Source organism: Rhinoraja longicauda, chromosome 5 (assembly GCF_053455715.1).
Source record: "Rhinoraja longicauda isolate Sanriku21f chromosome 5, sRhiLon1.1, whole genome shotgun sequence".
NCBI lineage: Eukaryota > Metazoa > Chordata > Chondrichthyes > Rajiformes > Arhynchobatidae > Rhinoraja > Rhinoraja longicauda.
In genome coordinates this window covers 32,339,699-32,483,877 of record NC_135957.1, presented here as the reverse complement: position 1 = coordinate 32,483,877, position 144,179 = coordinate 32,339,699, and the positions used below count along the sequence as shown (strand labels likewise).

General features: G+C 43.0%; 3 protein-coding genes across 5 annotated transcripts; 1 reads left to right on the top strand and 2 right to left on the bottom strand.

The window, feature by feature from the left end:
• The first annotated feature begins 11,668 nt into the window (after positions 1 to 11,668).
• Positions 11,669 to 17,813, top strand: LOC144593962 (uncharacterized). Of its 2 annotated transcripts, XM_078400101.1 has the most exons (3): positions 11,669 to 12,241; positions 15,106 to 15,158; positions 17,602 to 17,813. In XM_078400101.1, exons 1-3 carry the CDS (start codon positions 11,798 to 11,800, stop codon positions 17,702 to 17,704), a joined length of 600 nt encoding a protein of 199 aa, XP_078256227.1. In that variant the 5' UTR covers positions 11,669 to 11,797; the 3' UTR covers positions 17,705 to 17,813. The 2 variants fall into 2 exon arrangements, with proteins under 2 accessions (XP_078256227.1, XP_078256228.1); XM_078400102.1 differs by lacking the exon at positions 15,106 to 15,158 and having other exon boundaries at positions 17,602 to 17,731.
• A 12,013-nt stretch (positions 17,814 to 29,826) lies between these two features.
• Positions 29,827 to 38,256, bottom strand: klf11a (Kruppel like factor 11a). Its single transcript, XM_078400100.1, has 4 exons — positions 37,922 to 38,256; positions 36,268 to 36,525; positions 34,754 to 35,738; positions 29,827 to 30,463 (listed from the first exon to the last, which is right to left on the bottom strand). Exons 1-4 carry the CDS (start codon positions 37,970 to 37,972, stop codon positions 30,171 to 30,173), a joined length of 1,587 nt encoding a protein of 528 aa, XP_078256226.1. The 5' UTR covers positions 37,973 to 38,256; the 3' UTR covers positions 29,827 to 30,170.
• Positions 38,257 to 52,613: 14,357 nt separating this feature from the next.
• On the bottom strand, positions 52,614 to 124,702 carry LOC144593960 (grainyhead-like protein 1 homolog). 2 transcript variants are annotated; one of them, XM_078400098.1, is made up of 15 exons: positions 124,622 to 124,702; positions 123,662 to 123,729; positions 119,462 to 119,843; positions 112,250 to 112,326; positions 110,145 to 110,298; positions 108,323 to 108,434; positions 103,202 to 103,296; positions 71,489 to 71,647; positions 68,326 to 68,395; positions 67,028 to 67,176; positions 66,336 to 66,367; positions 63,072 to 63,157; positions 54,511 to 54,596; positions 53,546 to 53,610; positions 52,614 to 52,728 (listed from the first exon to the last, which is right to left on the bottom strand). In XM_078400098.1, exons 1-15 carry the CDS (start codon positions 124,685 to 124,687, stop codon positions 52,614 to 52,616), a joined length of 1,716 nt encoding a protein of 571 aa, XP_078256224.1. In that variant the 5' UTR covers positions 124,688 to 124,702. The 2 variants fall into 2 exon arrangements, with proteins under 2 accessions (XP_078256224.1, XP_078256225.1); XM_078400099.1 differs by having other exon boundaries at positions 68,329 to 68,395.
• Between the last annotated feature and the right edge of the window lie 19,477 nt (positions 124,703 to 144,179).

The window sequence follows — 144,179 nt, the reverse complement described above, 5'->3', positions numbered from 1 at the left end:
CAACTAGCATTAATAATCACCAGCTAGTATTTTTTATAGTCCCTTGAATGCAGTAAAAAGTCCATGAAAAAAAAACTGCATTTGCAAACAAAAGCTGATAAAATTAATCAACACATTTTTATAGGGATGAGTCTTAAGCAGGTGAGGCAAAAAAGAATAAAGGTAGACACAAAATGCTGGAATAACTCAGTGGGACAGGCAGCATCTCTGGAAAGAAGGGACAGGCAGCATCTCTGGAAAGAAGGAATGGATGACGTTTCAGGTCGAGATGGGTCACGACTTGAAACGTCACCCATTCCTTCTCTCCAGAAATGCTGCCTGTCCCACTGAGTTACTCCAGCATTTTGTGTCTACCTTCGATTTAAACCAGCATCTGCAGTTCTTTCCAACATATAAGAATAAAGATCTTTCATGTTTGCAGCCTGTGTCAGCAGATACATTTTAAACATACTGGAGACCTTATTTCAAGGCAGATATCTGCTTAATGGCCTCTTTTTGTCTTTTGGACTATTTTGCAGTTTTAAGGAATAAAATGCGTTCATTTGGCACTGACTTTTCTACATTACATGCATCAAAACTGATTTTCCTTGTAAAACTGAAATGTAATGATAAACACTCCTAGGTTAAATTGCATCACCCTGGAAATGTAACTGAGCTCTGCATGTTATGAACTACATTTGGACAGATCAACTGTTTGTGCGCACATGATCATGTAATTTTCTCATACAACATGTGTTAGAGTTAGATTTAGCTCTTCGGGCTAACTGAATCAATGGATATGGAGAGAAAGCAGGAACAATTTTGGATGATTAGCCATGATCATATTGAATGGTGGTGCTGGCTTGAAAAGCTGAATGGCCTACTCCTGCACCTATTTTCTATGTTTCTAACACTTTTTTTATTGCTTAAAGCAATTAGGTTCTGTTGTTCTGAAGTGTGTTTACCTTTGAGCATTCTTAGCACAAGCAGGTTTTCATACTTCTGATTGCTCTGCATCAGTATGGTCTAAAATGAAGCTGCAGAACCTGTCCCAGCTCAGGACTTGCAAACCTGGCTCATCTTAATCTCTTTTATTTACACACTACTCTCCTCCAGGTCCTGCATCAACTCCCATCCCCTGATCTTTAGTTCCTGTACGATCACGTCTTGCTTCAGATCTCACACCCACCAATCACTCAACATCCTTCTTTAGGTTTAGGTTTGTTATTGTCACGTGTACCGAGGTACAGTGAAAAACTTTGTTTGGTTTGTTAATAATCAGATCAGATAATACTATATATAAATACAATAAAATCAAACTCAAGTACAATAGGTAGTGCAAAGTGGAAGATACAGAGTGCAGAATATAGCTCTCAGCACTGCAGCGTGTTAATTCCATAGAGGATGTCCAATTTCTGCAGTGGGGTAGAGGTTATGGAAGGAACACCAATGGTAGTTTACACTGGAGAAAGACACAAAATGCTGGAGGAACTCAGCGGGGTTAGGCAGCACCTCTGGAGAAAAGGAAGAGTTAATGTTTCGGGTCGAAACCTTTCTTCAGACTGAGCTCAGAAAAAGGGTTTCAACCCAAAACATCACCTATTTCTTTTCTCCAGAGATGTTGTCTGACCCGCTGAATTGCTCCAGGTTTCTATCTATCATGGGGTAGAGGTGAATCAAATAGTACCCTAGCTTATGATTTTTGATCTTTGACTATGTTGGTTGCTTCTCTGAAACAGTGTGAAGTGGAGATGGAGTCAATGGTGCAATGTCTGGTCTGTGTGGGATACATTCACAACTCTTTGCAATTTCATGTGGTCTTGGGTCGAGCTGTTCCTAAACCAAGCTGTGGTGTAATCCGACAGTACGCTTTCCATAGTGCATCTGTAGAAATTTGTAAGAGTCATTGGAGACATGCTGAATTTCTTTAGTATCCTAAGGAAGTAGAGTTGTTGGTGTGCATTCTTGGCTGCTGCTTCAATATGGTTGGTCCATGACAGATGATTGGTAATATTAATGCCAAGGAACCTGAAGCTCTCAACCATTTCCACTTGGGCTGATTGGGGCATGAACTCCGCCATGCTTCCCGAAATCTATAACTAGCACCTTTGGCATGCTGACATTGAGAGAGAGGTTGGTGTCCTGCTACTAAGTTCTCTCCACGCCTTTGACTATCCAACTCCATGACCCAGAACCACGCAGCCGGTCCAAATCTTCTTACCCAAGTTCTACAACAACCAATGAGCCTTCCTCCCCAATGTCACCACCATAGCAAACTGCTACCAGTTGCATTCCCCTAAATACACTAAATACACCAGTACCTGACCCCCACCCTGTCTCCCTTATTGAACCAGGACCCTTTCCACCATCCCTGACTCTTCTCTGCAGGCAACCCAATTGTTGTCTGTAACGTATACTTTTTCCTTTTTGTTTGTTGCATTGGTTCACTCCAGACTGCAGTAGTACATGCTGAGGGATAAACCTAAGGTCACTGCAGACAACATGAAGGTCTGTGGAGAAGGACCATAGACTAGGGTCCTTCAGTTGCCAGACATAGATGGGCTGAGACCAGTGTGGACACCCCTCAAAGAGATGATCATCCGAGGGAGCCACATGAGTGGCAATGGTGTTAAGTGTAAAGAGAGATGCTAACACTAATCATGAAGCTGGTTCCATCCTGCTGCTTTCCCCCAGGTCCTCTTCACAAAGAAGATAGACACAAAAAGCTGGAGTAACTCAGCGGGTCAGGCAGCATTTCTGGAGAAAAGGAATAGGTGACGTGTCAGTTCGAGACCCTTCTTCAGACAATATCTTCACAATATTGAGCATACAGACACAGTAAGAATGTACAAAGAGTTTTGCATTTTTTTTGTTTTGTACAAATTTTTAATTACAAATAAAATTTGATTTTGAAATTTTAAAAGTGCACTGGTGAAGGAAAGTTCATTAAAAATTCTATTAATTTGCAAGTGACAAGCCTGTGACTAAATCAACATATTCTGCAGGAGCTGATACACACACCTATGCAAGTGCCAATGAATTACAAGGACACTATGTTCTTTATCTATACAAGGGGATGATGCAACTCATATTTATATTTTGAAATATGACAGATAGACAAAGTTTCATGCTCGTAATAATTCTCCCTTATGCCATATTCCCCAGTGTGTCAGTGTCATGTGCTGTTCTTAGGCCACTGAACGTAACATACAACTGAAATTTTCAATAATGACATCAAGGCAAATATTGCACAACATTTGATATTGTTGTGCATGTGTGCAGTCTCCAAGTGTATAGATATTAAATGGAAGGATGATTTGAAACCAATTTTTGAAACTGTGTGATCCAAACACAAAAAACTGATTTAGTTACCAAGTATTAATACAATTTCATTGCATAGTAGAAAGATTATATAGCACATATTCTTTCATAAGGTAAGAATTAGGAGCAGGATAAGACCCTAATGCCAATTGGATTTGTTCCCCAATTCAATAATATCACAGCCATTTGATCCACATATCCCTTGACCTGCTTAGTATCGCAAAAAATCAATGGATTTCAGACTTGAATGCACCGAGTCTGAGCATACACAATACTCTGAGTAAAACAAAATGCTTGCTCACCTCAGTCCTAAGTGACTATCCCCTGGACTTGACACCACTTCTCTTAATTAACAGCACACTCTAAGGAAATGTCTTCTCAACATCTGCCCTTCACTCCCTCTCAGAATTTGACTATTCTTCTAAATCTCAGTGAGTGTAGCTTCATCTTGCTCAAGCTAGGCACAAAATGCTGGAGTAACTCAGTGGGCCAGGCAGCATCTTCGAACAGAAGGAATGGGTGATGTTTCAGGTCGAGACCCTTCTTCCACTGCTCCATCTTGCTTAATCTCTTCTCTCAGGACTAATCACTCATCCTAGGAATCAACTTATTAAATAAATATTGCACTGTCTCCTAATCATGTAAATTGTTAATTGGAAATAAAAAAAGGACTTTGCTCAGTATCCCAGGAGGTCCCCTAAAAGTCGTGTAGATTTTCAGTAAGACTTCCTTAAACTTCTTTCCCAGCCTCTTTGCTTTCAGAATTATTTGTTCTCATTGCAAGTTAACTTTCTGCAATGTCGTGCATCAACATTTACCAATTACTTGTCTGATAACAAATTTTGGTTTTCTGATCCTCCTGCCAAAGTCAATAACCACTCTTGCCACAATGTGCTTCATTGCTATTCCTGCCCAATCATTTAACGTATCCACATTTTTCTGACCACTCTGCATCTTTACCATGGATGGTAAATTTACCCATTTAGGCTAGCCTTGACAGCGACAACTACAAAATGTGGTTAACCAGTTTGGGATTGATTAACAGCTGACAACAAAAGAAATCGACTAGCCTGATTGTTCGGGTTTCTGTGCTCAGCCAATCTGGCAATGCTGCTTATTGTTAAACTTTATATTTAGCTGATCAGCTATTGACTATTGTTCTTTCACACAACAGGTAATTTTTCCTTAAAGCACTTTTGGGTAAGGTACCTTTTACAAAGGGTAATTTGACAGATTGTAATAATTAAATACTCTTAATTATGTAGACTCTAATGTGTTAAAATGGAATTAAAATGTTTTTTCATTTATTTTATTTTATTCAGATATACATTCCCACTTGAGCATTCAAATCAATTACAGCACAGGACTACAGAATGAAATGTCTTGGGGGAGGTGTCAAATAAACCAAAGTATTTAACAAACAGATTTTACAGTTCAGTAGGCACAGGATAATTATTAACAAATCTTCCTTTGCATTATTCTTCTATCCACCAGCAAAACCCACAGGGTGTACTCCAAGATCAATTAATAAACAACCTATGTCTATTCAGAAAATGTTAAAAATGCATGCTGGCCGAGGTGTTAGCTGAGAGAGAAACATTTCCCCTTTGAAGGAGAAATGTCCTCAACAGATGGAACAAGCTAAATATAAAGATGGGAGAAATGTTGAGTAGCCTCTGGGAACAAAATGGTCACAGATTTAGCTTTTTAGCAATCTATCTTCAGAAAGGGACTAAGCAGAAAATATACCAGAAACAAATATTTTTAAAATATTGGACCATGGTCATCTAAACCTCCAGATGGGACCACTCATGTCCTACAGAGTTATCATATGACAAGATACAATACGATAGAACTTTATTTATCCCAGGAGGGAAATTGATCTGCCAACAGTCATTAAACACAAGATACATGAAACATGAAATTTAAGTGATGAGTGGAAAGGATTGGGGATGTGCAAAGATTTGGGGGGGGGGGGGTGGGAGGGGAGGGAGAGGGGAGTCAGTCTACCCCACGACAGAAAGGGGAGGAGTTGTACAGTTGGATAGCCACAGGGAAGAAGGATCTCCTGTGGCGTTCTGTATTGCATCTTGGTGGAACCTGTCTGTTGCGGAAAGTACTCCTCAGGTTGACTAGTGTGTCATAGATCCATAGAGTTGTACACCCCAGCAAACAGCCTGGGGTCATTTTGCTCATCTACTGTGCTCTAAAAGTTGCTATGCTTTCTTTTAACTCCATCATCTGGCCACAATACCTTCAGTGTAAGGATTTGGCTGCAAGTTTCTCATCAGAATAATGGAGAAAATGGAAACACAAACTACAGGTGCTGGAATCTTGAGCAAAAATCAACTGCTGGAAGAATTCAGCAGGTCAGGCAGCATCTATGGAGGGAATGGATGGACAACATTTTGGTTCTTGTCTGAAATGGTGTTTTCTTCCCTGTTATCCATCATAGATGCTGCCTGACCCTTTGAATTGCTCCAGCAATTTTGTTTTCAAGTAGAGTAAGTGGTTTTGAAGTCCATCAGAAAGCAATATTTTGAGTGCTACTGATTATTTGATCCTTTCAGATAAAACACTACCGTGATTTGGTTTTTTAAAAGTACCCAAGTGGGAACATTCACCCCCCCCCCTTACTCCGCCCCCATCATTCCTCTGCACTCCCTCTAGAACTGCCAAAACAGTTGTGGTTTTACATCGTACACAAAATGGAACATAAATTGGCAGAATTCCATTCTTTGAACACTATGACCAATTGTTGACCGTGGACAGCTGGATTTACAGCCCTTCAATATGGCAGCCAAAAGCAGAAGATACATGCTTAAGAAATTAATTTTACAAACAAACCAAATAGCTACATTTTGGTCGATGGGTTTAGAATGAGCTTCTATCAGGGACACAAAAATCCTAGAAAGTTGTAAAAGAAAACCTATGGGAGGATGGACAGATCTGCAAGCATGGAGTTTACAGAAAAAAATCCGATTATTTGCATTTAAGTGAGAATTTATTTTAGTTGACTTTAATTTGTTGCAGACAAAATGCCATCTGTGGAATCTTTTCAACTTTGTAACCTTTTATTATTAGCACTGATTTCATGTTCTAGTTGCGGTTCTATAAATGGATAGCTTCTCTCCAGGAGATGTGCTTGCTGTCCATTATGATGGATAAAGTAACACTCCTGCAAATGGAAGAAAAGACTGAGTTGAAACTTTTAGATTGCTGTTCAACCATACTGATTGAGTTAACGGACTAACATGATGTTCTTAGTTTCTTAACTTGCAGCCTGCATCCCAGTTGTTCTGCATCACAGTTTGTGGTTATTTCCTGACACAAGGCGAAGCAGGCACACCAGAGGTAAAGGTTCATGAATACACAGTTAGGATGGGACTCCCCGCCGAACTTATGAAATCTTGTGTCATTAGCTTAAACTTGAACAAAGAAATCCCGTTCAGCCACCTCTCCTGCTTCCATTTGCACATGCAATTGAATGTGACTACACTACTGCCCCCGATCATGCATTCCAGACCCCAATCACTCATTCATCATCCTATACCAACAGACCTAAATAAAAATAGCCATTGGACCTCATTGACAATGGATATGTTTTTCTCAATAAGATGAGGTAATGCATAATGCTGGGAAGGTCAGCGTAGGGTAGATTGTGTCAGTCTATGTCCATTTCAGGTAGAAAGGGTATGGTGGCATCAATTCACTGACGCATGATGCTAAACAACTTTAAAAGATGGTAAAGGGGTGGAATTTATCCACTGATTCTGTTGCCCTAGTGTTTCAAAACAAACTGAATGAATGGCTTTGTCATTGATCTCTGGGATGCCTCCAGTCCCAAGAAGGAATGCACAAATCTTCACAAAGAGAAAATTCAATCATTTACTATCAGGATCCCAAGCAACAGTTACAAAAACCATGAAAACACACTGCTACTTAAAACAGGCTAATAAAAATCCAGTAAAAGGAATGATTCTAAGATTTTCCCAACAAACGTTACTGGTTTAACAAAAAATAATTTGCAAATAAACCAAGTTTCTAAATAAAATTTAAAATGAACACCTTTGAAAATATAAATCAATGCACATCAATAGTTATTCGTCAAAAAGTGTGAACTTGGATGAAACATTTGGTAACTCAATGGTGCCATTTTAATACGTATGTTTCTGACATGATTTATTGGCAGCTACAGTCAGCTGTGGCTGGAACTTGACATGAAAGTGGAAAACCTATTATGGAAGCTTTTACAGGTAGACAAACATGCAAGAGATTATATAATGCCTTTGAGATGCCGCACATTAAAGATGCAATGCAACCATCCAAAATATCATAGAGTAAACTTGTTGACTTTGACTGGATTTGTCCCAGATAGACAAATCCAGGAAAATAAAAACTCACTGAAAAGTTTCCAGTCACTTTGCAATTACATTTACCGACAACATTACAAAACTTGGAAAGATGCCAGTATCCATATTCCTTTTACAAACCTTCTGAAAGTAGATTTTACAAACCCAACAATGAAATACATGAGGCTGTGTGATTGCAATGAAAAATCACTAAATCTACTTTCTTCCCACTGTAATTTTTTTTCTTTCAGTGCAACAAATTATTTCCAATGATTCATGCCTGGCATGTTCCTTAACTCTATTCACGGAATGAAGTCGAGTACTTAAAGACTCTCAAAACATTGCACTCAGAACTTCTAGACGGAGAAGAAAAAACCTCCTGAACAACAGGCTTAGAATTGGCATGAAATGCTTAAAAGTTAAAAACTTATTAGTTATTTGTTAATTGTACAAAATATCAAAGCATATTGTAAATATTGAAATCACATTATACACCCATACATGTTTTGCCAACAAAATCCATGTCTCCAGGTTAAAACATAAACTTTACTTGAAAGTTTGTCTGGTAAATTACCTTTGACTTTTTATGACATATTTCAATTATAATGTTGATGTCACTTACTCTGAACAGATCAAATTGATGTGAGTATATGATGAATAATTCACCATATACTCACCTGATTCTTTAATGTTATGAATGAAAAAATACCATATGGCTTGCTAATCACGTCTGGAATTCTGGCAGAGTGTGAAATATTTCAAATAATCAATTTGGAAATTTCCTCCAATATCAATAGAGAGTAAGTTATGTGATGTGTCATTGCTTTCATGAATTAATAGCCAGATTTAATTTAAATCAGGCCTCAGACATGCATACTAGCTGTGTTTAAATTCAATGCTCATGATTCAGATCTATTTATATCAATTTCAAAACCGATGGAAAATCTCTATCATATTATGGTCACACTTCCCTTGAGCTTGTCTAATAATGAGATTACTAACTAATATTGAATCATTACACGACTATAACAAAAAATAACTTGATTCCTGATTGTTTCAATAATTTTAATTAGATTTCATGTTGCAATTTGTTTGATAAAGCGAAATATACTAATCAAAAAGGTTTCCCATGTAATGACAGATTCTTATTTATTTTCAAGACACTCCATTAGATGAAATTACATTACTGCAATTAAGTGATCTACACAGGGTTCTAGGTGTTCCAGTGCATGAATCACAAAACGTTAGCAGGTAAAGTTACCATTAGTTAGAAAGGTAAAGACCATGATGGCCTTTATTGCGCAGAATGGTATTGGTAATGGTTTATTATTGTCACGTAAACCGTGATACAATAATAGACTTTGACTGCGGGAGTTTGTTACAGCTGTAGGGGGCCATGAGGCCATACTTGGAAATACTGTTCATGAGGCCTTACCTGGAAATATTGCACATGTGTTTGACTACTTTACCTAAAAAGGGATGTAGTAGCATTGGAGGCAATCCAAAGGTAATTCAGCAGACTAATTCTTGGGATGAGAGGGTTGATCTATCATGAGAGACTTGGCAGTTTCAGTCTTCTGTAAGTCCCCTAAGGGAACTTGACAGGATAGATGCTTAAATATTTTCATTGGAGGGAGAATCACAAACAAGGGGACATCATTCCAAAATAAGGGACCAGTCATTTAAAACTGAAGAGCACAGATATTTTTTCTCTTGGAGGTCAGTAAGTTTTTGAAATAATCTGCCCTCATGGGGGTTGGAGAACAAGATCATTGTCTCCACCCTCTACACCATTGCAAACATTGGACTTTGTCTCACAGAGAACTATATTCTGTACTCTGTATCCCCTTTGTTCTATCTGTTAGTCGTGAGTTGGACTTGATTGTATTTCTGTATAGTATTATCTGATCTGATTGGGTAGCATGTAAAACAAAGCTTCTTGCACTGTACCTTGGTATACGAGACAACAACAAACCTGAACCTAATTAGATATATTTAAGGTGAAAATAACTATTTGAAAGAACAAGAAGTTACAGATTTTGGGAACTGTATAGAAAGGGAGTTGAGACCAGCATAGAATGGCCATGAATATATTAAATGATGAAGCAGGCTCCCGGGGCCTGGTGGTCTACTCCAGCTCCTATATTCTGATGTTCTTGTGTTTGTTATAAAAAAACAGCTTTACCAATAAATAAAAGAGCCAACAAATGAGGAAATGATAAAGATATTGCACTCTAGTGAAGTGATTTTGTACCTCGTCAGGTATTTTCCTAATCATTATTAAATATAAATATTAATTATTATTAAATCTTCAGTCTGAAGAAGGGTCTCGATCCGAAACATCACCCATTCCCTCTCTCCTAGATGCTGCCTGACCTGCTGAGTTACTCCAGCATTTTGTGATACCTTCGATTTGTACCAGCATCTGCAGTTATTTTCCTATATTAAATATGCAATGTTAACTTTGACATATGCTCCAATGTAACTACTCAACATATTTTAACCCATGAGCAATGCTAAAACAGGTATTTTATCAACTATGATTCCCAATCTTGCTCCGTTTGACTAAAGAAACTACTTCAGATTAAACATTCGCATCAGGGTTGGATGATAAACCCTGAAGTGTTTTGCCAGCCTTGTGTGTTACAGGAATACTCGCACTCAACTTAGTCTTACTATGTTAATATACATTAATGACTTGGATGAAGGGATTAAAAGTACCGTTAGCAAATTTGCAGATGATACAAAGCTGGGTAGTAGTGTGAGCTGTGAGGAAGATGCTATGAGGTTGCAGGGTGACTTGGACAGGTTGTGTGAGTGGGCAGATGCATGGCAGATGCAGTTTAATGTGGATAAGTGTGAGGTTATCCACTTTGGTGGTAAGAATAAGAAGGCAGATTATTATCTGAATGATGTCAAGTTAGCAAAAGGGGATGTACAATGAGATTTGGGTTTCCTAGTGCATCAGTCACTGAAAGGAAGCATGCAGGTACAGCAGGCAGTGAAGAAAGCCAATGGAATGTTGGCCTTCATAACAAGAGGAGTTGAGTATAGGAGCAAAGAGGTCCTTCTGCAGTTGTATAGGGCCCTAGTGAGACCGCACCTGGAGTACTGTGTGCAGTTTTGGTCTCCAAATTTGAGGAAGGATATTCTTGCTATTGAGGGCGTGCAGCGTAGGTTTATTAGGTTAACTCCCGGAATGGCGGGACTGTCATATGTTGAAAGACTGGAGGGGCTAGGCTTGTATACACTGGAATTTAGAAGGATGAGAGGGGATCTTATCGAAACATATAAGATTATTAAAGGGTTGGACACGTTGGGGGCAGGAAACATGTTCCCAATGTTGGGGGAGTCCAGAACCAGGGGCCAAAGTTTAAGAATAAGGGGTAGGCCATTTAGAACGGAGATGAGGAAAAACTTTTTCAGTCAGAGTTGTAAATCTGTGGAATTCTCTGCCTCAGAAGGCAGTGGAGGCCAATTCTCTGAATGCATTCAAAAGAGAGCTAGATAGAGCTCTTGAGGGTTGCGGAGTCAGGGGGTATGGGGAGAAGGCAGGAACGGGGCACTGATTGAGAATGATCAGCCATGATCACATTGAATGGCGGTGCTGGCTCGAAGGGCCGAATGGCCTCCTCCTACACCTATTGTCTATTGTCTTGCCAGGATAGAAGTGGAGTAAAATTTTAAAAAACATTAACTCACATGGATCACGGCCGCTTTTAATGGGAATTCATTGTGGATCCGGATTCCCGGTGGAATGCAAGACGATGAGATAGATGTAAGAGAGTGTAGGATCAGGTCACTGTGGAACAGCAAGCTGCACTTTCCTCACCGCTGGGCCAGGGGTGAACATTGACATGTTGGCGATGTTTGGTGGGGAAGGGGATTGGGCTGCGTTATTGGGGGTTTTTTTCTCTCCCAATGCTGCCTGTCCCGCCCTTGGGCTGGATTGGTGAGCAAAGACTGACGTGTTGCGGTTTTGTTAAATATTTGTCCCCCCCCCCCCCGCAGAAATCCTCCCACCCACCCACCCACCAAAAGTCAAATGTGGAGGTGGGAGGGTGGATATACAGGGGGGGATTGCCCGGGGGCAGTAAGTGAAGGGAGGCAAGGCAAGCCTGGCAAGGCAAGGCAAGGGGCACACGATGGGCGGCGGCGGCAGTAAGTGGAGGAAGGCGGCGGTGGGACCCCCGTTGCCGGCCGCCAGCCAGAGGGAGTCGGTCTGCAGCGAGGAGGGAGCGGGCGGCGAAGGTCTGCAGCGGTGGGAGGGGGACTGGCCGCCCGTGGTGCAGCGGCAAGCGGGCAGGGCAGCGGCTGCGAGCGGGGACTGGACGCTGCAAGCCGGGGGCGGCTCCTCTCGGCGACCGCAGCCTTCCCCGTGGAGGTTGCCCAAGGCGCCCTGCGGCGACTGCACGCCTTCCATCCAGTGCCTGTCCGGGGGACAGGACGGCGGCAGCAACAGCAACAGGAGCCCGGACAACCCCCGCCCTCCGCGGGCAGCCGGTGCCGGTGCATGTGCATGGCCCTCCACCCTCAGCGGCTGCTCCCTCGGCCTCGGCAACAGCCGCAGGAGCCCCGGCTCTGCACATGTGAGTCTGTCTGCAACACTCGCAATGTAAACAACAACACTCCTAAACATACAAGTAACATTTACATACAGTATAAGAAAATAACTGCAGATGCTGGTACAAATCGATTTATTCACAAAGTGCTGGAGTAACTCAGCAGGTCAGGCAGCATCTCGGGAGAGAAGGAATGGGTGACGTTTCGGGTCGAGACCCTTCTTCAGTCTGAAGACCCTTCTTCAGAGACCCTTCTTCAGTCTGAAGAAGGGTCTCGACCCGAAACGTCACCCATTCCTTCTCTCCTGAGATGCTGCCCGACCTGCTGAGTTACTCCAGCATTTTGTGAATAAAGTAACATTTACAACCGTGCACCAATCTGCTTTCGTTTGTTTCTAAGCAATGGTCTTAACAGGCCCTTTTTTAAAAAAACTTTCAGAGACATTCGTTTAATTTTAGGTAATAATTCATTGCTTTTTGTAAAATGAAACCCATTTGTAATGGATATTCTGTCTGCAGCTTAAATTGGACTGGGGCGCAGAGCCATTCTCCAAAGAAATGCCTTTACCACAAATACAGCACAGCGCAGGGTTTAATTTAATACAGTTCCACTCTATCAGTAACTCATTGCCTCAAATTGTATCCAAGTATCTTAAGGATTGTTTCTAAAAACTCTGTTTTCAGGGAACTGTTCAGCTATGCCGTCTGAATTCTCGCAATCTCTGCTGCAGTCGTGCATATTTTGTTTTAAACTTTCTTCCGTGAAACTTTGTGTCCATAGTGGTACATTAGGGTTAGGGATGGTACGTGGATTAAACAATAATTATTCAGAACAACATTCTCAATCATTTTCCACCCCGCGCTAATTGTTTTCGTACCAAGCTGAAGAGCTTGCAAGCAAACGGCAAATTTAAAGTTCAAACTTGAATAGCTAACCGGTCAGGTTGGGGCAGGAGGGGGTGAGGGGTGGGTAGTGAACTGCCAGCTCCCGTTTATTACTAGAAGCAAGGTGATGGGCATCGTCAAGGGGTTTCTATGTTGCTCCAGTGGGCGATTGCCGGCGACCGCTTCTCGCTGCCACCCCATCCCTCTCCATCCCGGGCCTGTCCCAGTTTAATATTAAACTGCGAGCTCTCAAGGTGCCGATGGTCCTTAACGGCCTTGAATGTGCACTGTACTGCCTGTGGACTCGGTGGGCTCCAGACTGGGTTGAAACATGCAACAAAGCGGTCATTGTGAAGCACAGCCTCAGTCAGCACAGCGCAGACAGGTCTGTGCATTGCCGTTGGCCTTGAACTGATTGGCTATCTCAGAGGACAATTTAGAGTTAACAACATTGCTGGGGGTCAGAGATTACATATACAGTTTGTTCTTGGTTCTTGGTCCTCCAAAATATTCCAAATGGAATTTAAACTGGAGGTGGCAGAGTATGGACTTAAGCAAGAAGGGCTTCTTGGAGAAGAAGAGCTACCTTGGGACAGGACAAGAATGATACACTTCCTTCTCTGAACCCACTAGTGGATCAGACGAATTGTTATTTAAAATTCCAGATTTATTTAATCATTTGAAGTTAAATTCCCTAGGTGGGATTAAAACTTGAGATCATTAGTCCTAGCTGAGAAATATTAGCCTAATGACTTAACCAGCTGTATTAACCGTTCTTCCAATAAAAAATACAGGATAGCATGGTATTCCTAACGAAACAACTATTGCATCCATTGTAAAATAGAAATTATTGGTAAGATGTGGGAACACATGAAATCTCAAAGAAGACACAAGGTGTGTTTTTAAAAAAGTTACAGAAAACATTATACAATTTTGAAACATTTCACTCGCTGAGCCTTTTAAATATACTTGTGTATTTCCTGTAAAAATGCTGGATACCTGTCATAAATGGGAATGATTTGCATCCTTTGAGACAGATATGACACAATGTTATTACATCATTACCATTTCATTGAAATATTTGCAGGTGCTTGCATTGATAAATTAAATGCATTGTGATGTGAGGAAAATGTACACCAGGTTACCCCAGCCACCAACTCAACCAGAAACGGCAGTAAACGGGCAACAAATTGCCACTTTCTTGCTCTCCAAAATCCACTGTCTGGTACTACGTCTGCAATATTCTCCAACCTTGTAATACCTGGAGAAATCTCTATTCCTCTAAATCCTGCATAACCCTGTGATATGATATGGCTGTATTTTACCTTTCTGGATCATAAATTCTGGATTTTCCTTCCTCTATATCTACTTCTCTCCTTCCATTAAAAAATTGTTCCCAAACCCTACAACCAAACATTTTATCATCTGACATAGCATCAACTCATTGCTGGTTATTACCTTTTGTTTAAAAACCATCCTGGGAGTTTTCATACATGTTCCTTTAATAAATGCGAAATAAGTTGCGGTATTGTAGTGCAAAGTCAAAGCAAAGGGTGTGCAAAGCAGTCTTACAAATAGCAAAATAAGGAAGCACAAATGGGGATGGAAAATATTTTTGAGTGATAAATGTTAGAAGAAGAATCTACTTAGACACCAAAATAATCTTGCTGCCTTTCTTCATATGGACACATGGTATATTTGCAGGTACATTCCATGTTATATATTTTTTAAAGGTGCCTTAAATCATGATTCCACCCTCCAGGCTCTTTTGAGAATCTGATTAAAGTCTACAAAATGCACCATGTTCTTGGTCCTCCCGATATCTCCTCGAGAGATTCACAGTCCATGTGTACTTTGTGCCTTTGTATGTGTACACCTTTGTATGTGTACACCTTTGTATAGCTCTTCAAAATGTGTTACTACAATAAAACTACAATTAAATGCACTTTGTGTAATATTTAAAAACATTATCCAACTTATTAGTAACCTCTCTGTTTATCATGCAGGGAGTATTCATGATAAAGACTCGACACGTAGAAAATAACAACTTGGCAAATGGGTGAGTTGTGTATTAACAAGCCAACCTGTATTATTGCTACTGCATCCAAAAAACGAAATAAAGTTTCCATTGATTTGGCTGTGGATATTGTCCTCCAAGTTTTCTTACTTGGTTAAGCAACAAGTATACTATTAACTGAGTTTAAAAAAAATCTCTACAGCCTTCTAAGGAGAAATATTTTAAAGTTCAAAGGTGGTTAGTGTGGGTTTTCTGTAAGAGATTATATAGAATTATATTTACCTATTGGAAAAAAAAAATTGTCAGAAAGTTAGGGAACATGAATTTTAGAGTGCCAAAAAAAACTGGATGCTGGAGATACCAGATTCAACAGTATCTGGGGAGAGAAAATGTTAACATTTCAGGTCAATGCCCTTTCATCAGGTCTACTTTCTGATTATAACCAACATTCTCTTGTGTTATAAATGTTGAGGAGTTTACTATTTAAAGTTTAGCATATAGTTTTATTTGGGGTATTTTATTTATTAAGGTAGAACACAATGTCCTCCATTTAAGAAATGGAATTCCCATGCACAAAAATGGTATGAAACAATAATTCCCTTTTATAATTGCTATTATAATAAATCTCTTAGTCAATGATATTGTATTAACAGAATTTCACAAAGCTAGTTTAATATAGTAATTCCCATTACAAAGAGCTTTGAATTCATAATCAAAATAAGCATAGGTGTAAATATTCTGCAGGCATGCAAAAAAAAAGTTGCAACATTGGGACAGCCCCAATCTCTAGCCATATATTTATTAAAGACAAATGTACTTGACCTCCACTCCATTAATCCTTCTGTCTCAGATTTATTTATCCATTATGATATTGGCAAGAGTGAACATGGGGTAATCCATGAGACCACATATTCCTATTTCACTGAAAATTTCCTTTGCCGTGTATTTTCACTCGTGTGCTAAATGGAATAGATTCATAACGGTTCTAGGAGCTCAAAACAGAGTTGTTTTTAGGCAACACTGCCATCTACTTGATAAAGTGGAAAATTACCTGGTAATTTCCTGCCATCTAAAAACAAACGGGGCATCTTCAATCCTTTTGGGGACAGTTCCCCAACTCATCACCATTATGTCTGCACCATAACATCTGAAAAATGATGAAATACATCATCGGTGATCCTTTTAAGCAGGACTTGTTAATAACATGTTTACTGGTCATTTTGGCTTCATAAATGAATTCTGAAGCTGAGTTGTGAGTGAGTGCTTTAAATGTTGTAACTACAAGGGAACCTAGTAAAATTGATGCCAAGTTTTATCGTGACAAAAAACCTCTATTGGATAAAGTGTACCTCATAAAGAAGTTTACTTTGTTTAAACTGTTTTCAAATAGTTTTGACAGGTACTTGGATTTGAACGGCATAGAGGGATATGGGTCCAATGTGGGTAAATAACATGAGCAGAGGTAGGCATTGTGCTTAACATGATCGAGGTGGGCCCAAAGGGTCTGTTTCTGTGCTGTATGTTTTGATGACTCTGAAGATGGTTGCAGTTGATGGAACATATTCCCTTCCATTTGATACCACTTTAAGATTCCTCACCTTGTGTTCGGTGCTAAGGCACTTTCATCAGGAACCTTATCTGGGTCATCAGGTCCAACATAGACTTTTTTGTTGATGTTCTGTTTCTTCTCACCTCACGGTGCCAACATCTAACAAGACCTGAGGTATATATTCTGAGGCCAGGATTATTAATCATTTGGAAAGGCAGAGATAGCCAGCGGTTTTGTCAAAGGCAGATCCTGTCTAACCAAAGTGGATTGATGAAGGCAGTGTAGTAGATGTGTTTACATGGACTTCAGTAATGCCTTTGACATTACTGGATTATTAATGCCTTTGACATCTCATGCATTTTTCTTCTTGTCTTTTCATTTCATTAAATTAATCATCAACAGCAATAGCAAAGTCTTGACTACCTTGGAACATGGACTAATACGAAAAAAATAAATCCTGGTGTTGATGTAGCAAGTTAAATCTGTTCTTTTACCAAGGCCTTCCTTTCCAGTATGAGAAATGCTTATTCTTGATTTCAGACATTCAGATATGCTAAGATCTTGGCATGTGGTGATATCAGGGGAGGATGTTTATATTTGAGTATGAAAACTAGGGTGTTCACATGGTAACAATGATCTCATGTATGATGATCGTAGGATTTTACCGTGCTTAAGTTGCCAGTGGCTTAACTCAAGTTACACAGAAAAATCTGAACAAAATCGTTTTGACACTAACTTAGCTTTGATAAGATGACAAACTTTCTTGTGATCAAGTTGTAACTTAATAAAAGAATTCATGTGACACTCCACGCCTGCTTTAGACTTTATCCTCTTTCTATACTTCCTGAAACAATATCATGATTTGAAATTTTTTAAATTGGCATAAATGGATGGAAACGTTCTCATCTAGAATTATGACTGTTTGTTCTCTTCCAGATTCCAGATGAGTGGCAAGAATATGCCATCCAACTTGACTCCAATTCTGTACGATTATTCCGAAGAGGAACTAATGGCGAGCATTGAAAAAGAATATAGCTGACCAGAAATGAAAGGTTGTCCATTAGACAGAATCCATGCACTTTGCCAAAGTGAACTGGAATGCCTTTGAACATATTTAGCAATTTGCAGCAGTGTTACAAAATATCTTAATAAAGCAATTGCTTTGTATATAATTTTTTAATAAATAATTGGTGTACAGAAACTATGCATTGATTGTTCACAATTATTGGTTTCAATTTATTTTATGAAAGCTGGATTATTAAAAGGTTAGTGGGTACAGGCAGGACTGGATACCTTGAAAAGCATGTATGATCATGGTTGCTGAAAATTTGTACTCACAATCTACCAGCAGTCGATAGTCAACAGTTTGATATTTTAATCTGAAAAACGCAAGTTCTCTGCTACCAGTGGAGTCTACCCAGGAAATAATGTTTAAACTCTGATTATAACCAGGAGTAATACAACAATTTAATCATTATCTACCATTTTAATATTTCAGAACAATTCTCATTGGGGCCACCACGCTTCAGATGACCACGACAGTCCTTTCAGGTTAGGCAGACGTTCACTTGCACCACCTCCAACTCCATCTACTGTATCCATTGTGCAAGATGTGGACTCGTACATCAGCGAGATCAAACGTAGACTGGGTGATAGTTTCGCTGAACACCTTCGCTCAGTCCGCGTGAACCTACCTGATCTCCCATTTGCTAAACACTTTAATTCTCCTTCCCATTCCTCCACAGACCTTTCTGTCAGAGGTCTCCTCTATTGTCAGAATGAGGCTAAACACAAAATTGGAGGAACAGCATCTCATATTTTGCTTGGGCAGCTTACAGCCGAGTGGTATGAATATAGATTTATCTAACTTCAGGTATCCCTGGCATTCTCTCTCTATCCCACTACCACCCAAGTCTCACTAGCTTGTCGTTTTCACCCAGCAAACAGCTAACAATGGCCTGTTTCCTTTATCATCGTTACTTTTTTGCATATCTTTCATTGTTCTTTATCTCTCTACATCATCGTCTATATCTCTCATTTCCCTTATCCCTAGCCAGTCTGAAGAAGGGGCTCGACCCAAAACGTCACCCATTCCTTCTCTCCAGAGATGCTGTCTGTCCCGCTGAGCTACTCCAGCTTTTTGTGTCTACAGATAATCAATAACCAGGTTTTAGCTTGCATTCTCTCTGCACCCATGCAAGTTTCCCCCTGGAGCTCTGCTTCCCTCCCACATCTCGAAGGCATGTTCATAGGTTAATTAGCAACACAAATAGCTAATTTATAATATGGGTTAAAAGGAGACTTGAGAGTATAAATTACAGGGAAATGGCTATGGAGAGCATTGATATGATTGCTCGGAGAGCTGGCATTGCTCAATGGGTGAAATAACATTTCTACATCGCAAGGAAAATAAGACCTTAATACTTATTCTAGGTGATTTTTTAAAAATTGAGAGAATTAACCACCTGAGGGCATATGTTAATCCAAAGTTTGTCCAAAGCAAAGGTACTAGAGGAACAAGATGGACCACTCCATTGAAATCGCCTATACTGAAGTGTAGTACGCAAAGGAGGGTAACATCCACCATTTTAGTAGGCAAAACCCACCGTTCGCTATGCCTCTCGCAGTGTAATCAGTGTTTTGGGGGAACAGTATGTGTGATGATACCATTAAAATGCATAATATAACTCATCTATCAACTCACAGATTTTTGTTATTTTTCTTTTTAAATGTTTCTGCCTTCTAAAATGGCGTCATGACATACTATGGTTTTTAGGGTCGAGTGGACTTTCTTGCTCTGCTCTATTATCTTTGGTCCAAAGATAGATTTGTTTCAATATACATCATGTTTAAAGCTTGCCTGAAATTGAAGTTTACAATTGGGACAAGTCTGCTACCGTTTGTAGAATTGTCTTTTAGGATTATCTGCAGAATCACTAAAACAAAAATCAGATTCAATCCAGATCAGTCTTGTTGCGGTGTTTGATACCCAATTCTTATGAACACATTTAAGGATGGCAGAAGGGAGAGGGAGGGAAAATTGCAGGTTGAGATAACGGTTCTAGTTGTTGGAATGTTAACCAATTTACACAGCAAGCTTTTGTAAACACCTTTGTGAAATTGACCAGATCAGCTACATTTTGATGTAGATATAGAGGAAATGATTGACTCCATGAACAAGTACTCTGCAATACTGCCACGTATCCTTTAGGCCCAGTTGAGGTGGTAGATTGGGCCGCAGTTGACATCTCCTCTGAAAGATGACACACCCATTATCATAGCACCCCCTCAGCACTGCATTGAAGTGTCAATGTAGGCCTCTACATTTAAAGTCTCTGGAACGGATTTTAAACCACCCAATAACTGATCTACAACTAAAAGGTGAACACAAATTTCTTTCACTGTGGCTGCTTTTGAGAGGAATCAAGAGGTCACAAAGTGACTACTCCCAAGGGAAATAACTTGCTCGGCTTTTCCAGCGCAACTACGCTGATGGATCTGACGGTAGGGCTGCTGCTTCATGCCAGCAGAGACTTGGGTTCAATCCTGACTACAGGTGCTGCCTGTGCGGAGTTTGTATGTTCTCTGTCACCCCGTGGATTTTCTCTGGGTGCTCTAGTTTCCCCCCAAATCCCAAAGACGTGCAGGTTTGTACGTTAATTCCCTTCTGTAAATTGCCCCCAAGTGTGTAGGGCGTAGAACTAAGGTGATCAATGGTTGGCATGGGCTCGGTGGGCTGAAGGGCCTGTCTCCACGCTGTATTGCTAAGTTAAGCTAAATATCCCAGACCTGATGTAGAAGAAAAAATTAAAATATTCATTTACTTAATTTTGATTGGAATTAAATAAGGTAACGAAAGGGTGTGCGAACATGGCAATTGGCACCTCTCGTTGACCAGGTGCAGAAGAAGATCATGGGAATTTGGCCAAAACAAGTTTCAGACACATCCTTTCTAGAATTGTTTTCTCTTGTCTGGGAATGCGTAGCATTGGTGAATAAAGCACAACAAATTAGGACATAAACAAGGAAGCCTGTTTCTCAGTGGGAAGTGAATGAATGCTGGATCACAACAGCTAACCCTGTAATGTTGGTGACTATTGTGTTCAAAAGCACAACAGCATTAGCTGGGTAGACCAGCTACCACTAGTAGCACAGAAACGTTGCAGAAAATGGGGGCTTATGATTGGCTCGGAGAGGGGGCAGTGGTGCAGTCTGCTTGAAAGACGAGATAGAATAATGTCAAGATGCCCTTGTATTATGTTTGACTTGTATTAACCATCTGTTATTGAATAAGATTAACATAAACAAAAAGTATATTATGACTAATGAAATAATTAATACCCATGTAGTAGATAGTAATAACAAGAAAACATATAGCCAAGGACAAGTATATTTTCGTATAGTTGTATCTAACAAAAAAAAGTTGTTTACTGCACTGTCTAACTGTCGGCTAATTCTGCTGCAAAGACAGAGACTGGTGAGCAGTTAACTGCCACCATCTCTCCATGACACCGTGCAATAAAGACTCTTGAAGTGAACCTCGAAGTCTCCGATTTTCCTTTAATTTTCCTCTGTCAATTTCCTCAACACCCAGTGAGTACAACAGTATTCTGTCCTGTGGAGTATGAAACAGATAACTTTTTTCACGAGTGGGTAGTTTCAGGGTCATTGTTACTGAAACAAGCTGTTTTTCCCCCTTTTAAAAGGAAATTTTATATCAGTTGCTGAATTTAAATTGCACAGCCTGACAGATGGAACCTGAACTCAGTTTGTTAGCATGATCTTCTAGATTATTAAACAAATAATTCAACCATTGTGCCACTATCATCCCTCCGTACCTACCTGGCAATGAGGCTTGATGGATCCTGGAAAAGTCCAGCAATTGTCCCGAGGCAGTACAGTTCAGTTCAAAGCCCCCATCTCTAGAGTGCAGTGCAGTGCAGTTCAGCCCCTGTCTCCAGTGGGCCCAGCAGTGCTGTGCAATGCAGAGTCCCTGTCTCCAGTGGGCCCAGCAGTGCTGTGCAGTGCAGAGACCCATCTCCAGTGGGCCCAGCAGTGCTGTGCAATGCAGAGTCCCTGTCTCCAGTGGGCCCAGCAGTGCTGTGCAATGCAGAGTCCCTGTCTCCAGTGGGCCCAGCAGTGCTGTGCAATGCAGAGTCCCTGTCTCCAGTGGGCCCAGCAGTGCTGTGCAGTGCAGAGACCCATCTCCAGTGGGCCCAGCAGTGCTGTGCAATGCAGAGTCCCTGTCTCCAGTGGGCCCAGCAGTGCTGTGCAGTGCAGAGACCCATCTCCAGTGGGACCAGCAGTGCTGTGCAGTGCAAAGACCCATCTCCAGAGGGCCCAGCAGGGCCGGGGCAGAGCCTTTGCCTCTGTGAAACCTGTCAAGGAATTTAATGATATAAATCTCACTGGCATCCAAAGATTAACTCTTTTTAAATAATAATGTAAAAAATAGATTTTTGGAAAACACAATCACTTACAAAATATGAAAAGGTTATTTCATCAAGTTTTGTCAGATTCCACCATTTCACCCTTTTGTTATTTGCACCTCCAGCCTTGGTTACTGTCTCCACCCCTCACTCCCCCACCTGACTAATCTGCTAATCAACCCCTCCTCACCTGGATCCACATCTTGCTCCACCCCTTCATCTCACCTCTTTCTACCTCTACCCCATCAGCCTGAGGAAGGGTCCCGACCTGAATTGTCGTTAATGTATTTGCTATCAAATCCACTGAGTTTCTCCAGCAGATGTTTGGTAAATATTCCAGCATATGTGGTCTCTTATGTCTTCATGGAAAAAGTTCTTAAACTGACTAAAGTAACTGTTAGAAAAATGTAATCTTTTCCGTTTCATGGGCTGAGAGTGGGTAAATGGGTGGTTGATGGTCGGTGGGCCGAAGGGCATTTGTGAGGGAAAAGGTTTTGTATGCCATTTTAATTATCATTGCCCATCTGGCTACTTCAAAAGGGCGGCACGGCGGTAGAGTTGCTGCCTTACAGTGCCAGAGACCCGGGTTTGATCCTAACTAATGGTGTTGTCTGTACGAAGTTTGTACGTTCTCCCCGTGACTTGCGTGGGTTTTCGCCAGGTGCTCCAGTTTCCTCCCACTCCAAAAACCTACTGGTTTGTAGGCTAATTGGCTTGGCAAAATTGTAAATTGTCCCGAGTGTGTGTAGGATAGTGTTAGTGTGCAGGAATCGCTGGTCAGCGCGATCTCGGTGGGCCGAAGATCCTGTTTCCGCGCTGTCTCTAAACTAAAACTAAATTAAACTAAAAGACCCGAGGGTGTGCACATGCTTTGTTCTTCACTCCATTCGATATCTTCCCATTTATTATGAATCGCCTCAATCTGTTGCACCTCTCCGACTGCATTATCTCATGATTCCTGGGTCACCGTTCTGCCCATCTATCTACCATCCTGCAGTCTAAAGCTTTCCTCCGCATTGTAAACCACATGGCCCACTTCTACATCCCCCCTCAACTCCATCCAAGGACCCAAACAGTCTTTCCAGGTGAGACAGAGGTTCACTTGCACCTCCTCCAACCTCATCTAAGAGTTTATCTACTACATCTTCCGCAAACTTCCTTATCATGCCCCTACACTGAAGTATAAATTAATATCGTCACAAAGAGCATGGGGTGTAGAGCGAGCCTGGTGACAGTAGATAACATCCTTTTAGTCCCAAAGACAACCATTCCCCTTTGCTTTCTACCACTGAGCCAACTTCAGACCTACCTCAATTAACCTCAAAACCTTTTACTTTTTTGGACAGTCTGCCTTGTGGATTTGTGTCAAAACCCTTACAGGAATGTGTGCAGACTACATCAAAGACACACTCCTCATGCAGTCTCCTTGCTATTTCCTCAAAACATCCAGTCTGCCCAGAACTTTCCTTTCATAAAGTTATGTTGTCTGTCCCCAATTAACCTCTGCCTTTCGAAATGAAGATTTACACTCACGGAATTGATTCCAAAATTTGATGTCTCCACTACCAAACTAACTGGCCTAGAATTACTCAGTTTATGCCTTCACCTTTTAAACAACGGTACAATGCCAGCAAATGTAGGGCTTGTCCATTCCAGTTTAATGGCCTGTTAAGCATTTAAGTACTGCCAATAAAACTCTCTGGTACTGAAAATTAACTTTTGCAAATGTTAATATTTAATTAATGTTTTCATTCCACACTTTTCATCTCTCGCTCCGTCCCAGCTTTCTTTTTTTCATTTTATTCCCCATTTTGTACATTACTTGGGAATTGTTCTTACTTAAACCTCCACTTTCAGACCGGTTAAATGCAAGAGTAATGGATTGCATTGAGAGAGGTTGGAATATTTTTTCATGATCCAGCAGAGAATAAAGTCCAACGTTGGTTTGGGCGAGTGTGATTGCCTTGGGTGTTGGCTACAAGAAGAAAATCCACATGCTAGTTCAAAAAAGACTAGCTGAGATAAAGTTCTGCTCAGGTTCAGAGAAAGTCAAGGGGGTTTTAATTGCCTTATGTACCAACAACATAACAATGAAATCCTTACTTGCAGCAGCATGGGATTACCATGCTCTGCTCTGCTCGAGAGCACTGTTGGTGTTTGATCACTGAGCATACCTAAGCCTGAGGTCAGTGGATTATGGTTTGATAGTTTAGTTTAGTGTCATGTGTACCGAGGTACAGTGAAAAGCTTTTGTTTTGTGCCAACCAGTCAGCATTATGCGTACTTAGAGAACGCTAGACTTTGTGGGGAAAATGGAGTTAATGCAGGTAATCATCCATGATTAGTCTATTCCTGCCATTTTTTTTGTTATTATGACTTGACCTTTAATTGATTACATTGCAGATCAGAAAGAAGGTACTATTGGATGGACAAGAGACATCCAGGGCTGTAATGGGAAGGGTTGACTTTGGTATTTCTACTATCTGCTCTGAGACTTACAGTTCCTTACAGTGCAAACAAATGTGCAAGATAATGGAGACACTGAAATATTATTGATTAAAATTGCTTTGAATCATGGCAGAAACCCGAGCCCTGACCTTTAGTGGGGCAGAACAGGAGGGCAATTTCCCAGCACAGGTCAGAAAAAGCTGGCTCCAAACAGCTAATAACTTAAAAGTTGGAAGATTGTACGGCGTCAGGAATGGATTCCTGTGGCAGGAGTGTGTTGCAAACTCCAGGACAGGGAGCCCACAGAAGCAGCAGATGGAAACCCAGGCTAGGTTACAAATTAAACCTCCAGACCACCTCCCACCCAAAAATCTGAATCTGAGGGAATATGCTGCATTCACCCTGGAACTCTCATGACACTTCCTTGGTATCAGGATTTATTGAGCAGTGTTTAGATCTCACAGACATATGGCTATAGATGGGACAAAAAAAAAAAGGCATTCTCAAAGAACAAGGCCTATATACTGCAAGCACACAAAGGAAAAACCACATCAACTGGGAGCAAAAGTCCACATCACTGAGACTGTAAAAGCAATTTTCATCCAATTGGATTTTGTAGCCCAGGACGTCACTGCAGGCTATAAAATGTACCCAAGGTACAAACTCCCTGTAGTTTTTTCTGCAATCTGCCATCATTATAAAATCCTGCGTACATCTGAGGCTAAAATTATGACTAATCTGTGGTTGATTGCAGCTTTGTTCCATCATGAAGATAGTTTCTGAACCGTAAACCACTAAACCGTAAGCACTGTGTCAGCATGCTGAAGCCAGGAAGTACGTAATGCACATTATTCCTGGCACGATCATGGGGTGTGGTCTCTCTGCAAAGAAAAGTTAGTCACACTGTGTAAACCTCTGCTGTAAGCCCAGCAACCACCTCAAAAGCATGTTTTTGGGCTGAACGTTGCTCGAAGTCTTGGCACATCATTAAAGCCAGTAAAAAAGACCCACAGGATCATAGTCACGAATGCCTTGGCAAGTCGTACTTGGCTCACTTGAACATTAATGGAGCTTGCAGACTTTAAGCCAGAACTGCCATCAAAATGTCTCTTAAATATTCCATTGCCCTATTATAAACCACCTGAAATTGCAAGCAGAAAATATACCACAATTTTTAAAAAAAGATATTCAATTGTTTTCAATATTTTTCTACCCGTTTCATTTAAAATCCCTGATCATAAGCATTGGTTATACAAGGAAGAATCTTTGCTTCTCACAATATCGGGAGGCCTTTCAGCCCATCGGGTCTGCACATACTCCCACCTAAGCAATCTGATCACTGCCATTTCTTTCTCTGTAGCCCTGCCCATCAACATGACTTTAAATTTTTTTTTGCCACTTACCGACAACCATGGGGCAATTTACAGCAGTCAGTTAACCTACCAGCACATCTTTAGGATGTGGGAGGAAAGCAGAGCAAGCGATAGAAACCCATGCGGTCACAGAACAAAATACAAACTCCACAGTGTCTACGGTCGCGGATCAAACCTGCGTCCTTGGAGCTGAGGCAGCAGCACTACCTGATGCACCATCATGCCCACCTTCTTACTCAGTAACCTAAGATAGGCACGAAAAGCTGGAGTAACTCAGCGTGACAGGCTGCATCTCTGGAGAGAAGAAATGGGTGACGTTTCAGGTTGAGACCCTTCTTCCTTCCTACTCCTCTTATCTCGTCAAGAGGGCTAACTGTCATATGTATCTCAGATGTTTCATTGTCAGATGCACCGGCAACAGGACAATGACATTCTTACTTGCTGCAACTTAACAGGCCCATTAACACAAATAACCACGTAATCATATTAAAATACAATAACAGTAATATTACATAACCATAATACTATGCGAAACCTGTCTGTAGTACAAGCAAAAACCACAGGCCATAAAATATCATAGTTGTTGAGGTTAGTGTTGTGCAGAGTTGCTGTTTGGTTGCTTGGAAGAAGTTGTTCTATAATCTGGTGGTCAGTTTTCAGGCTGGGAATTGATGGGAATAACATAAGAACATGGCCAGAGTGGTGTGATGATATTAGCAGCCTTTTTGAGGCAGTGCCTCCAACAGATTCCTTCCGGGGGTGGGGAAATCAGTACACGTGATGAACGGGGCAATATCTACCACTCTGTCGCCTCCTTTGTCAGGTGTTTGAGTTAGTGAACCATGCCATGATGCAAACAGTTGGTCTGCGCTCTACCATATAACAGTTCGATAATGTATTCGGGCGATATAGAAATTCTCCCTAATCTTCTGAGGAAGCAGATGCATTGTGCTTGCATGTTCGATTTGTGCTTGCATCAACGTGCTGGGTCCAGGACAGATCTACAGCGATGTGCACACACACGAACTCGAGACTGTTGACCCTCTCCACTGTTGATGCAAACAGGTTCATGGATTCCCGGCTCTCCCTTCCTGCAATGAACAATCAGGTATTATTCACAAAGTGCTGGAGTAACTCAACAGGTCGGGCAGCAACTCCGTAACTCCCTGGTCCACTCGTCCCTTCCCACCCAAACCACCCCATCCCCGGGCACTTTCCCCTGCAACCGCACGAGATGCAACACCTGTCCCTTTACCTCCCCCCTCAACTCCATCCAAGGACCCATACAATCTTTCCAGGTGAGACAAAGGTTCACCTGCACCTCCTCCAACCTCATCTATTGCATCCGCTGCTCTAGATTTCAACTTATTTACATCGGCGAAACCAAGCGCAGGCTCGACGATCGCTTCGCTGAACACCTGCGCTCGGTCCGCATTAACCAAACTGATTTCCGGTGGCCGAGCACTTCAACTCCCCCTCCCAGTCTGACCTTTCTGTCATGGGCCTCCTCCAGTGCCATAGTGAGGCCCACCGGAAATTGGAGGAACAGCACCTCATATTTCGCCTGGGCAGTTTGCAGCCCAGTGGTATGAACATTGACTTCTCCAACTTTAGATAGTTCCTCTGTCCCTCTCTTCCCCTCCTCCTTCCCAGATCTCCCTCTATTTTCCTGTCTCCACCTACATCCTTCCTTTGTCCCGCCCCCCCTGACATGTCTGAAGAAGGGTCTCGACCTGAAACGTCACCCATTCCTTCTCTCCCGAGATGCTGCCCGACCTGCTGAGTTACTCCAGCATTTTGTGAATAAATACCTTCAATTTGTACCAGCATCTGCAGTTATTTTCTTACATGAACAATCAGGTCCTTGGTCTTGCCAGCGCCGAGAGCAAGGTTGATGTTCTGGCACCATTCAATAAATTATCAATCTCCCTCCTGTACTCCAACTCATCTATCCATGTGATCATTTTCTCTCTTAGAATATATTTGACAATTGTGCGTGCAGGTAGGATGGCACTTTAACTTTGTGTTATGCAGTAGAACAAAGTTTTTGATCAGCCCGGTTAGAAAATGTGAGCATCCATTGATATATATAGACACCAAACAATTCAACCATTTGAACGGTGGAAATTGCAACCAATCATCTTTAAAAAAAATAGTTTTTCCATGAATTTCTGTGACATGGAAGAGTATTTAGCCAAATCTTTGTGCAAATCCTTAACTCATGGTGTTAAGGGATAGGAAGTGAGCACCCAACTGTTCTCATTTTGTGCATCAAACTCACTTAAAATTCCCTTCCTCACAGTTGTGATTTATCCAATGTACATTTAAAATATCGTAACGCAAAATTATTACTAGTTAAATGGAAAGGAATCTCCAGCAATACGCAGGAGAAAGATTCTGTAGTTTTGGTGTTCGTTCCTTTGGGCCCTGTGTGTCGGTGGCTGAGAGGCAATGCAGAAATAGCAAGAACAACTGCACCTATTTAGATTGAGATGATAACATAGCAAAGACCGTAATTGCGCTTCATAGAAGGATTGTCAAAGAGAAAGCCTATGCCAAATCACAGGAGGAATTACCAGAAGCTTGGTCAGAGGTAGATTTCAAGGAGGAAGGACAGGTAAGTTCAGGAGCCAAGGGCTTTGCAGCTGAAGACACAGTTGTTAGAGACAAGAGTGATTAAAGTTGGGGATGTTCTTGAGGCCAGAAGTGGAGAAGCACAGATTCAAAAATAGATTACAAAACTAGAGAGGGGTGAGATCATGGAGGAATTTCACAAAAAAAACCACATGCAAGTCAGCTTTACAAATGGCATCAAACAGCAACATTATAAAGTTAATTTTTTGGCATAATAAAGTTTGTGCTGGCCAACTTTGTGACTTGTAAAAGGCAAAAATATGTTTTTACACAGTTATGAACTATCCAGGAACCCAGCTGTAATTTCTGCTTTTCAAGCACACAGATGCAAAGAGCAATTATGAATTTAGTTCTTCAAATTTTTGGTCTTAGCTTGCCAACACCTACCCTCGTCATCACACAATTAAAACAGTTCTTCTGATTTCTGTGAAGGATACACAGTTATCTTATGACGGAGTTAACCCCGATTACCTCATGGGATCTGATGATTTTATAGGTCATAGATTATAGGAGCAGAATTTGGCCATTCGGCCCATCAAGTCTACTCTGCCATTCAATCATGGCTGATCTATCTCTCCCTCTCAACCCCATTATCCTGCCTTCTCCCCATGCTCATTGCTTTTTCACTGAACCCGTCCATCTCCTGATTAATAAAAATGCTGTAAAATAGTTTCCATCAATATTTTACTTCAGATTTCCGCAGATGCAGCCTGACCTGTTGAATGTTTCCAACATTTTCTGTCTTTATTTCAGAATACCAGCATCCAGTCATTTTGATTTTCATCACCCAATCTCTATTGTGAACCATTGACCTTATAAAAAGATACAGCCTATCCAATGACCATCTTGAGTTGGATGTTTCACACAACCTCACGCAATGTATAATATACACCATACAGAGGCAATGTAGAAATAACAAGATCTGCACCTATTTACACATGGTGTAGTAAACACATTTGTTAAGCTTCACAGAAAGATTATTAAAGGGAACATTTATGCCACGAGGAAAAAAATATACATTTTGTCACCTAATATAATGGGCATAGTTCCAAGATGTGAATGATATTAAATAAAGTGTTTGCAAAATAGTATACGATAAATATGTAAAAATTAGTCATTCCAATTCTTAGCCTGTTGGTTGTGAATTGCAGTGGGTTAGAATGTAGAAGAGGGCAGCACAAAATTTCACAGCTATAAAAGGGTTTACTGTTGTTCTTGTATGGGGAAAATTATCAGACAACAAAATATTCTCATTCGTCATACATGAAAATTATTTTATTAAATAGAGGAAGTATAGAATGTGCATAGCAAATACTATTTACAATACACCTAAAATGTTTAGAATATAATGAGAATTTTCCATGATAGAATTTCCCTGTGCTCCGTGCAATACAAATGAGGGAAAATCCAACCTTATGCGTGCCAGATTTTGATGTCCAACCTGTTTACAAAGATGTCCTTACCACTCGCATACATCGGAAAGATAAAGTTATGCTTTGAGAGTGCGGTAAAGCATATGGTGTTCAGAGATACGCGAGAACTCATCAGATGTCAGTCAGCGGCTGCTTCAGTTCCTGTTGATAACTCACTTAGTGCAAATTTTGTCAGCAAGTCATCTCATTCAGGTGGACGATGTTGGAGGAAGCAGCACGTTTTTCACAGAGATGGCCGAAGGTGCAGAGATAGCGATCTTGTTCAGCTTGTTGACCTCGGCCTGCCAGTTGGGGACTTTCTTTGTGGTCATGTGTCGACGGGCGTGCTTGGTGAGGTGGTCGCTGCGCATGAAACGCCGATCACAGACGGGGCACATGAACTTCTTCTCTCCAGTGTGAGTCCTGCGGTGGCGCGACAGTTCGTCTGAGCGAGCAAACTTTTTGTCGCATCCTTCCCAGTTACAGTTAAATGGTTTCTCGCCTGGAAAGATAAAACCTGGCATTAGAATTGTGCTTCGTCAATAGTTCTACAAGACGCTGGCAAGGCCACACTTTATATTTTATTTACAGGTATAATGATGACCATAACACTATTCTAAGGAGATGTTAACCTAAACAATATACACAGGTAGCAAATATAAACGTTGTTACTTTAATCTAAGAAGCACTCATGCTCCTGGGTGATCAAAACTGAACTGCTATAGGAAAGATAATGTAGGAAAATAACTGCATAACATAACATAACAACACTTTATTGTCACTCGGCTTTTTACACCGAACGAAATTTCAGCAGTCACACAAAACACAGCAAAAAAGAAAAGAACACAGGACACCCGACCCCAACACAAACATCCATCACAGTGACTCCAAACACCCCCTCACTGTGATGGAGGCAACAAAACTTCCCTCTCTCCCCCCCGCACCCACGGACAGGCAGCTCGACCCCTACCGAGGCAAACGACACGCACAGCCCCCGCAAGGCCCCGCGGCCGAGCCGCCCTGGGCACCGAAACGTCCCGCGGCCGCACCGGGCGATGTTAAGTCCAGCGGCCGAGCCGCACCGGGCACCGAAACGTCCCGCGGCCGAGCCGCACCGGGCACTGAAACGTCCCGCGGCCGCACCGGGCGATGTTAAGTCCAGCGGCCGAGCCGCACCGGGCACTGAAACGTCCCGCGGCCGAGCCGCACCGGGCACTGAAACGTCCCGCGGCCGAGCCGCACCGGGCACTGAAACGTCCCGCGGCCGAGCCGCGCTGGCGATGTTAAGTCCCGCAGCCGAGCCGTGCCGGCGATGGAAGGCCCCGCGGGCGAGCTGCGCCCCGGGGAAGAGACCTAATAAAAGAAAGGTTTCCCCCGCCCCACCCCACCCCACCCCCCCACCACACATACACAGCCAAAAACAGAAACAAAAACCATCCCAACACCGACACAAACAAAAAAAAAGAAAAAAAGACAAACAGACTGCCAGAGAGCCGCAGCCGTTAGGCGCAGCCAACTCCTCCTATAGCAGATGTGCTATAGGAAAGATGTTATGAAGCTGGAAAAGGTACAGAGAAGATACATGAAGATGTTGCCAAGACTCAAGAACCTGAGATCTCAGGGAGAGGTTGGGCAGGCTAGGACTTTCTTCCTTGAGCGCAGGACACAGAGGGTAGATGTGTTTAAACTCATGAGGGAAATAGATAGGGTTAATGCAGTTATTTTCTCCCAGAGGCGGGGAATCAAGAACTAGAAAGCCGTGGTTTAAGGCGAGAGGGGAAAGATTTAATAGGAAGCTCAGGGACAAATTTTACATAGAGGGTGATGGGTATGTGGGTGATGGGTATGTGGGTGATGGGTATGTGGGTGATGGGTATGTGGGTGATGGGTATGTGGCCAGAGGAAGTAGTTGAGGCAGGTACAATAACATGCAAAAGAGATTTGAACAGATAGATGGATAGGAAATGTTTAGAGGGATAGGGGCCAAATGAAGCTCAGATGGGCATCTTGGTTGCCATGGACGAGTTGGGCCGAAGAGCCTGCTTCCTATTTGACAGTATGACCAACAGTTGTTACATATAATCTGTAAGAGCAAAGCATGGTTTGGATTAAGGGGCTCAATTTTGTTTGCTGAAATATACTGAAAATTGATTAGTCCCCAATGGCACTGATTACAACTTGTAAAATGAACGACCACAATGATCCCGTGCAGCAACACCTGGCCAGAATTCAACCGGGGCTGATAGTAGATAAATAACACGTGCCATTTCAATGCAGGCTCCAAGAATTTCAATCTCCAAGAAGAATCAATTCCCCTTGACATTTGATGGCATCAGCATTGCGAAATACCTTGCCATCAATATCCTGAATATCATCACTGGCCAATGTTTAACAGGAGCAGCCACATTAAATAGTACTGCTTCAGGAACAGATCCCGAGGACCTGCGATAAATGATTCATCCCGATTTAAAAAGTCTTTTCACCCTCAACAAGGTGCATATCAGGTCAGTAATGGCATGCTCTCCTCGTGTCTGGATAAATGTGGCTTCAATGAGACCTGGCGCCAATGAAGTCAACCCCACTCCCCCTCCCCTTTCTCTTCCACAGTCTTCTTTCTTCTCCCCCCCCCCCCCCCCCCCTCCACCCCTCCCACCTGGACTCGCAACCATTTCTTCCCTCCTAACATTCCTTCCTCCGGCTTCACAATTCACAACTCTTTCTCAGGCCTGTTTTCGAACCATCTGCTTATCAAACTCCTCCCCCCCCCCCCCCATTCCCTCGCCCGTGTTCACCTATTACCTGCCATGCTTAGTCCTGCCCCTCCTCTTTTCCCGCGTTCTTTACCCCGCCTCCATACAATCAGTCTGAAGGTGCCGAACTAAAACATCACGTATCCATGTTCTCCAGAGATGCTGCCAGCCTTACTCCAGCACTTTGTCTTTTGTAAACCGGCATCTGCAGTTCCTCGTTTCTATCATTCAAAGTTACACAATGAATGCAGCCTCAGAATTAAAGGGCACTCTTTTAGAAAGGAGGTGTGGAAGAACTTCTTTAATCAGAGGGCAGGTCATCTGTGGAACTCATTGTCACAGAGGGCTGTGGAGGCCAAGTCAGTGGATATTTTCCTCTACCCCTGCTACTGAGTCATAGAGCTACACAGAATGGAAACAAGCTATTCAGCCCAACTTTCCATGCAGACCAAGTTTGCATTCTGGGCTAGTCCCATTTGCTTGTATTTGTCCAGATGAAAGTTGTAATTGTATTCACTCCTAAAGCCCCTCTGGAGGCTTCTGAGTGAAAGAGTGGCAATGTGTAATAGCTACATGCAGCAAAGCACCAACTCTTCATCAAACCTGTGTGTTCTCTAGTCTCTAGGACAAACACAGCAGAATGCATGGAAATAGCGCAACCTCCAGGACAAGCACATGACACTGACCTGGACATATATTACCCTTTGGCCATGTAGCTGGGTTAACACCCTGGGATTGTGGCAGTGCTTTTACAAGATAGAAGGTGGTTCACCACACCCTTTACAACAGAAATCGGGAACAGTCAATATAAAAGGTTCAACGGGTATTTTATTATCACATGTACCAATTAAGGAACAGTGAAACTCGATTTACCATAGTCATACTAAAAAAAAGCAACAAGACACACAACTACATAAAGGTTAACATAAACATCCACAACAGTGGATTCTCCGCATTCCTCACTGTGATGGAAGGCAATAAAGTCCAATCTTCTTTCCTCTTTACTCTCCGGTGGTCGGGGCAGTCAAACCATCCGCAGTCGGGGCGATCGAAGCTCCTGCAGCCGGCGGTCGAAGCCCCACGTCGGGGCGGTCAAAATTCCCGCGATCAGAGCGGTTGAAGCCCCTGCGGCTTGGAGCTCCCGAAGTCGGTCCCTAACCAAGACACTACGAGCTCCACGATGTTAAAGTCCGCAGGCTCCCGCAGTTGGATCCCCGTCAGGGACCGCCAGCTCCACGATGTTAAGTCCTGTAGGCTCCCACGGTTGGAGCTCCCAAAGTCGATCCCCACCAAGAGGCCACCAGCTCCTCGATGTTAGGCTGCAGTGCGGACGGAGATACGATACGGAAAAAATATCGCATCTCCGTCGAGGCAGGAGATTTAAAAAAGTTTCCCCCAACCCTCCCACAAAACAAAGCTGAAGATACACCAAAACATACATTTAACACATAGTAAAAAAACAACGAAGGAAGAAAAGGACAAGACAGACTGTTGGCGAGGCAGCCATTGCGGCGCCACCTGGTGGTCATATTTTGACCATGTCAACAAAGCCTAATTCCTACTTATGGGTAAAAACCATTACATTGCCGATTAACGAATTTCTTCATGACCCACTTTGCCTTCCAAAAAAGAATAGAGAAACACGATATATTACGAGGGAAATGTACGAGTAACTTCCAACATTTCTGGGGAAACTATGAAATGCTGTTTTGCTGTGTACCATTTATACAGCCCCATATTTACCTGCATCAAAAATGGGAATGAAGGAAAAAGAGATGCCGAGATGGTGAATATAACATTCTTCCAGTTAGGATGTTTTTACTTTGTTTGGTATATGTCAGAAAATTTAAATTGTTTGTAATTATTAGAACCATTGGGAAAAGTATTTGACTTGTGTTTTCCAATTTTATCATCACATATGTAAAAGAATAACCCACAATCTTTTTTTAGATTAAAATTTGCATGGATAGCTCACAACTCAGATCACATCTTCCAGGGTATGGCATCAAATGACACAAAATATGTTAAACTTAAAAGTCTACCTGTGTGTGTTCGGAGATGTGCTTTTAAGTGCGAACTCTTGAAGTAGGTCTTCCGGCATCCAGTAAAATTGCAAATGTAGTTACGCCGCCGAGAGAAATCCATCTGCGGTGCACAGTTTTGTCCGGAGGAGACAAAGACTGGGGCTGGAGCCAGGGGCAGCAGCTTGGCGTTCCCGACCGTCATTATGGCCTGCTGACCAGGAGATGGTGACGTTAGAGCAGGCTGCGGCAGCACAAACATCACAGTCCCTTGTGACACTGACGTTCCCACCAGAAGCCGTTGAGAAACCGGAGCAGTGTGGGAAAACATTCGGTTTGCACAGTTGTTTGGTGTTTGAATCAAGGCTGAAATGATGCTACCTCCTCCTGCTCCTCCCCCTGTTCCGTCTCTTACTCCCCCTTTCACGGGCAACATCTGACAGATAACAGGAGTGTTCACCACAGCTGGAGGGGGCAGAGACCTGGCTGGGTTTTGTTGTCCAGTTTCAATTTTGTTTGTTGTACAAGATGGTGCGAGGGGGAACATTGCTGGCCGTGGCTCCTTGCTAGCTAACTTGAAGTGCTGCTGCAAACAGTTTCTGCTCTCAACACCCGTGGCCGAACGTATCTCCTTAGTGTGCCGGCACTGGATTGCTGCTCTTCCTTTGGCCTTCGTCCCAAGGCTTTGGAGGCTCGAGCGGGGTCTCTCGGTCAGCGGCGGTGAAGGAATGTGACCGCACGGTGAATTGTCAGCTGTGTGCCGGATGACGCTGGTGGCCACGGACCGGCAATGAGGAGCAGCCGCAGCCGCCGTCCATTCAACCACCGGAGGTCTCTGACAGGAAAACTCGTGAGTGTTCACCAAAGACGGCTTCACGGCCGCGACATTGGCTGCATGGACTCCACCGCTTGCAGTGACAGTCACGAGCTTAGTGTAGGTAATTTGTGGCACTGGTGGAGCATTGGCTGATTCAACAACACCAGGACTATGCGGTGGTGTCATACACTGTAAAGACACAGGAAACGTGACACTTAGTTTAAGGCCGCGTTAAGTTCAACAACCCTTCTATAAGAAGAGGTACAGCAATCTGTTCTTATTTTTTCATTACATCTGATCCTAAATAGAATCCATCAACAGCTGCAGCTATAGTTGCATATCAGTTTATAAATTTTAAATCACTGCCAAGTCCATCATGTTTGGTTTTGACTTCCCGATTACAAATACCTAAATTACATCCTACCACAACTAGAGAGCAGCCCTGAACTACTATCTACCTCATTGGACACCCTCAAACTAGCATTGATCTGACTTCACTGACTTTATCTTGCACTGTACATTATTCTCTTATGTATTGGTACACTGTGAATGGCTCGATTGTCATCATGCACTGTCTTTTCATTGACTGGTTAACATGCAACAAAGGTTTTTCGTAAAGTATTGTCAATACAAAAGTATTGTCACGTGTACCGAGGTACACGTGACAATAAACTAAACTAAAAAATATATACATAATTGAGAACAATCCTATACTTACGAGGAATGAAAAAGAATGAAAGTCCCTCTGCAGCAATGGAGGAACAGATTCACAGTGCACAGAATCTGTGTCTGAAGCAGGTGTAAGTGGTCGCATTTTTAAGAGATCCCCTTTTTGTGACCGTTGTCCCCAGGAACTCATACAAACAAGAGCCTCCACAGCTTCAATATCATTCTGTTCCAGTGGACTACCAGAGGACTTTTCACTGTCATGACGTTTCCTTTCTAATATCGACTCATAAATGCCAATGATTTCAACCTGTTGGCAAAAAGCATCTCATTTTAAAAATTAAAATCCATTGCACTCCAATTAAGAAAATCATTGTTTCTTTATACATCGTTTTATGTCATTCAATTCTAATTACATGCAAGTTAAAAAAGTGTTCAAGGGGTACAAATTCGATTTTTCCTCAATTTATCAGAATAGTGACAAAGTACTTCACCAATTTAGATATAAACACCATTTATGCAATGTCAGTATATTCTCAAATTGTAATGCATGAGAATTTCATACATACCTTCACACAAAATCATCTAAAATGAAACAAAAGCAAAACAATCGTAGAATCGCTCAGCAAATTCCAGTTCTGGTTCCAGGCTCTTTGACCTGCAATATTAACCGTGTTTCTCTCCCCAACAATAACTATTTGGCTGCAAATCACTTCCACCATTTTCTTTTTTTTTGTTCAGAATTACAGCATCTGCAGCTTTTTACTCAACTGAGAACCTGAAATTGCAGATAGACACAAAAAGCTGGAGTAACTCAGTGGGTCAGGCAGCATCTCATCTGCCTTACAGATGCTGCCTAACCCGCTGAGTTACTCCAGCATTTTGTGTCTAACTTCGGTTTAAACCAGCATCTGCAGTTTCTTCCTACACCTGCTTACAATGACTTTATTTTACATTCGAGGATATTTCCAATTAACAACTAATTGCCATATATCAGATGCATTTGGTGCTGCCAATGTGGGAAGTTGGTAAAAAGTATTAAAGAGATATTGGGCTGAAGATAGACGCGATGACCCCAAACGCCTCTAGCTCCTATTACTGAAGCATGCCTACGTCACGAAGTAACAGCATGTGAAGTCTGCATGTCCACAGACTGCTACCAGGAAATCCCCTCCTACAACATCTCTTTGTCCAAGAGAACAAACTCGAAAGATTGATACAGCTTGATATAAAATTCATCATTGTACGCATTGCTCTAAGACGATACCATTACAACTTCGCCATTTGATGGTATGAAAGTATTTTATCTGTCAAAACCTCCACCTTGCTGCAAACATCCGAGTTCGTTTCAATGAATCATTAATCGCCAAAATATCCAAATCGGCTTAAAATATCTTATTTTCGAGAATGAAATAGTATTATCACCTTATTTAGAAAGTACTGATTGCAATTTACGGCTCTGGCGTTACATCTAGTAGTAATTCAGTACTATGTTGCAAAATGTATCCCTAATATCCCCAAAAGAGCGTTCCTTTACCATTGTTACATTCAAAGCTTTTCCTGCATTTACATCTAACATCTTTCTTAAAATGCAGTCTGAAGAGCAATACAAATATTAGGTAAAATGCACAATATTTTTATTATCATCCACCAGCAATTTAAATGTTATTATCCTTTTAGAATTACTCCTACATTAATATACTTACGTTACGTGATTCTTCCATTTCTTCAACTTGACAGGGAGAATTACACCGCATTTTAATTATTTAAAATGAATGAAACGTTTAAAAATGAAAATAAAATAACACATTGGTGGGAGGGAGGTTATAGGCAAGAAGGGAGAGCCCTCGCAGATGGTAGCAAAAAGAATAACAAGTTCTCCCGGGGTTGGACATAACGATCCAGTTGCAACACGCACAGAACAACACACACATTACATTGCAGCTGCCGGGCGGGCGGGCGGCGCCGCTCCGCCAGTGGGAGACAAAGGTGTAGCGAGCGCCGGCCAATCGCGGCGCACTGAGCGCGTGATCAGAGGCTGATCGCTGGCGTGGGCCCCTCCGTCACCGGCGTGGTTGGCGTGAAGGCGGCGGCCGATGCCCCGCCTTCACCCCCTCGCCCTGCGCTCAGCCAGGTCCGCCCGCTCCACCCCGGCCGCTGCCCCCCCCTCGCATGCGCTCAGCCAGGTCCGCCCGCTCCACCCCCGCCGCAGACGCAGGTCGCCACTCAGTCAGTGAGAACCGCCTGAACTCCGCGCTGGAAACTAGGGGAAAGGTCGCGGTACGTCGGCTCCCTGAAACTGTCATGCCGCTGCAGTGTAAACAAGAGAGCCATGGGGAGGGCGTGGGATGGGAGGTACCCACCATCTGGAAGCTGTTTTCTCTTTTAAAGGATGAAGTCAGCAACTTTGTTCATGCAAGACTGTCTGTGATTAATCCTTTTTTCCCCCTCGCAGCCACTTAAAGGCGCCAATCTGCAACAATTATAAGGAAAAATAATTTTATTTCTTCTCTTCAATCGTCTTTTTTTCAAATTTTCGCCGAATTAATTTTATCCTTTTGGCAAACTATTATGTACCTTCTGCGCCGGCTTCCAAAAATGCTGTAAATTTCAAGTGATGCTCAGATTTAATTGTGGATTTATTTCTCTTTACCCGTTCCCGTACAGTTAAACATTGGCATGCCTTATGCTCTGGATGAAAGTAAAAATCCATGTCCATCCTTTCATCCCAAGCAGCCAGTATACCCCTCTCTTTCTTCACTCCTCCCCCATATCCCTCCCTCTGACTTTACACCTCCCCCACTCTTCTCTCCTCATCTAACACTTTTATCTCCTTTTCACCGCCAGCCTTTGTCATTTTCTCTACCCATCTGACAATCACATTCTCACCTGTATCAATTTGTCAGGCTTTGCTCCTCCCCACTTCTATTTTCCAGCTTTCTTCCCCCTACTGCATCAGTCTGAAGAAGCGTCCTAACCCAAAATGTTGTGGGTCCATTTCTTCCACGTATGCGGTCTGATCTGCTGAGTTACTCCAGTACTTCTCAAGTCAAGTACAGTGAGTCTGAGAAAGGTCCCATCTATACTTTTCTTCCAGAAATGCCTCCTGACTTGCTGAGTTACTCCAGCCCTTTGAGTCTATCTTATGTATGGTGAGGTCTGGGTACAATGAGTCTTACCTGCCACAGCAGCACAGGCACATAGACTCAGACAAACATAAAAACATAAATGATGCGCGAATTACATATACATTTTGCAAAATAGACTGCAAAAAAGACATGTGCAAAACACAATTAGAACAGGAATTAGAATTTTGCGCAAGTGCAAAACACATTTAGAAAGTGGGAAGAAAACTGGAAAGTGAGGTGAGGGTGGGGCAAAACCTGGCAAGTTGACACAGGTGAGAATGGTGATAGATGGGTGAAGTGACGAACATGAGTGTTCTGTTGTCTAAGTAAGGAATTAGGTTCAAGAACCTGATAATTGTAGGAAAGTAGCTGTTACTGAATCTGGAGGTGTGTGAGTTTAGGGTTCTGTATTTCCTGCCTGATGGTAGCAGCAAGAAGAGGGCATAGCCTGGATTGTGGGGATCTTTGATAATGGATGCCGCCTTGTTGAGGCAGCACCTCATGTAGCTGCTATTGAGGGTGGAGAGGGCTGTGTCTATGATGGACCGGGCTGAGTCCAACAGTCTCTGCAGCCTTTTGAGTTCTTGTGCATTGGAAATGACATACCAGGTCCTGACGCAACAAGTCAGGATACTTTCAACAATATATATTTAGATGTTTCTAGGAGTAATTAGTGATATGTTGAATCGCTTTACACTTCTACGAAAGGGAAGGAGTTTGTGTGCTTTCGTATGATTACCTTGTTTTGGTCCCAGGACAGATCTGAGATGTTAATGGCCAGAAAATGCAGATTTTTAAAGGAGTCCTAGGGCTGCAATAAGGAAGACTGGAGATGTGACTCCAGGATGCTTTGCTTCTTGGGGGTCAGAGGTAAGGATGTCACTGAGCAGCTGAGGAACATTCTGGATGGGGAGGGAAATTAACCAGAGGTTGCAGTGCATGCTTGTGGTAGCGAGGTTGCAAGCGCAGAGAAGATTTATGAAGCTGTTAGGACTCCAGGGCCAGGCTTGTAGGGAAACATTGGGCAGGTTCGGACTTTAAAAGACCCTTGACAAGTAAGTAGAATAGGAAAAGTTTAGAGGGATGTTTTCCAAATGCAGGCAAATTTGACCAGCTCAGTTGGGGCATCTTGGTCAGAATGGATGAGTTGGCTCGAAGGGCTTGTTTCTCTGTTGTATGATTCTATGTCAGGACCAAACACATGGGTGGAGAGATGGCTAAGGTCTTGCAAACATATTTTAGAAGGATGGTGATCTCTGGATGACTCGCTGTACCATATGCCAGGAGAATGCATGGCTGAAGGGATGGGAAAAGTGGGAGGACTCTAGACTACGGGACCATCTCTGGGGGAGGTGGGAACTTTAACTTAAGAGATTTAAGAGGCAATTCTGAGGCAGCCTTTTCACTCAGAGGGTAGTCTATCTAAAATGAGATGAAACTATAGAAGCAGATATGATTACAACTTTTAAAAGACATTTGGATAGATATATGGATAGGAAATTTTTAGAGGGATATTGGCCCAGAATGCCAAATTCATCGGCTTGGATAAGATGGGGCCGAAGAGCCTGTTTCAGTGCTATACAGTTCTATGACTATGCTCCTATAGTGAAATTTATCCACAGCATATGAGAAGGCTGTTCAAGAGTCTGGTTACGTGGAAGGCGAGTGGAATATAAATAGAAAAAATATGATCATGTTATTGCTGGAAGAAGACATAAAACACTGGTTCAATGAGAACAGGAGTATTGGATTTTGGATATTGATGGCTTGAGACTTTTGAGTCTGATTCTCTCTCCACAGATGCTGCTTGACCTGTTAAGTCTTTCCAGAATTCTGTTGCAAATGGAACATAGATAGTCAATCTTCTTGTTCATCTGCTTTGGTCCAAAAATATAGGGCAGGTTATTATTCAGATAGAAAGCTAGAAATGTGGTGTATCTGGACTTTCAAAAAGGCTTTGGCAAGGTTCCACACAAGAGACTAGTATGCAAAATTAGAGCACGTGTTATTGGGGGTAGTGTATTGACATGGATAGAGAACTGGTTGGTAGACAGAAAGCAAAGAGTAGGAATTAACGGGTCATTTTCAGAATGGCAGGCAGTGATTAGTGGGGTGCCGCAAGACTCAGTGCTGGGACCCATGTTATTTACAATATATATAAATGATTTAGATGAAGGAATTATCTTCATTCATCTACTGAAAATCTAACATGGATATCTTAGTATCGGAAGATGTATTTAATAATTAAAAACTGAATAGCCTAACTATTCCCAATAATTATCTCAAAAGCATGAAGTAAAAGACTAACATTTTCGTCAATGCCCTACATCTTGCAATCTAATCAGAAGATTAGAAAATCAAACACGTTCTGAGCTCTGTCTCTTGGTTCATTAAGCCACTGAGGTCACTGATTCGGAATTCCATATAATACAGTACTTTATATTGCTACGTGTTTAAAAGTTTCCTATCAAAATGCCCTTATGTGATATATTCATCATGACCGTGATCACATGCAGCTTTGTATTTCCAAGCCACAGTATAATGACCAGTTTCTGATTTACAATGATCCTATTGATAGGGATTAAAATGACTCAACCTTCAGTCAACCTGTGATTAGATTTCTTAACTTGTGTTAAACAAACAAATTCCCCAGAATCTTTCTTTTTGAATCCTCCAATTAAGACTTAATGAAGTTGGTAACAGGGAGAATTAAACCCAGCTGGGACATGCAGGGATTTAGTAAAGACTACAAATCTGTAAAAATGTGAGGGCACCCATTTTAGTGGGAATTTTTTTTTGGAAAGATTGCAAGTTGTGTGTCCATAGGTACAAATCACTTCAAGTTAGCAAGTAGGCACAAGAAGCAATTAGGAAGGCAAGCACTTTGCTGGTCTTTGCTGCAAGATTATTTGAGTACAAGAGTGGATGCGGCCTGGTCCAATTATAAAGTGCCTTAGTGAGACTAGATTTGGAATATGGTGTACCTCACACCTGAGGTAGGATGTTCTTGTGAAAGGGGGAATGTAGTGAAGGTTTACTAAATTGATTCCTGACATATGAGGAGAGATTAAGCTGACCGGACCTATACTCCCTTGAGTTTGGAAAAATAAGCATCAATCTCATTGAAATATATAACATTTCTCAGAGGCTTGATAGAGTTGATGAGGAGATGGCATCAGTCTTTCCAGCTTCTTTGTCTTTGACTGGAAATGTGAAGACCAGAGGTCGGGATCTCAGAGTATAAATTCAGCCGTTCAAGGTAGAGATTTAGCCCATCAAGTCTACTCTGCCTTTCAATCATGGCTGATCTAATTCTCCCTCCTCACCCCATTCTCCTGCCTTCTCCCCATAACTCCTGACACCCGTTCTCTACCCATTGTACTTGAGTTTGTACTTGAGTTTGGCTTAAATTCAGCCGTTCAATGTAGAGATTTAGGTTTAGGTTTATTATTATCATGTGTACCAGGATACAGCAGAAAGCTTTGTTTTGTATGAAATCCAATCAAGTCAGATAATAATATACATTGATACAATCAAGCCAAACTCAAGTACAATGGGTAGAGAACCCATGACACCCCATGGGTGTCATGGGTTATGGTGAGAAGGCAGGAGAATGGGGTTCGGAAGGAGAGTTACATCAGCCATGATTGAATGGTGGAGTAGACTTGATGGGCTGAATGGCCTAATTCTGCTCCTATGACGGATGACCTTATGAGAAAAGGAAAATATACAGAATGCTTAATATAGTTCCAGAGACAAAGTCCAATATCTGCAATGAGATAGAGGTGAATCAGACAGTATCCTAGTTTATTGAAGGACCGTTCAGAAGCCTGTTAACAGAGGGGAAGATGCTGTTTCCAAGTCTGCTGGAACACACTATCAAACATCTGTACAATCTGCCCAATGGGAGCTGGTGGAAGTGGGAATGGCTGGGATGGGACAAGTCTTTGATTACGTTGACTGCTTTTGCAAGGCAGCGTGAAGTGTAGATGGTGGGGAGTCTGGTCTGTGTGATGGCCTGGGCAACACCCAAAACTCCGCAGTTTGGTGAGAGACAATAGTGGCCTGGATGTGGCCAGAAATAGGCTGGACGCCAGGCAGGTTTTGAAAGTTCTTTAATGCAGGTTGTGAGCATCCACGCACAACGAGTTCCACCGAAGGGATGAACACTCCCCAAAAAGCCCTGGGTAGCCTGTGGGCAGTCCCTCGTCCCTGTCCGTCATGTGCCGAGGGGACTGACCCAAGGAGTGGCCTAATATCCAGGGACCGCCACAGGAGCCCCCCCCCCTCCTATGAACCGGAGGTACGAAACGGACAGGAGGGCGCACGAGGCGACCAGCCCGGGTGAGCAGCACGCCCGGCGCAGCAACCGCCGGCCGACCGACAGGTGGAGGGGACCTCGCAGGTGGGGACGCGCGACCAGCACTGGCCGATCAATGTCAACATGCGCTGGCTTCAGCCGCGCAACTGAAACGGTCTCACTCCGACCCTCCATGTCCAGGACGAATGTGGACGAGCCGTGTTGCAGGACCCGGAAGGGGCCCTCGTACGGCCGCTGGAGAGGTGTCTGATGAGCGTCCCTGCGCAGGAAAACGAACTGGCAGTCCTCCAGAGCAGGAGGGACGTGCGGTTGGAAGGACCCATGACGAGACGTGGGCATCAGCGCCAGCCTGCCCACCGCCTGCCGAAGACGTTGCAGGGCGTCTGAAGGCTGCTCCACTTGGCCCTGTGCCGGTGGGATGCTGTGTCAGCGGGGCCCCAAACACCAACTCGGCGGAGGAGGAGGCCAAGTCCTCTTTGGATGCGGTGCGGATTCCAATCAAAACCCACGGCAGGGCATCCACCCAGTCTGTGTCAGTGAGCCGAGCCTTCAGGGCAGTCTTCAGCTGGCGGTGAAACCGTTCCACCAGGCCATCCGCCTGTGGATGATACGCTGTAGTGTGGTGTAGGCGGACTCCCAGGAGGCATGCCGTCCGAACACAGTACCGACGTAAATTGAGGCCCCCGGTCGGACGTTATGTCCAGCGACACCCCGAACTGGGTGATCCAGTGCGCCGCCATGGCCCGAGCGCAGGTGGCTGTCGAGGTGTCTGCCAGCGGAATAGCTACAGGCCACCTCGTGAAGTGGTCGACCACGGTGAGGAAGTGGGTCATGCCCCGGGCGGCAGCGGCCTCACGATGTCCACGTGAATGTGGTCGAACCGCTGCCGAGGGACGCTAAGGCCAAACCTCCTGATGAGCAGGGCCTTGAGGCCCGCATATTTGTTAGCTGCCGGGGTGGCGCAAAGGTAAGGTTTAACTCGCCTCACAGTCGCCTGGTCCTGAGCGTCGACGACGTAGAAATATTTGGTTTCATCCACCGTCACGCCCCGCACAGCAAACTATGCCTCTGCCTGCTGGAACCAGACATCAGGCTCTTCGATCCACAAAGTCGGGAGCTTTAACGCGACGGATTCGAGGTCGGAGGGACTGGGTTGTGCATTGTTCTGGTCCATCACGACGTGTGATGAACGTCGGGGTCACCAATGTAGGAGCCTGGACGTGGCCAGAAATAGGCTGGACGCCAGGCAGGTTTTGAAAGTTCTTTAATGCAGGTTGTGAGCATCCACTCACAACGAGTTCCACCGATGGGATGAACACTTCCCAAAAAGCCCTGGGCAGAAACCCCGTAGCCTGTGGGCAGTCCCTCGTCCCTGTCCGTCAAGTGCCGAGGGGACTGACCCTAGGAGTGGCCTAATATCCAGGGACCGCCACAATAAGAAATATCTTTCCCCAGAGGCTAGGGAATCCTTGGAGTTCAATACCCGAGAAGATTTTTGGATGCTCACACACATTCAAGGCAGTTTATTCAAGGCAGAGACGGAAAGTGTAGAGAAATCTACAACTAACAATGCGCCCTCACTTGGATGAAGTAACCGATTTCCTTAACTTTTTGTTTGAATCCTTCCATTGTGGTTTAATGAGGTTAATAACAGGAAGAATGAAACCCCTTCAGGATTTGTTTTGTATCCATTTAGTGTGAACCTGGCACTGCACAATCTTGAGTACTATGTTTACATGTCTGTTGATGTAGCTCCTGTGTGCTGTGGAGGAGACCTATTTGCAGCTTGTTTACAGGGGCTGAGACACTGTCATCTGCCATGAAGCACACAATGACCTCGCACTGCAGGCGGGCTATTATCCAGGAGTCTCTGGCACTGATAAGGTCTCCCTGGGATACCATTGTACAGTTAACCATCCTGGGCTCCAATATTTCCTCTAGATTACCAGACGAGACTAGAGGCAAGGGATTCAAGAGTGTTTTATTGCTATGAGGCCTGAAACAGAACAATGAAATTCTTACTTGCAGTAGCAAACAGACATATAAACCTAGTACTCAGTAGATGCCATAATAAATGACAAGAAGTTCAATACATTTTTTAAAAACAACATAATCCAAAAGCAAAGCCCAAAGTTTGTAGCAGTCAATAACCTGATGGATGTTGGGAAGCAGCTATTCCTGAAGCTGGACGTTAGTTTTCAGGCTCTTTGAACCTTCTTCCCGAAGGCAGAAGTGAAATGAGAGTTTTTAAATAAGATTAAAATAATTTAAACAAAATTCTGGAGTAACTCAGGCAGCATCTCTGGAGAGAAGGAATGGGGACGTTTCAGGTCATGATCCTTCAGACTGAGAGACAGGGGAGGGGGAGATACAGAGTTAAGTAAGTGTGGGAACGAGATGCTTTCAGGAGAGAGTTAGATAGAGGTCTTAATGATAGCGGAGTCAAGGGATATGGGGAGAAGGCAGGAACGGGGTACTGATTGTGGATGATCAGCCATGATTACGGTGAATGGCGTGCTGGCTCGAAGGGCCGAATGGCCTACTCCTACACCTATTGTCTATTGAGATATCAAAAGGCGTGGAGATCAAGGAAAATGTAGAATAGATCATTGTTAACGAGGAGAAGGTAACAACAAAGCAAACAGACATAAAATGTAATCAGGGACAGTCAGACTGGTCGGAGAACCGGGAAGGGGGAGGGATGGAGAGAGAAGGAAAGCAAGGGTTACTTGAAGTCAGAGAAGCCAATATTCAGACCACTGGGATATTGGTTATTAAAGCAGATTCTTTACCTGAACAGCAGTTGTTTCAATAGGACCAGCATGACCTTGGGCATAATTGTTTAAAGGATATCCATGACTTCCATTGACCTATCCAATTGAAAGAGATCTATCCTGAGAGGGAGACTTGGACATTCTACTAATCATTCCATCTTTTTCTTCCATCAACCTTTATTTCCAAAGAGCTGAATCAGCTTCATCCACCCTTTTTAATCAGCAACACTGAATATTTTATCTTTATGCCTCATGGCGCAGGATTAGCGCCAATTTTACATAATAAGCAATAATTGCCATTTTAACAATCTCTCTAGCCAGGTTAGTAAACGGGAGCAGTCTTGGGACTTAAGATAGACACAAAAAGCTGGAGTAACTCAGCGGGACCGGCATAATCTCTGGAGAGGAGCAATGGGTGACATTTTGGGTCGAGACCCTGCTTCAGACTGAGTCTTAGGATTTATATGCTTAATGCTTAACGCTACTCCCACCCAGACTTGACAGGAGAAGACTGTGGGTAAAACTGAGTAACACGTGGAAAAATAAACGTTTCCTGTCATCTTTTGTGGAGAAAATACAATAAAATATAATTTGTGGATAAAGATGGAGATAAATGAAGCAACACTTGCTGGGCTGGAGGGCCTGTAACGATTTCAATACACCGTTATTGTATCAATTGACTGACTGACTAGGCCACTTGAGCAGATTTACAGATCTGAGCTGCAGACACAAGGATCAGCCTTCTCCTGCTGCACTCCACAATTGTTTCACTCCAGCAAATACATTGGTAGTCTTCTGTTTCCATGCGAAACAGTCCAAGTATAAATTTGTTCTCGTACTCCCAACAAATTGGCTAACATTCCATCCAAATGAAAGGCAATACTCCAAATCAGCGCGAATGCGCGGAGTAACTCAGCGGGACAGGCACCGTCTCTGGAGAGAAGGAATGGGTGACGTTTTGGGTCGAGACCCTTCTTCAGACAAAAATGCATAAGTGTATATTGTATTCAGTTTGTTGAAAACTTTGCATGACATGGGAAGTTACCTTACGTCTGGGCCAATAAAAATGTCAAATAACACCAACACTAACTTGCCACTGGTTTAAGGGTGGATGAAAAAAATCCTTCTAAATGGATCCATCCGAAAAAGAAGCGGTGCTGGCTCGAAGGGCCGAATAGCCTCCTCCTGCACCTATTTTCTATGTTTCTATGAAAGATGCCAAAAATATACCTTTTGCTATTGTGGGATCATGGTGGATTTACTCAAGGTTAACCATGGGCAGTAAACCAAGCTGCTCCTTTAATAAATGATCTAAAATGCTCTTATGTTTCTCCCTTGACTGCCATCCCTAAGGAGGATTTTTGTTTGCTGTAGTTAATCATTTTCTAACCCGTTTACCTGCAGTAGCCCACTGCCAGTTAACGTAATTGTCACATTGAGCAGAAGTAAAATAGGTTAATTGCAGGAGATTACAAGTCCCCTGAAAAAGTTGTTTTTGATAGGTAATAATGGTTCACATGGCCTTGAGTGAGATCATGAAAACCCAAACTTTATGGAATGCACATGTCTGCAAGCGTAAGATTAGTGTGAAACAGCTTTATTCACAGCCCTGAGGTGCTTATCCTGTAAATATAGCAGGAATCTAGAATCCCATCTGACACCAGAGCACATTGGAAGAAATAGTTTTACTATGATGTTTCAAACTCAGTTTAAGGATTATTACTTGACTCTCACTGTATAAATTTGGTATTAATTGGAAAACTGTGAATTAAATTTGTAAAGGTACAGGTTGATTCTTCCAGTTTCAATCCAAATAAAGTTACTCTTTGGCTTTCATTTTCCTGCTCAAATCAGAGAATCAATATCATCAAATACATTGATATCTTTGTCCAATCTATCCCATAAAACCAAATTGTAAAAATATCTGATCCCGAGTCAGAATCTCTCAGCATGAACAAAACAGGAAGGATGATCTGAATCTAATATTAAGGAAGTGGTGACAGGGAACTTATTGAGATTTGGGGAGTCAACATGTTTTTATGAAAGGGACGCCTGAAAAATCTGAAGAATTTTCTTGAGATTGTGATTGTGGATTGATTTAAGGGTTTAAAATGGAAGGGACAAATGAGTCATTTTAGATTGGAAGTAGAGGGCTGTGGGGAGGTGATGTTGGGATACCAGCATTTACTGAGGGGAGGGGAAGGGGGGGGGGGGTTGGGGGAGAGGGGAGGGGGAGGAGAGGGTGCTGCACCAATGCAGGAGAGGTTAAAGTCTCCTTTAAACTTTGCCCATCTCACCTTAAAATTATGCGCCCTACTATTTGTTTTTTTCCATCCTGGGAAAAAGGTTCTGTCTACCTTATCTCTGCCTCTCATAATTTTATATACTTCTATTAAGTCTCCCCACAAACTGTGGCATTCCAGAGAAAACCATCCAAGTCTGTCCAACCTCTTTCTGTAGCTAATATCCCCTAATCCAGGCATCATTCTGGTAAACTTCCTTTGCACCTTTCCAAACCCTCCACATCCTTCCTCCAATGTAGGCAACCAAAACTGTACACAGTTTTTCTACAGCTTATTTAGATATTTATATGTTTTAAAAATAATTAGCATTGAGTGACTCACTGTGGAAATGTCCATATAAAATTTATTCCCTTTGGTATACAATAAGGTTTGAATACATCTTTTCAAATGCACATCAAAACAAAATCAGTGAAACATTTTCAATTATATAATAAAAGTAGCTACAAAAAGCCCTTTTCCATTTCATTTTGAAACAAAGTGGATTATTATTATCTGGAAGATGTTAATGATATTTTACTGTAGTATAACCTCTTACCAAAAATATACATACAAAGATGTGATTTGCTCCCTATGTAACTGTACAAACCTGCAACAATTCTTTTCCTTGGTTATTAAAGGCCAGGGCCTCAATTATTAGGCATCAAAAATGAAAAATATGTTTAAGAAAGCAGAATTGATTGAAGCTTTTGTATTTTGCTTGATTTATATTTTGAAAATTATGTCCTTTTTAATTCTCCACTACATTGTGACGACTAAAATATTTGCAAACAGGAATTTCCCTCTTAAAATATTTCTCAGTGTGGTTACAAAAGTGAGGTTTTCTCAAGAATAACTTGCTGATTTCCAAATGAAGAGCGTTGAAACAAAACTGTGTTAAGTTTTTGCACTTATAGCTAACTGTCCATATTTGTTCTATCAAAGGGGCTGTCAAACAATAACACGTTGATTTTTTAGCACATATTATATTGCAATCCAATGTTCTCATCTTCCCGAGGAGTTAGTATTGGATATAGCCCCTTCAATAAAGGTATCCTGAATCTGCCATTTTAACCAGTCTCTACATTTCTTGCAGGAGCTTAAGCAGTGAATTACATTGCGAATTTAACCATGGGGACCATTGCGGTTTCCCAAACCAATGTCCATTTGTGTTTTTCCTAGCAGGGAGGCATCTAGCTGATATTTGTCCTATTACTTAACAACAGGAGCAGAGTATAACAGTTATGGTCGGCACTGAGAATGACTTGCAGATGCAGCTAAGGCAAAGGACCAAGGAGCATGAAAAGCTCCACCCTGCTGGCTCCCATGTATTAACCATAGTTAGTGTTTGGTGCAAGGGCCATAGACATGGTCAAGACCCAGCCACACTAAGCCCTGGATTTTCACTCGCACTTTTATGGAGCCTTTAACATGAAGGCTCGGTTCAACCTTTGCAACGCCAGTGAGCATAGAAATGGTAGTGTGGACTGTGACTGCCAGGACTGCCTTTTGTGCATAGTCTCATTGGGCACAGCATCTGCAATGTCTTAGTCATGGGACACACTGGACTGATCTCAGCTCTGGCTCCAGCAGCGAACAATTCCCTTACCCACTTGTGCAAGTGTAACCTTGCGGCAGAGTATGTGGCCCCTTCAAATGCACCTGTCCAAAATATGCCCCGGGTTCGAATAGATGGTGCCATTGAACTTGAAAGCAGGCAACCTCGCAAGGTTCCAGCAAGGCCAGGGGATGAAATGCGGAGATGCATCACAATTCCCACCATGGATGGACAGCCCTATGGTCAGTGGCTACCGTTCCAACCTGCAACAACCATTGGGAGGTGCCTACCTCAGGTCAACAAGCAAATAGTGGGGCATCCCAGTAGGCAGGGTCAGATGTGCAGATACTCTAGTAATGTGGACATCATTAACTATGTGCTTTAAAAATATATTAACAAGTTTGGAAAATATTGAATGTATTGAGTTGAAATTTAAAATCAAATCACCTGGCATACATTAACCTACCAAGTAACTGTTACTTATTTAAGAAGAGCAATAATGAGCCCTGCATACAGTTTAAATGCTGTAAAATAGTTTATGGACTGCACTGGAATCATTTTTTTCATATGTTTATAGATAGATAGTCACTGTCAGAATGAGTGCCTTATTTCAGTTACTTGTTTCAAAAGAAATGCAAACCTGGCCTAAAATTATCAGATTACAGGAAAAGAATACTGCAATTTTAATAAACTTATATATATTTCCAGGAAGCCCAAAACAGTTTTAAATTTGCCTTAAAGGTTTTTCTAAAAAAAAGCAGTGTTCCATCGTAAACATTTAGAAATGCAGCTGAGTGTTTTGTTTAAATAAACTTCAAACCATACAATTCATCTATAAAACTTAAAAGACCCAGACCCTCTTAGTAAACTGTTGTTTTAAAAATTGCTAGGATAAAAGATAGCCCAAATCTATATGGTTCTGTGATGCTATATTGCACTTAACACACGCACGCACACATCTCTCTTTCTCACACACACACACATACATACATATTTATCTCTCTCTCTCGGTCTCTCTTACACACACATCTCTCTCTCACACACACAAGATGGCTTTAATTCTATGGCTTCTTTGGCCATTCACTGAATTTCCTGTAGTTCAGGCAGTCTAACTCCTATATAAAGGAGTCTTACTGCAATTACTGTGAAAATATCATAAACAACATTCTTCAAGTGTCCTGTCTCAAATGTTAATTCCTGCAGGTATTTTTAAGTTATCAAAAGATAGTGTAAATTTCTAAAATCTGAAATTTAAGACATGATGTGAATTGAGACAAAACATCACTTAACTTCCATAATAAAAATTTAGGCTGCACAATTAATGAGCTGTCCATTACAAGTCTGCAGCACACCACAAAGATCAACTGTCTTTGGAACCCCAGGTAGCACTTCAGCTTTCAAAGACACTACTTTTATAATCTATATATAATATTTACAAGTCTAACAAGAGCTTTTTCTTTATTACCATTTTCTTTGGTTACAGTATGTTAATGTCTTTTATGTATAGTGTTCTCAATCAACACCGATGTAACAGTGCTGGGGGAGGCCAAAGGAATTAAACAAAAATACCCACAAATCTATTGAAGGAAGCATGTGGATCATATCATATCATCATATCATATATATACAGCCGGAAACAGGCCTTTTCGGCCCACCAAGTCCGTGCCGCCCAGTGATCCCCGTACATTAACACTATCTTACACCCACTAGGGACAATTTTTACATTTACCCAGCCAATTAACCTACATACCTGTACGTCTTTGGAGCGTGGGAGGAAACCGAAGATCTCGGAGAAAACCCACGCAGGTCACGGGGAGAACGTACAAACTCCTTACAGTGCAGCACCCGTAGTCAGGATCGAACCTGAGTCTCCGGCGCTGCATTCGCTGTAAAGCAGCAACTCTACCGCTGCGCTACCGTGCATGGCATAGGAGTAATTGGCTGATAATTTTTGATGTTCTCTGGATAAGTGATTATTTCATTACATCATAGAAGTGGGCAGTTTCGCCCATCGAGTGGGTGTTGGTGTTCAGATCATTTCCATCAGCGCAGCTTCTCACTAATTTGCAAATGGCCTATTAATCCTCACAGGTCCATAACTTCCCCCTGTTCTCTTGCCACCACCTACATGATTGATAGCCACCAATTAGTCTACCAGCACACCTTTGGGATGCAAGAAGAAACTCCTCACAGACAGCATCCACGGTTACATCTGTATGTAAAATATATTTATGTGATAATTTCATGCTTTTATTTCTTTCATTCCTTTGCTCTCACATTGTATGTGTTGCAATAGCCCGGTCAATAAATTGAATGAGCCACCACCGTTCAACGCTCTTCATATCTCAGCGAGAGTGAGCTTGTAGGATCCTGCAATTTCATCGATGCTCAGTTGGAACGTGTCTTCATTGGAGTAGTGCTTCACAATGTTATCATCCATATTCACTAAGATGCTGGCAACAGAACAACAGCATGTCAACTTTTGATAAACAGGATGGAGCAAAGGAAGCTTTAATAATGTCTGCAAATGTGAGAGTCAATAAGCAATGCTGGAAGGGAGGGGGCGATTGAGGAAAAAAGATGGGATGTATGGAACGGGTGAGATTGGCAAAAATTGACAGGAGAGACGGTGCGAGCCAGGGGTGGGTCGCTGGTCTGTCGGCTGTATCCGAAATCCGTTATAAGTGGGTCCATTAAAACGAGGGTTTACTGTATATTTAATTAAACATAGAAAATAGGTGCAAGAGGAGGCCATTTGGCCCTTTGAGCCAGCACCGCCATTCATTGTGATCATGGCTGATCATCTACAATCAGTAGCCTGTGCCTACCTTCTCCCCATATCCCTTGGTTCCACTAGCCCCTAGAGTTCTATCTAACTCTCTTTTAAATTCATCCAGTGAATTGGCCTCCACTGCCTTCTGTGGCAGAGAATTCCATAAATTCACAACTCTCTGGGTGAAAAAGTTTTTTCTCATCTCAGTTTTAAATGGCCTCCCCTTTATTCTTAGACTGTGACCCCTGGTTCTGGACTCCCCCAACATTGGGATTTTTTTTGCTGCATCTAGCTTGTCCAGTCCTTTTATAATTTTATATGTTTCTTTAAGATCCCCTCTCAGCCATCTAAATTCCAGTGAATACAAGCCCAGTCTTTCCAATCTTTCCTCATATGACAGTCCTGCCATCCCGGGGATTAGCCTCGTAATTGTGTAACACTGTTGATTGATTTACCACAAAACAACAGAAACTAACTATAAAGCATTGCACACTCACCCTTTTTTGCATTTTTTGTAGACTTTTGCAATTTTTTCAAGGGGCACTTCGTATTTTTCTGAAATCTGGAATGAGAAGTCAGTAGTCAGTTAATTCTTTAAAATTCAATTAAGACTTTATGGAGTCACAGTGCATATTTTATGTGGAGTGAAAAAAATCATCAGCAAACAGTGTCTCCTGACCATTTAATGGGGTGAAAGTGAGTGATGAATCAACTGACATAGAACCTCTGCCTCACTGCTCCAGCAACCCAAGTTCAATCTAGGCTTCAGGTGCTATCTGTACGGAGTCTGCACATTCTCCTGGTGACTGCGTGGGTTTCCTCTGGGGGCACAGGTTTTCTCCCACATCCCAAAGACGTGTAAAGTAGCGGGTTAACTGGCCACTGTAAGTTGCCTCTTGCATGCAGGTGAGTGGTAGGATCTGGGGACAGTTGATGGGAATGCGGGGAGTTAGATTGGCCGAAAAGTGAGTGGAGAAAGGGATTGCCTGGTCAACAGGAATAGACTCAATGTGCTGAAATGGTTCCCTTCAATGTTGTAAGGAAACATGGAAGATGATTGGGCCTAGGATACTGCCCTTAGGAACTCTTGCAGTGGTGTCTTGGGGTCGAGGTGTTTAAATCCACAATCACAATCATCTAGTTTGTGCTAAGTATAACTCTGACCAATGTAGTGTGAGACTTCAGTTTTACCTGTCAGCTACGACTTGGTCAGATGCTCCTGGAGATCAAAGTTAGTAACTTTTAGTTTCGTTTATTAGTTTAGTTTATTGTCAGGTGTACCGAGGTACAGGGAAAAGCTTTTGTGGCGGGCTAACCAGTCAGCAGCAGAAAACCCCATCGTTGAAAGTCGACGTGTCCAAATGGGGACCAATGCTGTGGTGAGCTCTGGCGCACGGTGGTCCTGCTGAAACCCAAACTATTGGTAAATGTGGATGGAATTATAAGAAATAAGAAAACTTACTGCTTCCATGAGGCTTTTCAGAGTAGGAGCTTTCAACATTAGTGCGTCAAACACCTCTTCACATTCCTTCCTGACATAAAGCAAAACTGAAAGCAGACACAAGTTTGAATGTAAATCAAAACACAGATCTTACACAAATTTCCAATGCCTTCTCTAACACTTTAAATTAGAGCTCAATACAATAGATTGTAAATATATAATGCTTTTTAAAGATGTAGGAAGGAACTACAGATGCTGCTTTAAACCGAAGAAAGACACAAAATGTTGGAGTAACTCAACGGGACAGGCAGCATCTCTGGAGTGGAGGAATGGGTGATGTTTTGGGTCGAGACCCTTCTTAAATGTGGTTGTAGAGTCGGAAAGCAGGAGGACAGAGGGGGAACAGCAAGAATGTTGCAAATGTGGTTATAGAAGGGTCTCGAACCAAAATGTCACCCACTCCTTCTCGCCAAAGATGCTGCCTGTCCCACTGTGTTATCCAACATTTTGTGTCTATGCTTTTTAAAGTTTGCGTCAAACGAGTCATCATACACTGACATATTCATACACACAAACAGCAAACAATTCAGTTTCACGGAAGTTAAACATGGGATGTTCATAAAGTTGGAGCTGGTGTTCTGCATAAATTGAAAACTAATGTTACACTAACAGGTAAATTGCTGAAAATCAACATTCAAATTGAGCAAAGGTCGCATCTTTTGAAACTTTCCACTGTCCAGGTTCCTTTATCAATGCTCGATCTATTGTGCACCACATACGTTGTCAATACAGTGTTTGTGAACACAGTTCAGATACATATTTGCAAAAATGCCAAAACTCTCTGTGTACCATCATGCTGCCAGTTATTAGTATTGACCATGTAACAACAATTGTTTGAAGGGAATTTGATTCCACTTCCACGTCAATGTTTATTCAGCTGATAGCTCGATCTTCATGTGATGGAGCGTGGTTCTGCAATAATGTGCATTTTTGTATCTATCATAGAATCCTGAGCAAACTACTCTGACCTCGAGAGTAAAATCAAAGGTACGCTGAAAAAACAAAAACACACACAATACACACCACCAGCACGTGCACAATCTGGTTTAAGTTACTTGATCGAATCTTTCATTTTTCAAGTTTAAAGTATTCTTATTAGCTTTTCTTTCAGTCAAAATTGCATTCTCTAAACCACTCACTATAAGCAAGTACAGTTTCACACTGGGACTGCGGGATTGGCATAGATGTAATCCTGACAAACTATGTGTGGCCTGGTACAAACACAGTGAATGTTGACAGCACTCAGCAGGTCGGGCAGCTTAAATAGGGAGAGGCAGTGTTAATTATGCCACTGGTCATGAGCACAGTTCATCTTGCTGTGAAACCTCAGTCAGAATCTTTATACAAGTATGATACTCCTGAGAATAAACACAAAATGCTGGAGTACCTCAGCAGGTCAGGCAGACTGAAGAAGGGTCTCGATCCAAAACATCACCCATTCCTTCTCTCCAGAGATGCTGCCTGTCCCGCTGAGTTACTCCAGCATTTTGTGTCTATCTTCGATTTAAACCAGCATCTGCAGTTCCTTCATACACACATGGACACATGGCTTCACAGGCATTGTAATTGCTCAGATGTGTGTTTAATTGCCTCCTTAATGCAGCTATAAGAGAGCTCTCAGCACCCAGTCTTTCCTCCAGTCTTTCCATCACCTTTGGAAACTTTTTTGCTGTTTAATAACATGAAGACCAAAGTTGTGCCAATGAAAGTCAAAGAAGCCATTATGAGACTGAGAAACAAGAATAAAACTGTTAGAGTCATCAGCCAAACCTTAAGTTTACCAAAATCAACTGTGTGGAACATCTTTAAGAAGAAAGAGAGCACTGGTGAGCTTACTAATCGTAAAGGGACTGGCAGGCCAAGGAAGACCTCCACAGCTGATGACAGAAGAATTCTCTCAATAATAAAGAAAAATCCCCAAACACCTGTCCGACAGATCAGAAACAATCTTCAGGGGTCAGGTGTGGATTTGTCAATGACCACTGTCTGCAGAAGACTTCATGAACAGAAATATAGAGGCTACACTGCAAGATGCAAACCACTGGTTAGCCGCAAAAATAGGATGACCAGGTTACAGTTTACCAAGAAGTACTTAAAAGAGCAACAACCGTTCTGGAAAACGGTCTTGTGGACAGATGAGACGGAGATTAACTTATATCAGAGTAATGGCAAGAGCAAAGTATGGAGGAGAGAAGGAACTGCCCAAGGTCGAACTGCCCAAGGTCCACTCATCTGTGAAACATAGTGGTGGGGGTGTTATGGCCCAGGCATGTATGGCTGCTGAAGGTAGTAGCATAATGAATTCTGAAGTGTGTAGACACATCCTATCTGCTCAAGTTCAAACAAATGCCTCAAAACCCATTAGCCGGCGGTTCATTCTATAGCAAGACAATGATCCCAAACATACTGCTAAAGCAATAGTTTTTCAAAGCTAAAAAATATGCTCAAATCTTGAATGGCCAAGTCAATCACCTGATTGGAACCCAATTGAGCATGACTTTTATATGCTGAAGAGAAAACTGAAGGGGACTAGCCCCCAAAACAAGCATAAACTAAAGATGGCTGCAATACAGGCTTGGCAGAGCATCATCAGAGAAGACACCCAGCCACTGGTGATGTCCATGAATTGCAGACTTCAAGCAGTCATACTATGCAACAAAATACTAAACATGGCTACATTCATTTACGTGACATTGCTGTGTCCCAAACACTATGGTGCCCTGGAATGGGGGAACAATGTATAAAAACACAGCTGTAATTTCTACATGGTGAAACAAAAATGTATAAAAATGGCCTTTAATAAAATCTGACAATGTGCACTTTAACCACATGTGATTTTTTTTCTATTACAAATCTCAAATTGTGGAGTACAGAGGCAAATAAATAAATGATGGTCTTTGTCCCAAACATTATGGAGGGCACTGTATTTAGTACCAGAATGTTTCAGTTGATCGGGCCAATCAAATGTAAATGGATGGCACAATGGCACAGTTAGCAGAGGTGCTGCCTCATGGTGCCAGACACCCTGGCTTAGTCTGACCACAGGTGCTTTCCGTGTGGAGTTTGCATGTTTTCTCTGTGATCGTGTGGGTTTCCTCTAGGTGCTCTGGTTTCTTCCCACATCCCAAAAAGACATGTAGGTTGGTAGGTTAATTGACCTCTGTAAATTGCCCCTGGTGTGTAAATGCGTGACAGTGACAGATTCTGGAGGGAGCTAATGAGAATGTGGGGAGAATTAAACAACGATTAATATGGGATCAGAGTAAATTATCATTCGCTGATCGCTGTGGACTCGGTGATCTAAAAGATATGTTTCTGTGCTGTATTTTTCTCCATCTCTAAAATTAGAAATGCTCTTCTTCCCAAGCATTTGCTTTTTGCTCAAATTAGGCAAATGCAATCAAGTGACACCTTGAGGAGTATAGAGCATTTGGAGAGAACTTAGACAGGGCAAATGAGGGGCAAAAAAAAACTTTGGCCTGTAAGATTAACGAGAATCTCAAGACAGTCTATAAGTTTATTAGGCACAAGACAGTAGCTAGGGATCCTCATGCAGGAAGGAACCACAGATGCTGGTTTATCCTAAAGATTGAAACAAACTGCTGGAGTAACTCAGTGGGTCAGGCAGCATCTCTGGAGAAAAGGAATAGGTGACGTTTCGGGCCAGAACCCTTCTTTAGACATGGATCCTCCATTGTGTTCATGGGATAACCCATGTAAGGAGATGTGGGTGAGGTCCCATTGAATAGTTCTTGTCTGTATTCTCCATGGATAGTGTGCAGAGGATTTCAGAGAGGGGTAAGCTGATTGTCTGGAGTTTTACAAGGTGTTGGTATTAGATGCCTTTGTATATATGATGGTGGATAAGTCTGAAGAAGCATCTCGACCCGAAACATCACCCATTCCTTCTCTCCGGAGATGCTGCCTGACCCGCTGAGTCACTCCAGCATTTTGTGTCTACCTTAGATTTAAACTAGCATCTACAGTTCTTTCCTACACATAGAAACATAGAAAATAGGTGCAGGAGTAGGCCATTCGGCCCTTCGAGCCTGCACCGCCATTAAATATGATCATGGCTGATCATCCAACTCAGTAACCTGTACCTGCCTTCTCTCCATACCCCCTGATCCCTTTAGCCACAAGGGCCACATCTAACTCCCTCTTAAATATAGCCAATGAACTGGCCTCAACTACCTTCTGTGGCAGAGAATTCCACAGACTCACCACTCTCTGTGTGAAGGAATGTTTTCTCATCTCGGTCCTAAAAGACTTCCCCCTTATCCTTAAGCTGTGACCCCTGGTTCTGGACTTCCCCAACATCGGGAACAATCTTCCCGCATCTAGCCTCTCCAACCCCTTAAGAATTTTATATGTTTCAATAAGATCCCCCCTCAGTCTTCTAAATTCCAGCGAGTATAAGCCTAGTCTATCCAGTCTTTCTTCATATGAAAGTCCTGCCATCCCAGGGATCAATCTCTGTACTCCCTCTAAGGCTAGAATGTCTTTCCTCAGATTAGGAGACCAAAACTGTACACAATACTCCAGGTGCGGTCTCACCAAGGCCCTGTACAACTGCAGCAGAACCTCCCTGCTCCTATACTCAAATCCTCTTGCTATGAATGCCAACATACCATTCGCATTCTTCACTGCCTGCTGCACCTGCACGCCTGCTTTCAATGACTGGTGCACCATGACACCCAGGTCACGTTGCATCTCCCCTTTTCCCAATTGGCCACCATTCAGGTAATACTCTGCTTTCCTGTTCTTGCCGCCAAAGTGGATAACCTCACATTTATCCACATTATATTGCATCTGCCATGCATTTGCCCACTCTCCCAATCTATCCAAGTCACTCTGCAGCCTCCTAGCATCCTCCTCACATCTAACACTGCCACCCAGCTTCGTGTCATCCGCAAACTTAGATATTGCATTCAATTCCCTCGTCCAAATCATTAATATATATTGTAAATAACTGGGGTCCCAGCACTGAGCCTTGCGGTACCCCACTAGTCACTGCCTGCCATTCCGAAAAGGACCCGTTTATTCCTACTCTTTGCTTCCTGTCCGCCAACCAATTCTCTATCCACCTCAACACTGAACCCCCAATACCGTGTGCTTTAAGTTTGTACCCCAATCTCCTATGTGGGACCTTGTCGAAGGCCTTCTGAAAGTCCAGATATAACACATCGACTGGTTCTCCCTTATCCACTTTACTAGTTACATCCTCGAAAAATTCTATAAGATTCGTCAGGCATGATTTGCCTTTCATAAATCCATGCTGACTTTGTCCGATGATTTCACCACTTTCCAAATGTGATGCTATCACATCTTTAATAACTGACTCTAGCATTTTCCCCACTACTGATGTTAGGCTAACTGGTCTATAATTCCCCGTTTTCTCTCTCCCTCCCTTTTTAAAAAGTGGGGTTACATTAGCTACCTTCCAATCCTCAGGAACTAGTCCATAATCTAAAGAGTTTTGAAAAATTATCACTAATGCATCCACGATTTCTGAGGCTACCTCCTTAAGCACTCTGGGATGCAGCCTATCTGGCCCTGGAGATTTATCGGCCTTTAATCCATTTAATTTACCTAACACCACTTCCCGACTAACCTGGATTACCCTCAGTTCCTCCATCTCGTTAGACCCCCGGTCCCCTGCTATTTCCGGCAGATTATTTATGTCTTCCCTAGTGAAGACAGAACCAAAGTAGTTGTTCAATTGGTCTGCCATCTCCTTGTTCCCTATGATCAATTCACCTGTTTCCGACTGCAAGGGACCTACATTTGTCTTAACTAGTCTTTTTCTCTTCACATATCTATAAAAGCTTTTGCAGTCAGTTTTTATGTTCCCTGCCAGTTTTCTCTCATAATCTATTTTCCCTTTCCTAATTAAGCCCTTTGTCCTCCTCTGCTGGACTGAATTTCTCCCAGTCCTCTGGTATGATACTTTGTCTGGCTAATTTATATGCTTCATCTTTTGTTTTAATACTATCCTTGATTTCCCTTGTTAGCCACGGATGCACTACCTTTCCTGGTTTGTTCTTTTGCCAAACTGGGATGAACAATTGTTGTAGTTCATCCATGCAATCTTTAAATGCCTTCCATTGCATGTCCACCGTCAACCCTTTAAGTATAAATTGCCAGTCTATCTTGGACAATTCACGTCTCATACCCTCAAAGTTACCTTTCTTTAAGTTCAGAACACTTGTTTCTGAATTGACTTTGTCACTCTCCATCCTAATGAAGAACTCCACCATATTATGGTCACTTTTGCCCAAGGGGCCTCGCACAACAAGACTGCAAACTAACCCTTCCTCATTACTCAATACCCAGTCTAGAATGGCCTGCTCTCTCGTTGGTTCCTCGACATGTTGGTTTAGAAAACCATCTCGCAAACATTCCAAGAAATCCTCTTCCTCAGCACCCCTGCCAATTTGGTTCACCCAATCTATATGTAGATTGAAGTCACCCATTATAACTGCTGCACCTTTAGTGCACGCATTTCTAATTTCCTGTTTGATGCCATCCCCAACCTCACTACTGCTGTTAGGTGGCCTGTACACAACTCCCACTAGCGTTTTCTGCCCCTTAGTGTTTCTCAGCTCTACCCATATCGATTCCACATCCTCCAAGCTAATGTCCTTCCTTTCCACTGCTTTAATCTCCTCTCTAACCAGCAACGCTACCCCACCTCCTTTTCCTTTTTGTCTATCCCGCCTGAATATAGAATATCCCTGGATGTTGAGCTCCCAGCCTTGGTCACCCTGGAGCCATGTCTCCGTAATCCCAACTATATCATAATCATTAATAACTATCTCCACATTTAATTCATCCAGCTTATTACGTGTGCTCCTTGCATTGAGACACAAAGCCTTCAGGCTTGTTTTTACAACACTCTTACCCCTTATACAATTATGTTGAAAAGTGGCCCTTTTTGATTTTTGCCACATGGTGGATAAATGTCCAGGCTGGAGATAATCTATCCAAGGACATCATGGGAAGCAAAGGAGGAGATAGCTGGGGTCCTTTCTGAGACTTGGCATCATTATTATGTGAGGTAGCAGAAGGCTGGAAGACAGCTAATGTGGTTTCTTTAATAAAGAAGGGCAGCTGAAAATAGCCAGTGAGCCTTTTGTCAGTGGGAGGGAAATTATTGAAGAAATTCTAAGGGAAAGGATTTAAGTACATTTGGAAAGGCAAGGGCTAATCTGGGATAGTAAGAAGGCTCTCTGTGGGCAAAATCCTGTCTCACTAATTTGATTGAGTTTTTTGAGGAGGGAGCCAAGAATATTGAAAAAGGCAGGGAGGAATTCCTTTAGTCGGTGGATGGTGAATCTGTGGAATTCATTGCCACAGATGGCTGTGGATGGCAAGACTTTGGGTATTTTTAAAGTGGAGATTGATAGGGTCTTGATTAGCAAGAGTGTCAGTTATGGGGAGAATGCAGGAGAATGGGGTTGAGAGGGAAAGAAAAATCAACCTTGATTGAATGGCGGGGTAGACTCCATGGGCCAAATGGCCTACCAGAGAAATATCTTGGACCACTGTACAATGTTAACAGCACAATATAAACACGAGTAGCAATAGTTATTGTAGAAACAAGGAACTGCAGGTGCTGGTTAATACCAAAGATAGACACAAAGTGCTGGAGTAACTCAATGGGTCAGGCAGCATCTCTAAAGAAAAAGGAAGGGTGACGTTTTGGGTTGGGACCCTTCTTCACACTGAAAATAGAGGAGAGGGAACTGGAGGTAAGAACCCGAATCCAGACTGGAAACACCATCCATCCTTTTTACCAGAGATGTTGCCTGACCCGTTGAGTTACTCCAGCACTTTGTGTCTCAACGGTTATTGTTCTTTCCTGCTCACCAAGGCAAGCATCTTGCAGCACAATAATCAAAAAGCCAGTATAACTTTTTTTTCCATGTTCTTTCTCTGAGGCAAATAATGTATCTGCTGCATGAGAAAGAAATGTGGAGCTTACTTCAATCAACTGATAGAACTTATTCATGGGGAATTATTTAAGAGATAAAACTCTCTTTGACTTCACAAATCAATTAAACCACATTTCACTCATATGATATAGAAAAGAAAGGCAACTGATCTAAAACAGATCACATAACTTACTGGAAGTTATTATCATTTTCATTTTGTTTTAAGTTCACTTGACTCCACCAAGTTTCATCAAATTGTGGAGATGAAAGAGACTGCAGATGCTGAAATCTTGAGCAAAAATCAACATGCCGGATGAACTCAGTGGATCAAGCAGCATCTGTGGAGGGAAGTATCGGGTCTAGACCCTTTTCTAGACTCTGATGTCACCTGAGGAATTCTGGTGACATCTGACCTGAAATGTTGTCTTTCTTTTCTTTCCACAGATGCTGACTGACCTGCTGAGTTTCCCCAGCACTTGGTTTTTGAACAAATTTTAGCTTCTTTCGGTTACCCCGATGATATTTCCAATGGGATTAAGATTGCACAGTCTTACAGTATTTCACCAATTCACTAGAAACATTTACCTTTCTTTGGCTCTTCTATCCTGAGAATCTTATTGGGAGATCCAAAATCTTCAACTGACGAGTAGGGCAGTCTTTTAATTCCTGATCTGAAAGATTAATTTTATGTACTCTTCAGAAGTTAAATTCAGTGGTACATTAGTAATCAATTAGGAATTAAAAGCACAATTTTCTCAAGGGTTACTTTTCCTGGCAATGCATACTCACAGATTGTCAAACCCACATTGGTCATTGTTTATAAGGTACAAAAAAAGTGATTAAAACTTAAATTTACAGATTTGCTGAATTTCAAATCACAAGCAAACATCAGCAACACACACACTAGTTATGGTGCACTTTTGAAAGCATTGGACTCAGACTGTTCAGTGCATAGATTTCTGTGGCACATTTGTTACACGAGTTGTTTCAAAAGCTGCTTGGAATCCTGGTTGGGAAAGGTCCACACCAGGACCTTTTGACCAAGGTGTTTGATATCTTGACCCACCCTATACCCTTGGATCATCTTGAACGATGAGCTTAAAAATCCATTCAGTTAAAGGAAGATAAGCCATTTGACGAAGTTAGGATTTGGCTTTGGTTGTGGTAGCTTGGGTAAACCAATTTGTGCCCAGGACATGATTAAGAATGTAGAAGCTTTCAGTGGTCAAAAGATTTTGCTACTGCTCCAAGACTCCCAGCTACACCTCTCTCTCTCTGGGCCTCTGTTACCAGTAACTTCAACAGGGTTAGAAGTGTTGGTGAAGATGTGGGAAACTGAGTAAGAAGGAACTGCAGATGCTATTCCTTTTCTCCTGCCTGACCCGCTGAGTTACTCCAGCTTTTTGTGTCTTTGTGGGAAACTGAATTGGTAGGCCTTTGAAAATGAATGTGCATACTGTGAAACATGGTTAATGTTTGCTTACTAATTGCAATTCAGGCAATGTGTCAGCGTTGTGTTGCCTGCTCATTGTAAGCATATCTGTTTTTAGTGTTAACCACACAGCTGTCCAGTTAGGTGCATTAGCTGAGGTCAAATGTAGGTGCTCATTTGCAATCCACACCGACTAAAGCTAAGAAGAGATATAGGAGACAAAAGACGCTGGAATCTGGAACTAAAAACAAGCTGCTGGAGGAACTCAGTGATACAGGCAGCATCCGTGGAGGTAAATGGACGATCGATGTTTTGGGTCGAGACCCTTCATCTGGTATGCGAGTAGAGGGTTAAAGTTAACTTGCACCTCTTTCAGGGGATATATACTGTGGCTGGAACAGCTGCTGCCGGTCTGATTGAGTGATTGGTGAGCTCCGTCACAGTGGACTCTGCGATTTATGGACTGTTCCCAGGGACGCATTCAGAGACTGACATCGAGTGCTACTGGTAGGTCATCAACTCAGTGAAAGACTCTTGTCCGCCCGAGCTTTGTTGACCTCCCAGCGGAGCGAGATGTCCGTCAGGGAATGTTGCCGACTGGAGACTGCAGACTGCAGGAGTACGTGCTGAGGGACGCACTGAAGCTTGGTGCAGCCAATGCCAAGGCTCTGTGGGGGAGGCCTACAATCTAGGGTCCTTCGCTGCTGGACATGGGGGGCAGGGTGTGGTGGAGACACCCCTCAAAATAAGGGAAGGGATTCCACACCTGTGGCCACATGAGTGGCGAGGGTGGGGGTTAAAATTGTGTGATTTATGTAAACGGTATTCAATGTACGGATAGCCTCCGAGAAGATCGGATGGAATTTTGTAAGGATCATGTATTGTATACATTTATTTCTCGAATAAAGTATATTTTTAAATTAAAAAAAGATTGGTGAAGGATGCTCTTTAGTCTGCCTGAAGCCTGTTGGCCTCCCAGCGCAGTGAGATGTCCATAAGGGAATGCTGCCGGCTGGCCCATTCCAGACTGTGGGAGTACATGCTGAGGGATGCACTGAAGCTTGTTGCAGCCAACGCCAAGATCCTGAGGGGGAGGAGCACAGTCTAGGCTCCTTCTGCTGTTGGACATTGAGGGGCTGAGTGGGGGTACCAGTCAATCAATGGAAGGAATACCACCCCTGGGGGCCACGTGAGTGACAATGGTGCTATGGGCAGAGAAAAAGAGGTGCTAACACTATTGGGTAGAACACTAGCAATATTGAATGCATAGACAACCTAAGAATGTATCATGAATCTTGCACTGTTTTTGTTTAATATGTATTTTTCTATTAAGAACAATAATTTCTTTTTTGAAATACAATCAAATTTGGACAAAAACCTGGGGACATTTTATGGGGAAGTGCAAGATCATGGATGCTCTTTGGAAGAAGAAATCAAAAGGTAGATTATTATCTAAATAGAAAAACACTGTAAATGAGTGGAGTACACTGGGATCTAGGCATTCTTGTGTATGATCACAAAATGTTAGCAGGAAGGTCCAATATGTAACAAAGAAGGCACTTGGCCTGTTATTGCAAATATCTGGAGTTTAAAAATAGGGAAGTTATGTCATAATTGTATAGGGTGTTAGTGAAATGATGCTTGGAATAATGTACACAGTTTTGGTCCTCTTACCTAAATAAGGATATCGTAGCATTGGGGGCAGACCAAAGGAGATTCATGAGGGTAAATCCTTGGATGAGAGGGTTGTCCTGCCAGGGGAGGCTAGACAATTTAGGTCTTCTTTCTTTGGAGTTTAGACAAGTGAGGGTGGCCTTATTGAGACATGTATGACCTTGAGGGGTTATGACAGAATTGATATTGAAGTGTTTTTACCAGTGGGAGAGTCTCAAATGAAAACACATTGTTAAACCGTAAGGAGCAGTTCATTTAAAATGGAGGTGTATAGAGATATGTTTTTACATAATGTGGAGAATCTATGCAATTCTCTACCGCCAACAGTTGTGGAAGCTAGATCATTAGAAGTATCCAAGGTGAAGGTAGATACATGTTTGAAAAACTGGGGAATTCTGGACCAGGAGGAACTACCACAAAAGAGGAGCTGAGGTCAACATAGATCAGCCACAATCATATCCAATAGTGGGACAGGGTTGAGAGGCAAGGTAACCTACTCATGCTCCTGTTATCCAGTGTGTCATGATCAGGACTTCAGTGGGGGTGGTAAGAACATCGCACTTAAAGCACCCTTTCTTTATTTTGATGTGATATCCACACTATCAAATGTGCCATTGACATATTTATTGCATTGTATTACATCTAGGGCACAAACAAATAAAAAATAACAAAGAACAAAATTATACGAACTGTGAACTATTAAAAAAATAATTCATTCATTTCCAAGGTTTGAATAAACTTACCCTTCGCCTTCTAGTTCATCAAGTGCGAAACCCTGTGAAAAGTCATAGAATTCAATAATAGTTAATCTAGTAAAATTCCTGCAGTTAGTACTGTCAAAAAAAAGCTTCCTCACTTCTGGTATCAATATCAGTGTCCTATCATCCATATTCAAAATTAACTAACCAAATGTTTTGGTAATTTTGATTCATTTGAGGAACAAGATCTTGACTGCCCACTGCCACCCAAGTACTCTTCTAAGAAAATGAGAATTAATTTATGGTAACCCAAATACCATCTCTAAAAATCACCTATAAATCCAGCATTATTAGAAAGGGGTGGATAGTTAACAAATGTACCCAGCCACTCAGTTTGAGCTATGCTTCCTGATAAAATACGAACTGCTAGTGGAACTCAGTGGGTCAGGCAGCATCTGGGGAGGGGATGAACAGACATCATTTCCAGGTTGGAACCCTTCTTCAGACTGATTCATAATAAAATAAAATAATAAAAATGATTCTCTATGGTTAATTATACAATAATTTCTTATATCACAAATGAAGGGATAATGTAAGAATTCCTCTTTTTTCTTTAAAATAACAAATCCTGCAGCGTTACCAGATAATGCAATATCTTATGGGAATGCTAAAATAGAATGCTACATCACATAGTATGCTACATCACAAACCACTTGCAATAAGTCTTTCTATGTTACAGGTAAACATATTGTACATACATGCGCAGTACGTTGCTGGATGTCGGGAATGAAGAGCACTGGCTGAGTGACAAGATCGCCAATGGATTTAAAGACAGTGGCTTCCAACTGCTTGTGGTTGGGGATCAAGGGTATCTTTGAGTCGTGGACTGTAATTAGAAATTACAACATGAGACGACGAGAACAGATCATACAATGATGGCTAGTGTTAGCCGGGAATCATGTAAAATCGCTGAGCATTTTTAGGAAAGTTAAAAATAACCCACGATGCCCATTATGTCTGTGCTGAAATGATGCCAAGACCATCACTTATCCACCTGCACATAATACATATCCCCCCCATTCCCTGCATATCCATATCTATTATTCATAAGTTAGTCAATTCCAAGATTGTGCCTGCAATAGAATAATAAATGTTACATCAATAACTTTATTCTTTGGTTCGGGCATACATCCCACATGTATATCTTTCATTACCAACTCACTGTACCCACACTAAAGCCATATTGGTATAGAACTGGTTTATTGTTATTGTAAGGTGCTCCGAGAAACTTTTTGTTTACCGTATTTATACAATACAGTAATCCCAACAAGAAAAACTACAGAAAATAGCAAACTAAGTTTCCAACTTGAAACCCAGCAAAATCCATCTTGTCCAGGTCTAATTCGAAAATGGGTATTCAGAAAATTTTAAAGTTCTTGAACTCATAAGAACCGTAAATACTTTTTTATAAACAAAAATATCAACACTAAATTAGTATCGAAAACAGAAAATGGTGGAGTTACTCAATGAGCTGGTAGCATTTGTAGAGCGAAACATGCTTCAGGTTAATGTTTCAGGAACATGTTTAAGGTTAATGACCTTCCATCTGAATAGTTCTGATGAAAGATCATTAACTTGAAATATTAAGTCGAAACAAGGAACTGCAGATGCTGGTTTACCAAGGAAAGCCACAAAATGCTGGAATAACTCAGCGGGTCAGGCAATATCCCTGGAGAACATGAATAGGGAGCGTTTTGGGTTGGGACCTTTCTTCAGACATATTATGAACTCATATTATGAAATATATGTATATAATAATATTATTATATATGATATAATATTCATTATATGAAACTGCTTATCCCTCTCCACAGATTTTAGGTTTTCATCAACAGTTATTTGGCTTTACAAATATTAAATTGGCCACCAGTTCAAACTGCAGAGAACATTTAAAGTAATCAATATAATATCTCCTGGAACGCTCCTGCCTTTGTAACAGTTACATTTGTCTACTCACATGTATTGAGATGGGAACCACTGTCGCTGGATTTGGACTTTTTACGGGATTGCTTACGTTCCTCATCACGTATCTTCCGTTCTGCTCCCTGTATATCAGGAATCAGTCATGGGGAAAGGAATGACATTTTACTAATCTTACAGCCATTTCCTATCATTTTCTGCTGAGTTAAAACTGGAAAGGACATTGAGCAGCCACCGCATCAACATGGCCACTAAAGTAGAATTGTACCTTTATAATCACTTGCTGTATCTACACATTGACTTCATGCACCTTGTGTCTGAGGACACACAGATCCCTTAATTTACCAGCGAGTTTGCATTTCTGAGGAGTTATTGTTGCTTATCTATCCTGCTCCTTTGATGTTTACCAAAATTATTCTGTGCAAAATATTCTGTGTAAAATACTTTAGTTCACAAAGCACCATTGATGGCTTCACGATATCTAAAAATAGTTTATAGGGATTGTATTGCAGCTTTTGTACAAATATTATAATGTCCTGCCACTGGCAGATATCACATGGTGCCGATGTGCAATGTTAGGCCGTTAAAAGATACAAAATAAAATGTCTCCTTTCCTTGGTCCATTAGTCCCAGAGAGAAGAGGAGCTTGGAAGTAACCCCGAGGCTGAACAGCACAATCATCTCAAGCATAGATCATTAACCATTGGAGGAAGCAATGGGCCATGAACAAAATAATTAATTAGTTGTACACAAGAAATAAAGACAGAAGTGGACCATACACTCCTTCCAGCTTGCTCAGTCTTTCAATAACATTGTGGCTGAACCTATCGCTCACATTTATTTTTCTACCTGGTACCTTTGCTGTTCTATTGATCTCACCTTAAATATATTCAATAACCGAGCATCCATGGCCCTCTGGTAGTGAATTCCAGAAGTTCATAACAACACATAAAAAATACTTTCTCATTTCAGCCCTGAATAAGCCCTTATCCCTACACTGTATTCCCGACTTTAGGCTTTCCAACAAAATAAATGGACTCTTGGCCTACACCCTGTGACATCCCTCTCAATGGGATCACCTCTAAGTCTTATAAAGTGCAGTGAGAATAGGTCAAGCGCTCCCTATTCACTTTTCAGCCCCCTCAACCAAGTACTCAATCTTCTGGTCAGTGCAACATAAATTTACAAGGCCAGTACATTCTTCTTCCAACATGTTGACCAAAGTGGCACATAGAGGTTTTGCCAAAGCCCTGCACAAAACAACAAGATTTTTGTGCATTAATACCAATAAGCGTGCAAATTGCCTTTCAATTGCTTGTTTTACCTGCATACTTATTCTCTACATTTTCCTAATCCACACACCATTCATCCTGTAGATCAAAGCTCATTTTTCTAAAGTGTTTTCATTTATAAATGACACCACAGAACATTTTCTCACACTGAATTTGCTGTGCCACCTACTGGACCACTTGCTTGATGGCTAAGTCCTGGTGCCAAGTTCCAGCCCTCTCCACAGCTCACTTGCCCACTTAGCTTTGCATCCTCAGCAAACTTCAACACATCATCAAAGTCACTCATATGTGAAGTGCTGAGGACTCAAAGCTAATCTCTCTGGCACTCTACCACTGACAGTCTGCCAACACAAACAAGAGATTCATTCTTGCTCTTGGTTAAAGGAACTCCTCTGTGCACTAATATGTCAATCCCAATCATGTGGGCCCTTATTTTACCCAACACCCTTTGATGCAGTTCCCTGTCAAACACCTTTTGAAAATTTGGATATACTACATTCACTGGCTGCCCTTTATCTGCTCTGCTAGCAATATTATAAGCAAGAAACACGTAAAAAAATATTAGACATCATATATATACAGCCGGAAACAGGCCTTTTCGGCCCTCCAAGTCCGTGCTGCCCAGCGATCCCTGCACATTAACACTATCCTACACCCACTAGGGACAATTTTTACATTTACCCAGCCAATTAACCTACATACCTGTACGTCTTTGGAGTGTGGGAGGAAACCGAAGATCTCGGAGAAAACCCACGCAGGTCACGGGGAGAACGTACAAACTCCTTACAGTGCAGCACCCGTAGTCAGGATCGAACCTGAGTCTCCGGCGCTGCATTCGCTGTAAAGCAGCAACTCTACCGCTGCGCCACCGTGCCGCCCAATGGTTTAGCTTTCAGAATATCATGCTCACTCTATCCAATCATGTTTTGATTTTCCTAGTCCTATCACTGATCTCTGTTGGAGCCATTTTGAGTTTATTAATAATATTGCATATTATTATATTACTTTGTGTTCTGCTGTATTTTTGGACACTAAGAGGTTAATATTTTGCTTACGTATACCACTGGGAGGTGCCATGGGCAGGACCAGATCTTTAGTATAACTTGCCTAACACTTACGTAATGCTTGAGTTAGTGTGTGTGTGTGTGTGTGTGTGTGTGTGTGTGTGTGTGTGTGTGTGTGTGTGTGTGTGTGCGCGTGTGTGTGTGTGTACGTGCCAAGCTGCTGACATTAAGGTCAACAAGAAGAATCTTAATTACAGAAGCCCGCTAAAATAATAAGATTTTAGTAAGTCATAAGCCACATAGGGACGACGATAGGATATTAGATTTTTACCAAGTTAACAACAAGTCATAAATAAGTTAATGACAAGAGATATGTCAATATGTTTTTATTGCAACTTCAAATAAACAACTAACTACTACGTTGTGGAGGTCTCTCTGTTGTTATTTGTGCATGGAAGGTATCTGCTCCCGTTGCTACATCAAACGGTAAGGTTTTGGGGGTTTTATAAGGAAGACGAGAAGCTAGCCGTTACAGTCTCCTTTTCATGATGGATTCCAACATTTCTCCATAAACTGATGACAGGCTAACTGGTCTATTGATTCTTGTCTCTCCTTTCTTAAATGGTGTTGGCGTATTTGCAACATTTCCAATCTGTTGAGACTATTTCTGAATCTAAAGAACTTTGAACCATCCTCACTAATATATGCACCTTATTCAGAATCTCTGATGTGGTTCTAGTCCACGTACTTTTGTCCAATACTCCCTCCTTTATAAGATATAGTGCATGCTACAATGTTCTATTATTACTAGAGAGCTCACAGCAACTTAGCACTGCAGGCGAACTGAACATGGTCAATATGCAGTCAAGTGGTAATAGCAGACTAAAAGGAAACAGTTAGACTTCTTATTCCAACAACGTACCTTGTCACAGAACACTTTAATCTGGCAGTGCGCCCTGTGGACAGGCTTGTTGCTTCGAGTGGTGTAGCTGTATGTATCGATCTGGATGTTCAGTGGTAGCCCTTTGACCCCTTTCTGAGACGAGAAATCTGTGCTGAGACAGTTGACTGCGATGAAAATCTGAAACGAAAAGCAGGGATCTTAAGTTAAGCAAGTTAGCTATAAAGTGACAAAGCAAATACTTATACATTTAATGAATACAGTATGGCGAGTCCGGAAACTTGTTGGTTGTAGAAGAAGTTTATTGCAGCCGCAATATTCGAATACAGAGTTAAACAACAAGGTAAAGGACAACCATCAAAAACTTACTGTCTTCTTCGAAGACTTCGCCGAACTAACTATTTCGGGCGCCAAACGCGCACATGACATCGCTGGCCAATCAGCGATGTCGCTCCCTGGACCAATCCCCATGGTCGCGTTCACACGTGACCTCGCTGGCCAATCCGAGGGTTCGACGACCTGGACCATTCTCTATGGTCGCTACATGACCCCCCCCAGAACCCGAGGTGCGGAACCTAGCAGGGAGCCGGATTTCGCGACCATAACGAGTACGGAGAGGGACAGCCTGAACCACAGGAGCCGGGGGTTCCGGACTTGGCGGAACAGCCGGAACGGGAGGTCCTGGAGGAACTACCGGAACGGGGGGTCCTGGAGGAACTGCCGGAACGGGGGGTCCTGGAGGAACTGTCGGAACGGGGGGTCCTGGACTGAGCGGAACTAACGGAGGTCGGCCTCTCCTAGGGGTTTGACCGACCAGGACTGGTTGATCCGGATCCAAATGTGCAGGTTTGAGCCGGGACACCGAGACGAGCTCACTCTTGCCGCACATGTCTAAGGTGAAGGTAGCCGTTCCCTTACGCAAAACCCGGAACGGCCCTTGATAGACCCTCTGCAACGGGGCGCGATGGGAATCTTTTCGCAGAAAAACGAACTCACAGTCCTTCAGGGAAGGCGGTTCATGTACCATGGGACACCCATGACGTGAAGTCGGAACTGGAGCCAGGGAGCCCACCCGTTCCCGGAGAGATGCTAACACTGATGGGACTGTAGGCAGCTGGTCTGAAGGGTCCGGAAACAGATCTCCGGGTACTCGAAGTGTCGAGCCATATACTAGCTCTGCGGACGACGCACCGAGATCTAGCTTAGGAACAGTCCGGATGCCCAAAAGAACCCAAGGGAGCTGGTCTACCCAGTCCGGGCCTTCAAGCCTTGCACTGAGGGACGCCTTAAGTTGGCGGTGGAACCTTTCTACGAGTCCATTTGCCTGGGGGTGATATGCAGTCGTGGGTTGTAACTTGGACCCGTACAGTTCTGCGAGCGCAGCCCAGAGGGACGAAGTGAATTGTGGGCCTCTGTCAGTGGTAATAACTGCCGGGACCCCGAAACGAGCTACCCAATGAAGGGCCAAAGACCTAGCACAAGACGCTGACGAAATATCAGACAATGGGAAAGCCTCTGGCCACCGGGTGAACCGATCCACCACCGTGAGGAGGTGGGTGTAGCCCCGGGAGGAAGGCTAAGGACCGACCAAATCCACGTGGATGTGGAAAAAACGAACAGCCGGGACCTCGAAATCCTGTACGGGGGGCTGGACATGGCGCTGGACTTTAGCGGTCTGACAGGGAACGCAGGCAGGCGCCCAACCCGCTACCTGTTTCCGTAGGCCATGCCAGACAAACCGAGCTGCTACCAAAGCAGAGGTGGAGCGGATGGACGGGTGCGCCAGCCCATGAATGGCATCGAAAACCCGGCGCTGAAGGGAGGGCGGTACTACCGGCCTGGGACGGGGAAGAGAAACATCGCACCAGACTTTTGTGCCTTCTGACCCACAAGCTACCTGGGCCAACTTCAATCCCGAAGTGGTGGACTGGTATGCCGAAGCGGTATCCGCTAGAAGCTGTGCCTCCGCAAGCTCTTGGGGATCCACTTCGCAGTCCACCGCCGAAATAGGGGGAAAAGCAGGTCTAGACAGGGCGTCAGCAACGGCATTAAGCTTACCCGCGACATGACGGACATCGGTGGTGAATTCGGAGATAGCAGTCAGGTGCCGCTGCTGGCGGGCCGACCATGGGTCAGACAATTTGACAAAAGCAAATGTTAATGGTTTATGGTCCATAAAGGCCACAAATGGGCGGCCCTCAAGGAAGTACCTGAAATGACGAACAGCTAAATAGAGGGCCAAAAGCTCTCGGTCAAATGCGCTATACTTCAGCTCAGCCGAATTTAGTTGCCGGCTGAAAAACGCCAAAGGCTGCCAACGGCCACCGACCTGCTGCTCCAGAACCCCGCCCACCGCCACGTCAGAGGCGTCAACCGTCAGGGCCGTGGGGGCGGAGGGGCTCGGGTGGACCAACATGGTGGCATCTGCCAAAGCTGCCTTAGCTGCTGTAAAAGCCGACTCTGCGGTCGGGGACCATATCAACTCTACCGGATTCCCTGCAAGGCATTGGAAAAGCGGGCGCATGACTCGCGCAGCTGCCGGGACGAACCTATGGTAGAAATTAACCATGCCTACGAACTCCTGTAGCCCTTTTACTGTGGTGGGCCTAGGAAATGCCCGGATAGCCTCCACCTTTTCGGGCAAAGGGGAGGCGCCGGCAGGGGTAATTCTGTGCCCTAGAAAATCAAGAGCAGGAAGGCCGAATTGACATTTGGAGGGTTGGATTATGAGCCCGTGGTCTTGGAGCCGCTGGAAAACGGTCCGCAAGTGGGCCTGGTGTTCCTGTACTGAGGTGCTGGCAACCAGGATGTCGTCTAAATAAATAAACAAAAAGGGTAAATCCCGGCCCACGCGGTCCATCAGTCGTTGGAAAGCCTGTGCCGCGTTCTTTAAACCGAAAGGCATACGCAACCATTCAAACAACCCGAACGGAGTAATCGTTGCAGTTTTCTGTATGTCCTCCAGTCGCACCGGGATCTGGTGGTATCCTCGCACCAAATCGATTTTGGAGAACACCACCGCTCCTTCCAGCCCAGATGAAAAGTCCTGTAGGTGCGGTATGGGGTAGCGATCAGCCGTGGTGACAGCATTGAGACGCCGATAATCGCCACATGGTCTCCACCCCCCAGATGCCTTGGAGACCATATGTAACGGCGAGGCCCACGGGCTGTCAGACTGACGAACAATTCACATTTCCTCCATCTTCCTGAACTCTGCCCGTGCCACCACCAGTTTGTCTGGCGGTAGCCTCCTGGCCCGAGCGAAAACAGGAGGGCCTTCGGTGCGGATGTGATGGACCACGCCGTGCTTGGCCGAAGACGTGTCGAAACGTTGAATGAGCAGCTCTGGAAACTCCGCCAGAATCTCAGCATACGAGTCGGGGGCCGCGACGACGGCCTGGACAGTAGGGCTGGGCGAGGAGGCGATTGTCGGAGCGACGTGCTCATCTTCGGCGGAGGGTCGGAGGTCGTTACCGCGGACATCAGGGACCAGTGAAAAAGCCCAGAGAAAATCTGCTCCCAAGATCGCTTGTTTGACGTCGACTATGATGAATGGCCATTCGTACGTGCGGAGGCCTAACACAAGGGACATCTTCCGTATACCGAAAGTGCGAATTGGGCTGCCATTAACCGCGATGAGGGTGGGACCTGTCTTACCCGATCTGGTTTCAAGGTCGGTCGGCGGCACTATACTGACGATGGCTCCCGTGTCCACCAAAAATTCTGTGTCCGTGAATCGATCATGGACATAGAGGCGCCGGTTCTGGCCAATCGTAACTGCCCCTATGTACGATCGGCCGAGGCATTTCCCGCGAAGGTACAAGGTGAGCGGCAGTTGCGGGATTCGCTACCCCATCGTAGGTGATAATAGCACCAGCCGCGCTTGTGCGGATCTTTTTGGCGGGCTTTCGGAGAATTGGCGGGAGACGTGGCGCCATCTTGCCGTCGCTGTGGCGTGGTCACTGATGTTGAGACCTTGTTGATCGAACCGCTTGCCTGGTCCTTTGCCTTGTTTTTAGCCGCTATGAGCGCGTCCGCTTTCGCTGCATATGCTTCGGGGTCCTTAAAAGAACAATCCGTGAGCAGCAGTCGGACATCCTCAGGAAGCTTCTCGCGGAATGCCTGTTCGAACATAGGGCAATCCGTATGCTCACCGGCTAGCATCATCATTTCGGACATGAGGACGGAAGGCAGTCGGTCTCTAAGATCCGGTAGGTGCAGAAGTCTTGCCGCACCACCATGCTTATTAAACCCGAAGATTCGCAGTAATACTTTCTTCAGGGCCTCGTACTTGCTTTCCGCAGGTGGATTAACGATGAACCGCATCACGCGCATGGTCGTCTCCGATGATAGAGCGCTGACGAGGTAGTAATACCTCGTGGAGTCGTCCGATATCTTCTTTATATGAAATTGAGCTTCGGTGTGTATAAACCAAGATTGCGTGCGTGCGTCCAAAACCACGGAAGGTGAACGCTTACCGCGCTTGACTCCGGTGTGCCCGGCGCGGCCATCGCCGACGAGGCGTCGGGTCCCTGCATAGTCGGTGATCGTCCAGATCACGTCGGGGTCACCAATATGGCGAGTCCGGAAACTTGTTGGTTGTAGAAGAAGTTTATTGCAGCCGCAATATTCGAATACAGAGTTAAACAACAAGGTAAAGGACAACCATCAAAAACTTACTGTCTTCTTCGAAGACTTCGCCGAACTAACTATTTCGGGCGCCAAACGCGCACATGACATCGCTGGCCAATCAGCGATGTCGTTCCCTGGACCAATCCCCATGGTCGCGTTCACACGTGACCTCGCTGGCCAATCCGAGGGTTCGACGACCTGGACCATTCTCTATGGTCGCTACAACAGTACATTTTGGCATGTATTTAGCTTTAATTCCGTAATGTAAGAGACAGACAGTCATTTTGTAAAGTCCTATTTCTAATACAGTCCTTCACAAGACGCAACGAGTGAAGATTGTGGTTGTGATTTTACAGCCATGCACATCACCTGTTTACCATAAGCATTGTGTCTTCCTCTTGTGATCAAGGATGACCTGCATGCACTCCAGTTCTGTGTTTCCGAGATGGATGATGAGGATAAAGTGGGGCCCATAGACTCTTCTACAGGCGGGGCAGAGGGGTGCCTGAAGCATGCCGAGTGGACAGGTAATTTGGGAGACGTTGTGCTCCTTCCACAATCTCTGCTGAGCTTCCGTGTGCTCTCGACACATGTACTAGAGGCTCTCAGCACCATCCCAAATTTTCCTTTTCTACTTCGACCAGACATGGGCCAGGTATTCCCAGGATCAGTGGGGACTGCACTTTTTACGGGAGGCTTTGGGAATCCCTCCGTCCGCCTGGTAATCCCTACGCATAGTGCTCAGAATGGAGACTGTGTCAGGATGCTGACACTGCACAGGTGATTCACACATCTGTCCAGTGGAAGCCATTGGGTGGGGAGGTTGGAGAAGACCTTGGTCAACTCATCGTTTAAATTTGAATCCCTTGGTCAACTCGTAGTTGAATTAAAGGATTTTGTGGAGACAATATTCATGTTACCTCTCCAGTGTCTTGAGATGCCAGCTCCAGATAGTCCATAACTCAGAAACACATAAGGCAGGATCACTGCTGCCCAGTAGACCATGAGCTGTGTCAGGCTCATGGTTTTAATCTTCAAACATCCTTTTCCTCAGTAAAACTAAGGTTCAAATTGATGCCTTACAAAATGTGAATGAACCTAGATCAATATGTCAATGGGTGACTTTACACTGGGAAGAGTCAACAACTGTATCGATCTATCCCCACAAGTAAGACTGAAACATATCATGGAAAAAGGCAAAGTGTCATTTACTAAAAATCTCTATTTAGTAGGGCAGAGGTATGGAGGGTGCAATAGATGTGGAATTTTTGTTCAACACTTGCTACAGAGTCATCTCCTACACATATAAAAATTGCTGACATGTCATGACAGAAATCCTGTCATTGAGGAAAAATCTTTTGAAAAATAATTAGAATAATTATGGAAAGTATTATTACTACCACAATTATTTTGCCAGCAGGTGCAACTTGTAGCTACTAAATGCCTGGCTCACTTCACTTCACTGAAAGTCTCACATTTCAAATCATAAAAACATTTAGATTTATGGAATTTTTCCTCAGCCTCAGAAATATCTCAAACCACATCACAGTCAATGAGTTACTTTTAAAATGTTGTCAAAGTGACTATTTAAGCAGATAAGACAGCACGTTAGTCATGCTAATGATAAAGATAAATTATTGTTAAGCATTGGTTGTTCAAATTATGCCAGTAACTTGTGGTCACCTCACTTTTCTTCCAATCTTAAGAATTTCTTTCTTCCCCAATTATAATTTCAATTGAGAGATTATCTTCAACAATGTAGAAACAAAGAAACATAGAAAATAGGTGCAGGAGTAGGCCATTCGGCCCTTCGAGCCTGCACCGCCATTCAATATGATCATGGCTGATCATCCAACGCAGTATCCCGTACCTGCCTTCTCTCCATACCCCCTGATCCCTTTAGCCACAAGGGCCACATCTAACTCCCTCTTAAATATAGCCAATGAACTGGCCTCAACTACCTTCTGTGGCAGAGAATTCCACAGATTCACCACTCTGTGTGAAAAAAAACTTTCTCATCTCGTCCTAAAAGACTTCCCACTTATCCTTAAACTGTGACTCCTTGTTCTGGACTTCCCCAACATCGGGAACAATCTTCCTGCATCTAGCCTGTCCAACCCCTTAAGAATTTTGTAAGTTTCTATAAGATCCCCCCTCAATCTTCTAAATTCCAGCGAGTACAAGCCGAGTCTATCCAGTCTTTCTTCATATGAAAGTCCTGCCATCCCAGGAATCAATCTGGTAAACCTTCTCTGTACTCCCTCTATGGCAAGAATGTCTTTCCTCAGATTAGGAGACCAAAACTGTACGCAATACTCCAGGTGTGGTCTCACCAATGCCCTGTACAACTGCAACAGAACCTCCCTGCTCCTATACTCAAATCCCCTCGCTATGAATGCCAACATACCATTCACTTTCTTCACTGCCTGCTGCACCTGCATGCCCACTTTCAATGACTGGTGTACCACAACACCCAGGTCTCGTTGCATCTCCCCTTCTCCTAATCGGCCACCATTCAGATAACAGTCTGCTTTCCTGTTCTTGCCACCAAAGTGGATAACCTCACATTTATCCACATTATACTGCATCTGCCATGCATTTGCCTACTCACCTAACCTATCCAAGTCACGTTGCAGCCTCCTAGCATCCTCCTCACAGCTAACACTGCCCCTCAGCTTCGTGTCATCCGCAAACTTGGAGATGTTGCATTCAATTCCCATGTCCAAATCATTAATATATTGTAAATAGCTGGGGTCCCAGCACTGAGCCTTGTGGTACCCCACTAGTCACTGCCTGCCATTCTGAAAAGGACCCGTTTATTCCTACTCTTTGCTTCCTGTCTGCCAGCCAGTTCTCTATCCACATCAATACTGAACCCACAATACCGTGTGCTTTAAGTTTGCATACTAATCTCTTATGTGGGACATTGTCGAAAGCCTTCTGGAAGTCCAGATACAACACACCCACTGGTTCTCCCTTATCCACTCTACTAGTTACATCCTCGAAAAATTCTATAAGATTCGTCAGACATGATTTACCTTTCATAAATCCATGCTGACTTTGTCCAATGATTTCACCACTTTCCAAATGTGCTGCTATCCCATCTTTAATAACTGACTCTAGCATTTTCCCCACTACCGATGTTAGACTAACTGGTCTATAATTCCCCGTTTTCTCTCTCCCTCCCTTTTTGAAAAGTGGGATGTAGCATTCTCTCTTGGTAGTGCAGATTATTTGCTAAAAATGTGATGGTAATCTTGAACCTTCTGACCTTCTGACTTAGAAAATGACAAAATAGGAAACACGTTGCAATTTATTCCTGCTCCAATCTCAAGCTAGTTCTCGATACATTCCTTTCTGTCCTACCTGTATGGGAGTCATAATTAATTCTCCAAGGTGTTTAAAAACCAATTGCTTCATTCTCCATTCCTAACAACCAGCTTATTCAAGATTTAACATCTTGATTCTCCTTCCATCTGTTGTATCCACCTACCAACCCTATCTTCTGGCCTACCCTGTACTGTATACCTGACAATGTGCAAGGCTGCAGGGTAAATCGAACGTGGCCCATCAGTGCTTGAGCAACTCCCTCCTAATTATCTGGAGTAGTAACACTGGAGTTTAGAAGGCTGAGAGGGGATCTTATCGAAACGTATAAGATTATTAAGGGGTTGGACACATTAGAGGCAGGAAACATGTTCCCAATGTTGGGGGAGTCCAGAACCAGGGGCCACAGTTTAAGAATAAGGGGTAGGCCATTTAGAACAGAGATGAGGAAAAACTTTTTCAGTCAGAGAGTTGTGAATCTGTGGAATTCTCTGCCTCAGAGGGCAGTGGGGGCCAATTCTCTGAATACATTCAAGAGAGAGCTAGATAGAGCTCTTAAGGATAGCGGAGTCAGGGGGTATGGGGAGAAAGCAGGAACGGGGTACTGATTGAGAATGATCAGCCATGATCACATTGAATGGCAGTGCTGGCTCAAAGGGCCGAATGGCCTACTCCTGCACCTATTGTCTGTTGTCTATTGTAACTCGTGAACTGAATGCCAGGGGATGAAGGCAACTTCCACAAGAACTAAGAACAAGAACCAACTTCCACATGAACCAGGAGAAGCCCACTTGTCCTCTCAAGACCGCCGCCATTCAATATAATCATGGTTGATCTGCCCTGGGCTCAATCCTCTTCTGTGCCAGCTCCACATGGCCCTCAATTCCCTGGTCTTTCAATGTTATTTTACCCCCTTTTTAAATACCCCCATTGATCCAGCCACCACAACCCTCTGGGGTTCAGATTTCCAGAGATTTATCTCCCTCTTCCTGAAGAAATTCTATGCAGCTCAGTGTTAAATGACCATCCCTTAACAATCACTGGAGCACTGACTGAGTGTTCTGTCATGGAGCAAAACTGACAACAACAAGAACAAAAGATAAGGCCCTTCTACCAAACGCAAAGATTTCCGACTATCCGTCAGTTATTCCCATCTCAGGAAATCAATCCTACATTTTCATAAAGATCAACTCCAGCTTCCGTAAAACATCTTCCCCTAATCAATAGTAACAGATTTAGGAATACCTTTGCACTATAGGTGGTGTGGGAAAACATTTGCGCATGACCAGACCATTTATACAGTTGCCCATTTTCTGGGCAGATGTGGTTCAGAAATGCTGCTAAAGTAACAGAAAATAGAACGGAAAACAAGCTAACAATCTTTCTGCTTCCAATGAGACAATTTCTGCTGTTAAACGTAGGCTGGCGTACCAACTGAAAGCACCAATTGGTTTTTTTTTTAAAAGCCAATGAAAATAAAACTGTATGTAGTGAAAATCTGAAATAAAAATAGAAAATCTCAGCAGGTCGGGCAGCATCTGTGAAAAGAGAAGCAGTATATGTTTCATAAGGGACAGCGACCCTTCGTCAGAATAGTTCAAACAAAGGATTGCAGAGCGCTGGCTTTTTCTCTTTCTACAGATGCTGCCCGACCTGCCGCATTTTTCCAGCATTTTCTGGAAAAGTAAAAAGGCTTTAGTTTCAATATATTTAGAATAAATGTTATCATATGGCTACCATTTTCCCCTCTCTTGTGCAATGAGATAAGACCTGTGATGTTGCTGTCAAAGACTGCAAACCTCCAGTCTATTCTCATCCTGTGCTGCACAGTGCCCTCTAGTGTAAAACTGCAGCAACAACAGCAGTGTAGTGGCCTGGCGGAGGCCAGAGAAAAGGCAAGACGCCAGGCAGTGTTTAGTAAGATTCTTTTATTAGGCTGTGAGCTCCTGCCCACAGCGTAGTTCTCCTAGGGAAAAGATATGCCTTCCCTTGGTCTGGCTTTTAACCCCTTTCGCTTGTCCGTCACGTAACGAGGGGGCTGACCCAAGGAGTGGCCTGATCCGCCACAGGACCCCCCCCAAGAACCGGAGGTACAAAACGGACAGGAGGGCGCACGAGGCGACCAGCCCGGGTGCGCACCATGACCGGCGCAGGGACCGGCGACTGACCGACAGGTGGAGGGGTCGTAGCAGACACTGGAGGGGGTAGCTTGGACGGGGGGCGACCGCGCGGGCGGGGCTGTGCAACCGGCACCGGCCGATCAATGTCCATGTGTGCCGGCTTCAGCCGTGCGACCGAAACAGTCTCTCTGCGACCCCCCATGTCCAGAACGAATGTGGCCGAGCCGTGTTGCAGGACCCGGAAGGGGCCCTCGTACGGCCGCTGGAGAAGTGATCGGTGTGCGTCCCTGCGCAGGAACACAAACTGGCAGTCCTCCAGAGCGGCAGGGACGTGTGGCTGGAATGTCCCATGACGTGACGTGGGCACAGGTGCCAGCCTGCCCACCGTCTGCCGAAGACGTTGCAGGGCGTCAGAAGGCTGCTCCACTCGACCCTGCGCTGGTGGGATGAACTCCCCGGGAACCGTCAAGGGGGCCCCGTACACCAACTCGGCGGAGGAGGAGGCCAAGTCCTCCTTGGGTGCGGTGCGGATCCCCAGCAAAACCCACGGCAGGGCGTCCACCCAGTCTGGGCCCGTGAGCCGAGCCTTCAGGGCAGCTTTCAGCTGGCGGTGAAAGCGTTCCACCAACCCGTTCGACTGTGGATGGTACGCCGTAGTGTGGTGTAGGCTGACACCCAAGAGTCTTGCCATGGCCGACCACAGTTCCGAAGCGCGCAGGTGGCCGTCGAGGTGTCTGCCAGCGGAATGGTCTCCGGCCACCGCGTGAAGCGATCTACCACAGTGAAGAGGTGGGTCATGCCCCGGGACGGCGGCAACGGCCCCACGATGTCCACATGAATGTGGTCGAAGCGCTGCCGAGGGACACGAAACTCTTGCAGAGGCGCACGCACGTGTCGCTGGATTTTTGAAGTTTGGCACGGGATGCAGGTGCGTGCCCAGTGTGCGACCTGCTTACGCAGCCCGTGCCACATGAAACGGGAGGATACAAGGGCCACCGTCGCCCGAATGGAGGGGTGAGACAGCCCGTGGAGCACCTCGAATACCCTGCGACGCCAGACGACAGGGACGATGGGCCGAGGCAGGCCAGTGGAGGTGTCGCACAACAGTGTTGTATCCCCGGGGCCACAGACAATGTCCTCCAGCTGCAGGCCGGACACGGCTGTACGATAGGCGGCCATCTCCTCGTCCCCCAGCTGTGCGGCTGCTAGGGCGGAATAGTCGATCCCCCCGGCCATTTGTAGGACGGCGTGGATCGCGGGTCTAGACAGGGCGTCGGCCACCCTGTTGTTTTTTCCCTCCACGAACCGAATTGAGGTGGTGTATTCCGACACATAAGCCAATTGTCTCTGTTGCCGCGCAGACCACGGATCCGAAACCTTGGCGAACGCAAAGGTGAGTGGCTTGTGGTCTGTGAACGCGGTGAAGGGTCTCCCCTCTAGGAAGTACCGAAAGTGGCGTACCGCGAGGTAGAGGGCGAGGAGCTCCCGGTCGAACGCGCTGTAATGCCGTTGGGCCCCGCTGAGGTGCCTGCTAAAGAAGGCGAGTGGCCGCCAACACCCGTCGATGTGCTGCTCTAGCACCGCACCGACCGCCACCTCAGAAGCGTCCACGGTCAGGGCGGTTGGGGCATCCTCCTTAGGATGGACGAGCATCGTGGCCCTGGCTAGGGCCTCCTTAGCCTGCTCAAAGGCCGCTCCTGCTTCGTCGTCCCACTCGACCTCCTTGCGGCGACCAGCCATGAGGTGGAAGAGTGGGCGCATAGTTCTGGCCACCGACGGCAGGAAGCGGTGATAGAACGAGACCATCCCAACGAATTCCTGCAGGCCCTTGACAGTGGTCGGTCGGGGGAAACGGCGGACAGCTTCGACCCTGTCCAGAAGAGGTACCACCCCTTGTGGGGTCACCCGATGGCCGAGGAAATCGATGGCCGTCACCCCAAAACGGCACTTGGAAGTATTGATTGACAACCCGTACTCGCTGAGGCGTTTACACAGCTGGCGGAGGTGGGTGCAGTGCTCCTGCTTCGAGCGGCTGGCCACGAGTACGTCGTCCAAGTACACAAAGACGAATTCCAGGCCACGGCACACACAGTCCATAAGCCGTTGGAAGGCCTGTGCGGCGTTCTTCAACCCGAACGGCATCCGTAGGAACTCGAATAGGCCGAACGGGGTGATGATGGCAGTCTTGGGGATGTCATCGGGGTGGACCGGGATTTGATTATATCCACGCACAAGGTCCACCTTGGAGAACACGGATGCTCCGGCCAGGTGGGCATTAAAGTCCTGGATGTGCGGAACCGGGTACCTGTCGGGAACGGTCGCGTCATTTAAGCGCCGATAGTCCCCGCACGGTCGCCAACCCCCGTCCGCCTTGGGGACCAAGTGGAGTGGTGACGCCCACGGGCTATCGGAAGGGCGCACGATGCCCATTGACTCCATCTGACGAAACTCCTCTCGAGCTAGACGGAGCTTGTCTGGAGTGAGACGCCGCGCTCGGGCGTGCACGGGTGGCCCGGTGGTGGGGATGTGATGTTGCACCCCGTGCTTGGGAGCGGAGGAGGAGAAGTGGGTTTCCACAATGTCCGGGAAGTCCGCCAGGATGCGCGCGTACGTCGCATCCACGGACGACAGGTGTCCGACGTTGGGGGAGACCGGCCTCAGCGTGCTGGAGTGCACCAGGCGCTGCCGCCTGACATCCACGAGCATGGAATGCGCCCGCAGGAAGTCGGCGCCCAGCAGCGGCTGGGAAACATCAGCAATGATGAACCGCCACGTGAACCAGCTGTCGCCGAAGTTAAGGGCGAGCTGGCAGACCCCGTAAGTGTTGATGGGGCTACCGTTCGCCGCAGTGAGGAGGGGGCTGCGTTTGCCCGTATGGATATCGGCGGTGGAAGGAGGTAGGACGTTCACCTCTGCTCCAGTGTCGACGAGGAACCGACCCCCGGTGCGGCGATCCCGGGCGAACACACGATGGATCTGGCCGGCCGCCGAAGGGATCACTGACGGCCGGCCCTTGCGTTTCCCGGAAAGGCACAGGGTAGGCGACATTGCTTGGCGTTCGGTCCCCAACGACGGTGATAATAGCACCAGCCGCTTTTGCTGGTGTCCGGTGGTGGTGCAGACTGGGATGCCCACCAGCGACCTCCAGTGGTCTCCAGCGGTATTGGAGGTGGTGCTGCTTGGGCCGACCACCAGCGACCTCTGGTGGCGTCTGGCTGAATTGTCGGCGGGCCATGCGAGAAGGGCGTGCCGACACCGGGGTGCCCAATGGCGGCCGGATTTCGCCGCGGGGGTCGCCCTGAAACGGGGTCGACGGCGGCCCCAGCTTGCTGTTGGCCTTCCGACGCCGCGGAAAAGACGGCTAGGGCTTCCAGGTCCTCCCGACGGGACATCCAGATTTGATCAGCGCGCTCGCCCAGCCGCTGCGTGTCGGTGAAGGGGTCCTCAGCGAGCTGAGAACGGAGGTCGACCGGGAGCTGCCGCAGGTAGGCCTGCTTGAATAAGAAACAGGGCGGGTGGTTGCCCATAAGGGCGAGCATGTCCTCCAGAAGGGCCGACGGCCGTCGGTCCCCGAGCCCCCCCTGGCTCATAACGCGAGTTGCCCTCTCGGCGTCGCTGAGGCCGAACCTCCTGATAAGGAGTTCTTTAAGGCCCTTATATTTGTCATCCGCGGGGGGGTCATTAAGGTAAGGCTTTACTCGCCTTGCTGTCGCCTGGTCCAGGGCGCCGACGACATAAAAGTACTTCGTCAAGTCGACGGTTACCCCTCGCACAGCAAACTGTGCCTCTGCCTGCTGAAACCAGACCTCAGGCTCTTCGGTCCACAGGGTCGGGGGTTTGAGGGAGACGGCCTCGAGGTCGGCAGGACCGAGGGCGGCAGGACCGGGTTGCACGAGGGCGGCAGGACCGGGTTGCACATTATCGTTTGACATCACTACGTGTGATGTCCGTCGAGGTCACCAATGTAGTGGCCTGGCGGAGGCCAGAGAAAAGGCAAGACGCCAGGCAGTGTTTAGTAAGATTCTTTTATTAGGCTGTGAGCTCCTGCCCACAGCGTAGTTCTCCTAGGGAAAAGATATGCCTTCCCTTGGTCTGGCTTTTAACCCCTTTCGCCTGTCCGTCACGTAACGAGGGGGCTGACCCAAGGAGTGGCCTGATCCGCCACAGCAGCCTGTTTATTACGTTTCTACCATGGATGACTGTGATAATCACTGACGCCCACCCAAAATTGAATGCAGGACCGCAGAACAATTTGGATAAATCATCTCGAAGCACCATCATGCCATAAAATAATACTTAGTTAATAGATTTTCCTTAACTCAGGACATTATTGTTCTGGATTGATGGATGTTATTCTTATTAATGTTTCTTCAAAGAATTTCACTGTGACAAGTCACATGTGATAATAAAGTAATAAAATATAATGTAAAAGTTAATACATTTTTTTAGTTGTGGCACGTTTTTCAGTGAACCAGGTGAGTTAAAAGAAATTGCAGGGAATGAGGTCCCGGTGAGTTTAAAGGGAGTTTGGCACCGGGGTCCCATTGAGTTTAATGGGAGTGAGAGAATGGATCCCATTAAAGAAGTCACAGGAAATCTGGCCCTGGTGAGTTTATAAGGAGCATGCGAACAGGGCTCCAGTCACCACTGCTGATGTTTTTAATTTTTGGGGGGATTTGGTGAATCACTTTTGGATTTGGTGATTTTTGAACGTGTTTAAATCAGTGCCAGGCCTCTATACCTCGTATCTGCCACTTGTAAGGGACAACATTACAGGTAACAATACCACAGTTTTGTTACAGAAAGGGGACAGGTCCCCTCAGCATAAACAATGCATATTAACCCAATGTATGGATCAACTAAAAATTAACATGATCTCCTTATCAACTTGCATTCAAACTTGTTCTGTTTTTTTTATTAAGTGCCTGCATATTCAGCAAACCATTCTCCAGTGTTAAACAAAAATAGGCCAAAATAAAAATGCCACCAACACAACAAATCTGTGTGAATGGGATTATTGTTGCTGTCTAGAATGAGATAATATCTGGGCCCTGTCATAGATATTGTACTCTGTCCATATTTCCATCAATAGGTCCATTATTGTAAGATTGGAAATTACCCAAAAAGAAAACAGTTGATTTAATTAATTAATTAATACACATGGTTAGGCATCGTATAATTCAGCATTTTAAGTGCTCCGTTGGCATTGTTAAAACATACATGCCACACAAATCATCTTTGCAATTATTTACTTTGTCACCTACATTTTTCATACTATATCTCAATTTAATGGTATATAAATTAGTATTAATACTATTGGGTGACCAGTAGATGGCAGGTATTCTCGGAGTGTTTTGTTGCTTATATAGAGAAATACTCTCAGTAATGTGTAGATCTTTGCGAAATAATGTAGTGCCAGAGTGTCGAATATAGCATTTTTGTTTTAAGAAACAATATAGTTAATACATTCAAGAAACAATAATTTGCAGATGTTGAAAATCTGAAATAAACACTGAAAATTCTTTAAAGTCAGCAGGTCAAGAAACTTCTATGAAGAGAGAGCTAATTCTCTGAGTCAATGAATTATCAATAGAACTCGGAAGAGTGAGAAGTGAATTACGTTTTAAGTTGCAGAGATGAGGGACAGAATAAAGTTTTTTATTTTACTTTAGGTGGACAGAATAAAGTAAAAACAGGATGGAGGTTAGGAGACTAAATGATACAGGTGGTAATCATGTCTTCTGAAGGAAGGCGCTCAAAGCTATAGTTCATACAATCTGGACAGGAGATTTAAAATAGAAGAGGAATTAATTCTATAATGAATTTAGGATGAGGGCAAAAGCAAACTGAAATAACAAGTCTAACAGGACAGTCTTACCTATGGATCCTAGGGTGTAAGTACAAGCTGACTGTGAAAGGTAGGGGGAACTAGGGCCAGAGATTGGAAAAGAATAAAAGGCCAGGGAGATGGTAACCTGAGAATGATGGACTTTCCACATACTTAAAAGAAACAGAATCAGGAGAGCTAAAATGTTATAGAATAAATCTGACAGCCATAAAAAAAAGGCAAAAACATTGGAGTAATTCAAAATACAATTAAATATCGCACAGGAAAGAGTTGACACACTCGAGTGATGAGTTTCTCAGAGGCTTTTCCTATTGCAATATTTATTTTTGGAGGCATGAGGGTCTGAATAAGGGTTCCGACCCAAAATATTGCCTATCCATTTCCTCGACAGATGCTCCCTCACCAGCTGCGTTATTCCAGCACTTTGTGTTTTGTGCAATATTAATTTTATTGTTTGTGCTTTGCAGGCATTTTAGCTGGCCAGCAGGGGGTAGTCAGTCACTATTATGAGGAATCATGTTGATGAAGGAACTGCAGACGCAGGACACAAGCAAAGATAGACACAAAATGCTGCAGTAAGGATCTCTCTCTCTACTGACATCAGTCTGAAGAAGGGTCTCGACCCGAAACGTCACCCATTCCTCTCCAGAGATGCTGCCTGTCCCGCTGAGTTACTCCAGCATTTTGTGTCCATTATGAGGAATCAGTCTGACTGCCGTGGACATGAAGCCCTCAGGAGCTGAAGTCATTGGGCAATGCAGAAATTTGTTCTTATTCATGCAACAGGTGTCTAATTCACTACACGCACTCCAAGAAGAAGCAAACAGCAGCTTTCTTTTTTTTTCAAGTGAAGTCCTGTGAACACTGGCTGTTTCTCCAGCCTTGAACTGGAAGCTGCAGAGGAGAAACTGTCTATGACTTTTTCCTCAATCAATAAATTAGATGATACATTTAACCTTTACATTTGGATCTGTTTTAAAAGTCACAGGACGTGTAAGGTATCTGACTCTAAGCTACCATTAATGTCTCCCACAACAAATTTCTGAAAATTGCACTTGACTAACCGGATAAAGCAAAATAAACTCTACTTAATTTCTGAAACTGATACAAGAGCCATTTAAATTTACATACAACTACATAATTTTAGTATAAGAAAATAGCTGCAGATGCTGGTACAAATCGAAGGTATTTATTCACAAAATGCTGGAGCAACTCAGTACGTCAGGCAGCATCCCGGGAGAGAAGGAATGGGTGACGTTTCGGGTCGAGACCCTTCTTCAGTCTGAAGAAGGGTCTCGACCCGAAACATCACCCATTCCTTCTCTCCGGAGATGCTGCCTGACCTACTGAGTTACTCCAGCATTTTGTGAATAAATACATAATTTTAGTAAGTCAACAGGGTGTGTTTTGTTATTCTGCACATGAAGTATATATAACTGAGATTTATTGTTGAGATGAGGGAGCATCATGGCAACATTTATTACCCATCCTTCATGGTCCTTACAATTGTTTTAAATATTTGAAGAGCATCATCTATTTTCTGAGGTACAATTCCACCTCTTGCCCTGATGCTCATTGAAAATGAATCCATCAATGCAAAGGGTCTGAAAAAGGGTCTTGACCCAAAACGTTACCCATTCCTTTTCTTCTGAGATGCTGCCTGACCCGCTGAGTTACTCCAGCATTTTGTGATACATTCATGACAAAGATCACTTCAGCAAAAAATGAATTTTACATTTTAACAAAAGTAAAAAAAGTATGGTGAGAATGTAGAAACCACCTTATACTGCAACAGTATTTCTAAAATGCACTTTAAATACATTGATAATCTTTTGGAAACACAGCCCTTGTTGTACAGTGTGGAACACAACAAATTTGCACACACACAGTTCCAGTTTCCTCCCACGTCCCAAAGATGTGTGGGTTTGTAGGTTAATTGGTTTCTGTGAATTTCCCCTTGTGTGTGGGAAGTTGGAGTGTGGGATAACATAGAAACATAGAAAATAGGTGCATGAGTAGGCCCTTCGAGCCAGCACCGCCATTCAACATGATCATACTGATCATCCAAAATCAGTATCCCGTTCCTGCTTTCTCCCCATATCCCTTGATTCCATTAGCCCTAAGAGCTAAATCTAACTCTCTCTCGAAAACATCCAGTGAATTGGCCTCCACTGCCTTCTGTGGCAGAGAATTACACAGATTCCTGCATCTAGCCTGTCCAATCCCTCAAGAATTTTATATGTTTCTATAAAATCCCCTCTCATTCTTCTAAATTCCAGTGAATATAAGCCCAGTCGACCCATTCTTGGAAACAGCGTGGACGGGTAATTGATGGTCGGCGTGGAGTCAGTGTGCCAAAGGGCCTGTTTCCAAGGTGTATCACAGATCTAAACTAAATTAATCTAAATTAAACCCAACTAAACTAAACAACACACGAAGAGGTGACGCATACAATAATCATGCGATAAAGCAGATAATCTACTTAGGTGATGTTGTCTTCGATGGATGTCCAAGACAACAGTAAAAACTCTGCAGCTTTTAATTTCTCCACGTTACTTTCCAGCCTCTACCACCACTCTCCTTTCCCCAACCTGCCTCTATCTGCTCCCCCCTCCCTCCCTCCTTATCCATCTCTACCTATCCCCACTAACCACCATTTCCCAACTGTATCTCTCCCCCACCTGGCTCCATCAGCCCATCACCCCCCCATCTCACCTGGTTCACCTTCCAGCCTTTGCCTCTTTACACTGCCTATCTCCTCTCCACACTCTCAGTTCTGATGCAGGATCTCAACCTGACATGTTGACCATCCCTCTACCTCCACAGATGCTGACTAACCTGCTGAGATCATCCAGCAATTTGTTTTTTTCCCCTCCGGATTCCAGCATCCGATGTGTCTTGTATCACCAGATAAAACCTCTGGCTTATCTACACGTAATGCAATGGGACTGTTTCTGCCCACCCCCAGAGAGAACAGCCAGGGTCTCCATTTAATATCCTATTTGAGCAACAGCACCTCAGTGAATACAGCATACTCCCAGTTGTGCAGAGATGTTTCAGCCTGACATTAAGCTGCTGAGAAGAGGAGGCAGAAAGTTAGAACAGCTTGAATCCATTGGACGAAAACAAATACTCTTCTTCAGTCCCAACCTGAATCGGTGCCTATCCATGTCCTCCACAGATGCTGCCTGACCTGCTGTAGGAAAATAACTGCAGATGCTGGTACAAATCGAAGGTATCACAAAATGCTGGAGTAACTCAGCAGGTCAGGCAGCATCTGGGAGAGAGGGAATGGGTGACATTTTGGGTCGAGGCCCTTCTTCAGCCTGTCCTGCTGAGTTACTCCAGCACTTTGTGCTTTTTTTGTAAACCAGCATCTGCAATTCCTTGTGTCTGAACCCATTGGACATTGTGTGTACTTCACCCCCGCTCATGTGAAGGGAGTTTTGGATAGAAATTGCCACCCTTCTTGTGGATTTATTTACACATCATGTGCATGTGACAGGAATGGCATCTGGCTTTTTAGGTTGAAATATAAAAACACAATCCAGTAAGGTCAGAGTTTGCATTACTTCAAAAATACAAAATCTGTATGAAATAAAATATAAAATTAGGTTGTTGCCAGCTTCACAAATTCTGCTCAATTTCCCTTCACACATTTTTAGTAATAGCCTGCCTAAAATTGCAGGTTGGCAAAATCCATTTTGCAGGGACAGAGCAGGGGCTGTTTCATATTAAACCACAATTGTACAAGTAAATCTGTTACTAGGTTTCCTTCACCACAATCATACTCTCACTAAACACTTCCCATTAAAATTAATTGCCTGAGATTTGCACAGAGATTCTCCATAGGCAATCCTAGAATTTTAAAATGTTTAAAATAGCCATTTATTTTATTCCTGTCTATCGTGGATATTATGGCAGGGGACAGGGCATGTTCAGTGAAATTTTCATCCATGTTCCACTTCACACCAACAGCAACAGCTGGCTGTACAAAAATATTTCAATGCTCTGTCGCTGACCATGGCTGACTTCATTCCGAGAACAGTGACTGGCAGAAGAGATTAAACTGGGAAGATATCACACCAAGTTTAATGATGCAAGTCCACCTTCTTGCAACTCCTTGCTAAATCTACTTGCTCTATTATGCAAAGAAACAGCTACAAAGCACCTCTGGGCATCCAGCAAGCCTGGACAGATAGGTGCTCATTGCAAGGCTCATGGGAATCTAGGTCTGCAGAACTGTCGGAGCTCCCTCATCCCTGCACTCTGGGAAGTCGCATACTGGAGCCAACTGATCGCAATCACTTGTGTTCCTTTGATGCAGTCACCTGCAACCTGCAGCAGGAGCATGTGTTGTTGCTCTGTTGGTGCTCTCACATTGCTGCGGTGGGTGGAGTTCTGCAGTTTGACTCAGCCATTATTTCTGAAGCTTGGCAGGAAAAGTCCCAAAGGCGAATCCTTCCATCCACAATGATCCCAAGGCATGATGGCTTCAGTCAAGTCGGCCCGCATTATATTTCTAAACACTTTGAGCTATTCTAGACTCTTTTATTGCTACATTTGTAGAAGAGTGACCAAGAGGTTCTCAGGTACATAAAGCTCCATGAAGGTGGTGACGTGCATGAACTCAGGTGGTGATGAAGGCATTTGGCACACTCCATTGATGTTCTGTATCCTACTGAGTGTCTAATCAGCTTTACCAAGGATGCCTGCCCCAGGCAGATGGCTCAGGGCCACAACAAGACTTGAGTGCTGCCCTGATACCTTCCTCCAATGACAAACCCGCACCATGGAAATTCTAGCCCCTAAAAGACTAGCGCCTGAAATTCCAGGAGTGTGTGTTCCTTGTAGTTTTTACTGCAGAGCCGTAGGTCCAGTAAACAGTTGTTCAAAATCCAATTAAACATGTAAATGGTGGTTCTCCGGAGTTCTGAAAGCGCTTTGAAAATTTACTCCCCAAGAGTTAACTACAGTTCTTAAAAAAAAAACTGGGTGTGCTTGCTGTAATATAGACAATCAGGTTGTGCTGGTTTTTTCATCCAGCCACCATAAATTAGTTGCCGAACAGGTCCAGTCATTACACAAGCATCCTTCACAATTTATCCTTTGAGTTTCTGGTATTTTCGTTGTTTGGGAAATCACTCTTATTCTCAGATTAGTAACAGATAACATTGGGGTGAGGTATTTCTGAGCAAGCTCATACCCTGGGAAAAGCTCAAAAGTAGTTTCAAAACATTGGACAAAAAAATAGCTAACTCCAACATTCAAATAATTTTCATTTCCTGGAGTTCTGCCTTTGGCTGACACTGGGTTCCAATGAAAGGAGGTCACTCAATTTAAGATAAGTTTCGCCAATTAAATCAGGATTGAATCATTTTCAATCCCTCTCCCTCTCTCTCTCTCTCTCTCTCTCGCTCCCTTTCCAGAACAAAAATCAGATTCAGAATCCCTGAGGCAGAGTCACTGGAGAAGAACTGATCATTGGGTGACAATTTTATGCCTGCCAACTGCACTAGGGGCAACTATTAACCTGTTCAGTGTCACCCACGAGTATACTCGGATCATGGCCAATAGTAAAATAAACTTGGCAGTGAACAGGTTAAAGATAAGTGGATGTCTATTTCAAACCTATATAAAGTTATTTGATTTCTTTAAGGATTTACAAGTCTTTAAAACTCTGGTCCTGAGAGTGGGATGGAAGTAGTGACTTAATATCTTTATAGCAGAGCTAGATAGATTCTTGATAAGCAAGGACTTGGAAAATTACCACAATGGACAGGATCGTAGAGTTGAGATAAAAATCACAATCTTATTAAATGGTGAAAATGGCTTGAGGAGCTAAGCTATTCCTGCTCCAAATTCATATGCAATATAAAATGTCAGAATACTAGTGTCTTTGTTTTCTGTGAAGTTACCGCTAGATTTTTAAGGTCTGTATACTTTGCAACCTGCAGAATGCAACAGGAAGATACTGTGTTTGACATGAATATCCATTGTTTTAGCACCACATTGTTTTAAAAAGTAGATCACAAATTAATGCCCGGAGTTCTTTACAAGAAACTGAACTGATGATCGGACAATAAGAAGACAGAGTTGACATCTGGGGCCAGGTACAGAGAGGAAAAGAGAGATTAAAAAAACATGAAATGTGGTTTGAATTTCTAATCAAAAGAACTGCCCATCACGTCTTTGTATCATACTGATTATACTGAGTATGTATTATACTGATTAGTTAATTAATTTATTGCATCGTATGGGAGGCGCATTCCCAATCTCGTTGTACCCCTGTACAATGACAATAAAGATATATTGTATTGTATTGTATTGTATTGTATACAACTCACTCGTATAACAAGATTCCTTTACTGCTGAAACCTGCTTATGTGCACGTTTCCTCATTCCTTTCAATGTATGGAATCAAGATTTATCACATGGAAGCGTAAATTTCTATTCATAGGATCTAAAGTAGGAAACTGTATGTATTTTTCTCAATCAACATCCTTTTAATCAAGAGTTCAGATCGCAGAATTTCAGTTTCCGGGTTAGTAAGCGATTCCTTTACTCACAAAAAGCAAAGTATTTCACTGTATCTTGGTACACATGACAATAATAAACCAATGAACCGATGATTAAATCAGCTTTCAGCTTTGAATAAGAACATAAGATTTAGAAGAGATGAAGGCTGTTCAGCCCTTTGCACCTGCGCCAACTATCAATTAGATCAAGGTTAACCTTTCACCACTTTCATAAACTGATCCCATACCCTTAACTCTTATAAAATCTACAAAATTATTGGTTTTAATGTTAACACCTTCAAATGTTTTGGTGATTGGCAATCCTCACATTTTTGTGACTGCAGCTAAAGATCATAAGATCATAAGAATTAGGCCATTCGGCCCATCAAGTCTACTTTGCCATTCAATCATGGCTGATCTATCTCTCTTAACCCCATTCTTCTGCCTTCTCCTCATAACTCCTGATACCGGTACTAATCACCCATACTAAACCCACAGATTGCACTACTATCTTGCACCATTCTGTTTTGATCTCGTTGTTGTATTTATTGTTGTATTTATTACAGTACATATATGGTTTACTCTGAGCTTCATGTGAACAAGGAATTTCATTGCACACTGGTGTACACGACAAAAAATAAATCTGAATCTTATAGAACAATGTTGTCACAATAAAGCATTTTCACAATTAATCCTTATCCCAATAGGAATGAAACAACAATCATCCCAGCTCTCAGCAAAGGTCTGCCACGCAGCTAACTGGTGCACAATAACAGCAGGAACACTTCAGCTTAAGTTTGGGCATAACCAATTGTGGGGCATGGGTGTTCAAAACATTGTGGCGTCACAGGCCGAAGCTCCCCAACACTTCCAAAGCAAGGAATGCAGTAAGGAGGGGAGGTGGGGAAGGGAAGGTAGATCAGGAGACACAAGGGAAGAAAGAGAGGGAAACCCAGTGTTTTAAGATACTGCATTGCACCAAACTGCATTGCACCATTGCACCATCAAATTCCAAACTAAATTGTTTGTAATAAACAATTCAACGTTGCCATGTTTTTCTATTTGTAAAAAACTCAATAAAATCTCATGCCTTTATTTATAAAAGCAGCAAATGCTGGGGATGTGTGGGCCAGCAGCAGCCGTTGACAGCAAAGGATAGTTGACATTTCAAGTTAACAACCCCTCATCAGGAGGATTCTGATCAACAATCATTGACCTTAAACATCAACTTTGTTTCTCTCTCAACAAATGCTACCTGACTTGCTGAGTCTTTCCAACACTTTTGGGTTTTAATTTTTTTTTCAGATGTCCATCAACTGCAGGTTTTTTTTTGCTTTTGTTTTCCAACAATGGTATCTAAACAGTTAAGCAGAAAATATATTTCCCCAGCCTTGCATTGTTTAGAGATACAGTGTGAAAACAGGTCTTTTGGCCCACGGAGTCCAGGCCACCATTGATGATCCACACTGGGACAATTTACTGAGAGCAATTAATCTACCATCCCGCATGGGTTTGGGATATGGGAGGAAACCATCGCACCCAGAGGAAACCCAAGTGGTCACAAGGAGAATGTGCAAACTCCAGACAGGCAGCACCCGAGGTTAGGATCGAACCTGGGCCTCTAGCGCCACGAGACAGCAGCTTTATTAACTGTGCCACTGTGAGGCAGCAGCTTCACACCCTCTTAGTTTTTAAAACCAATCTGGTTTAGCTTAGTTTTGGATCAAGGAGTTATGGATCTATGAATCATTTGCCCACATTGTATCTTATCCTAGCAAACACAAATGAGGACAAACCTAACTGTGTAATCTTAACACCATTAGGTCTGGATATCTACTGGTAAAATATGGGACAAAAAAGTAAAATAGTTATTCACAATCTACCATCTGGACTTCACAAGTTCACAAGTTATAGGAGTAGAATTAGGCCATTCGGCTCATCGAGTCTACTCCGCCATTCAATCATGGCTGATCTCTGCCTCTTAATCCCATTTTCCTGTCTTCTCCCCATAACCCTTGACACCGGTTCTAATCAAGAATTTGTCTATCTCTGCCTTAAAAATATCCACTGATGGCCTCCACAGCCCTCTGTGGCAATGAGTTCCACAGATTGACGACCTTCTGACTAAAGAAATTCCTCCTCACCTCCTTTCTAATAGAGCGCCTTTTAATTCTGAGGCTATGACCTCTGGTCCTAGACTCTCCCAACCAGTGGAAACATCGTTTCCACATCCACTTTATGCCTTTCATTATTCTGTAAGTTTCATCGATTTCATCAACTTGCATCAACTCATCAAGTCTTTTTCCAAAAAAGGATGAAAATGCACGGGAGGGAGCATTATAGTTCCACTGCATACATCTAAACGTACAAACATTTTATCAATCCCCCACCGTCATTGGATCAGGGTCCTGAAACTGACCTGATCAATGCAGTAATCTACCAGGGAATGTTGTGCCTCAGATGTAGGCTCATCCCACCACAAGGGGCAAAAAACCTAGATCTCACAGAATTTGTATAAAAAATCTCCAGTAGTCAAATTCGTCATTACACCAGTCTCATTGTTATGACAACCTACATTTTGTCAGGGCAGGCACACCCTGTGGTTATCAGAACTATAAACTGAGAAACCCTCTTGAGTTTCAAAAAATGCATTTAAATATACTTAAGTGTAACAGTTTCAACATTCTGTGTAAATTGGGTACAAATCCCAAAATGTGGCATTTATGTTGTCCCTTTATTCCTGCTGTTTTTATTTTTATTCACAATTTTTTCTTATTAATATCTTGTCCACTCTAACTTCTCAGGTAATTCAAACACAGTTAACAGACCCATACAAGAACGTAAAAATAAAAACTCAAATTTCTGGATTTGGTCCAATTCTTGATATTGCTAAGATCTTAGTAATTCAGCTGAATTCTCGCTACAGTTTTTTTTTCTGTTCCTTTTTGCATATGTCTTTCAACATATTGTGTAGGAAGAAACTGCAGGTGCTGGTTTAAACCGAAGACAGATGCAAAGTGCTGGAGTAAATCAGCGGGACAGTCAGCTTCTCTGGGGAGAAGGAATGGGTGTTGTTTCAGGTCGAGACTAGGGTCTCAACACGCATTCCTTCTCCCCAAAGATGCTGCCTGTCCCATCTTTCAACATATTGGTGAGTTATCTCCAACTGTTACAAATGGAGTTATTGCTGCTGCAATGCCACAATAATAAGCTAAGGTGGGTTAACCATAAAACAAGTAGTTCTTCAACTGCTGAGGTAGAATTAAGGATGACTAGCTTGTGGTTTTGTGGATCCTGAGGTGGCTGATGCACCGATGTGGGAACTCAGATTTTTTTCCAGTAATGAGGCACAGTTGCCGCAAAACAGTTTCTTCCTGACAATATTTTTTTATTTCCTTCATGAATTTCTTCCTGTTGTTATTTAATCTCTTCTCTCTCCAAGCCATGCATCAACACACGTGACTCCTCCAAGATTGGAGATGTTCTGATAGTCGACTCAAAACATAATAGGGCTCTATATTTCTTTTATCCCTTTTTTAAAGCCACAAATTTAGCCATGATGTCTGCTGCTTAAACTTTTCCGCCCCTTCCTTTGAAAGTTATAGCTAGTTTAATATACCTGTTGGCTCCAGGAGATGTAATGATCTATTTGCACATTGACATCACCACATACACCCATGTTTGCCAATAAACCATTTTGTTTTGCAACATATTAAAGCCCCATTAAAAACCACGATTGTTATTTTATTATTTACCATTCTCCTGTTCCCTTCCACATTTACCAAAGCGTCCTTTCATTTTCCCAGAACCATAAACCCACACCCATATTTATTTGGTCATTTGCAACTATTTCAAGTAACAATATTTTTTTAAAGAGGAAAAAATTATAAAGCAAAAGTAAGGTGCTGGTAACTTTGCAGGTGAATCTGCTAAACTTGCCATACACAACACAGCAATGATAATATTCAGTTATGTCCATCCTCAAGCTGTTTAGTAATTTGATTTTGACAAATTATAATTATTTTTTCTGGGCAACTTTGAAAAGTGACAAAATAAGAACGGAGGAAAATGCAGTCCACTGTCTACGATGCAAAGTCATCGGCAGATACTGTTCTCAAATTACCCAAGTCGCATCCAAAGCTACACCACAATACGTCACCATTCCTATCCGATTATATTGTGCGCTAACAAAAGATTGTCTCAAGGCAAGTTACAGTATTTAGCTTAAATTAAATGTGAAAAGTTTTTCTTCAATTAATAATCTTTGGCTACTGTATAGTTTTGGTAAAGAGGGAGATTTCATTTCAGGAGCCCATTTCCTTCTTACCCATGAGATAATGGAGCAGGTTCAACAGGTTTGTTAACTTTCTGCTATTGTAAAGAACAATGGGAAAAGTTATCTTAAAAGTAGATCTAAGATAATGTCTTCAATTGGACTTCAATTTCAAGAGAGAGTTAGATTTAGCTCTTAGGGCTAAAGGAATCAAGGGATATGGGGAAAAAGATGGAACGGGGTACTGATATTGGATGATCAGCCAAGATCATATTGAATGGCGGTGGTGGTTCGAAGGGCTGAATGGCCTACTCCTGCCCCTATTTTTCTATGTTTCTATGTTTTCTATGTTTCTAGACTTTAAAATTCATTCTTAGATCCGAATCTCTGGTTCATGCAGTGGGAGAAAAGGTCGATTGTGTGTTATAGAATTTGTCAACAAACTGCAGAATCGTATTGACTGGGGTAAATTAATCATCTTTCATCCACATTAGAAAGGTTGTCACCAGTCTGTATTAAACATATGGAACCAATGCCACTGTTAGATATGGACTTTACCATGTCTGACCATGAAAAATTGACATTCAGTTGATTCCTCAATGAAATAATTCAATTAGCAAATGGTGTAAGTGTATGGTAGAGAGCATATTGACTGGCTACATCATGGACTGGTCCAGCAACTCAAACATCCAGGAATGAAGGAGATTACAGTGGTAGATATTGCTCCATCCGTCACAGGTACTGACTTCCCCACCATCAAACGGATCGAGTGGAATTCTATGCCTCAGAAGGCAGTGGAGGCCAATTCTCTGAATGCATTCAAGAGAGAGCTAAATAGAGCTCTTAAGGATAGCGGAGTCAGGGGGTATGGGAAGAAGGCAGGAACGGGGTACTGATTGAGAATGATCAGCCATGATCACATTGAATGGCGGTGCTGGCTCGAAAGGCCGAATGGCCTACTCCTGCACCTATTGTCTATTGAGGATCTATAGGAGGCGCTGTCTCAAAAAGGCAACCAGAGTCATCACCAACCCAGCCACACTCATCTCACTCCCGCCATTGGGAAGAAGGTATAGGAGTCTGAAAACGATGACCACTATGTTCAAGGAAAGCTTTTTCCCCAACAACCATCAGGCTCTTGAACACGACATGATACTGACCTCAATTATTAACTTTTATGGACTGTCTTTGATTGCACTAAGAACTTTTTTTTGTATTAGTACTGTGGTTATTAATTTTTTGATTTTTTGTTTATTATAAATGATCTATGTATATTATGTTCACTGGCCTGTTATGCTGCTGCAAGAAAGAATCTTTGTTCCGTTGTCAGTACATATGAAAATTAACCACTCTTGACTTGACTTGACAAAATATGACGAATTCAAGGCATGAAGTGTGGAAAGAGCCAGATAAATGGAAGGATCAAGGACAGAGCAACTTTCAGCATTCAGCTGTTTATTTTAAATTTCAGGTGCTGACAGTTTTGATGTCGAGCAGACTTGATCAGCAGAATGCAAGTTTGAATAATTACATCTGCACAATTGAATTCAGTTTAAGAAAATGGAAATAAAATAACGAATTCGGTAAAAATGCCTGCTGGATTGTTGCGTCACCTTTCATATTTCACATGGGTATCTGTATATGACTGCAGGCTATCACCAATGTGGTTAATTCTTAACTGCCCTCTTCAGAGGCCTATTGAGCCACTCTATGGCATCAATCTGCTACTACTGATAGCCCACCATCACTGTCTCAATACAATAATACAATGAATGCCAAATTCATTAGTATGGATATCTCAAATATCCAAAAACCATCCCTGTGTAGCGGCACACCTACCATTTTAACATGGCCCTATGGGTAACTTTACTTACCCTCAGTCTTGGCCAAAATAAAACAGTATATTTCATCCGTAAAATCAATAGATATATAGCGTCACACAATTAACATCATTACAATGCTACTGCATGACAATGAATTTGCTACCAAACCCCGACAAGCACATGAAAAATAGAGATAGACACAAAATGCTGGAGTAACTGGATTATTTTTTACCCGAAATGTCACCCATTTCTTCTATCCAGAAATGCTGCCTGTCCTGCTGAGTTACTCCAGCATTTAGTGTCTATCTTCAATGTAAACCAGAATCTGCAGTTCCTTTCTACACAAGTAGAGATAGATTTATGGAAGAGATCTCAACCAAAGCAGCAATCATAGAAACATAGAAAAAAAAGTGCAGGAGTAGGCCATTCGGTCCTTCGAGCCATTCAATATGATCGTGGTTGATCATCCAAAATCAGTACCCCGTTCCTGCTTTCTCCCCATATCCCTTAATTCCATTAGCCCTAAGATTTAGCTAATGGAATCCCTTGATTCCATTAGCTAAAACTAACTCTCTTGAATACATCCAGTGAATTGGCCTCCACTGCCTTCTGTGGCCGAGAATTCCACAGATTCACAACTCTGGGTGAAATATTTTTACCTCATCTGAGTCCTAAATGGCCTATGCCTTATTTTTAAACTGTGACCCCCCTGGTTCTGGACTCCCCCAACATCAGGAACATTTTTCCCTGCATCTAGCCTGTTTGATCCCTTAAGAATTTTAAATTTCTATAAGATCAATCAGTTTCTTCAAACACTGACCAAAGTACTGCTAAATAATTTCCAGTACTTCTTGGCTGAATTGACAATCGAGGATAGGCACAAAATGCTGGAGTAACTCAGCGGGACAGGCAGCATCGCTGGAGAGAAGGAATGGGTGACGTTTTAGGTTGAGATCCTTGACAATCGAGGAGTTTAAAGAATGCCTTCCTTTCTAATTTGACATACTTTCAACATTTTCTAACTTGAATGCATCACCTCTGCAAGTTGGTTGGGAAGAAACTCCCAAGCAAAACAAAAGGAAGCAAGGGAGGGAACGGAAGAAAGAGAAAGTGAAGAGAATTTCCCAGTAACTTAAGAGCACTTTAAGAATTTGTAGGTTAATTGGCCTCTATAAATTGCCCCTTATGTATAGGGAGTGGATGAGAAAGTGGGATAACATGAACTAGTGTGAATATTGGTCGATGTGGCGAAGGGCCTGTTTCCAAGCTGTATCTTCGAATTAATCAATCAAGGTAACAAAAACTCAAACTGGAATTAATGTTTACAATTGTACTTAACAACATTAATGAGGATGGTGAAGGGGGATGAGGTATAGATTGGTAGCTGTAGAAGCAAGGAACTACAGATGCTGGAATCTTGCATAGGACGCAAAGTGCTCAAGTAAGTCAGCAAGTTGGGTTGCATCACCGGAGGACATGGAAAGGCCACATTTCATATCAGGATTGATCTTCAGACTGGGTAACTGAGCAATACATAGAACCCAAAATGCTGCAGTGACTCAGCTGTGCGTAGAACGCAGAAAGCTCCATGTCTGAAGAAGGGCACCACTTTCGAAGAAATCCCTCTCCCCTCCCCCCACTCACCACCAACAACACCATAGTCACATCTATGGAGTCATTTAAGTTACTTGGAACCATCATCTCCAGGGACCTTAAATGGGGGGCCACCATCGACTCCACAGTCAAAAAGGCCCAACAGAGGATCTACTTCTTGCGGCAACTGAGGAAACACAATCTGCCACGGGCAATGATGGTCCAATTCTAAACTGCTATCATTGAGTCCATCCTCACCTTATCCATCATGGTTGGTTTGGCTCAGCCACCAAGCACGACATCCGGAGGCTGCAACAGATCGTTCACTCAGCTGAGAAGGTTGTTGGCTGCAACCTTCCCCCCATTGACGAACTGTACACTGCAAGGGGCAGGAAGCGAGCAGGCAAGATCATCTCTGACCCATCTCACCCTGGCCACAAACTCTTCGAAGCACTTCCCTCTGGAAGGCCACTCCGGACTGTCAAAGCAGGCACAGCCAGACATAAAAACAGCTTTTTCCACGAGTGATAGTTCTACTCAATAACCAAAGTCTGTAGTCTCTTTTTTGCTCTGGTTTATTTTCACCCACATGTTTAAACCGTAATGTTGTATCCTTATTGTTTTGATGTGGTTATGCTTTATTCTTAATTGTTAACTGTATGTTTGTGTTGTCATTTGTGAGCGGAGCACCAAGGCACATTCCTTGTATATGCACATACTTGCCCAATAAACTTATTCATTCATTCATTCATTCATTCATTCATTCATTCATTCAACCCAAAAGGTCTAAACAGATAGTAGATGGTAATTGCTGCTGCTCCACACAAATTTATAAAAGCCGCTATGATTGACTCGATACCCCAGCATCCATAAGATGGCAGCTGGGTTTTCTTCTCCTCCCGGAAACCACCTGCCAACATTTCTGAAACATCGCTGAGTGCAAGGCTGCTCAGTGCCAGTTAAGCTGCTCCCCTTTGCAGCCAGCAACAGTCAGCAAAAGCTCCTTTAAGTCTAACATCACAGGAGTCTGATGATCCATTCCTGGTAGTAATTATAACATATGGTAATTCACATACTGCATTGAGATTTGCTGCATGGTGAACATTGAGCAACAGAAAGGAAATCTTTGGCCCATTTTAGCATACAAGCTCAGATAAAGGTTGACATAATGAGTTTATGGATGAAGGCACGGACAATGGTAAATGTTGACAGTTAGTTTAGAGATACAGCAAGGAAACAGGCCCTTTAGCCCACCGGGTCCACACCGACCAATGATCCCTACATATTAACATAAGCCTACACACACTATGGACAATTTACACTTATACCAAGTATACAAACCCTAACCAATTAATGTACAAATCTGTACGTCTTTGGATTGTGGGAAGAAACCGAAGATCTCGGCGAAATCCCACGCGGTCACTGGGAGAACATATAAACTCCGTACAGAGCACCCGCAGTCGGGATTGAACCCGGGTCTCTGGCGCTGCAAGCGCTGTAAGGCAACAACTCTACCGCTGCCCCACCGTGCCACACTTAACCCACGTCTTCAGAAACCCCGATAAACAGAAGCATGCCACCGTGCAGGGAAAGGTCCTACCTTAGCTTCTTCACTGACGTCCCATGTAAAGGAGATGGCATTGTAAGCGATTTCTTCAATGTTACTAATAGTGTTGAAACTTTCTTTGTAATCAGCTGCAGAACAATTACAGAAATGAGGAGCAAATTATTATTTCATGCAATTTTTAAAAGTTTTTACAAACCATGTTTTAAAACTGCTTGGGTCTTGTCAAGTTTAAGTCTTGGGTTCAAATACCTATCTGTACACCGAATCACCATTTTCCCATTAGTCACACCATATGCAAAATAATTAATGTTGTCAGGCAAAGTTTCTGAACTTGTGCTCGCAACATAGAACGTTGTGCGTTGAAAGCACATAAGCGTATGGCGTATGCAGTATGAAGAAGGGTTCTCAACCAAAATGTCATCTCTCCATTCCCTCCAAAGATGTTGCTGAGATCCCCCAGCATTTGGTGTTTTGCTCAAGATTCCGGTGTCTGCAGTTTCTTACGCCTCCACACACTAGCTTTTCTTCCTTTCAGAAATTCATAGTGTTTTTGTTCAGGCTTACTGCTTACTCAAATGCTTACTTGCCAGACATGATGCTTACTAGAGCTTTAACTTTTTCAGAGAATAGGATGAGTGCAAAAAAATGGGTTGGTGTGAAATGCAAAGCTGCCCGGATTCTCCTGCTATTATATGACACTTTACATTGCTGTTCAGATTCGCCTGATTTCATAGTGGTCTTAAAGCTGCACTAAGTACCTGACAATTGGCACCCTCTGGCAGTCTGGCTGATTGGGGCCATGTGTCTGCATTACTTATTCCAAATGTGAAGTCTCAAAGCAGAGGGCCTCGGGGTCAAGACCAAAGCACTGATTTTCCCAGTAGTCTGGGAGAGCTGGAGGGTAAGGAGGAGTTAACTGTCTAAGGTAAATATTAACCCGGTATCAAGAGAGGCTTCCAATACTCCCTCAAACAATTAGCAATTTGCATTTCTTAACCAAATTAGACAGTTAATCTGAATCTAATGTCCAAATTCTGTATAGATGTTCTCAGCCTATTTATTCTTTGTGGCTCCTTCACTAAAAAAAGTTGCCTCCAAATTCATCCCATGTCAGCAGCCTTAATGAATTGCCATGACAATGCATTACCAACCAGAGGTAATTTACGGGTGGGAATATCTTCTAAATCAAGTATGCATGGTTTGCGTCCGGCTTTCAGGAGACTTACAGGCTGGTTGTGCAATATTCAGCTTTGCCCTTAATGAAAAGTTCTGTTCAGAAATCAACAAGGTTTCACAGGAAAAACAAAGCCAGTGGGGTTAGACTCATGTGTTTGGAATTGCAACAATATGCATTGATGCCTTACATGACAATCAGCTATGACTAACCTATAATTATTTGAACCTTGCTATTGTTGTTAGGTTGCAAGGCAAATCTCTGCGGTCTTTCGGCAGTTAAAAGTTGAGGAAAGAAGGGAATTTGCATACGTGGCAGTTTACGACATCAACTAAAGATCAGGATTAAATATCATCCTTAAACTCTAAACTCACGATGCTTTCTGAAATAGAATTACCCTTGAGCACAATTCCAGTCTTCTGCCAAACATATACCCTCACTAGTGACCTGCTGAACTCTTATTACTCAAGGTTTATTGATCCTCCAGGGGAAAAAAGATAACCCAATTCAAAAGAATCATTTACTTACAAAAGCAAAATTTGCGGAATTTATCTAAATAATCTAATTCCTTTTCCTGGCAATCTGCCAACTTCATTACGATCCAGGATCTTGTGCTGACACAATACATCCCCTTAAGTTCCATGCAATGAGTATACACCTCACCGACTCATATATACTTCCTTGAAATGCTTAAGGAGACAACCAAAGCAACAGGCAGTGAGTCCTTGGCTAAGTGTAGAAGTGAAACCCAACACCACAATCAGTTCTCAGAATCAGCAAGACTCAAACACAAGACTCAAACACAATTCAAACCAATGAAACAAAAAACTGTAGAAACAAGAAACTGCAGATGCCAGTCAAAACAACTCTAAGTGCTGGAGTAACTCAGCAGGTCAGGCAGCATTGAAACATAGAAACATAGAAAATAGGTGCAGGAGTAGGCCATTCGGCCCTTCGAGCCTGCACCGCCATTCAATATGATCATGGCTGATCATTCAGCTCAGTAGCCTGTACCTGCCTTCTCTCCATACCCCCTGATCCCTCTAGCAAAAAGGGCCACATCTAACTCCCTCTTAAATATAGCCAATGAACTGGCCTCAACTACCTTCTGTGGCAGAGAATTCCACAGACTCACCACTCTCTGTGTGAAGAAATGTTTTCTCATCTCGGTCCTAAAAGACTTCCCCCTTATCCTTAAGCTGTGACCCCTGGTTCTGGACTCCCCCAACATCGGGAACAATCTTCCCGCATCTAGCCTCTCCAACCCCTTAAGAATTTTATATGTTTCTATAAGATCCCCCCTCAGTCTTCTAAATTCCAGCGAGTACAAGCCCAGTCTATCTAGTCTTTCCTCATATGTAAGTCCCGCCATCCCAGGGATCAATCTGGTGAACCTTCTCTGTACTCCCTCTAAGGCAAGAACGTCTTTCCTCAGGTTAGGAGACCAAAACTGCACACAATACTCCAGGTGCGGTCTCACCAAGGCCCTGTACAACTGCAGTAGAACCTCCCTGCTCCTAAACTCAAATCCTCTTGCTATGAATGCCAACATACCATTCGCTCCAGACAATCTTCCCGCATCTTGCCTCTCCAACCCCTTAAGAATTTTATATGGATATGTGACCTTTTGGGTCGAGAAACATCTCCTTCAGACAAAGAACTCCTTGTCATCATATTGTGCCATATTACAAGCCATCTTTTACGTCTGCGTCCAAAAAATATGAATCACCTTATGACTGTAATTAAGCAACATTGATTCAATGACAACTTCCATTTATATTGTGTCTTTAATATACAGATATCCCAAGTGTTATTGGGGTTCACTTCTACACTTAGTCAAAAACTGTAAAATCCTTAAGCATTACAGGGAAGTATATACAAGTTGGGCAAAGTGTGTGCTTATTGCATGGAACTTAAGGGGATGTATTGTGTCAACACAAGATCCTAGATCATAATGATGTTGGCAGATTGCCAGGAAAAATAATCAGATTATTTCTACAAACTCTCCAGATCTGGCTTTTGTGAGAGCCTGTTAAATTTTCTTTTAAATCTAAAATCACATGAGATGATGTCAAGACAAACAATCAAATGATTAGTCAGAGGGTCACAGTTATACAGGCCAAAAACAGACCCTTGGGCTCAACTTGTCCATTCCAACCAAGTTGCCTAATGAGCTAGTACTACTTGCCTGCTCTCTGGCCCATAACCCTCCAAACCTTTCCTTTCCATGTACCTGTCTGAGTGTCTTTTAAATGTCGTAATTGTACCACTTCCTTTGACAGCTTGTTCCATATCAACACCACCCTTTGAGTAAAAAAAAGTCACCCCGTCTGGTCCATTTTAAATCTATCCCCTCTCATCATAGATGTTTATGTAGGGAATTTCTTAGGGAATGTCAGTGGTGGGGCGATTAAATTCAGGGATCAGCAACAGGCTACAGGCTTCTTAGTGTTGTAGAACAGAAGAAATGCGTCCCTGTTAGTTAGGCAGTTCCTTGGAGTCGAGATGAGATAACAGAGATAAAGAGGGGTGAGATTTCAGAGCAAGGGAAAATTTAAAAAATGTGTCTTCATTTTTAACACAGGAATGTGGGTGATAGGTAGGCAGAGTGTGGACACAGGGAATGAGGACAGAGGCAACAGCTTAGGTTGATGTCATATTTATGGAGAGTAGATGAATGTTGTACACAAGATCCAGGAGAGAATGAAGTGGCAGCAGCACATTCGTAAAAGCAGGCGATGTCGCTCGCAGATGTGAGAATGGGCAGACAGGCCAACACTGCGAATGTGTGGCTCAAGGCTCATCTCAAGATCAGATATACTAATAAGATTAAAAATATACGGGAACCGGAGAACAACAGCGGCACGGTGGCGCAGCTTTAGAGTTGCTGCCTTTTCGCTCCATAGACCCGGGTTCACTCTTGCCTATGGGTGTTGTCTGTATGGAGTTTGTATGTTCTCCCCGTGATCTGTGTGGGTTTTCTCCGGGATCTCCGGTTTCCTCCCACCATACAGAGATGTACGGGTTTGTAGGTTAATTGGCTTGGTAAAATTGTAAATTGTCCCTAGTGTGTATAGGATAGTGTAAGTATGCAGGGATCGCTGGTCAGCGCAGACTCAATGGGCCGAAGGGCCTGTTACCACTGTATCACTAAATTAAACTACAATCTAAAAAAACCCAGATGTAATTAGCCATGGATGTGGGATAGGATTGTTTGCAAGTGTTAAGCAAAAAAAAGGTTGTTTCTCTATAGCATTGTGCATTGGATTCAAATCAAGATCCGTTGAAATTATGATCCCAGTATGACTTTAATCAGAATGTGGGGAAGCAAAAGATCCCACAACGTAAGTCAAGTCAGCAGCATTTAACAGTTCAGAAGTTGGAAAGTGCATGTTGTTGAGTTTTCCTTTTGGTTAGTTGTCCTCTGTTAATTAGTGAAGCTAATTAGTGGGATGAGTGGCGCTCTTTCCATAAACAAGTCACAGAAGAGTCGCGACAATCAGGGACATCTACAATAGATTTCTGAGAGGCTAAGAGAAGCAACCTGCACTCAGATGTTTCATCAATCTAACAGGGACATGCGGGTCTTTCCAAGAATGTCTGAGCATATCACATTTCTCAAGACTGGTCGTCTCTAGCCTCCACACCCTCTGGCAAGACGGTCGGTGTTATTGTGAGGTCAGGGTTTGCCAGTGGCTGTAAAGGTGACCTGATCCTCTTCACCTCAAGACTGTTCCCATGTCTCCAAGCATTGTTCTGGTTCATCCCACGGACAGCAAACCTATAAGTGCATCGAAGGAAGGGATACCCAATACCATATTTTCCCCAGTGTATTATTATGTATGTAAGGACAAAACAAAAGATTCAGTCCACAGGGACAACATGGTGGGTCATAGCACATCACATGATCCCAAAACATTGTTAGTTCCTTTTTTAAAAAGTGTTTCATTTCTGAAGAAAAGCAAGTAATAGTTTTATACCAATGTCAATGCAGCGCTGTTTTGCAGTATGCTGCCGGGAGTGCCAGTATTTCCAGTGCCTGAGTTGCTCATCGCGGATTTTATCATCGCCGAAAACCACCATTATTACGCTCTGAAAATGGGAAGAAATGGTCATTATCACCGTTCATCGCAGTAACCACGTGGAAACTTTCACCAGTACTAGTTTTTAATGGAAATTATATAAATGATAAGAAATCACTGGGCTTGATGGAAAGGGCAGTAAACATTCATGGTCTGCTCCAGATACTTTGATTGAACAAATAATACACTGAAGAAACTCAGCAGATCGAGCAGCACCTGTGGGTGGACAGATATAGTCAACGTTTCGGGTCAAGAATCTGCACCGGGACCTTTATATTTTGGAAGTGTGCGAGAGATGCTGTCTGAACCCTACAAGGCAGAGATCAGTCTGTCAGACTGCACGGCACCTCCTAGTCTGCAGGTTTGATGACGAGGTTGGAATCTGTGCAAATGAACGGAGCCCTGTGTGTTCGGAGGGTTGAGGCTAAAATGGACAAGAGTAGTGGAGAAGTCAAGCCAGTTGGTGTCGCAATGGCATTTGGAGATGAAATGGTCAAAGAGGGTAAGAGGTCCGAACGGGAAGTCCAAGAGGAAGAATATTGAAGAAGCGAGAAGTGGGATGGTGAAGACTCCTTGCCAGTAAAGAAGGATGGAAACAGATGACAAAAGAAGAGCTCAACATTTCCATCATGTTCCTGGTATTTGATTAGTACAGGTGTCAGAGGTTATGGGGAGAAGGCAGGAGAATGAGGTTACGTGGGAGAGGTAAATCAGCCATGATTGAATGGTGGAGTAGACTTGATGGGCTGAATAGCCAAATTCTACTCCTACTCCTTATGACATGTATTGCAAAAATCAGGAGCTTCTAATATCCAGGGAATTGGGTACTTCGAAAGTACTTCTAATGCTTTTCTATGCAGGCTGCTCTGTTCCACAGAGTAAAGATAATTAATAGATAGGTCTGAATTGGGCCTCATTCAGGTTGGGGGTTGGGGTAATAGAAAGAATATCAAAAGTCTGATCAGAGCTTGGAAGTCTGATCAGAACTTGGCATGTGAAGTGCCTTTCTAGGACAGAGGTTGGGGTGGAGCAGATGTGCAGTGGGGAGAGCCGGGAATTAATTCTAAGGAATCTACCCCAAGTCAGGTTCCTGGCATTTGTCTGAGACCTGTTGAAATTACATCCCAGGAGTGCAGGACAAATGCACCTTGGAATAGTATGAGTCAATTTCCTCAGCCGCACTCTAATGGACCACCGCATAAGGAGTAACACCATTAGATTAGATACGACAAGAAAATCATGACATTGGTGGAAGTGGAGTTTGTAAATTAATGTACCCGACTATAATTTAACCTGGAAATGATAATAAAGTTGCACTCTACTCTATAGAAATCTTTATTTGCTGGTGTTGAAAGAGATAGCTTCATAAATGGACCTAAGGGTTAGAAATTCAATTATCTAAAAACCTAAAAGCAGATTTTCACTCTGAGGGACAATGTCAAATGTCTTAAACCAAATCAGTAAACTCATAGGATAAGAAGAAATTTGTGAATTGTTCTGACCATTTTTTACTGTCACACAACGTCAAAATCTTCTTCACTCAAAGAGGTCAGTGCTTCAGCTTCATAGTAAAAATATGTTACAAAACACCCTTCTTTCTGTCAAGATTTCTTTACAACTTGGGTTTCTTAAATAAAATTGTGCTACAGGACAATCAGAGTCAGCAATTAGAACTTATTACTGAATAATAGTCGAAATTTCAGAAAACGTTAACACTTACTCTGAGTTTGCTGACTGGGTGATGGATTTCTTTGTTGGCACTCATTTCTTTGAGTATGATGGGATAAAACTGCCCCTTATTCAGGTATGTCATTGTCCCATCGCTTGTCTTCTGTTTAAGGGACTTTGCGGCTTCCAATATATACTCAAATGTACTTTATAAAACAGGAAATAAAATATTCAATCCTAACAATTTGACAAAAATCAAGGTAGTACGAAAGTATGTCACCAGCTTAAACAGAATATTAGCTTCTGAAGTATTCTTGATTGGTAGCTTATCATACTGTCCAGGACAATGACCTACATGCCCAAGTGTCTAACTTTCTCAGAATTTAAGCCCCATTCGACAGCCAATGGTCTGCACACAGCGTTTCTAATTAGATTCTCTATTCTGCAAAAAGGATGTGACGAGTAAAATGGATGAAGGGGAGCCAGTGGATGTAGTGTATCTAGACTTTCAGAAAGCCTTTGATAAGGTCCCACACGGGAGATTGGTGAGCAAAATTAGTGCACATAATATTGGGGGTAGAGTGTTGACAGGAAGCAAAGAATAGGAGTAAACGGATCCTTTTCAGAATGGCAGACAGTGGCAAGTGGAGTGCCGCAAGGCTCGGTGTTGGGGCCGCAACTATTTACCATATATATTAATAATTTGGATGAAGGAATTAGAAGTAACACTAGCAAGTTTGCAGATGACACAAAGCTGGGTGGCAGTGTGAACTGCGAAGAAGATGTTAGGAGGTTGCAGGGTGACCTGGACAGGTTAAGTGAATGGGCAGATGCAGTATAATGTAGATAAATGTGAGATTATCCACTTTGGCAGCAAAAACAAGGAGGCAGATTATTATCTCAATGGTGTCAGGTTAGGTAAGGGGGAAGTGCAGCAAGACCTGGGTGTCCTTGGGCAGGTTCTGCAGTTGTATAGGGCCCTGGTAAGACCACATCTGGAGTATTGTGTACAGTTTTGGTCTCCTAATTTGAGGAAGGACATCCTTGTAATTGAGGCAGTGCAGCATAGGTTCACGAGATTGATCCCTGGGATGGCGGGACTGTCATATGAGGAAAGATTGAAAAGACTAGGCTTGTATTCACTGGAGTTTAGAAAGATGAGAGGGGATCTTATAGAGACATATAAAATTATAAAAGGACTAGACAAGCTAGATGCAGGAAAAATGTTCCCAATGTTGGGCGAGTCCAGAACCAGGGGCCACAGTCTTAGAATAAAGGGGAGACCATTTAAAACTGAGGTGAGAAGCAACTTTTTCACCCAGAGAGTTGTGAAGTTGTGGAATTCTCTGCCACCGAGGGCAGTGGAGGGCGGCACGGTGGCGCAGCGGTAGAGTTGCTGCCTTACAGCGAATGCAGCGCTGGAGACTCAGGTTCGATCCTGACTACGGGCACCGTCTGTACGGAGTTTGTACGTTCTCCCCGTGACCTGCTGGTGTTTTCTCCGAGATCTTTGGTTTCCTCCCACACTCCAAAGACGTACAGGTATGTAGGTTAATTGGCTGGGCAAATGTCAAAAAAAAAAATTTTTTTTAATTGTCCCTAGTGTGTGTAGGATAGTGTAATGTGCAGGGATCGCTGGGCGGCACGGACCCGGTGGGGCGAAGGGCCGATTTTCCGCACTGTATCTCTAAATCTAAATCTAAATCTAAAATCAAATCACTGGATGAATTTAAGAGAGAGTTAGATAGAGTTCTAGGGGCTAGTGGAATCAAGGGATATGGGGAGAAGGTAAGCACGGGTTACTGATTGTGGATGATCAGTCATGATCACAATGAATGGCGGTGCTGGCTCCAAGGGCTGAATGGCCTCCTCCTGCACCTATTTTCTATGTTTCTATGTAAAAAGAGATTCCTAAAATAATATACAAATTAAAAAATGGCAATTGACCCAATCTGGCTGGATCCGTACCCTCCAGCTGCAATACAAAGTTCTATATAACACATGGTATCGTTGGCTGCATATATTGGATAATGTCCCTAAGTCACCATCGTAATAATTAAGGCATGACTGAAATTGTTGATATATTTTAAAAATAAATATTGTTAATACATGTGTCTATTCATCTCCCATCACAAATATAATATTTCGAGTATTTACCTCATTCGCTCAATTGGATATTCCTCTGCATCTAAAGCAGGCATTCGAATGTGAAGATCATTAGGAAAACCAAACACCTGCTGATGAAACAAAACAATTAATTTGTGTTTCCATCAGAATATAAAAGTAGTTTGTATTCCATACACAATAAAAACAAATTATCTTATTTTTTCAAAATAGATTTCATTACATTATTAATAGTGTTTTGGACTAAACAACTTTTCAGTAGCATCTTAACTAGCCCAAATTTGGCTTTAAGCCAGAAATAAGGTACTGATGGACAAATCTAACAAGACACATTAAAGTGCACAAAGTCTCATTCAGTACATCATGTTGTGCCCGTAAAATATTATAGGTTGCTATTCAGCAAGTACCTATTTTCAGATACATCAAGGTTCATATTTAATTATTTTTTTGGACAGTAAAGATCATGTGACACAATCTGAAGAAAATTGGTAGTTCTTCCATCAATATTCTTCTCACCACCAAAAGTGAGTTGGCTATTTTATGTCTGAAAAGTCTCGACCTGAAACGTCACCCATTCCTTCTCTTCAAAGATGCCGCCTGTCCCGCTGAGTTACTCCAGCTTTTTGCGTCTTTCTTTGGCTGTTTTATAACTATGTTGTGGTTTTTCAGAGACTATAGTTGTTGCTTTTGAACATGTTATAGAACATCGATTGCACTTTGAAGTATTTCAGTGCATTTGGAGAGCCTTGTGATGTCCAGTGTGAAGGGATACACAGAATTTCATTCCACCTCCAAGTGGTGGAGTTCTGGTTTGTCTATAATTTCTGTTTTCCATTAACATTAAGAAATAAGAGCTGCAGGTCAAAATTAAAGAAAATCACCCTATACTTTGGGCTACTCTTCCACTTTAAAAAAATCATCAAACGGAATTAAATACACATCTCCAGAGACGCTGCCTGATCCACTGAGTTAGTCCAGCATCTTGTGTCTATCTTCGATGCGAACCAGCACCTGCAGTTCCTTCCTACTACATGAATATCACAGTTTGCCTTCCAATTGATTGGACACTAATTTATCCATTAACCATTTTACCCAGCACAGTAGCCAATATCTGGATGTGAAGTCACAGACTGAAAGAGAGCTACATGCACAATACAGGGTATTTGGAGCATTTAACTCTTCAATCTTAAGTCCTGTTTGATGTGGAGCAATGATTGAACCTCAAGCTAAAGCTTGAGGTTCGATCATTATGTATTTATGATATTTATTTATGCAGTATTATGCAGAGCTCTGACCAGATTCTGATAGAGAGCTAAGGCATTAGCATATCAGCAGACCGATTCCTATGAAGTTAGAGGGGAGTGGATACAGTGAACTAACCAAATAGCTTTTGGCATGTCCCATCAAAAGTCATGGGAGCAGAATTAGGCCATTGAACCGATTGAGTCTACTCCAAGTCATGAAATAACTTTGTTTCTTCATTACTTTCTTCACCACTCTCTTGATAATAATTTTAATTCAGAAGGATGGACAAAGAGTTGAGGACTAGCCTTCAGGAAAAGGAAACAAGATGAATACAATGCAATGTTGTTCAGATGAGGCAGAGCTTGTGTAATAAAGGCCTTCTAGATCGTACTAATATCTAGATTGTACTAAAATTAGCCCATAACATTTACCACTTCACTTTCTTAGAGCTCCAATATGGCCTTATATGAGCACTCAATGCTGATTTTAGTTTTAGTGGATGCGCTCAATTGATTTTAGTTTTATTTAAAGTGTACTTTACGTAAAGTTGCTTTAACTTTTTAGCGAGTAATTTTAAATACTGGATTTCCAACAGTGCAACCTCTCCACAGTAATGTACTGGAGTTTCAGCCTCTATCTGTGTCTGTGTAATGTCTGAGGGGGGGGGGGGCTTGACTGATGTAAGTGTCCCAAAGAATCATAGCTAATGAAAGCCACTGCCCAGAGTGAATTTCCATCCCTGTGTTACCAGAAGGATTCTCAATGCCTTGCGATACATTTTGGTGGGTGAATGACAGAAATCCCAAAGAAACAGCTCAAATGGCTGTTTATGCTGTTTCTCCAATATTTACCAGCGGGATAGGCAACATCTCTGGAGAGAAGGAATGGGTGACGTTTCGGGTCGAGACCATTCTTCAGACTGAGAGTAAGCGGAGAGGGAGACACTGATAAGGAAGTGAAAGGTGTGAAAATGACACATCAAAGGAGATGCGGTTCAAGGAAAAGAATAGACCATTGTTAGCTAGGAGAAGGTGACAACGAAGCAAACAGAAATTAAAAAGATTATTCACGGGGACTGTCAGATTGGTCAGAGAACTACAAAGGGGGAGGGATGGAGAAAGAGGGAAAGTAAGGGTTACTTGAAGTTTGAGATGTCAATATTCATACTGCTGGAGTGTAAACTGCCCATGCAAAATATGAGGTGCTGTTCCTGCAATTTGCGCTGGGCCTCACACTGACAGTGGAGGAGGCCCAAGACAGAAAGGCCCGAGGGGGAATGTGTGGAGGTTAAAGTGTTTAGCAACCGGGAGATCAGGTAGATGAATATCTCTTTATTGTCAACAACTGAACTGAGCGTGATGGCATAAATGCACGAGATAAAAATTTACATCCATATGCAAATTCATGGCTAAATCATTGATTTTTTTTCTGTTTTGCAGATTGATCTCAAAGAAGGCCATTTATGGGTCCTGTCCATGTATTCCTGGGACAAGAATGAATGGGATATATAGTTATTTATTATCGAAGTGTATGATTGCCATAACTGGTTGCAAGAGGGGTCATCTTGTAGTCAGACTAGGAAAGTTCTGCTTAATTATAGCCTTTGAATACTATTGCTACATCTAATGGTATAATTGTACCATATTACAAAATCGGAAGTGAAAGTCAACCACTGAATAATTCTAATCAGACACCATCAACACCAACCGCTTATATTTAAGTGGTGGATCATCTCAGGAACATCAGCAGGACATAATTTTTAAAAGGTGGGGAAACACAACGAACAGCAACGGTTCAATGGTTGATTGATGACCAGAAGCTTGGTCACAGGGTATGCTTTAAGGAGTGACTTAAAGGATGAACTACTGAGGTTGAAGAGATTGGGAAGGAATTTCATGTTTTAGGGCCTTGTAGTAGAAAACACAGTTGCCAGTGGCGAAGCAATTAAAACTGGAGATGTGAAGGAGATGTATTTGGACAGAGGGCAGGTCTCACGTAACTAACACAAAAGTCTCCAGGGAGAGTAAGCCAGAAAGCCATGGAATATTTGGAGAGATCTGAGAATGAATGTAAACAGGGATCCAACATAGGACAGTCACCATGTGGGCAAGTAGAACATGGAGCAACTTAAAATGTGAGCAGCAGCGTTTTGGAATGCGGCTGACATGCACACCAACGACGGACTTGCCATTTCTGGATTGCATGGCATCAGCTTGCTACTCGAACCGACCCACGTCCAAAGGGTTGAATCTCTGCACGATGGCAAGCCTGGCTACAACAGAAATTCCTACCCATTTCCTTTCTAAAGGCACGTCCATAATAAAAGGACATGTCTTTAGAAAGGAGATGAGGAAGGATTTTTTTAGTCAGAGGGTAGTGAATCTGTGGAATTCATTGGCACAGAAGGCTATGGAGGCCAAGTCAATGAATATTTTTTAAGACAGAGATTGACATATTCTTGATTTGTACGAGAGTCGGGGGTTATGGGGAGAAGGCAGAAGAATGGGGTTGAAAGAGAGAGATAGATCAGCCATGATTGAATGGCGGATGTAGACTTGATGGGCCAAATGGCCTAATTGTGCTCCCATCACTTATGAACATGAAAAATTTCATCCTTGTTTCAAATCCTCCCATGGCATTCCCCCTTCCAGTTCAAGAAATCTGCTCCAATCCTACACTCTCCAAGGAACCTCATCCTCCAATAGATTAGCCATGATTGAATGGCAGAGTAGACCTGATGGGCCGAATAGCTTAATTCTGCTCTTATAACTTATGAATTTATGATGCATGGGAGCAAGCCCCTCTGCAAATTGGCTGGAAAAGGTTTTGACAGCCAGCTGGTAAATATTTCAAGACTGAATGCTTCTCAATGAAACTGACATTCAGAACCGTTCAAAGCCTATTATTAATTAATTAAATCACTGAAGCATTGAAACATTTTACTGAGTGGTTTTTAATCACTTAAACAAGAACAATTAAGATTAAATCAAACAATTAATTAAAATGTGTAAAGGATCTTTTACATTCCATTGTCCCCTGCAGCATCGCCTCGCCTTTCAAATAAATAGCACAACTGTGCCAACGCCAGGGCCGAACCTATCGCAGGTTCGCGGGCAGGTTCCCCAGCCCAACTGCAGGGAAATTGCCATGAGTTTGTATTCATGAGGAGTCCAATGTCAGAGTGCCACAAGCCAGTCACCAGTGGAGCTCAATCAGCACATTTGCGATTCACCCACAGAACAGGAGCCCAACTAACAAACCACATGGAGGGAGCGCTACCTACATTGCTCAGTAAATTCTAGTCTGGTGTTCCTCCCGCCATTTTCTTTCCTCAAATGTGTCCCATGCCAGGCAGAAGTAAACCACAACTCCAATTGTGTGTCTGATGCAGGCACGTTGATTAGACTTCATGAAGTCTTGAAAGAACAATGCTCAAACTTTCATTTTGAGCTATTGGGACATTATCGAATCCAATGGTATCCCCAGTTATTTGTTTTCCCCACAACACATTCAGTTAAAAAATTCAACCTAAGTTATCTTAAAAGCCACTTTGTTACTATCACAAGAGGATTTTATTTTATGAATCGCTCCGAAAGTGGCAGGTCAGCTATTGCATAAGTGCAACAATTCCTAATTCAAGATATAAATGGACAATACTAGAGAGTATACACAAATTGCTGGGTCAGGCAGCATCTGTGGAGGAAAGGAACAGACAATGATTCGGGCAGGGCCCTTCTTCAGACTGATATTAGAGTAAATGGCTTCTCTTCCTCCTCATGTCCCCACCCAACTCACTTCAGATTCTCTTCAGGAGGCCTTTTGACATATATAAGAAATATAACTCAATTAGTTAACTAACCATTTCAACTCGGACAAAAAGAGGAGTGATTCTTGGTATGGAACATGCACAGTGTAGTAGGCAGACCTAAGCTTCATTTACTGAACTAGTTGGAGCTGTATGCCCAGCTGGGAATTTTGCCCATGTGTTTATCAATCCCACTTGCCAACAAAAGACTGGTCATCATGATAAGTGCTATTGGTTCCCCAAAATGAAACTTGCTGTGTCTGCATTGTACCCACACAACAGGCAGAGAAGCAAGACAAGCTGAGCAACATTCCAACGTCTTTAGACATTTGCAATGAGATAATTATATAAGTAATTATACAAGGGAAAGCCAGCTACCCACACATTGGGCAAAAGAATGGAGGTGAAGAGGGGTAATGAAGAGCAAAAAAAAGAGGAGGCATCACAATGATCCTGAAGGTGCAGTGAGTGAAATTCATCTCTGGTAACTGAGCAAAGCAGACAATATAAATTTAGTTGTAGAACCATACAAAGATAACAATGGAATGGAGGCCATTTGGCCCATCAAGTCCTTGTTGGCTTTATGCATTTGCAGTTCAGATATCCCCATAAGCATGCATTTTATTTTTAGAAAATTAAAACAAGATTGCAGATGCTTTAAATCTAACAGGAAAAACCAGAAACAGTTGAAAGACTCAGCTGGTCAGACAGTTTAGTTTATTTGGTTTAGTTTAGTTTAGTTTAGTGGAAAGGGTAAATAAGCTATTCAGATCAAAGAAAGAAAAATTAGTTGTTTTTTCAGGGGCAGAGATTGTGGTGGAGAGATGGATAGAACAAAGAGGATATCCGTGAAATTAAATAGGTTAATGTGGCACAAAACCAGGAAATGCTGGGAAAAAATCAGCAGCATCTGTGGAAAGAGAAGCAGTTAATGTTTTGGATCTCGAACCTTTCCGCAGATCGGTCTTTTCCGTTTTTATTTCAGATTTGCAACATTTGAAGATTTTATTTCTTTTTGTGTATGGGTTATTGTGGCAGTTGGAAGCAGGTTATATTCATTTGTCTGTTCTGTGTGCAGCTAATCGCAGTGATGTGGGACATGCCCAGTAGGCCCGCCCATAGTCTTTCTCCGTTGTGGTAGAACCAGTTCTTTGCAGTGTTTCATCATTCTCTGCACCTGCACTGTATGCCTCTATTTATAAAGCCCAGGATTTATATGCCTTTCCAATCACTTTTGCAACCTACTTTGACATCTACAGCAATTCATTTGCATAAATTAAATACAAATTCTTGAACTCATTTACTTACCTTCCTTGTAGTTTACTATCCTTTCAAGTTCTGGGTTGTTAGTGCCTTGTTTTAACATCTCCTTATTTCCAAATTGGTAGCAAATTGTTGGCTATGGATTTATTAGTTTCACGATTCATCTCCAGTTCTCTCATTTTTGTTCCCTTTCCAATAACCCCCTCTTGCACCCCATCACCCATTTTTGCCCCCTCTTGTCCCCTGGTTCCATTCACCCACTAGCCCCACAGTTTATCCATTAACTCTTCCATTCCCCCAATCTGTTTCTGGTTCCATCTGCCCTTCACCTCTTTCCCAATGGCTCCCATTATCACCTTCCTTACTTGTCAGATGCCAGCACAGGTAGTCACTTATCACACTGCGAGCTACCACAACCTTCACCCTCCCGTCGCCTCACCTGGAATTCATCTGATTTTCATTTCTACTTCCATTTACCATCCGCCTGTCTCTGTGTCCCAACTCCACCCCTCCCCTTCCCCTACCCAAGCTCCATCTGCCCATTATTCCTCACCTCTCTTCAGCCCACCATCACCTACTAGCCACTGTCTCACCACCACCCCCTCTCCTCTTTATACTGGCTATCTTCCCCCCCATTCTCAGATCTGATGAAGGATTTTGGCCCAAAATATTCACAATTTCTTTCCCTCCTTGGATGCTACGCAAGTACATCAAAAAGATTGTTTGTTGCACAAGGGTTTGTTATTCTTGGTTTTGAACTAACACCGACGTTGAATTTAACACAATAAGATTTACTGGTTCCCAGTTACACCCCACCCCGTAAGACGAATACTTTGGCGGCTTCGACCCCGTTCCTTCCATCATAACAGAGGGAAAGAAAGTCCTAATGGTTACACATTATTGTACAATAAATTAATGAACATTTTGATTACCTCTTGGGACCCTTCCTTGAACGTCTCTGTGTAGGTGGTGTCAGGAGTCCTTCTTTGCGACGATTGTGCATTTGAGGTGAAGTGGTCAGTGTGCATATTTCGGTCATAGATGACAATGCGCTCAGGAGGTTCACCACAATAGGATGCTGGAGGTATTCCCACCGAGTAGTTGTTTGGGTGGGATTCCGTCTTGATGGAATGGGGTGGTACGGTTGTAACAGATACCATGACGGTGGTGTCTGGGGCTGTGAAGTGGTTCACTTTGTCATGTCCGACAGTGTGGCTGGGCAACACCAAATTGACCGGCAAAACTCTCAGCTGTTGCACTCGGCTGTCTGCTGTGGAAATAACCGGCTGGTCGGCTGCAGAGAGCATGGAGTTCCTTCAATGCAAAAAATATTATTTTAAAGTATATTATGGAGGAATGATAAAGTTGCAAATCGCCTATCGAAATTAATTGCCAACTCCCTCATCTTAGTTATATATATATATATATATAGAAAATAACTTTAAAAGTCTTCGCTAAAGCATATGTTTATATGATTTATTTACAATTCCAAGTAGTATTAAAGGTGTCCTCATGATTTAGATTACTCGGATGATAACTACAATGCTGCTCCCTCTGATTAATTAATGTACTGGAGGGAATATTGTAATGGAAAATTTAAATATCATATACATACTTAAATCACTGACAAATTTAACATCTATTTGCCGATCTATTGTCACTCTTACACATTGTGTGTGTTTAACAGGACACAGCATGGTTCAGTAACACAAGCAGCAGAAAGCGAGAATTTGCTCAAACAAGTCTCAGCCAAATCTATCTGCAGGTAGATGAGACTAGGTCAGGGAGAATGGTCGGCGTGGACTGGTAGGGCCGGACAGGCCTGTTTCCATGCTGTAGTTGTTATATGTTATATGTTATATGTTAAGTTTAAGTTTTGTTTAAGTTTAGAGATACAGCACGGAAACAGGTCCTTCGGCCGACCAGGTCCACGCCGACCAGCAATCCCCACACACTAACACCATCCTACACACCCTAGGGACAGTTTACAATCTTTATCGAAGCCAATTAACCAACAAACCTGAACGTCTTTAGTTTGTGGGAGGAAACCAGAGATCCCGGAGAAAACCCACGCAGCTCACGGGGGAGAACGTAAAAAACTCCGTACAGGCAGCACCCGTAGTCAGGGTTGAACCCGGGTGTCTGGTGCTGTAAAGCAGCAGCTCTAATGCTGTGGGACCGTGCCCCCCCTTAATTGGGTGAGAATTGTTAGTTCTCAAATAGGCTGCCAGGTGGAGTGTCACAATATGGGAGGCATTGTATTTCAGATAAAGAGAGGAGGGGGGGGGGGGAGGCAGGCAAGGGGTTAAAAAGGTTAATATTGTCCGCTCACCCTGTTTGATTTGTGCCTCCTTCCGGACGATCATAAATCATCATTGATATTGGCTGTGAAGGAGGCAGCATGCCAGTTCGTACTCCCCTTCTAACACGAGGGGGATGCATGGGAGTGAGCAGTCTTCAACCAGTAAAACAAAATGGAGAGAAATAGTAAAATATTACAATTTTTAAAAGACAATGGAATAAAACAAAAAAAGTCCAAAAGTAAAATAATGCTGGAAGTCGGAAATAATACAGAAATAGGACAGGCTAAAATCAGTGGAGGGAAAATATAAACATAGCACAAAAAGTAAGGAAATTTGTGTTTGGTAGATTATTTCTTTGTTGTAACAATGCTTCTTGGCAATAAATCTTATACCGTTGGAAAGCCTGTTTATTTCCCTTTTAAATGGTGCCACATTTGTAAGGAGCATGCATTTGTGGGATGAGCAGCAGAGCTGAGTATATGGGTTGCGCCCATGAAAAATTTGCCAAATCTTCTCTGCCAATGCCAAACAGCTTATTCTGCTGTTGCTATTGACTCTTGTTTTGACAATCAGGTGCCTGATAGAGTAACATCTTTTGGTGGAGGCAGTGTGATGGTGTGGGGCGGCATCTCCCTCACTGGAAAAACGAGGCTTGTCATCATTGGAGGCAATCTCAATGCAGAGAGATATCGAGATGAGATTCTGCAACCAGTGGCAATCCCATATCTCCACAGTCTGGGATCGAACTCTATCCTCCAAGATGACAATGCTCGCCCCCACAGAGCAGGGTTTCTCAGAGACTACCTCCAGAATTTGGGAGTGGAGAGGATGGAATGGCCTGCCAGCAGTCCTGACCTCAACCCCATTGAACACTTGTGGGATCAGCTTGGGCGTGCTGTTCGTGCCAGAGTGACCAACACAACCACGTTGGCTGACTTGCGACAAATGCTGGTTGAAGAATGGGATGCCATCCCACAACAGTGTGTGACCAGGCTGGTGACCAGCATGAGGAGGAGGTGCCAGGCTGTTGTGGCTGTGTATGGTTCTTCCACACGCTACTGAGGCTCCTGTTTATTAAATGAATAAATTGTTAAATTGCCAATATGTCTTATTTCTTCAGACTTCAATCGTCCAATCCACCAAACAACACCGAACGAGAGTCAATGGCAGAATAAGCTGTTTGGCATTGGCAGAGAAGATTTGGCAGATTTTTCATGGGCGCAACCCACATACTCAGCTCTGCTGCTCATCCCACAAATGCATGTTCCTTACAAATGTGGCACCATTTAAAAGGGAAATAAACAGGCTTTCCAACGGTATAAGATTTATTGCCAAGAAGCATTGATACAACAAAGAAATAATCTACCAAACACAAATTTCCTTACTTTTTGTGCTATGTTTTAGTTAATATTTCAGATCCATGAACATTCATCAGGTTAACTCTGTTTTCTCTTGCCTGCTGACCATATTCTGTTTTATAACTGGGTAAATATTACATCAGGCCTTGTTGTCAAGTATGGGGAATCATTCATAAATTGTGTTCATCGTTTTGTGGCTCAGGAGTTCTCGGAAGTGCTGACTAGCCTTTCAAACTTGTTTAGATTGAAAACAATAATCAATGGGGATGCAATTTACTGTCACAGAGAGCAAGTCATTCACCGTATCTTAATGTGAGCCATTCAAACGTTTGAAAGAAATGAGAAACATATCTGTTGGAAAAAGTGCAGAAAAGATGTACAGGGATGTTGCCAGGAATGTGGACATAAGCTAAAGGAAGGTTGGGCGGGCTAAGACTTTAGTCTTTGGAATACAGGAGGCTAAGGGGTGATCTTATAGAGGCGTATAAAATCATGAGGAGAATTGATAGGATCAATGCACAGTTTTTCATACAGAGCAGGGGAACCAAGCGCAGGGATGCAAGGTTTAAGACATAGGAGTCAAGAACAGATTCCCCGGTGTAAATGTTATCATATCATATCATATATATACAGCCGGAAACAGGCCTTTTCGGCCCACCAAGTCCGTGCCGCCCAGTGATCCCCGCACAATAACACTATCCTACACCCACTAGGGACAATTTTTACATTTACCCAGCCAATTAACCTACATACCTGTAGGTCTTTGGACAATCTCAGTGAAGGGCTCCAGTTACACTGGAGACAGGAGATCACCAGCAGAGCTCAGCCAACAACTTACAGGTCGGTGCATTCATGAAGGATGTAAATGCTGTCAGTTTCATGTGAAATACTATAAAATCTTGGCTTTCATTAATGTGTGACATGGGAAGAGTGAACGTTATCGGTATATAAACACCTGTTGACCTGGTTTGGGCCAAGGGCATGGATTTTGAAAAGGGGAAATGAGATGAAGTGGGCCAAGCGTGCTTGCTAATCAGTTGCTCATGCCTTCTGTTTCATTCCAGGTCTTTGTGGACAGTTCTGAACGACCTGACAGGCAGGTAGAACTGACAGGCAGATAAAACATGCACGCATAACTCACTATATGAGTTCACTTGGGCAATTACATGAGACATAGAAACATTGAAAATTATGACCAGTTTTGATAAACAAGCAAGGGGGGTTGAGGTATGGGAGCTGCCATGAACAGGAGAATTATTTTTGTTATGGAAACTGATTTTAAAGTATTTCAACTAGGGGGTTGGATATGTACTTCAAAAGGAAAGACAAAAATCAGTATCTTAAGGAAATAGCGGAGCTATGGGATATAGGAGCTATACATATATTGATCATTCAAAAGCCCGAGAGCCACAATGGACCAAAGAGGTTCCTTCTAACATTTTGAACGTATCATTCATCATAATACTTCTACCTTTTGTTGTGCTCAGAGTCCATATTAGAACTTTTCTCAGGTGGTATTGTCCTCTTCTCCCTGGGAACCTACGGTTTAAAAGATGTTGCAATATTTTGTGAACAGCATTTTTAGCATAAATCATCCACAGGTGTTTTCTAAGATTAGTTTCTGTACACCCAGCAAATATACTCAGTCCTCGCTTGCACGCAGTTAAATTATGTGCATTTGTCAATCTTTTAACCATTTCTTAGGTTACAGTTATAATTATTGCCATGCAGTAGAGAATATTCAAAAGGAAGTACAATTATATTATTTAAACAGAATTCTGATCTAATTCAACACTGCTGTCTTCATTTACGTTATTGTCATCTTCACTGATATGCTCAGTTTAGTGTGGCTAAATTCCAATGCACACTCCAAATTGAACAGTTCTTTAAACTGTCTGAATGGGAGCACAGTCACAAAGATGAATTACTATATTAAGTTAATTGACAAAACTGTGGAAAATGAATTGGACCCAAAAGAACAGAACTAAAATACCAACTCAGTGGCAATCCAAAATTGGGTTCTTATGTATGGATGATTTAGTATCATGGGCAGGTATGTGCATCCATTGCCTTCTGCACCATATCTTTACCAAGGAAATCTGGAATGGCATGCAGTGGTCATTTTCAGATTCAACTTGAGCTGTGGCACAACAAAGGACACAATGAGGCCTTGGAGCTAAACTAAGCAAAAAGATATTTTTCAGACTGCAGTTGTTAGTTTTCAAAAACCAATTGATAAATATCAAAGGCAGCGCCCTCATTCGGAGGTCATTTGCAGTGGACAATGCATGAGTAAAAACAGTAACCGGCAAAGCCAGATCAAACTACAAACCGTCGCAGCTTTGGTGGATGATTTGAGCATCACTCTAGATTCAAACAGGTTGATCCTTTCATTCAATATGGAGTTTACTGGACTGCCAAGTTTGCATACCTTGTAATAATCATAGAGTAAGCCCAGAGCGGCAGCACTATCATCATCTCCATTGATGCTCATCATGGCCTTCGTGGCCGCAGTCAGGGGATTTTCCAGAAAGGATTTCCATGCTTCATCTTCACTGGTATAGGAACGCCGCTGGGGATAAAGTGGCTCATTTTGTAGCACTAAAACTGCTCTCTTACTGCAAAGGAGGCAAAGGAAAGTTGTGAGAGGCTAGTTACCCTTTAAGAAAATAAAATCCCCATAACAGCAAACAATTGAGTTCCGTGCCCAAATAAATAAGTATTCAAGCAACTTTAAACAAAAAGCAAAACCTGTAGTTCCGGTGTTGTTTCAAAATGGGTAATTTTGCCCCAACAGGTTTAGCAACAATAGTTTGTGACATAATTTCATGCACCATTGTAATTTTTAAAGTTTTGTCTTCAGATACACTGGCTTGCTCCCAATCAGTCACACAAATGATTCAACTAATATATCAGATTTTAAACATAGAAATAAAACCGCATGCAGCCTTTGACCTCCACAGATCAACGATTTCTTAGAAGCTGAAATAAAAATAGGAAATGTTGAGAATACTCAGCAGGTAAGATAGCATCTCTGTTAAGAACAAGAGTCAACATTTCAGATTGATGACCCTTTTATCATAAAGTCAAGAATCAAAAAATGTTTTCACGTGCAGGAGAAGGAATGAAGGAGAAATGCCTCTAACGGGGTGGAGACCAAGAGAAACTGAATGACACAGATAGTGGTGGTGTTGGCAGAAAGAGGGAGGCTTTTAAAATCAGAGATGATCTGTTTGAAGGAGATTTTTTTTTTTTAAATGGAGAGAGAGCAAAAAAGGGTGGAAGAGAGAGAGTATGAAAAAGTTTCGTTTAGAGATATCGTGTGGAAACAGTCTATGCTGACCATCAAGCGAAAAGAGAAATAAACATTGTTTGAACGTGAGAAACAAAACACTGCAAATGCCAGCAACATGAAATAAAATGGAATGCTGGAGATGCTCAAAATATCAGTGCCTGCAAAGAGGGAAACTGAATTGACATTATGCACAGTTTGATGAACCCTCATCAGAACTGGTCATTTCTGAATCAAACTGGGTAAGCTAATTACCCGAAATTATTGGAACTCGGTGTTACTTCCCAAAGACTGCAAAGCACCAAGTTGGAAGATGAAATGCTTGTGCTCACACTTACATTGGGTTTCATTAGAATAGTGTAAGAGCTCAAGACAGAGGTCAGGATGGGAGTGGGATGAGGAATTAGTGGCAAGCAAATGGAAGCTCAGGGTTGTCTATGTGCACTGAAGGGAGTTCTGCAAAGTGGTCACACAAGCCGTGGTTAGTCACAGAATCATAGAGTGATACAGTGTGGAAACAGACCCTTTGGCCCAACTTGCCCACACCAGCCAACATGTCCCAGCTACACTAGTCCCTCCTGCCAGCATTTGGTCCATATCCCTCCAAATCTGTCCTACCATATACCTGTCTAACTGTTTCTTAAATGGGATAGTCCCAGCCTCAACTACATCCTCTGGCAGCTTGTTCCATACATCCACCATCCTTTGTGTGAAAAAGTTACCCCTCAGATTCCTATTAAATCTTTTCCCCTTCACCTTAAACCTATGTCCTTTGGTCCTCGATTCACCCACTCTGGGCAAGAGACTCCGTGCATCTACCTGATCTATTTCTCTCATGATCTTTTGAATCAAACTGAGTAACTGGGCGGCATGGTGGCACAGTGGTAGAGTTTCTGCCGTACAGCGAATGCAGCGCCGGAGACCCGGGTTCGATCCCGACTACGGGTGCTGTCTGTACGGAGTTTGTATGTTCTCCATGTGACATGCGTGGGCTTTCTCTGAGATCTTCGGTTTCCTCCCACACTCCAAAGACATACATGTTTGTATGTTAATTGGCTTGGTAAATGTAAAAACTGTCCTAGCGGGTGTAGGATAGTGCTAATATGCGGGGATCACTGGTCGGCACAGACCCAGTCGGCCAAAGGGCCTATTTCCGCGCTGCATCTCTAAACAAAACTAATCTTATACACCTCTATAAGATCACCCCTTCCCTTGGTTTCTCCAACATAAAGACTAGCCCAATGTGAGCACCAAATGCAGTACAGTTAATTGCAAGTAGTACCAATAGTGTTTGGATCCCTGGATATTGGGAGGGAAAGAGAGAAAAGCGGTATGATATGATATGATATGATATGAAAGGTGTCATGAGACAGAGAGTAGGTGCTGGTGGAAGAACAAACAAGGGAGATGCTTGTGTTTTACATTTCCCCATTCTGGTTGAAGATTATCAAACAGAAATACTGACTCCTCCATTCTACATGATGTTACCCGCACATTTTTCTGTTTTGTTTCAGACTTCTTACAGCTGCAGTATTTTATTTTGTGGTTGCTTATCCAAACCCAAAATCCAATGTGGGAAAACCCTTGGCCTTGTCATTTCTTCCATTCATCAAAAAACAAATATGAGCACTGACACACCTTAAAATAATCCTCTTAATTACTTGCTCATTCTAAAATTATTTAAATCATCTCTCTGAAGTGATTGTGCCAAGGAAATTCCTGATACATTTATCCACCAGCAAACAACTTGAAAGCCTTCGCAGTCCCGGCATCATAACTATCGCAAGGTTGACCACTCCTTCAGCAAGTTCAGCCAACCCCCATTGAAATGCAAAGCCAGTGCCTCCATGTCAATGGTTTGCAATTGACAAATGGGGAAATCATTAATGGCATCCGAACGTTTAGGAAGGAACTGCAGATGCTGGTTTAAACCAAAGATAGACACAAATAGCTGGAGTAACTCAGCAGGTCAGGCAGCATCTCTGGAGAAAAGGAATATGTGAAGCTTCAGGTCAAGACTCTTCTGTGAATTGTGCCTCTCACACAAAACCCACACAACAGGAAATTACATTATGTTTTCACACCAAGTGCTTCACACCACTGAGTTTGACCATGCAATGACATGGTGTAGCAGGTTCAATACTTATACACTTATAGCCCATGCATCGGCTGGGCACAGCTGAGGAAATTTTAGAAAAGGAAACCTTCATCCTGAGTCCAATGCAACCTAGAGCCAAATTATTTTAAAATGCTCAGAAGGCAATCTGCAAAAGTACCAGAATACAAAGAACAAGGAAACATTATTCATCCAAAAGCGAAACACTGCAGGCATTGGTTACCTGACATAAAAACAGAGAAGGTTACGTAATATAAAATGCCGTGGAGAGAAGCAGAATTAATGCTCCATATCTATCATCTTCCAGCAGAACTGGTTACATATCTATTATTCATCCTTCTAGTTACATTTTATAAAAATATATCTCACATTTGTGTGTATTTTCCTTTGACAAACGGTTGAGTACATATGGTGAAAAGACACCCAGATTAGAGACCGTACTCTGCACTGACTCAGAGGATTTTGAGAACAAGCCCCAGAAATTTGATTAGATAAATCAGATTGCCATCTTCCAGCAGGTGCATGCAGATGGTTTTTATTCATAGAGAATTTGCCTGATGTTCTGCCTTTTATTTATCATATAAGACTACCTGGTCATCTAACGTCTTGCTTTTTTACAGAAACTACTCTGTGCATTTCCCTACCTGACAGCAAGTGGCTCCATTGCAATAGCAAATGTACCATGTTTAAAGTATTCTGCTTCTTTCATAGTTCTTCAGCAATGTGGTAATCAAAGCCCACATGCACCAAGACCTGAATAATATTCAGACTTATAAGTAAGTAATGATTATTCTGAACAAATTGTGGATTCCGTCCATCTTGAGACACATTGGAGATAATGCTGGGCTCCATGGTGCAACGTGGATTTCTAATGGTGAATAAAAAGGAATTCAAAAGTTGCAGTTGCGGGTTCAAATTCTACCAGAGTCGGCATTCATCTGTTCAGTGGAGCAATGTTGGGTGGCACTGTGGTGTAGTAGGTAGTGCTACTAACTCACAGCTCCAGAGAATCATGACCTATCTGTGTGGAGACGGCTCTTTTGAGTACTCCATTTTCCCAAAGTCATGCATTGGTAAGTTACATTTTCTCTGCAAACTGCCCCTAGATTCTAAGTGAGTCTAATATGGTAGGTGAGTGGTAAATGGGAATGTAAGGAGAATAGGATTAGTGTAAATGGTGCTGGAGGATCGACATGGACCTGATGGGCTGAAGAGTCTGTTTCATGTTATATGACTCCATAATCTTCACCAAGCATCAATTCCGTGAGAAACGCAGGAGGCAATGTCACCATTATATGAGACTCTTTTCTCCCTCACTAATCCCTTTGTCTCCCTTACTCTAGAGCAGGGGTGTCAAACTCATTTTAGGTCACGGGCCGGAATGGGCAAAATGCGACTTCATGCGGTCCGGATCAGTTGTGCAGGCGTGAACGCTCATGCACACGTGTTCCCACAGCTTTCGTTGCTCTCATGTGTCTCAGTCTCTGCTATAACTACAAAGTGTTTCACTTTACGAATGTCGTTTCTTATGAAGAAGATTGCCCAGCCAGCATTACTATTATGATTGGTATCAAGGCCCTAGATAGAGTGGATGTGGAAATAATGTTTCCAGTAATAGGAGAGTCTAGGACCAGAGGTCACGGCATCAGAATAAAAGGTCATACATTCAAAATAGAGATGAGGAGGATTGGACGGCGAATCTGTGGAATTCATTGCTACAGACTGCGGTGGAGGCCATTCGTCATTTTTGAGGCAGAGATTGATTGGTCTTGATTAGGTTACAGGGAGAAAAAAGACAATAGAATGTGGTTGAGAGAGAAAATAGATCAGCCATGGTTGAATGGCAAAGTAGACTTGATGGGCTAAATGGCCTCGATCTGTCCCCTGTCTTATAGTCTTCCTACAGTGTTTATGTTTTGCCCACGATGGGCTGGCTGGATGGTGAACAGCCAAACAACAGCTACCTGGCATGGTGAAAGATGGTCCGTCCATCATCTCACCTGAAGGCCCCGTTCACCATTCTTCTTATGTCTTTCTTTCTTCCCCTTACCTCTCATGTCCCTCACCTTCTCCCTCACCTGCCCTCTCCCTTTCCTCAGCCTATCCATTCTCTCATCCCCACTTCCTTCCTTCCAACTACTCCCCCCCACCACTCCCTTACTTCATCCTCTCTCATTCCTTACCTCGCCCCTAAATCCCCCTCCATTCCCTCATCCCTAAACACCATTCCTTCTCTCATCTGCTCCCTTGCTTACCCCCTTCCTCCCTACTTCCTTTCTTTACCATCTACTCCCCCACTCCCCCCCCTCGACACCCTCTCTTCCCTTTCCTCATCTGCTCCCCCTCCCCTTCCTTTACCACCACCTTCTCCCTTCTCTTCCCTATTCCCGCATAACTACCAGTACGTCTTCACATCCCACCTAACCTTAACCCAAACCCAGAGCCCCCACCCTGGAGAGCAGCTCAGATTTTGGATCGCTGGCTGCGGCCCCATTCACAGTGTGGCGACATCCCACCAGTCTCTATCCACGCACTCACCTGGGTCTCAGGTACATGGTGGCAGTCTCTGTGGCGGCAGCCCAGGCACTTCCCAGTGTCCACAACAACGCTGAGACTCCCTACCTTCCCCAGCGCCGGCCCCTTCCCGCCCGCGTCACCACATGGCCGGATATGGGCGTAGCTTCCACTCACCAACGGGACCCAGATTGGACCCCTTCGTGGGCCGATAGTTTGACACCCCTGCTCCAGAGGGACTGTGGACCCTCCTTCTCAAAAACTCAATGCAAATATTTGTCTCCACCAATGGGCCAAACAGAATTAAAATGGGCCTCTTTTAGATGCGACATCTTGGTCGGCATGGACAGGTTGGGCCAACGGGTCTGTTTCCGTGCTGTATGACTCTACGACCTTGCGCTGCTCCATGATGGTGGGGATCATGATAGATGTTGCCTTGTGGAGGCAGTGCCTCATGAAGATGCTTTCGATGGAGAGGAGAGCGGTCTTCATGATGGACTGGGCTGAGTCCATCATTCTCTGCAGCATCTTCCATTCCTGTGCATTGGAATTGCTATACCAGGCCATGATGCATCCAGTTAGGATACTTTCTGCAGTGCATCTGTAAATGTTTGTTGGCGTATTAGGAAACATACCAAATCCCTTGTCAGGAATTGAGGGCCTGAGCTTCAGGAAAAGGTTGGGCACTCCAGGACTTTATTTCTTGGAGCACAGGAGACTGAGGTGTGATCTCATGGAGATGTATATAATAACAAGGGGAATAGGTAGGGTGATTGCACAGACACCTTTACCCAGGAAAGGGAAATAAAGGACCATAGGTTTAAGATGAAAGGGGGAAGATTTAACAGGAACCTAATGGAAAACATTTTCACTCAGAGGGTGGTGGGAATAAGGAACAGATTGCCAGAGGAAGCTGATTAGACAGATATTATAACAACATTTAAAAGACACTTGGACAGGTTCTGGATAGGAAAGGTTCGGAGGGATATGGACCAAACGCAGGCACATGGGAGGAGCTTAGATGGGGCATCCTAGTTGGCACTGCCATCGGGCCAAAGGGCCAGATTCCGTGCTGTATGACTCTATGTTCTATGTCTCTCTTGTACACTGACAGATCACCATCAACGGTTCAGCCAACTAGTTGTATTTCGGCAAATTTATGGATGGCACTTAAATCATCCATTTAGCCCTACCGTCATGTAAAGAGAGTGGAGCGGGGGCTTATTGAGGTGCACTTGTGCTGATGAAGATATTGCCACGAATCCACATTGATTGATGAGAAAGTCAAGGAAAGGAAGGTACAGAGCCCCAGGTCTTAGAGCTTGAAGGGGACGAAGGGTATTGAATGCTTGTTAACTTTAACTCTTGTTAAAAATAGATTTTTTTAAAATCTGGTGAAACACCAGATTTTTTTTTAAATCTATTTTTAACAAGAGTTTTGAAAGGACTATGTTTTGACAGCACGGAAGTAATAGATTTACTCTCACAACATTCACAAAGGATCCGGATGAGCATTTGAATTGACAAGACGATGCTCGTAAATGGGATCAGTATTGCATATATATGGAGAGCTCAGTCTAGACACGGTGGGCCAAAAGGCCTTTTCCTGTACTGTATGGCTATGCCTATCTGCGACTCTATGAGGGGGCAGGATAATATACAACTGGACCACATGTGAGTGGATAGAAAAAAATAATGAATTAAAAAAACTTGCAGCATAAAGTAATAAAAATGAAAACATATAAGATCAATTAAATCCATTTAGCAGATCAAGCGCAGTTCTTCCCTCCCGCCACCCAGAATATGGTAAACCCCTTTAAATTATCTGGGGAAGCAAATCACCATGGGTCAGCCTTCAGGACATCTCTGTAAGCTTTCTCTCAAACTACTGACCCACTACCCCTCAAAAAAACGTCTAGAAGGCTAATGCAGTTTAATAGCCTACAATTATACTGTGACCACTAACACTCCTTCAATCCGTAAACCATGCACTGAAGAACATTTGATCATCCTTAGATATATTTACCATCATTATCTTCAATCCTGCTCAAAACTAGATATCTTTTAACATATTACTAACCTGTTAATTTTGGAAGACGACCTGAATTTTTTTACAATGGTTGAAGTTAACAGACTCTCATTGCATCCAGTGTTGTTTAAAACCTTTAGTCTTACTACTCCATTCTGCAATCAAATATATCTGTCGGCTTCACAATTCTAATCACGAATCATGTTTTTTTTCCAAAACTCTGTGTACACTCCCAGGCTCAACATCTGTTCCAAAGTTTCACGGTTACATGCCAAACCACACAATAGAATCCACCTGCAACAAATAAACTGCTGGAAGAACTCAGCAGGCCAAGCTGTATCTGCAGAGGCAATGAGATGATTGGTGTTTTGGGTTGCCCCTAAATGTCAACTTTCCCTGAGAAATATGAAAATATGTCTAGCACATTTTTTTTAAAAATTCAGCTTAGGGCAATTAATGCAACTAGCCCAGGACACAATGATCGCGAGGATGTCCAAACCCCCAAATGCTGGCAGATTGCTGTCTAGCAAGAGGTTGTCCTCAGGGCATTCCCTCTCACCTCTTATCGAAATGTATAAGATTATTAAGGGGCTGGACACGTTAGAGGCAGGAAACATGTTCCCAATGTTGGGGGAGTCCAGAACAAGGGGCCACAGTTTAAGAATAAGGGGTAGGCCATTTAGAACTGAGATGAGGAAAAACTTTTTCAGAGAGTTGTGAATCTGTGGAATTCTCTGCCTCAGAAGGCAGTGGAGGCCAATTCTCTGAATGCATTCAAGAGAGAGCTAGATAGAGCTCTTAAGGATCGCGGGGTTAGGGGGTATGGGGAGAAGGCAGGAACGGGGTACTGATTGAGAATAATCAGCTATGATCACATTGAATGGCGGTGCTGGCTCGAAGGGCCGAATGGCCTCCTCCTGCACCTATTGTCTATTGTCACCTGCTCCTGGTAACCAGCCAACAGGACCCCAATTCAGCAACTGCTACTCACAATCTGGGTCTGCTCCTGTCGTATCTAATTTGGTCACGGATACCACTCTCAAAAGAAAATAGGTAAATCCCCATACAATAAAAGGTGAAATCAGTAAAGTAGCGAAAAATGATACAGTGCTTGTTCCATCAAAGAACAAATCAGAAAGTTTCACCAGACTTTCTCATTCATACAGTTGTGGTCCAGACCTACAATGAACTACAGAGAAATAGTCAGGAAATAAGAAGCTGCAAAATGAGAGACAAATAGGCTGCATGGAGACAGAGAGAGAGAAAAATTAGCAATGTCCTGACTCTTAGGCAAGATCACTGGATTCAAGACAATTGCTTTGATAATCTTTGGAAAATATTTTTAAAATTACAAAAGGAGTCTTTTTAAAAATTGAGCTTACTTTATTGTAATATTCCTCAGATTCTTGATAATGCATTAGTTTTTTTGCCAATGACAGACTGAATCCTCTGCTTAGAGTTTAGTTTTTACATTTTTAAAGGAATGGTTTTAAGTTAAGTGACTTCCTTCATCAGCATTTCATATGATCGCCTTTCTCCTTTCAAATTCTAAATCTAACTGAAATATTTTAAAAGGCCAATTTTCTTAAGGCATGTGGAAAAGGTCTTTGCATGTAAGACCATAACATTATTGAGTGTAGCCTTTTACAGCAATGGCATTCCTTGGCCACACCTCATCTTAAGTGTGCACCCCTAAGCTGTATCTGATTAATCCTGACACACCTAAGAATTTGCAACACAACTCTCAGTCAGCTCAGCTTCACATTGCTGCAAATTAAAAATGTTGCTTATTTGACCAATTTAGCATCTGAGCTAATATTATGGTTTTGTATCCAAATATTCCACACAGTTAATAAATGCAATGTAATTATTCAGTTGCTGTTTGCTCTACTGCGCCTGTCTACGTCTCATCTCTGAGACATTAAGAAAATAATTACAGATGCTACTCCAACCAAGTACTTTATCAAAATTGCGGTATTTTCCACAAATAATGATCTTTCCACAGTGGATGAGGTCACTTACAAGAGGCTTTGCCACATGTACACGTGGTGAAAGAGAAAACTGTGATAGGTTAGAAATACCTAGGGCATTTGATCATATCGGGTACACAAAGTATTTTCTAACAACCATTTGAAAAGTAAACAGAATAAAGCTCCATAGATCTGGAATGAAATTCTGTAGCCTTTAATGTTAAAATGCAGCAAACCTTCAAGTAGTTAGTAATGTTAAAATAGAGAAAACCTTCAAGTAGTTAATAATCTGCAAGTGGTTAGTAATTTTCGAGAAATCATACACAACAAACAGCTAATTGTGGTAATATTACAGCACCAGTGTACAAACAATCAAATGTTTCCTTCCACTGAATATTCAGGGTCTCGTGTCCATGCGTGGGTTTAGCCCACTAAGCATAGCTTCTACACACTCGCAAAAGATGAAGTTCCTCCCTCCCCAGTCAATCCTTAGTCTGGTGCAATTTTAATTCCAATGCCTTTGTTTGAAAGGCACAATCTATATGGGGTTGATTTTCCATCAAGAATGAGATGGTCTGGTGTTTACAACCGGCTGAATTCTTGTCACCAACTGGCTCACCACGCAGAGAACCAACGAGCTATGATCACCCATCCATTTACCCAATCCACAATGGCCCAAAGGGAATTATACTCCAACCTGAAGCCAAATCATTTGCCCAAGTCCCAGTTTTTTAGACAAAGTGATTCTCTTTGATGGTACCCTTTAAACTACATCATGATCCAAGGGCATCCACATTACTCCCAACATGACAGGTGTTGATGATTGCTGGACCAGACACCACCTAATTCAATTGGTCATCTTCATCAACCAGGTCCTTTTGTTTTAATTGGCAACAGTTACAGAAAAAATGGAAGATTTCAATGGCCCTGCTAAGAGAGATGTACTCAATCGCTACACTTAGACAACGACTGACTCCCAACAAGCATGAGCCATGGAGTGATTATAGTGTCCAGTCCACATTCCACGGTCCACAACAATCACGGTCCACAAAAATCAGCTCCTAGGCTCAACTTTTCTGCCAGAAATTACCAAATCTTGTTTGAAGAGACCAACCAGAAGATTCAAGAATTTACTAGTCATACAAGTATGGCATTCTTTAACAAGAAACACCATTAGGTCTCAAGGTAAGGGGAAAAAAACAGATCTATAGTCATCCAAATATGTTATTCTCTCAAGTGGGAAATGGCAATTTCTCATCCCACCCAAAATTTGCAGTTCCCTATAACACCAGTTGAGCATTGAACTGAGTTGTAAAAATAACAAAGCTTTCACAATTGATCCCCAACCAGTGTCAAGTTAACTGATCTGAGGTCAACATAATAGAGATTCTACAATTGGTATCGTGCCCCTTGGAATCCAAGCAGAAGAAACATCAGTGGGGTCCCTGATGTTTGCTGGGAAGTATTGACATAAAGATTGTAGGGGTCAGTTATAACATCAGTTAACAGGGATCCAGAGTACAGAAACAGACCATTTATTTCCAATATGTATACATTATTCAGGTGTCCTTCATGATCTCTCATCCCGCCCATAACTAGTAGTTCTCTATTACACCAAAGCTTCCCTGAAATGTATCAATGCTTCCCTGAAATGTATCAATCACTCAATGTCACCCCCTTTTTTGGTCAATTGGTGGCACTCTTATATTAATGGCCTTTACTTTTTGAGATTCACCCACTAGTGGAACGAAGAAGCACGTGGAGAAATTATAAGAAATAGAAGCCTGTGGAAGTAATAACAACCACTGTCAGAACCACCCTGAGATTTAAGCAAACACAGAGAATGCTGGAAACACTGAATAGAGTGAGAAAATTCTGAGTTAACTTTTTTGGTTAATGATCCTGCCATCACAAAAGGTAAATGTTTGGGGAAAAATAAGCTTTAAAGTTGCATGGCAGCAGAAGAGAATGGGATACTAAAGCAAAAGGTTTGTAACAGGGTTGAGAGATTAAACGACAAAAAGAATGATTGTGGAATGCATCAGAGTTTGGTAATAGCATAAATATAAACGATTGGTCTCAAAGTTAAAAGATGGAAATGGGAGAAGCATGATTGGAAACTGCTAATGGGAAATTCTGTGAATATTGTAAATCTGAAATCAGAGCAGGACATGTTGGAAATGTTCATTATCTGAAATTGCAGAAGGGAAGCACCAAGTCATGAAGGATGCAAGCACAAGAGCATGCAGATGCTAGAATCTCAAACAAAAACAATATGCTAGAAGAACTCAGTAGATCGGGCAGCATCTAAGGACTAAATGGATGGGTCTGAAGAAAAGTCTCAACCTCAAACTTGGTCTAAAATACAAAGTGCTGGAGAAACTCAGTGTGTCAGGCAGCATCCATGGAGGGGATGAACAGGCGACATTTCTGATCGGGACCCTTCTTCAGACTGATGCCGCCTGACCTACTGAGTTACTCCATCATTTTGTGCTTTGCTCATGATTCCAGCATCTGCTGTTCCTTGTGTCTCCCTGAAACATTGTCCTTCCCATTTCCCTCCACAGATGCTGCCTGGTCTGCTGAGTTCCTCCCGCAGTATACGAAAATAACTGCAGATGCTGGTACAAAACGATTTATTCAAAAAATGCTGGAGTAACTCAGCAGGTCAGGCAGCATCTCGGGAGAGAAGGGATGGGTGACGTTTCGGGTCGAGACCCTTCTTCAGACTGAAGAAGGGTCTCGACCCGAAACGTCACCCATTCCTTCTCTCCCGAGATGCTGCCTGACCTGCTGAGTTACTCCAGTATTTTTTGAATAAATCCTCCCGCAGTATGTTTTTTGCTTATACCATCAAACAGCATGGAAACAGGTCCTATGGCCCAACTCGCTTAGTTGACCCAGATGCCTCATCTAAGTTAGTCCCACTTGCCGACGCTGGGCCTGTATCCCTCTAAACCTTTCCCATCCATGTTCCTGTCCAAATGCCTTTAAAATTTGTTATTGTGCTTGCTTGAACTACCTCCTCTGGCAGCTGATTCCCTATGCCCACCACCGTCTATATGTAAAGGTTGCCTCTTGCTTTAAACTATGCAATCTAGTACTTTATTCCCCTACTCTGGTAAAAAAAAAAAAAAGGCTCTGTGCATTCACTCTATCGCTTTACTTCAAGCATTTATAAAACTCTGTAATATGTCCCCTCAGCGTCCTGTACGTCAACTCAAGGCAGCTCTAATCTGTAATTAGTCAGACAACATGGTGCTCTTCCAGAATTGCATTTGTAACAATTGTGAAGTCAGGCTGGAAACAAAATGGATAATTAAAGTGGCTGTAACTGGAAGCTCCTCTGACTCTCCGTTAAACCCCCTCTCACTGCTGCTTTGTGTTTGCCTCTCTGCAACGTGGGTTCTGTTAGATCCTCTCTCACTGCTCCTCCTCTATGATCCATGCCGTTCTCCTGCTCACTTGCCAAGCTTTCACCTGCCCCCATCTTTTTTCCAGCATTCTCCCCCTACTACAATCAGTCTGAAGGGTCCTAACCTACAATATCACCTATCCATGTTCTACAGAGATGCTCCTTATCTCCTTTGAAACTGGAAGCTCACATTTGGTCCACCCAGTGTTAGAGAGATCACTCCATGAGCAGTGAATACAAAACATACTGCTGCTCAAGCTGGATACTGTTCCATGCATTGCACGGCAGGCAAAAAGCTAGGTTTTGCATATCCTGTACAGTAGTTGGAAAGCAAATCACAAAAGTGGGTTTTGGTGGCAATACTGGAATAAGTTCATAGGTTATAGGATTCAATCATGGCTGGTCTATTTTTCCCTCTCAAAACCATTCTCATGCCTTCTCCCCATAACCCCTGACACCCTTACTAATCAAGAATGACCCAAAACATCTTGTGAGAAAGTATGGGGAGGGAATGGAAAGGTGCTGTTTTGGGTCAGACTGAAGAAAGGTCATATTCCCTTCCTAGATGCTGCCCGACCTCCCGTGTTTCCCCGGCACTTTGCATTTTGCTCAAGATTCCAGCATCTGCCGCAACTTTTGTCTGCAAGAAAGTCTCTTCAGACTGCTGAAGTTTGGGGGGAGGGGAGAGAATGTGTGCATATTGATGGCATCACTAGGAGCTTGGAAATGCAGGTGGGTGATCTGGTGAATGTGGTGAGAATTGGGTGGAAAAAATAGTTTTGCTAATTGAACTCTCTCTATTCTCTTTCCCCACTTGGGATCAGCCAAATTCTAACTGAATATATTATACTGTATTCCTGATGATTGTATTCTTATATTCTTCTACAAACAATCCCTATTCAGATGAGCAACCACACCTAACAAATAATGACAGCCATTTTGCATCTCAATAGAGACCAATTACATGATACTACTTAGAGCAGTGAGTCAACTGGGTATTTTCACCTATTCAATAAGCTGTTCACATCTCATTAGCGTGTGTTCAATTGAATTGTTTACTCCTTCTGTACCTGACTTTTAAAGTGACAAGTTAAAAGGAATAAACCAACAAATAAGGTCATTTTTCTATTTATATTTAAAATGGTTTCAGCTTCCTTTGATAGTTTAGCTATTGTAATCTACTTCATGTTGATTACATTTAAAGTATTAGCTGAAATTTACTGACAGAATTCTTCAATATGGAAGATGGAATATAGTGCAGCAAAGTGTGGAGTCACGTATTTTGGTCGTAGGAATAAAGGCAGACTATTTTCTAAATGGAGATAATCCAGAAATCAGACGTGCAAAGTGACTTAGGAGTGCTGGTGCAGGATTCCCAAAAAGTTAAATCAGCAAGTCGAATCAGTAGCAAAGAAAGCAATCTCATTTATTTCAAGAGGGCTTGTACACAAAAACAAGGATGTAATGCTGAGGCTCAAAGAGGCGCTGGTAAGGCCACATTTGGAATATTGTGAGCAATTTTGGACACCATAATCTGAGGAAGGATGTGCTGGCTCTAGAGAGGGTCCAGAGGTGGTTTACAAGAATAATCTCAGGAATGAGTAGGTTAACCTATGATGACTGTTTGTCGGCACTGAGTCTGTACTCACTGGAGTTTGAGGGGGGACCAGTTTGAGGAGGGACCTCATTGAAACGTACCGAATAGTGAAAGGCTTGGATAATGGATGTGGAGAGGATGTTTCCACAAGTGGGAGAGTCTAGGACTAGAGGTCATGGCCTCAGAATTAAAGGATGTTCTTTTAGGACGAGATGAGAAATTTCTTGAGTCAGAGGGTGGTGAATCTGTGGAATTCTTTGCCACAGAAGGCTGTAGAGGCCAAGTCAGTGGGTATTTTTAAGGCAGATAGACAGAATTTTGATTTGTACAGGTGTCAGAGGTTATGGGGAGAAGGCAGGAGAATGGGGTTAGGAGGTAGAGATAGATCAGCCATGATTGAATGGCGGGGTAGACTTGATGGGCCGCATTACCTAATTCTACTCCTATACCTTATGACCTTATATGTTTCGCTGCTCAGCCAATAGCAGGAATCCCAATGGAAACTAATAATAGAAAACCACAGAGAACGAAATGTCCAGCGCAGAGATACTACAGTACTGGGGCTCATTTCCTTCAAGCTCTGGGACTTTGCCTTTGACCAAAAAGATCTGGACAAATATTTAGGTGAAAAAGATGAAACCACGTTTTTGATATAATATCCTGCAGAAGTTTATCCCCATTTTAGATCCATACATTTTGGTTTCAAACTTCCTCTAATTGTCTTTTGCATTACTTTCCCAAGATTATATTCATTTTATTCCTTGTATGACTTGCATACACCTTTGCCCTACATTGCATCCTTAAGTTGATCCTTGGAGTTGCAATCTTCACAAGTTTGTTCCCATTTTAGAGTGGTGTGCTATTTTTCTGATTTACGCACATCTTGTAAGTAATGCCAATTAATTAGTTTTTGTTTAGTTTATTATTGTCACATGTACAGTGAAAAGCCTTTTTGTTGTATGTTATCCAGTCAGAGAGAAGACTATACATGTTTACAATAGAGCCGTTCCGAGTGTACAGATACATGATAAAAGGAATAACGTTGAGTGCAAGACAAAAGTCCATTTAAAAATAGTCCAAGGGTCTCCAATGAGGTACATATTAGCTCAGGGCTGCTCACTAGTGGTTAATACAATGTTTAGTGCAAGATAACGTTCAGTAATGGTCACATTTGACAATGCTACCTTAGAAACATTTCCCCCAAAGATGGCATTCATCCTGTCTAATTTTTTTAATCTTTTTACTTGATGAAATATTACTACAATTTTTTTTTGCCAACTCTATTCTCAATGACTTTCATCAATTTCTATTACTAAATCTTGAAGCCTTTCCCATGCTGGTAGTTTTCAATTTGCACCAGAAAGAAGACCTGTAAAGTGTTACTGCAGCTTCCCATTTTCACTCTCCCTCCTTGCCATTTTATTTGTTGAGTGTGGAAATCTCCAATTATGATTATTTTGTTATTTCATAGATTTTCCAACCAATCTTCTTCAACTTCTGTTCCAATATCTACAATACTCCCCTGTGGCTGCACCCTCCTAGCCCTTCACCTCATCCCCCACCGTTTCAGTTTTCCAATGCTTTATTAATGATGTCCTTTCTTGCCCGTGCTGTTGCACATTTTCACTTGTCCCACCACTACCATGAGTCAGCCATATTTAACTGCCCTGTCCTGAGACACATAGCTGTCCCTATTACATCAATTTATTTATTCCAATTAAACTACAATGGATATTTACCCTAATTGAGAGGAATCACAGAAAAATATGAGGTTTCTCATGTAAGCAAACAGTTTTAATTTTACTAACTAATATGTTCTAAACACAATAGTTCATGGCTGAAATTATGGAAAGAACAAACTTTGCATAGGGGACCTCCATCAGCAGGTTTACATGATAATAGTGGTTACTGAAGTAATGGTGTCTTATCTGATTTTGTGTGTTTATAGTGCAATGAAGTTCATTGCTTCTAGTGCAATGAAGCATATAACAAACTTGCTCTATTTCAATTATTATTGGGTCTAGTTATAAACTGTGACTACATTTGTAAGACAGCAAAATAAACTAACTTTCTGGTGGAGGAAGTCAACGGGTTAGGCAGCATCTGTGGAGGGAAGGACAGACAATGTTTTGGGTAGGGACCCTTTTACAGGTCGATGGGAGTAGGGAAGAGGCAAAAGTTTTAAATGAGAGATGAGAATGATGCAAAGCGTGGCAAGTGATAGGTGGATACAGATGAGGAGGGTGTGATTGGAAGACAAGTCAAGTCAAGTTTATTTGTCACATGCAAGATGTGCAGTGAAATGAAAGTGGCAACGCCTGCGGATTGTGCTAAACTACAAAACAGAATAGAAAAAAATAAAATAAATGAATACAGTAAATTAAATGAGTCCCTGGTGATATGAGAGTTAACAGTCCTGATGGCCTGTGGGAAGAAACTCCGTCTCATCCTCTCTGTTTTCACAGCGTGACAGCGGAGGCATTTGCCTGACCATAGCAGCTGGAACAGTCCATTGCTGGGGTGGTAGGGGTCCCCCATAATGTTGCTGGCTCTGACAAAAGTGAGAGGTGAGGAGGCAAAAGGATACCAGATAAGGAAAGAGATCGAGGTGTGAAATGTAAAGTCGGATGGAGGAATATGAGCAGAAGTGTACAGAGAGGGAAGGGGTGGGGAAGAGGAACAGAGGGGATAAAAGGAAAATATGGGGATCAAGGAAAGGAAATGTGTATATGCAGAAGGGAAACCAACAAGGTGACCGGTGGAAGAAATGTGTGAACACTTGGATGGAGGTTGGGGCAGGAGAAAAAGAGAGGAAGGAGGTATTACTTGAAAATGGAGAAATCAATGTTCATTCAGGATATCTTTATTTGTCATCCATAAAACAAGTCTTTTGGACGAGATTTCGTCACCCACAGTCGTTGGGTTGTAAGTTACCCAAATGGAATAAGAGGTGCAGTTCTTCCAATTTGCGTGTGACCTTACTTTGGCAATGGACGTTTCCAAGGGCAGAAAGATCGGTGTGGGAATGGGAATTACAATGGTTACACACGGGATGTCCTGCAGGCCTTGATGAACCAAGTGCAAATGTTTGGTGAAACAGTCACCTAGTCTACGCTTGGTTTCGCCAATGTACAGGAGGCCACATCGTGGGGAACTGATTGCAGGAGAAGAGGTTGAAAGAGGTGCATATAAATTTCTGAGTCACTTGGAAGGACTGTTAGGGTCCCTGGATGCAAGTGAGAGGGAGGTGTAGAGACAGGTATTCCAGCTCCTTCATTTGCCAGGGAAAGTGCCTGGGGAGTGGGTGGATTGGGTGGGAAAGGATGGCCATTATTAGTCAGTCTTTGTGAGCTCTGCACGGAAGAGTTCTAAAATTCTGATAAGAGGATGATTAGCAGGAACCACATAGGTACTAATTATAAATGTTCTGGAAATATAACAATAATTAAATTTAATTACTTAGTGTGTATGATTCAAAGTCCATCAATTAATTTAGAAGTTGTGATTAGAGAGCAACCAATCTAACAATATTCTGCTAATGTCTTTTGATCTTCTAGCTGAAAAATAAAGCTAAATTAGACCCATTGTCCCCAGAAATCAGAATAGGAGTGACGGGACAGAAATAGAACATTTAGCATAGTGTTTACTTCTGCTGCTTTCCTTTGGTTAATTACCACCGTCTTTCAGAAGTTCCAGCAGAATATATTGAGCATCTATCTATATTTACATGGAGCTGCCACGCAGAAAACCTTATGTTTTCCTATTTTATATTTTTCTCATGTTATATTTATACATTCCAATTTCAAAACCAGAGCAAGTTTTCAACTCTCCTCAAAACTTAATGCCTGAAATTCAAGGTAGGTATCTTTCAGTTACAGACAACCTGGTCGGTGTTTTTCCACTAGAGAGCCTTTTTCAAAACCCGATGAAAATCTTGTTACTAGATTTTAATATCATGTTATTACCAGCGTCTCAACCACGAATGACGTATGTCATGCAAACCTCTGCAATTGCCCGCATAAGAATGACAACAGCGAAGGTAAAAGGCGGAGATAAAGGATGAATAAAGAATCTTTTGCAGGGTCAATTAAGAGTTGGGACGTCAGAGGCAGCCAATGATAATCGGGAAGTTAAAGAGAAAAAAATCCTCGAGACAGACGCCACAGCATAATGGTGTCTTTGGCGGACATTTGACGCATCATGTTGCAGATCTTATTAATGTCAGTGTAACGTTGCCTGCGGTTGACATTCTTCACGGGAGTGTTTCAAACAAAGCGTAACACAGGGTCATCAGATCAACGATCAAAACAAGGTCAGACCACGGCAGGTTGATGCATCCTCAATCCCCTCTCCCACTCCCACTCCCTGGAAGCAAAGTGTTTATTGTCAAGCACCTGTCGGCCGATTGTTCTCCTGACTCAGGGATTTTAAAGAAGCTGACGGCCAACGCCTCACAGGTGTAGAGTTTCACCACCGCCAAATGCCTCCACTCTGTATCCTTCAAGTCTCCTTGTTCAAACTAGCAACTGGTAGGCAAATGTTTAGACATCCCATTCCCTCCCACCCCCCGGTATTTTAATTCCACAATTGCTTGCGCCGAGCCTTAAAACGGGTGAATTGAGATGGGCAAATATCATGAACATTAAACAAACCCCCCTTTTCCTGGTGTGGTAAATGGTGGTGTAAAGGAGCCGCCTGTCCCACTAGATGAGTTCTCTGCCGCCTCTTTCCCTCGCCCTACGACCCCGCCATCAATCCCAACTGAGTTTGTTTTCCATCCAATGTTACCTGACTTGCTTTCCACCTTTTAATTAAACCGGACTGGGTTTCGTGGTTTGATCCCGAGCCCAATGCCGACCCCTGTCCCGCTCCCCCTGTCCCGCTCCCCCTGCCCGACGCTGGAGCAACTCTTTCACCTCCCACCCCGATGCCTACCCCTACCCCTACCCCTAGCCCACCCAAGGCGAACTTTCACAGAATAAACAGCAAACAAAAACCGCAGCTGGCCGCGCAAATTAGTCCGTTTAAAACAACAGCATCAACCTTCGGACGTTTT

Bases quoted from the DNA above. Each gene is read 5' to 3' on its own strand.
- LOC144593962 (XM_078400101.1), top strand. From the start codon at position 11,798: ATGGGCGGCGGCGGCAGTAAGTGGAGGAAGGCGGCGGTGGGACCCCCG. The intron at 12,242-15,105 runs GTGAGTCTGTCT...TTTATCATGCAG, and splicing joins GGAGCCCCGGCTCTGCACAT to GGAGTATTCATGATAAAGAC. The intron at 15,159-17,601 runs GTGAGTTGTGTA...GTTCTCTTCCAG, and splicing joins AATAACAACTTGGCAAATGG to ATTCCAGATGAGTGGCAAGA.
- klf11a (XM_078400100.1), bottom strand. From the start codon at position 37,972: ATGCGGTGTAATTCTCCCTGTCAAGTTGAAGAAATGGAAGAATCACGT. The intron at 35,739-36,267 runs GTAAGTATAGGA...GTGTCTTTACAG, and splicing joins TTCATTCTTTTTCATTCCTC to TGTATGACACCACCGCATAG. The intron at 30,464-34,753 runs GTAGACTTTTAA...TTATCTTTCCAG, and splicing joins ACATCTCCGAACACACACAG to GCGAGAAACCATTTAACTGT.
- LOC144593960 (XM_078400098.1), bottom strand. From the start codon at position 124,687: ATGATGAGCATCAATGGAGATGATGATAGTGCTGCCGCTCTGGGCTTA. The intron at 53,611-54,510 runs GTAAGTTTTCTT...TTCTCATTCCAG, and splicing joins TGAAAAGCCTCATGGAAGCA to ATTTCAGAAAAATACGAAGT. The intron at 52,729-53,545 runs GTGAGTGTGCAA...TTCTGTTGCCAG, and splicing joins TACAAAAAATGCAAAAAAGG to CATCTTAGTGAATATGGATG.